We start from the raw sequence: 103,094 nt of genomic DNA, 5'->3' as shown, positions 1-103,094 counted from the left end.
AAGGACAGGCACACAACCTCCACCCCACAAAACCCCAACACCAAGTGTGTGTCTACACACACACACACACTTTTATCAATTTAAATAAAAAATATAAATTATATGAAAATAGCTTATTCCACCACCCTCCCGTCCACAAACACACAGACCGCCCCCTCCGCCTCCCCCCCCCTGCGAGAGCACCCCCCCAAACTTCCTTCTCTCTCTCACACACACACGGCTTAAAATGAATATGGGGAGTCTGCTGTTTATGAGGGGGAGCCTTCCCCACCCCCCAGGGGGGAAAAATCACTAGGCCCAAGCCCTTCGCTCAAGTAGCGGGGGGGGTGAGTCAGAGTCCTTTTGGGACCCCTCCCCCCTCGAGCCTGACGGGGGATAGGTGGGGGGGTTGGGGGGGGGCTCTGCCGCTCCCCAAGGGGCGGCTATGTGGGGGCTGGCTGGCCGGCTGCTCCCCTCCCCTGACTACGTCAAAGCCGCCTCGCCCCTCTCCTTGCCTTCCTGCCGCCGCAGCTAACACGCCGCCGCCATTTTGTTTACCTCCCCCCTCCTCCTCCTCTTCCTCCGAGCATGCGCAATCCGCGCGCTCTAGTACTGGCTAGGGGCAAAAAAAAACCCAAAAAGGACGCCCCGCCCCACCGCGGCGTCCACTCGCTGTCATAGGTCATTTCCCCTCGTCGTTCTCGCCCGATTGGCTAAGCGGCCTCCGCCGCGCCTCGCGGGAGGTGGAGGAGACGATTGGTGATTGGGTGATTGGGGGCGCGGGGCGGAGGGCGCGGGGTTGCCATGGGGACGCGTAAGGGGAGGCCGGCTTGGGCCTGCTCGACGCCAAGGAGGTGCCTACGCGAGCTGGCGCCAGCCAATGGGGGCTTGACCAGCGTGACGCTACTGGACTACAACTCCCACAATCCCCGGCACGTCGCCTAGTCAGGCCGGGGCTGATGGGGGTTGTAGTTCGAGATCTCTGAGGGGAATAAAAGAGGAAGAAAAGGACACGGTTGAATAGGAGCCAACTCTTGGGGCCACGGGGGCCCCCACAATAAAATATTTGAGGGGGGCCTATGGCCCCCACAAAGTTAACGGCCAGTCGTATTCAAATGACATGTGTGTGCAATCAATAATGTGGGGCAAGGCTTACCTGGGCGTCCAGTCACCCCCATATTTTATTCAAGTTGGCACCCCTGAATGGTTGTGTGGGGTATAATTTATTATTATTATTATTATTATTATTATTATTATTATTAATCAGTCTGTCTCAAGAGACAACACAGGAATGTGCCATTGGGAGTGAAGTCAAATTACTGGGGACTGGCAGCGGCGAATTATTACTCTTTCCAATGGCAAAATTAGGTGTCCTCTCTCACCTCCTGTTCTCATTCACTACGTTATAGTTTACAAATGCTCAATTACAAAGCTATTGCACTACCAAGTTTACACTCGTGAAATGTGGGCCACTTATAGACGCCATCTCCAACTCCTCGGAAGAGTCCATCAACGGTGTCTCCGAAAATTTTTTACACATCACTTGAGAAGAAAGGCGAACTAAATAATGCCAGTGTATTGGAAGAAGCAAAGATCATTAGTGTCGAAGAAAGATCGGGGAAGGGGAGGACTTGGGTTAAGGAAGCCGGCACCCTATTATGGCAATGATTCTTCAACATCAAATTCGTTGAGCTGGTCATGATGTTCGGATGCCTGATTATCGTCTTCCAAAGCAACTCCTCTATTCCGAACTTGAGAATGGAAAGCGTAATGCTGGTGGTCAACAAAAGAGGTTCAAGGCAAATCCCCCCCAAAAATGTAGTATAAACACCGACAATTGGGAAACACTGGCCTGCGAGCGCTCCAGTTGGAGAACAGCCTTTCCCAAAGGTGTTGTGGGCTTTGAAGAGACTCGAACTCAGGACAAGAGGGAGAAACGTGCTAAGAGGAAGGCACGCTTGGCAAACCCTCACCGGGATCAACTCCAGCCCGGAAACCTATGCCCCCACCGTGGAAGGAAGTATGGATCCAGAATTGGCCTCCACAGTCACTTACGGACTCACTGTTAAGACCATGTTTATGGAAGGCAATCTTACTCAGCTACAAGTAAGAAGAAGAAGAGTTGCGGCACCTTGCAGCTCAGCGCCTGGTCCAGCAGAACTCTGCACTGTGGCTGGAGAGACTGATAGGGGAGAGACATGTTTCGTTGCAGCCGGGGCAGGTGAAGGCGTCCGGCTGCGCACCATGGCGTTTCTTTCTCCTCCTCCTCCTCCTCTGCGCTGCAACTAAGTGAGTTAGTCCGTATTTCCCAGGGTTTAGAGAAGCCGTCCTGGTTTCTGATTTGAATCTGGAATGTCCCACTTTTCCTTAGGACGTTGGAGAGAGCTGTTGGAGGGGATGGAGTTATCGGACCCCCCTACCCCCCCAAGCTGCCTGAAGGCAATCCTGTAAGCCTGGGAAAATCTTAAAACTAGACTTGATGATCAGATGATGATGATCAGATATGTCATTTTAACCCACATGCAACTGTCCTCATTCTATGAGCCTATTTTATAGTATTGCTTTTTCACATTTTAATTTCCATCTGTTCTTATAACTGTTTTTAATTACAATTTTAATTTTTAATTAATTTTTAATTTCCATCTGTTCTTATAACATTACAGACCCTCCAAGTTTCCCTATTTTCCAGAGACAGTCTCGGCTTTACAGAAGCTGTCCTGGTTTCTGATTTGATCCTGGAATGTCTTGCTTTTTCTTAGGACGTCTCTATTCCCATGGGAGAAATGTTGGAGGGTATGGCGTTATCGGACCCCCGAGCCGCCTGAAGGCGATCCTGTATAGGGAAGTTTTAAAAAATGTTTTGTTTAAAAAAAGAGGGGTGGTGATATATGCGAATCCTAAATTAAAACCGGAACAAGTTTACAAAGATAATGAAGGCAGAATTATAGCAATTAAAATCCAGGGGAAAATGGAAAATATTATTATAGTGGGAATTTATGCCCCGAATGGAAAAAAGGCTGAATTTTACCAGAAATTGGAAAAAGTACTATTAGAACTTTGTGATCAAAAAATTATTTTATTAGGGGATTTGAATGGAATAATTTCACCAGATTTGGACAAAAACAGTAATAAAGCAGGATCTAATGAAGGAAGGCTACCCAAAGCCTTCTTTCAATTAGCTGATAAATTGGATTTACAAGATGTCTGGAGATGTAGACACCCCTCCCAAAAACAATATACATTTTATTCACATGCAAAAGAGTCTGAAAGCAGGATTGATTCGATTTGGACATCTAAAGAGTTACTACTAAGGTGTAAAAAAACAGAAATATTACCTAAAATTATCTCTGACCATAGCCCAGTTATGATGGAACTAGTAGGTAAAAGGAGTGGAATCAAAAGATGGAAACTAAATGAGATTTTATTAGAGGACGAGAGGGTAGTAAACAAAGCAGAACAGGTATTGAAAGAATATTTTGAAAACAATCTAAATCAGGAAGCAAATATAGAAACGGTGTGGGACGCTGGGAAAGCGGTGATTAGGGGTTTTTTTATAAGCCAAAATAGCTGGAAGAAAAAAGAAAAGGCGAAAAAATTAGATAACCTTCTTAAGGAGGTAAGGAAATTAGAAATTGAATTAGGGAAAGCCAAAATGCAAAAGAAGGAGGAATTGAAGAGAAATATAAAATTACTACAAACCCAAATCTCAAGTATTATTGATAATGAAATTGAAAATAAAATAAGGTTCTTACGACAAAAAAGTTTTGAATATTCAAATAAGGCAGGAAAGTATTTAGCCTGGCAGTTAAAAAAAAAACAAAAAGAGAGAGTTATTGATAAAATAATAGAGAACGGTAAATTAATTGGTGATCCTAAAGAAATCTCCAATTCCTTTGTGAAATTTTATGCCAAACTATATACATCAGAAAGTTATAGCAAATTGGATATAGGAAATTACCTTAAAAAGGCGAATTTATTGAAGATTGATGAGGAAAGCAAAAAGCGACTCGAAGAGCCGATTACATTAATGGAAGTACAAGGAGCGATTAAAAAAGCCAAAATAGGGAAATCACCCGGCACGGATGGGCTGCCTGCTATTTATTACAAAAAGTTTAGAAAATTATTAGCAGAGCCTCTAAAGTTATTAATGAATAAAATTGGTGATGGAGGGATCATCCCTAAATCATGGGAGGAGGCTTATATTTCAATGATCCCCAAGCAAGGCACAGATAATTGCCAAGTCCAAAATTTTAGACCGATTTCTCTGCTAAATAGTGATTATAAACTGTTTGCGGGGATCATAGCCAATAGGCTGAAAGGGGTGCTGGGGAAATTAATAAATAAAGACCAGGCAGGATTTTTACCAAACAGACATATTCATAGCAATATAAGAAACGTGATAAACATCTTAGAATATTTGAATATGAAAATGGATAAAAAAGTGGCGTTTCTCTTACTTGACGCAGAGAAAGCGTTCGACAAAGTGTCCTGGGCCTTTCTTAAAGAAAGTCTAACAGTAATGGGATTTGGGGAAAAAATATATAATGGAATAGATTCAATTTATAAAACGCAAAGAGCAAAACTGATTATTAATGGTGAAATTTCTGAGGAGTTAAAAATTCAAAGGGGCACCAGACAGGGATGCCCGTTATCCCCCCTTCTATTTATTTTGGTACTTGAATTTCTATTGGAAAATTTAAGAAAAGATGATGATATTAAAGGAATTAAAATCGGTAAAAATATATATAAAACCAAAGCGTTCGCCGACGATGTCATAATAACTGTGGAGAAACCATTAGAAAGTATCCCTCTAGCTCTAACCAGAATTATGGAATTTGGAAAACTGGCGGGATTAGACTTGAACAGGAATAAAACAAATATGTTAACCAAAAACTTAACAGGAGAAGAAATCGAGAAATTACAGGAAAAGGTGGGATTAAAAGTGGTTAAAAAAGCCAAATACCTAGGTATTTGGATCTCCAATAATACCAATAATCTATTCAAAGATAATTATATAAGAAAATGGGAGGAGGTTAAAAAGGATTTGGATATTTGGCGTAGATTAAATCTATCATTATTGGGGAAAATAGCAGCCATCAAAATGAATATACTTCCAAAAATGATATATTTATTCCGGATGTTACCAATTTTGTCAACAGGGTCAGAACAATTTAAAAAATGGAGGAAGGATTTAACGAATTTTATCTGGAACAGTAAACCAGCTAGGATTAAATACAAATTATTAATTGACATCAAAAATAGGGGAGGATTAGCCTTACCGGATTTAAATCTATATTACGATGCGGTTTGTTTTTTATGGTTAAAAGATTGGATTACTTTAGAAAATTTAGAACTATTAGACCTGGAGGGAATTGAAAATAAATTTGGATGGCATGCTTATATGGTGGAAGACAAATTAAAAGCCCATAAAGGATTTAATACACACATTATTAAAAGATCACTGTTGAGGGTCTGGGACAAACATAAGAATCTCTTAGAGCCAAAAACACCTAAATGGCTGTCGCCTATTGAAATTATCACCGTAAAGAAGGTAAATATGGAAAGAAGCTGGGGGAAATATAATGATTTATTGGAAGAGAGAGAAGGGATACTCAAACTGAAGAAATATGAAGACATTAAACATCATCTAACAGGATGGATACAGTACCATCAGGTACATAGTAAGTTTAATAAGGATGTGAGACAAAAAGGCTTTTTAAACGAACCCTCTTTATTGGAAACACACCTACTAAGAAGCGATAATAAAATAATCTCTAAAATGTATAATGTTCTGCTCGAGTGGGAAGTTAAAGACGAAATGGTTAAAGAGACAATGATTAATTGGGCAATGGATTTAGGGAAGACCATACAGTTAAAATCGTGGGAAAAACTCTGGAAGGAAGGGTGGAGGTTCACAGCTTCAGAGGGAATAAAAGAAAATATGATCAAGATGTTTTATAAATGGTACCTTACACCTGTTAAAATCCATAAGATATATAAAACTAAAGATAATTTATGTTGGAGATGTAGGAAAGAAACAGGGACGTTCATTCATATGTGGTGGCACTGTGGTAAAATTAAAAAATTTTGGATACAAATCTTTGAAGAAATTAAGAAGATTTTGAAATATAATATCAAAAGAAATCCCGAAGCCTTTTTAATAGGTATATTAGATGATGGAGTAAAAAAGGAAGATGGAAATTTGTTTTTGTACGCAGTAGCGGCCGCAAGAATTTTGATTGCATCTTATTGGAAGACACAAGAAGTACCTAGTATACAGGAATGGCAAGAAAAATTATTTAGCTTCCTGGATTTGGCAAGATTAACAGAAGTGATAAGAGGTGGTAGTAATCAAAAATTTAATCAAAGATGGGAGAAATTTGGAATATATATGAAAAACCAGTGCCCGAATATAAAAACTTGGATCCATTTCTAACATTCTGTATTGGTAAAAAAGGGAAGGAAAGACAAAAAGTCAATAAATTCACATGAACTTTGATTAAATGATTGAAAACGCAGTAACAAGTAAATTAAGCAATCCGGGAGGAGGGCAGGCGGAAGCCTTAGTCAAGTTTACAACTGGGTATTATGATTTATGATTAACTTGGATTAGTTATGATTTATTTATTTAAGTAGTGAATATTGATATTTTATTAATAGACAATATGATTGAATGAATGAATATGTACGATTTGTTTTGTTTAAATTTCTTTTTGATGTATTATGGTTATGTGTGTGTGTGATGTTTGTTTTCTTGTGTATTGTTTTTAATGTATGAATGTTACAATTCTCAATAAAGATTTATTTATTTAAAAAAAAAAAAAATGTTTTGTTTTATTATGCTCTTGCATGTGTTGGAAGCCACCCAGAGTGGCTGGGGCAACCAAGTAAGATGTGTGGGTATAAATAGTAAAATTATCATTACAGTATTATGAAATGAGATGTCCCTATTTTTATCGGATAAATGATGGAGGGTATGATAAATGCAATGGCAAGAGTGCCCCTTGGCAAGTGAAGAGGGCCTTGGCACCAGCATGGCATGTGTGAGCTGAGATGGAAGCAGGCTGGAAGCTGGAGACACCAAGAAACGCTCGCTCCATGCTGGACCCAAAGCTGTGATTTATGGAGAAGCGAGATCTTCCTGGGTGTTAATGTCGTGAGCCCCACCAACCTCTTCTCAGGTTGTAGATAAAGCCATATGCTGCATCCTAAAGTCACCAAAGGCTCCACTGACCTTCATTCCACGGAAGCAGAGCTTCCTGGATTTTTGTTGGCGAGCGCCACTCTGCAAAAGAATACGGCAGGCTGATTGAGTGTTGTGCATTTCAGGTAGTGGTTTCAAGCCGCTTGCGGGAGGTGTCAAAAGAAACTTGATCGTACTCCTGCTACCTTAGCAGCTGAGACATTGGTGCTTGCGGCAGGACAGAGGCCAGCTCAGGTTGTGGCCGGTTCAGCCATCGGGGGGCAAGACAAACAGGCATGCCTGTGATTTAAAGGGGCAAATTTCTTTTCCATATCTTTATTTTCTAACTCCTTCCTTTTTTGCCTGTAATTGTGCTTAACTTCTTTTACCTTTATCATTAATATATTGATTTTCCATTGTCCTCATTTCTTCCTCTGACTTTTCCATCTCTTCTTGTTTTGTTTTCAGTTTACCGGATTCCCTAATACAGCACTAATTACTCTCATTGCTGCTTTCATTGTATCCCATATTATTGCTTGAGTACTTTGCCCCTTCTCATTAATCTCCCATATGTCTAATAATTTCCCCCCTATCTTATTTACTGTTTGTTGCTGAAGATACTCGTATCTAACCTTCATCTTCTGGCTTCTTTATAATCTTTCTTTATTTTTAATACCATATCAATCAATGCATGTTCGGTTACCTTTAGTATTCCAGGGGGGAAACTTCTTAGGGCTTGGAAGAGCTGTTTGAAAAACCCAAAGGAACCATGTTAAAGTGGGAACTGGGAATAATAGTTCACCAGGCGTCAAGTAAACTCTTTATTCAAAGGAACGGAACAGCTCAGGCCTCGTGAGCCATACCCTCCAACATTTTTCCGATGAAAATAAGGACATCCCATTCCATAATGATATTTTTACTATTTATACCCCACACATCTTACTGGATTGCCCCAGCCACTCTGGGCAGCTTCAAACATATATAAAAACATAATAAAACATTAAAAAAAACCTTCCCTATACGGCAGAGGTTATCAACCTTTTTGAGTCCACGGATCCCTTGATCAACCACATTCTTTCTACGGATCCCCTGTGGGGCTCAGGAGCCCAGTTATGCCACCCCTTGCCAGCAGAGCTGGAAGCCCCTCACCCCTTTTCGAACACACTCCCTTGTGGAGTGTCTCCTTAGCTTCCTCTCTTCTCTCCTCTTGGGGGTCCTCTGGTCAGTTGTAGGTGTCGCCCCTGGTCTCTGAGCTGCACCCCCCTGCCCCAAAGAGAGGTGCCTCCTCGCACTGCCCCACAGGGGCCTGGTTAACACCCCTTGGCCAGCTCCAGAGGCACCATTCACCTGGAGCTTGTAGTCAGGGCTGCTGCAACAAACAGCTGTGGAAGCCCTTGGGAGGCAGAGACACCAGAGGGCATAAGAGGAGGGAGGGAAGGAAAGAGGGACAGAGGCCATTGTTGCCCACGGCACCTCTGGTCATCATTCAGGGCACCCCAGGGTGCCACGGCACACGGGTTGAAAACCGTTGCTACACAGGATTGCCTTCAGATGGCTCGGGGGTTGGAGAACTCCCTCCCAACACTTCTCCAATGAAAATGGGGATGTCCTAAGGAAAAGTGGGACATTCCGGGATCAAATCAGAAACCGGGGGCAGCTTCTCTAAATCAGGGACGTCCCTGGAAAACAGGGACACTTGGAGGGTCTGAAATCTCCCCACTGCTGAAGAGGTCAAGGTGACTTCCTTTCTGAGGGAAGCATGCCCTGGCACCAGGCTGGACGGTTCTGCAAGCAGATCCCCTGTTTGTAAATTGTAGGAGGCTTCACACCGGCTAAATTTAGTGCCTTTCCCACAGATCAGCAAAGCCAGGCTTTGAGCGAGAGGCAGAGACAGAGAGGGCTTGGGTTATGCCTGGAACCTAAGAGAAAACTGCTAGTGAGTCTGTTCAGGGCGATGGGTGGAGAATCTCAGGCCTCGGGGCCCCAAATGCCGACTTCCAAGTTGACCTGAACTTCCGGATTCTTGCTGTAACACAGACCCTCTCTCTATGCCACACCCCTTATCTGTAGCCACACCCTCTGTCCAGGCCACACCCCTCACCAGCCCTGCTTTGCACATTCCTCAAGTGTTTTTGCCTGACCAAACCGTGTATCGGCATACCTCTGATAACGCCTCTTGCCTGTTAGGATGGCAGATGGAGAAGGGCGACATGTGGAGATACAAAAAGCCATCTTCAAATCTCTAAAGCAGAGCTTTCCAAACTTTGGTGCACTTTTTAGACGTGCATCACTTTGTGACGCCGTAATTCAGTTTTAACGGCAAACCTTTCCAGCCCTGGGAGGAGCGCGTGGAACGTTCGTGTGACTGCGGCTACACACCACAGCCAACACACTAACATGTTGTATGTTTATGTTGTGAACTGCCCTGCGATCCTCGGATTTAAGGCGGTATAAAAACTTAAAAAATAATAATAATAACTGCATGCAAAGCAGAAGCTCTCACCCGCGGGTTGCAGTCTTTATCGCCGCCACCGTCATCCCTGTGGACTCACCCAGTTCCCTTTGGCAAATTGCGGAACCCTAGACTTGCAAGAGACCCCGAGGGTCATCTAGTCGAACCCTCTGCAGTGCAAGAATCCTCCCCCCCCCCAAGTATCCCACAACCCTGAATTTAAGAGTCTCATGCTGCACCACCTAAGCTACCCTGCAGGCAATTGTTCCCTGCACGATCCCTGGAAGGAGGAACAGCTCCTCACCTTTGCTGCACATATCTGGGTTGTTCCACTAGGAAGCAGTAGAGGCATGCAGAACCGGCGCTGCTAATGTAAATGACATATCTCAGCGTTTAGGAGAGGCAAAGGCGAGGGAGAAAGTGCCTGCGTTTAGAAAGACCTTTGTCCCACCTCCCTGACGTTTCCTCAGCAACTAACTTTCCTAAGCAAGAGCCTGTCGGATGAGGCCAACAGTGACCCACCTCCACTCACCTCCACATTATTACTATTGTATCCTCACAACAACCCTGCTGGGCAGCTCAGGCTGAGGGAGACTGGTCCCCCTGCTCTGCCCCGGGTCATAGAACCATAAAGTTGGAAGAGACTGCAGGGCCATCCAGTCCAACCCCCTGCCAAGCAGGAAACACCATCAAAGCATTCCTGACAGATGGCTGTCAAGCGTCTGCTTAAAGACCTCCAAAGAAGGAGATTCCGCCACACTCCTTGGCACCAAATTCCACTGTCGAACAGCTCTCACTGTCAGGAAGTTTTTCTTTCTTGTAGTTTGAATCCATTATTCTGTGTCTGCTTCTCTGGAGCAGCAGAAAACAACCTTTCTCCCTCCTCTATATGACATCCTTTGATATATTTGAACATGGCTATCATATCACCCCTTAACCTTCTCTTCTCCTGGCTAAACATACCCAGCTCCCTAAGCCGTTCCTCATAAGGCATCGTTTCCAGGCCTTGGACGATTTTGGTCGCCCTCCTCTGGACACGTTCCAGCTTGTCAGTATCCTTCTTGAACTGTGGTGCCCAGAACTGGACACAGTATTCCAGGTGAGGTCTGACCAGAGCGGAATACAGTGGTACTATTACTTCCCTTGATCTAGATGCTATACTCCTATTGATGCAGCCCACTAAATGCACAGCAACGCTGGCTCTCCCTTTAAGATCACTGCTTGTGAGTGGTGCAACGACCCATTTTATTTATTTATTTTGCAACGAATGTTGGCCTCCAGTTTGATAATCCTGGAAGGGGCCCACATAGCTACTGGGAAGTTCTTCCTTGCAGGGGAAGCCGGTTCCCAGAAGGCGGCGGGGGGGGGGGGAAGCCTGGATCGATTGAGCTGGGCCTGCAGCGCAGGAGAAACCTGAGCGCTCAAGAGTCGGTGCCGGTGGTGAGAGCCTCTGCTGAGGCTGCTCCTGGGTTGGTTGGTTTGCATCTGCTGCATCCGGCCAAATCCCCCCTTCCTCCTCCCAAGAGCCAGTCTGTCTGTCTCTCGCAAGAGGACGCCGTGTCCCGCAGAAAACCCTTGACAGACAGCTGCCCTGGCAGAATTGAAGGCCAGCAAGCTCAGAAGTGGCTTCCCCAGATAGATCTGGGAGAAACACCGCAGCACAGAACACTTTGAGATGAGCAGTGAAGTTCTTATCATCAGGAGTGCCAGCTTGGGTACCCGGGGCCATGGATTGGGTGCCACGCAGTGTGCATGGCCCTGGCACCAAAAATTGTGGGTGCCCGGCCAGGCCCCAGGGAGTTGCCGACCACCCAAGTGCTCCTATTTTCCAGGGGTGTCCCTGATTTGGAGAAGCCCTCCCAGTTTCCGATTTGATCCCAGAATGTCCGAGCGACGTAAAGGTCCTTGGAAACCCAGCTTGCAGCTTCTGCTGTTCACGGAGGGAGAAGGAACCTGCTGGTTCAGATAATGTGGGGAATTTCCAAAGGCATAGATGAAGGGAAACAGAACAAAAAAAATCTGGGAAGTGGCTTCTTGTATGCCAAGCCCTCATTTGCACGACCTTAGGTCCAGTCTAGCCAAACATTAACTGTGAAACAGACTGACTTGTACATTGCTTATGAGTATTCCAGAGTATTCCCCTCCCTTGCTTATGAATATTCCAGACCCCTTGCCCTTAAACGTTCAGCTGCCGTTAAAACCAGGGGACGCGGGTGGCGCTGTGGGTTAAACCACAGAGCCTAGGGCTTGCTGATCAGAAGGTTGGTGGTTCGAATCCCCGCAATGACAGGGTGAGCTCCCGTTGCTCGGTCCCAGCTCCCGCCCAACTAGCAGTTCAAAAGCACGTCAAAGTGCAAGGAGATAAATAGGTACCGCTCCGGCGGGAAGGTAAACAGCGTTTCCGTGCACTGCTCTGGTTCACCAGAAGCGGCTTAGTCATGCTGGCCACATGACCTGGAACCTGTACGCTGGCTCCCTCGGCCAGTAACACGAGATGAGCGCCACAACCCCAGAGTCGTCCGCGACTGGACCTAATGGTCAGGGGTCCCTTTACCTTTACCTTTTTACCGTTAAAACCGGACAAGCAAGTTTCTAGTCCCCTTTACTCACGGAGACGTAAGGACAGACCCTCCAAGCGCCCCTCTTTTCCAGGGACAAATTCTGGATTTACAGAAGCCATCCCGGTTTCCGATTTGATCCCGGAATGTCCCGCTTTGCCTTATGACGTTCCTTCTGTTCATCAGAGAAATGTTGGAGAGTCTGGACTTATGTGACTCCCCTCCCCCTGAACCAAGGAGATAAGTAACTGTACAACTTTTAGAAGACATCTGAAGGCAGCCCAGTATAGGGAAGTTTTAAAAAATGAAAATAAATGATTTATGTTGGAAAAATAATAATTATGGATTAGGATGTCCCTATTTTCATTGGGAAAATGTTGGAGCATATGTAAGGAGAAGCGTGCCGGTAGGATCCTGGCGCACACTCTGCTTGGCCCCCAACTCTCAAATGAGGGCAGAAGCCTCCGAGAACCACAGGCAGAAGTCCCATGCCATTACAGAAACACAGAACTGGAGAGTTGGAAGGGACCACGAGGATCATCTCGTCCCACTGCCTGTAATGCAGGAATTGTTTGCCCAATGTTTACAAAACAGGAGATTATAAATATTCAAAAAACAAAATAAAATAATGTCAACGATAATAAAAAAGCTATTGTTTCCTTTCGTAGGGTGAACGCTTCTGCCACTTCCTACTTTAGCTTCAGGGCTGACAAAGGAGAAAGTGAAACTAGATATTCCGGCGAAGAATTCTGACTTCGTGTGGAGAGTGAACGAAAGGCTACTTCTGGATCAACAGCTCGGAAGGAGCAAGTCAGAGAAGTCAGACTTCCCAGGTAAGGGCAGAGATCAGATGGGGATCGTTTAAGACCCCCTAGGACGGGAAGTAGACGGGGTTCTACTGAGAAGTCTCTGGAGGATCATAGTTCAGTGGCAGGACACCAGCCTGGAATGCAGAAGGATTCAGGCGGAAGGACCCAGGCATGCTTAATTTATACAGACTCATTGTTATTGTTATTGCCAGTGTGGTGTAGCGGTTAAGAGCGGTGGACTCATAATCTGGTGAACCGGGTTCGCGTTCCCGCTCCTCCACATGCAGCTGTTGGGTGACCTTGGACTAGTCACACTTCTCTGAAGTCTCTCAGCCCCACTCACCTCACAGAGTGTTTGTTGTGGGGGGTGGAAGGGAAAGGAGAATGTTAGCTGCTTTGAGACTCCTTAGGGTAGTGATAAAGCGGGATATCAAATCCAAACTCCTCTTCTTCTTTTTTAATCTGTCTGTCAGGATGCACAACACTTTAACAACCCATTGTATCATGAAATAAATAGCAAATTATAAATAATAATAAAATAGCAAGTAAATAATCCATCAACCGGTTAATTTTATTTATTTATTTCTGTTGAATATTTTTGGCTTAATAAACTTAAGTGGATGTTTTCAATCCCAGACTGGGGAAGTAATAAAAATAAATGGGGGGGGGGGGCAATAGTTACAAAATTTCACAAAACCACACAGACAGGTCCATTAACCGACAAATTAACAATTCTGTCCTAAGGTAAACTACCAAGGATAAAAATTTAAATGTCCAATTTAACCTGGGTGAAAGACGAACACAAGGCATTGTGAGTAATAAATTTAGTAGTAAAAACAGCCAATCGCAACAATTCAGTTTTTAACTTAGGGCAACAACAAGCCTACTGCTGTTGCTATATGCATAATAATAATAATAGTAATAATAATAATAATAATGTCAATTAATCAGTTGGAATGAATTAATCAGAATGAAATGAAATGATTAATGAACTAAGGTTTGTTTAACTCCCCAGAGTGGCTGGGGAAGCTCAGCCAGATGGGCGGGGCACAAATTAATAATAATAATAATAATAATAATAATAATAATAATATAACTATGTGGCAAGCCTGGAAAAAATTGTATGTTGTTGTTTTTGAACGTCGTTGTTTCATTCTTCCTTTCTATACATTTTAAAGACAGGCAAGCTACGATAATCAAAACACAACTTTAATATAAGACGCAATTAAATTAAAAACAGGTTAAGGCAATTTAAAATTACAAAGTGTATTATTATTACTGACTGCCGCGGCTGTCAAAACAATTAAGAAAAATTCCCTGCAGTGCACGTGTTCCTTAAACTTAATTCCGAGCTCTGCGGCCCCGCCCACTCCCCTCGACTCCGCCCCATCCATCTTAGCCACCCACTTCTATAAAGATAGCTGGATAGATAAGGGTAAGAATGATGAAACACGTCCGGATTCCATTCGACAGCCGCCACATTCCCGGGTCGGGAGCTCCCTGTTCTCTACGTCACTCCCCACAACTGTCGGCTCAGCCGGTAGAGCGTGAGATTCTGAATCTCAGGTTCGTGGGTTCGAGCCCCATGTTGGATTAAAAAAAAAAAAAAGATTCCTGTATTAGATTCCTGCTGTTAGGTGATCTTTGGGATCTCTTCTGCAATTCTACGAGACCACCTAAGCGCCTCCCATCTGAAGCCCCCCCCCCGCCAGTCTATTGCCAAAGGGGCCTCTCCAGCTATAGAGATGGTACGTGGCGGAGAAATCGCCGCCGAATCTGTGCGCGGCCCCGTCAGATACCGGAAGTCGCGCGTAGTCCACAGGGGGTCGTCGGGGCCGGAGAAAAAATGGCGGCCATCCTGAACTTCAGTTCCCATAATGCCTCGCAAGCGGGCCTTCTGGCGGGGGCTGATGGGAGTTGGAGTTCAGCCTGCGGGCTTTTTACATGGCGTGCTCTGGTCCATGGGGTCACGAAGAGTCGGACACGACTGAACAATACTGTACTGTACTTGCATGTTACGGTATATATAATCTGGCTTCCTCAGCCTCTGCCCTCCAGATGCTTTTGGCCTACAACTCCCATGAGCCCCACCTAGCGGGACCAGCGGTCAGGGATGATGGGAATTGTAGTCTCAAAAACATCTGGAGGGCCGAGGTTGAGGAAGCCTGTACATAATAATAATGTAGATGAATACTCTATAACATGTTATAGGTATGTCACCAGATGTCAAAGAAATAAACAACTATCTGACTTTTAGAAGGCAGCCATGTTTAGGGAAGCTTTTAATATTTGATAAATTATTGCATTTTAATATTTTGCTGGAAGCCTCCCAGAGTGGCTGGGGAAACCCAGCCAGATGGGCGGGGTATAAACAAAACATTATTATTATTACTATTATTACGTATTAATATTATTATTGTTGCACACAATTTTTCAAAAGATATAACAGAGATATGCATACAAATGTAGATGAATTTTGTATATATTAGAATTTTATTATAAAAAGTATTGTCACAATAATGTAGATAAATAATATAATACAATATATTTTGAAAGCGTGTTGTAAAAATAGCCCTGCGCGACTTTTAACATTCCATATTTATTTATTTAAAAAAAAAAAACCAAGCGCCTCCCGCCTCCCCCAGCTTCCTCCTAAGCAGGAGAAGCGACAGCATGTCCCGAGAAGGGAGGAAGGGGTTGTTGTCGCGAACCCGGAAGTGTCGTCACAGCTCGACGGCCGCTCCCTTCGCCCCCTCCCTCCCGCTCCCTTTTCCGGACCGGAAGTCCGCGCCCGCCTCCTCCAAGATGGCGAACCCGGAAGTCGGCGAGAGCCCAAGCCAGCAAGCCGAGGGGAGCCGGGAGCCCTGAGCCCGGGCTGAAGCGGCGGCGGCGACGGCCGCCTGGCCTCGCTCCTCGCCTCCGTCCCTCCCTCCTCGCTCGCCGGCCTTCACGCGTGTTAGTACGGGAGGAGGAGGGCGAAGTCAAGGTGAGAGCGACCCCCTCCCCTCCCCCTCGGCCCCTCCCCCTCCAGTGACGTCAGCAACGCCCCCTCAACCCAGCCCCCCACCTTCCCGCTCCCTGCGCCCCTTCGCTGCTCCCCTTTCCATCCCTTCTCAAGCCACTCCCCTTCACTGACGTCATTACACCCCCCAGTCCAGCCTCCTCAACTCCCAACTTTTATTGGGGAGGGGGTGTCTGTCCTCCCCTACTTGCCCCCCCTTCCCCCAAACCCTGGTCCTCTCTCGGGTCCTCTTTGAGTGCCCATGGGGAGGGGGTTGATTGGCAGCTGGAAGGCAGCCCCCCCTCTTCGTTTCCCTTCTCCCCCCACCACTCTTCTTTTTTTTGGGGGGGGGGAGGTTATTCCAAGAAGTTCCAAGGAGGGAGCAATTTGGGGGTTGTGTGTTTTTTGGGGGGTGGGTGGGGGAGCCCAAGGGAGTCCCTCTCCTACCCCTCTTAAAGGTGGCTTGGTTTTGGGTTGGTGGGGGGCCTTCCTCCTATGGCTTTCTGCTTTCCCTATGGGAAGCGTGGGACGAGTTCATTCCCCAAAGGAGGGTGTGTGTGAGAGAGACACCCCCATTTGCACTGTAACTTAACCGTCCAGGGGTCCTTTACCTTTTACCTGCCTCTAAAGCAATCCGTCCCACTTTAAACAGCCACTGCTTTCCTGCTCCCTCCCCGAAAAGAGTTGGGAACTGTAGTTTGATATGAGTGCTGAGAGTTGTTAGAAGACCCGCTCCCCCCCCCCCGCAGTTCTACTTTTCCCAAAGGTCCCTGAGAAGAGAGGTGGGTTGTTAAACCTTTGTAGTTTTTTTTTGGGGGGGGGTCTCCTACTGACTCACCCGTCATGAACTACAGCTCCCAGGAGCTCCCTATGGAGGAAGCTGGGACGGTTTACACTGCTTTCATGGTTGTTCCGGCCGGTAGATGGTGTTGTGGTGGCGGGAGGGTCGAGCCGGAGAAGTTTTATTCTACCTCTTCACAAATTTTCACTTGTTTCTGTTCACAAATCACTGTTCACCAGCACCCCCTGTTTCATTTGTGTGTATGCTCCTTCCTGCTTCCCCTTGTGGTTCTCTCCGTTTCCTCTTGCTTCTCCCCAAATTGGAGGGGGGGGGGCTATTTGGTGGTCAAGGGACCTCCGTGGAGGACTTGGGGGATAAAGCTGCTTCTTTGGAAATGGAATACACACCTGTTGGTGTGTGTTGTTGCATCATATGTATGTATTTTTAAAAAAGCAAAAAAAAAAAAATCTTCTACAGAGGGGTCGGGAAGCAAAAGCAGGGTCTTAACTACAGTATCTGAAGAAGTGTGCATGCACACGAAAGCTCATACTAAGAACAAACTTAGTTGGTCTCTAAGGTGCTACTGGAAGGAATTTTATTTTTTATTTTGTTTTAACTACAGTAGTTTGACAACCCCCTCCAGTAACTGGGATGGGAGGGGGCAACAGGCTTCCTTCATAGAATCCTAGAATTGTAGAGTTGGAAGGGACCCCAAGAGTCATCTAATCCAACCCCACTGTTTGCCCATACTTGGCCTGGCCCTGAGTTTCTGGAAGCCAGCTGGACAGGGGAAGGAGTTTGCGTTGCCCTCCCCAAGCACGGGAGCCCCCCTTCCGCCTGTCAGGATAGCGAAGATACCACTTCTCCTTCCTTAAAGAAACACACGACTCTTCTTTCTTGCGGCCCTTTCTTCCCCTCGTCTACTTCCTTCTCCAAGAGAAGGCTGTAGCTCTGCGGCGGAGCACCTGCGCTGCATGTAGAAGACAGGGCTCCCTGAAGCTGACTTAGCTCGGTGTTCTCTGCACTGATCAGCTGTGGCTTTCTAGGATTTCAAATCCAGAGCATTTCCCTGGCCTACCTGGAGATACTGGGGATTCGAACCTGGGACCACGTTTGAGCAAAGCTCATGCTCTCCCACTCAACTGCACCCCTTGCCTCCACCTTGGTAAGAGTTAGATTTGCCAGGAGGGTTTGCTCCCCGCTGTACATACTTTCCTGCCATTTCTCCCCTGCCCCATGGCTCCTCATTTGAGATCCCTTTTCGTTTCTTCCCCCTTTTTTTGAAAGGTACGGTGATTAATTGGTTGGAAATCTCCAATGAATTAGCACCCCTCTAGTAAGTGCAGCTGTTCTGAATCATTTCCTGGAGCACCTTCCTTAAAAGGCGCCCACAACACCCCCTCGGGGCCAAGGGTGTGCCCGAGCGCTGGTAGCAGCCTGATACCCTGAAGGCAGCTGGCTCTGGGGTGTGGCAGGCCAGCTCTTTCAAACACTGATTTGCCATGCGGGGACACCAGGCGTGCCGCAAACTCCTGACCTCTTCCTGTGCTGTTGCGACATGCTTTGGCATCTGCGTGGCCCAGATTTTGAAACAGGGACTGCTGACATTCCTGCATTGCAGGGGGTTGGGCCAGATGACCCTTGGGGTCCCTTCCAGTGTGCTATGATTCTGTGACGCTGCCCCAGTTTTGCCTTCCAGCCTGGAAGGCTTAAGCTTGCTAGGCTCCCTTATAGCCGAGCCGTGCGGACAGCATTAGGAGGCACAGGAATATAGAAAGCCACAGATAAATTGCAAACAGATTGAAACCTCGGCAGGATTATTGTAATAACCTGCAGTTTCAAAAAGGGTATATATTTAAAGGAAGATGAATAAATGAACCAGCTAAGTTAATTTGGATATGCAGAAGGTATTAATAAATTTAAGGAGCCGCAGAAAGTGGGGGAAGGAAGCCGAGTTTTGAAATGTCGAAATGATTGTAAAACCAGTCATGCATAAATCTGAAAAGTATATAGGAATATAGAAAGCTGCCCGAGTGACATGTTGGTGCCTCTATTGTGGCAGTGAGTCCCTTAAGCTAATTATGTTAAGTCTGAAGATGTACTTTTGCCTCTTTCTTCTGGTTCATGAGCCTCCTTCCTGGGATGTTTTCTTTCCTTCTGAGTTGCCTTGTATATATTGCTCTTCCTCTGTTTTAGGGGGTTGGACTAGATGACCCTTGATACCCCTTTCCAGCTCTGCCATTCTATTATTCTGTGAGGTCAGGGCGACGTGCATGGTTCTCTGTTTACAATCCATGCGCAGGGGGGAGACACCAAAGGGGGCCGTCCCTTTGGAGGTGGAGCGAGGGCGTGAGCCAGCCCACTTGTACTAACATCGTAGTCTTAATGGGGATGGTGTTGTAACTGGGTGGGTGGGGGATATTGTTTATTTGGGGTGGGGCTGTTTTATATTGTTCTTAACTGTTAGTACAGTCATACCTTGCTCTTCCTGAACACCGCAAACCTCCCAGAAGTGAGTGTTCTGGTTTGCGAACGTTCTTTGGAACCTGAACGTCTGGCGGGGCTTCCGCAGCCGCCAATTGGCTGCAGGAGCTTCCTGCAGCCAATCAGAAGCTGCGCTTTGGTTTCCGAACGTTTTGGAAGTCGAACGGACTTCCGGAACGGATTCCGTTCGACTTCCGAGTTACGACTGTATTTTGCATTTTTTTGGTTCTCTAAGGCTCTACTTCTACACCGTACATATACTACATCCTTTTAAATGCATTTGTGGGAGGGGGTTTGTTGTTACTTTCATTTTGACCATGTGCTTGTGTTTTGAACCACCCAGAGATCTTGTGATGAAGGGCAGTAAACAAACCTTAATAATGTCCTCCAAACAACCCTGCGAGGTAGGTTAGGCTGAGTGTAGGAAGCTGACCAAGGATTGCCCAGTGAGCAGAGTGGGATTGGAACTCGGGACCCCTGGGATATCACAAATGCTGACGAGTGTTTCTGAGCCTGCGCCCTTGCTTCGACACGAAGGAACTTGAAGCCAAACTCCACGTAGCCGGGATTAGGCGCTGGGGTCCCTGTGGCTTCTCGTCACGCCTGAACCCATCGTGCGTCTTCTTTAGAAAATCAAGTCATCACCTCTTATCTGACTCTTCTCCCTGCGAGGGTTTGACGCCGCTGTCAGCAAAACCAGCAAATCTGGCTCTGTTCAGCCCTAGGGCAGGGCACGGAGAAACCCTGGATTTTTCAGCAAACTAGGCATACCTCTTTTCTCTTGCCAGAGGGAGGCCTTCTCTGCACGACACTGGGAACGGAGATTACCCAAGGTTTCTTTTCTTCATGGCCCAGGGAGCCGAGCGCCTAGCTGCTGACAACTCCCTTGGAAGGTTTCGTTGCAAAAGAATCATTGAGGCTCGGGAGGTGTGCGGAGGGGGACTACTTTGAAGGCGGGTCAGGTGTGTTGAATGTTGTCTTTGGCAAGGAGGCCCCGATACGCTCGGGAGAAGCTCTGAGCTGCCTGCCCCAACCGAAAATCAGGTTCCAGGAGGAGCGGCACACGGGGAGGGATCCCTTGCGCTGTCTGGGCTCACGGATCTCGGTGGCTGCGGGGATGTTTGGGCTCGGCTCGGCTTTCGTGAAACAGCCGAGGCAACCTAGGAAACCGACGGTATGCATTTTTCTTTGGGATATTGGCGTGGGTTAGAACTACTCAGTGGCAGGTTCTGGGGGTTCGTACCCAGCTTTTCAGAATGTGGGGGATTCCAGGCACCTGGGAGCTTTTTCCGATGCCACTTGCTGTCGAGCCAGAGCCGTTTGGTCCATTTAGTTCAGTATTGCCTGCCCTGGCTGGCAGCGGCTCGCCAGGTCTTCATGCAGCAGGTTCTTTCCCCAGCCCTCCCGGGAAATTGAACCCGGTACCTTCTGCATTCAAAGCAGGTGGCCCGCCCCGGAGCTACAGAACGGAGCCAGACTCCAGTCCTCGTGGCTTTGAATGAAATAAATAGGAATGTAGGAGACTGTCCTATCCCCCAAAGGAGAATCTGTAGCGTTGGAAGGGACCCCAAGGCTCGTCCAGTCCAACCCCCTGCAATGCAGGAATCTTTTGCTCAACCCGGAGCTCGAACCCAGGGCCTTGAGATTAAGAGTCTCATGTTCTTAATCTCATGGCACATCCAGCTCAGAAACATCTGTACTGACAGGATGCGACTCTCCAGGGTTTCAGGCCAGGGAGCTGCATTTATGTGTTACGTCCTGTTGGCATCTGTCGGTCTCGAGAGACAATGGCGCACGCCTCCGGGGGTGAAGTCGGAACAGCTGTGCTAGCAGCAATGACGTGACCTCTCTGTATTAATTGTACGCTGCCCACCTGACTCTGTCATGGATACTTTAGTTGAGATTCCTGCATTGCAGGATGTTCCCCGGGGGTCCCTTCCAACTCCACAATTCTACGGTCCTGTGATTCTCATTCCCTGGCTTCATCCCGCTCTGGCGACAGTATTTGCAACCGGAGCTCGAACGATGGAAAAGTCGAGGAAGTGGCGGCATGACTAAAGTTTGCAGAATCGTGTAGGGCAGAACTCGCGGCCATCCAGTGGAGCTGAGCATTGAGCGATTCAAGATGGGATCGAAAGAAGTCTTTTTCATGTTCTCCTGCGGGAGGCAGCTGATGACCACCATCCGGGATGCCTTTAAAAGAAGATTAGACAAAAAGAATGTCAAACCTGAGGGAGCCTGGTGCTGATAATCCTTTTCTGGATTTCAGATCTTGCATGGTTTCTCCCCACCCCATAATCGCAGTGTTCTGTAAATGAAGGTACCAGCGGTCCAGTGTTAGAAACTCAGATATATAATGCAGTTGCCAAATGACACCTTAAACCTAGGTTCAGGTCACACAGCACAACTGAATGTCTAGGCACTGGGTTGTTTTTTGTGTGTATGTGTGTGTGCAATGAAGTTTGTTGTTGTTCATTTCCTTTCTATATGTTTTAAAGAACAAATTGCAATGTGGTTTGCAGCGCATTGGAAACGTCAAATAAAACAATAAAAATGAATCCAATCCAACCATCAAGGAAAATATTTCAGATCCTTCTCTAAGGGATGTTTGGCTTCCCCCCAGTCATCAACCCAGAATCCAGAGATCTCCATGTGGTCGCAATTGGACCCGCGCCAGTCACAAAACGTACCTGGCGCCTGGCCGATTTCTTTTTTTTTTTTATAAGATTTTTATTATTTTCCGATAAAACAAGAGAAAGACATAACATAACATAAACACCAACATTAACACAGTAAAAAACACATTACATAAACACATTCGACAAAGAGAACAATTAAAACAAAACCAAAACCAATACATACCTAAACTGGAACACCAATCTATCTCTTACTACTTAACGAAATCTAGTTTCTGATCTTCTAAAGGGACCTCCCCCGCTTTCCCTCCTCTGCCTTCCATACTAATATACTTTGGTAACATCCATTTTTAACATTACAATTCATTATCCAACCTTTTATACTATCATAAAAACTTAACATCTTATAATTTCATGAAATAATTCTTAAATCAATCTTATACTTCTTTTCACTTAAGCTGCTGCTATTAGTCAGTTACATATCTCTTCACTAATTCAAAATTCCCAAAATCGTGACATCAAAATCTTAAAACTTAACATCAAAATCCTAAAGTCTTAACACACTATCTTCAGGGTACCATAAATCCATCCTAATTCAATTTTTATCATTTTCACCCTATTCCCCTTCTCACCATTTTTCTGCTCTCTCCCATGCCCCCCCACCATTCATCTTTACATTCCCCTCTGTTATCCTTGTTCAGTATCATCTTATAGTTTATAAATCTCCTCCTTGGGCGCCTCAAGAGGCACCAACTCTCCTCTCCCAGCAACTCCATTTCGCAATTTTGATTTCCTTCCACTTGTGTCTTCAAAAATCTTCTCATCTTCATCTCTGGACTCCCACTCCAGAGACTGAATCTTGTAGCTCCAGTCAAAACATCAGCCCTGCGTCTCTCACTACACCAGGGCCGTCCATTTACCTGGGGTTGCTGAATCAATTCGTCCCATTTCTGCAGCACCTCCCCCAGTTCCCTGGAGAAGTCTGCTTCCAAGTTATCAAAATTCTCCCAAATCTGGCTGGTCTCTCCTGCTCCACAACAAATTTCTTTGAAATTGCGCCCTAGCCAGTCCATTTTCCGATTCACAAACTCCAATTGCAGAAGGATTGTTCTTTGTTCCTGGGTAATACCCGGATCTAGAATCAGTTTAAAAGCGAAAGCAAGCATGGTTGGAGAAGACAAAGGGTGTCAGATATCAGTAATTTTCCATCTTGCGTACTAGTTTTCCAGCGCCATTTTCCCTGAGACAGGGTGCCAAGAACAATTCCAAAAGCCACAGAAGAGATATTTCCAAAGTCTTCAATCCCCTCACAGGGATTTAATCCACTTCTCTGTCAAAGTGCTTCGTAGCAACATTGTATCTAGTGATGCAGCTGCAGCCACTTGAGACTTAATTACCTCCTCTGCACAACAAAGGAGAGGGACGGGCTTCCTTTTGACATCCCTCCCGGTTGCCAATTATTCAAATGTAAATCCAATTAGTCCCGTACTTACAGCAGCCGGGGTTCTTCTTTTTTCTTTGAAGTTAGCAGGAAAAGCTCGGTGCTCAGGTCTGGCAGAATCGCTGCTTTGATCTCCTGGGGGGGTGCATCCGCCTCTCCAGTCCCGTGTCGGAGCTCCGCTCGCTTGATTTCCCCCCCTTACGAGGGTCAATCAAGAGCAGAGACGGCACGTCTGGGACCCACGAGGCCGCGGTCCACGGGACGCTCTTCCCGTGGCTTTAAGGGGCCCTTGGCGCAGACAAGGAGACCCCTAAAACCCCCCGGGGACAGGAGCTGATTCAGCTCCACTCCGCCATTATCCGGCACCAAACCGGAAGCCCGATTTCTAACACTGCACTGGTCTGGTGTTGGTCCTCCTCTCTGATAATTTGAACCTGTGTTGAGGTTCTTCACTATGGAACTCCCTGCCTATTGACAAGCGCCTTTCCTGTTCTCTTTTGGGCACTTGCTAAACACATTTTTGTTTAGGCAAGCCTACCCCAGACATGCAGAACATCTATATAATCTTAGCTTATCATTGATTCTACCTTCTTGTCTTTTTTGCAAACCACTTTGAGGTTTGTTTGTTTTTTGTTTTTGTTTTTAAAAACCCACCAAGCAGCATATGAATTGTGCGAAATAAATTTGCTTGCGCGGAAAGTGTCGACATCCTGGGCGCTTACCCTCAGAAACCCACTGCCTACTGTAGCGATTCCATTGTGGGGCGAAGAAACCCAAAGTGCGGTGTAGTGGTTAAGAGTGGTAGACTCGTAATCTGGTGAACCGGGTTCGCGTCTCTGCTCTTCCACATGCAGCTGCTGGGTGGCCTTGGGCTAATCACACTTCTCTCTGAAGTCTCTCAGCCCCACTCACCTCACAGAGTGTTTGTTGTTGGGGAGGAAGGGAAAGGAGAATGTGAGCTGCTCTGAGACTCCTTCGGGTAGTGATAAAGTGGGATATCAAATCTAAACTCTTCTTCTTCTACTTATGCGGCTTGGTGTGAAAAACTAGCTTGGCTGAGAATCTGCTGGCCCTGCCCCCCCCCCCAATAAAACTTAAGTGCCCTGTCTTCGGATAAAGCTCACCCGCTGTGACTTTTAGTGCCCGCCAGAATTGATGTTTGCCTTAACAAAGAAAAGTGTAGGGAGGCGTTTAGGATTTAAATGCTGCTGCAAGGCATGAAGTCTTGGGCTTGGGTATCTTGTCTGCAGATGGGAATCCTGACAAAAAAGCGATGCCTGTGGACTTGATCTTGCAAGGGACCTGCTTGTTATGTAGGAATCAGGGTGGATAAAAATCAATGTTTTTTAAAAATAAAAAATATTTAAATAGGTTTTTTAAAAAATTTAAATCATATTTTTAAAATAAAATGCTTTTGGAGGAAAAACCTTTCTAAAGACAGTTTTCTGTTTTAAGCTACATTATAGTCAAAAGGCTGTTCATCAGGAAATAAGGATTTTAAAAAAAAGTTTTTCATGTGTGCTAAAAAGCTTAGTCTTGAGGTGTGTTTTTTAATTGTTTAACCACATCACTTAACAAACATGGATACATACACTGCAATGTTATTGTTTTAGTTAAATAGATTGTTATTAAGGAAATGATTATTTTTCTCCTTCCAATGAAGAACAGCAGAAATGTTGTCCAAATATAAACAGTTAACTTATTAAACTTCGCAATAATTTCATAATTATCAGTCTATGTATTTCTAATAGTATAGCCAAATCAGTAATTTTTGACATAACTGTAAAAACTACTCTGAAAATTTATTATTCCAAAAATGAAACGTTCGCCTGGTTGTAAGTATTAAGATGATACCAGCAAGAATGAGTCTTTCTGTAAAAATATATATGATTTAAATCAATTCTTACTGACTAGTGATTTAAATCGATTTGATTTAAATCAAATACACCCTGGTAGGAATCCTCTAGGTGCGAACCTCGCAGCGACTGCTAACTGATGTACGGAAGTAGGGCATTTGTAGGGCACAGGGAAGCAAGATTTTTCTCTGGGCATTCTGCTTTGGGTTTGCGCGACCGAAACAGAGAATAAGGAATGGATAAACAAAGGTGATAGGGTACTCGATAAAGGGAAACACCAGATGGGGTGTGGTCTGGCGGGGGCTGACTCACTGGAACTGAATTGTCCTCCCGCCATGGCATAATCCTGGAAAGTTGCGGGAACCTCTTGATGTGGTTGATTGGCAGCGAGATCAGGGCATGCAGAAGGAAGTGTGCTTTTAAAATAACAGGCAATTAACTGACGGGGTTGGCTGCCAGGGCATGTTTGCGATTGTCGCTACCTTAGATGACTTTTTTCAAATAGCGAGAGAGAAAGGAATGGGCTGATTCGTGGTGGTCTCCGGGCAGCTCGGTCTCCTCCGGTGCTGTTGGCAGTGTTAGGAACTCAGGTATACAGTATACAGGTGAAACTCGAAAAATTAGAATATCGTGGAAAAGTCCATTCAGGTAAGCAATTGTTTCCATTAGATACTGGAGTTTAATATATTTGACATGCAAAGCGAGATATGTCAAGCCTTTGCTTGTTATAATTGTGATGATTATGACGTGCAGCTGATGAGAACCCCAAAGTTGAGATTGTTAATTTGGGGTTCTCATCAGCTGTACGCCATAATCATCACAATTATAACAAATAAAGGCTTGACACATATCTCGCTTTGCATGTCGTGAGTCTATCTCATATATTAGTTTCACCTTTTAAGTTGAATTACTGAAAAAAATGAACCTTTCCACGATATTCTAATTTTTCGAGTTTCACCTGTACAAGCTAGGCGCCAAATGGCTCCTTAAACCAGCGATGCTCCTGAATCCCAGTTGCTGGAAGCCAAAGGAAGGGGAGAGATGCTCTTGCGCTCGGGTTTTGGGGTTCCCCATTGGGGCATCTCGTCGGCCGCTGTGAGAACAGGATGCTAGACTAGGTGGGCCATTGGCCTCATCTATAAGTCATAGAATCTTAGAGTTGGAAGGGATGCTGAGCATTATCTAGTCCCACCCCCTTACAATGCGAGAGCATTCCTGGCAGATGACAACTCCCCCCTCCCGGGCCTCTGGTCTGATCCAGCACATTCTCTCTCCTTTCGAAACACTTTCTTCCCCCTTTATTTTTGTTTATCAGCTGGTGGGAAGGGAGTAGCAAGCAGTGGGTTTACGCGATTGAGGAAGTGGTTTTTAGTTCGGAGCAGCTGGGCGGGAGGGCAGATCTTTTGGCATAGTGCCGCTTGCATGTTAAAAAGGAGCGTTTTCCTCTCCGCTTCTGGTGCACCTGTGTCTGTGGGAAGCGCCGTGGGTTCCCCTGGCTCCGCAAGGTGGGCGAAGCTGGCCTCGGGGCGGTTCGGCACCATGGCGGTGCTTGGCCACCTCTCTTCGGAAAGCCGCGGCCGGCAACCTCGGGGCCAAGGAGGTTACTCGGGGATGGGCCTAAGCCCCACTGGCAGAGTACCTGCTTCAAAAGCCAAGGGCCCTGCGATTCCATCTCAAGCTAAGCACGGAAAGGGGAGAGACTTCTCTCTGCCTGAGGCCCCAGAGAGAGTTAAACTGTGGAACTCCCTCCCACAGTAGGCAATGATGGCCTTGGATGGCTTTAAAAGAAGACTGAGCAAATTCATGGAGGAGAAGAGGACTATCGAGGGCTACTTGCCACTCTGGCTGTGCTGTGTCTCTGCCCTCGAGAGTAGTTCTGGTTCCCAGTTGCTGGAAACCACAGGAGAGGAGAGAGTCGCTCTTGTGCCTGAGTCGTGCTTGTTGGTTCCCCCCAAAATGGTATCCAAGCTTGCCAAGTCCAGCTGTGTTGCCCGATGCAGGAAATCCACTGGCTCAGTATTCTTGATCAGGAGCCATTCAGCTAGGGACTATTTTTAAAGAGAGCTGGGATTTCCAGGAAGTCAGATCTCATCGCCCAGCAACGCATTCTGTGGGTTTTCTGTCCTGACATGGAATCGTAGCCACAGCCAGTCAGAAATGTGTGGCTACAACATCCCAGATAAGATCTGACTACGGGCCATAGTTACCAGCCAGCGGAAATCTTCCTGGAGGCTCTGTGTCATCCAAGGCTGGGTCGCGAAGTTTGCAAATGCCATTTTGCATCTTCGCGGGGCCTCTGGTAGAAACTCACGAAAGAGCAAAAAGCTCATCCTTGAGTAGCCAACCCAAAATTGAGCAGCGTCGAGCCTGGCACCGGTAAAATAATTTGTTTCTCCGTTCCCATTTCGCTCCTCTGCAAACAGAGAAGTTGCCTTGAGGAAGCCAAAGGCTTATAGAATCATAGAGTTGGAAGAGACCATCCTTGAGGGCCATCCTTGAAAGTTGCATGCCTGCATGACTTCTTGTTAGTCGTCTGCTCTTACCGTTTTTGTAGGTTGAAGAGGCAGCGTCCGGTGGTTTTTCCTCTGTAGTCAAATTTTGAGTGGAAATCTCCTGGCTGGTTGGCTTAAAACAGGCATAGGGAAACTCGGCCCTCCAGATGTTTTGGGACTACAACTCCCATCACCCTTAGCTAACAGGACCAGTGGTCAGGGATGATGGGAATTGTAGTCTCAAAACATCTGGAGGGCCAAGTTTGCCTATGCCTGGCTTAAAAACTATAAAACTTGTTATAGAGTCCGGATCAAGGGAAGCAATAGTACCACTTTATTCTGCCTTGGTCAGATACCCCCCTTCCCACCTGGAGTCCTGCGTCCAGTTCTGGGTGCCACAGTTTAAGAAGGATACAGTGGTACCTTGATTCTCAAACACCTTGGTACTCAAACAACTTGGAACCCAAACACTGCAAACCCGGAAGTAAGTCGAAACAAAATAATTTTTTTAAAAGATATCCTTCCAGTAGCACCTTAAAGACCAACTAAGTTTGTTCTTGGTATGAGCTTTCGTGTGCATGCACACTTCTTTGGATACATGGAATCGTAGTCACAGCCAGTCAGAAATGTGTGGCTACAACATCCCAGATAAGATCTGACTGCGGGCCATAGTTATCAGCCAGCGGAAATCTTCCCGGAGGCTCTGTGTCATCCAAGGCTTCAGGTATCTGAAGAAGTGTGCATGCACACAAAAGCTCATACCAAGAACAAACCTAGTTGGTCTCTAAGGTGCTACGGAAGGAATTTCTTAATTTTTTTCTTTTGTTTCGACAATGGCAGACCAACACGGCTACCTACCTGTAACCGGAAGTAAGTGTTTCGGTTTGCGAATGTTTTTCGGAAGCCGAACGTGCACCGTTTTGAGTGCTACGCTGATGTCTGTCTGTTTTTGCTATTTATTTTGCGTTTTTGCTGCTCTTTTTGTGTTGTTTTTGTGACTGTGTGGAACCCAATTCAGCTACTGATTGATGTATTGTATGTGTGACTGCAGTTGTTGTTCAGTTGTTCAGTCTTGTCCGACTCTTCGTGACCCCATGGACCAGAGCACACCAGGCACTCCTATCCTCCACTGCCTCCCACAGTTTGGTCAGACTCATGTTAATAGCTTCGAGAACACTGTCCAACCATCTCGTCCTCTGTCGTCCCCTTCTCCTTGTGCCCTCCGTCTTCCCCAACATCAGGGTCTTTTCTAGGGAGTCTTCCCTTTTCATGAGGTGGCCAAAGTCTTGAAGCCTCAGCTTCAGGATCTGTCCTTCCAGCCTTCCAGCCTGACTAGTTATTTAAATCGATTTGATTTAAATCAAATCCACCCTAGCTAGAAAGTCATCTCCGGGAACACCTGTATATTGAAGAGTATTGCGTTGGGGGCGGGCGATTCTCCTAGGTTCCTCTGCCGACAGGGCCAGGGAGATGGAGGCACAGAGACCTTTTTCTCAAGCTGCTTTCTCAGCAAAACGAGCGACCGGTTAGAGCTTGTAGCAGATGAGGACATCGCTGGCAGCGCTTGTAGGCTTGGGCACTGGTGGGTGACGGGTAAAAGCCACGTTGCCAATTGAGGTTGCTCATTTGCCCTTTGTGCGGGATTTAGAAAAGGGGGCACCCTCCTCATAAGAATCACGGGATCGCAGCATTGGAAGGGGACCCCCCGAGGGTCATCCGGTCCTACCCCCGCAATGCAGGGATCCCAGCGAAAGGACAGACGGCCATCCAACCTCTGCTTGCAACCTTTCGAGGGTATCTGTTCTGCCGCCGAGCAGCTGTTGCCGCCTGAAAGTTCTTCTTGACGTTTATCCTTATATCCTGACCTATGAATTCTTGGTCGCCCTCCCCGCAGATGCAATTCTTAGCTGCAATGTATTATGGTTTTATTGCGTCTGTTTCATGGTTTATTGATTGTCCCCCCCCCCTTCTTAAAAGTATATTTTTAGTTGATGCAAAACGCCCTGAGACTTCAGGTTGCACCAGAAGTAAAACGATTTGGGTCTTCAAGACTTACCTCGGTGGAGGCAGGAAGCTGCCTTCTCCCGGGTCAGATGAATGGTCCATCTAGCTCGATACTGTCCGCACCGACTAGCAGCAGCAGCTTCCAGGTTTGTGGGGGTGGGGTGCGTTTCGCAGCCTTACCTGGGGTTGAGCTATCGTGGATTGAATCCTGCGTCCTTCTGCATGCAAGGCAGATGTTCCGCCACTGAGCAACGCTCCTTTCCCTAAAAACAAAGCAAGACGATAGTCCTCATTACTCGGAATAAAGCACTGCTTTACATAGGTACACAGGAAAGTGCCTTGTATCGAGTCAGAACTGGAGATGCCAGGGGCTTTGAACCTGGGGCTTTCTGTGTACGAAGCTGTGCTCTGTCACCGATCCACGCCCCCCCTTCTATGTAGCAGTGCATGTGTGAACGCTACCCCCTTTCCCATGTCACCTGGGTGGACCTAACAAGCCTTTCCCAGATGGAAGCTGGAATATGTTTAGTTGGGATTCCTACATGGTGTGTGTGTGGGGGGGGGGGGGTTAGACTATAAGACCCTCTTTGTTGACTTGGATGGAGAATAGAGAGGGTTGTGTGTTTAGAAACTAGCCTTCTGTACAAAAGTGAGATTGCCTTCATTGCACCTACCCACTTTCCCCTCTGGCCCTGCCATTCCACCTGGTGGGGAATGCGGCCCTCAGCTTGAGAAAAAGTCCCCCAGCCCTGCTGTACCCCCTGGCCTACCTCGCAGGGTTCTTGCGAGGAGGCAAGCAAGGGCAGGACCGTGTGCGCCACACCTTGGAGGAAGGTTGGGGTATAAAAGAAGGAACAGGTAAAGAGATGAGCCCACCTGTCTTGGGTGCTTTAGTTGAGGTTCCTGCATTGGAAGGGGGTTGGAGTGGATGACCTTTGGGGGTCCCCTTCCAACTCTGCGGCTCCGGGATCCTCCCACAGGTGAGGCAAGTATTCCCTGCTCCGCGTACTGCTGGCGAAGCACTAAAACTTCGGTTTCCCGCCAACCGCGTTCTCTGAAACGGCCCGGCCCTTGGGGAAAGAGCTGTACCACGTGCCTTTTCAGAACGTATAAATCACTACTCCCCACCCTGACCCTTCGGGTTCGCAGCATGTTTTTTTTTTTACCGTCACTCTGCCCGTGGTCCCATCTATCAGAGCCGGCTGAGAGCTTATCAGCTCTGATAATTAAACGCTGCCTCTTTGGAAGCTGCTGGGCCACCCCTCTAAACGCACACTGGGCAATCGGATATTGCCCCGGAGGGATCATATTTCGGTGCGCTGGTTAGGGAACGCTGGCTCAGCAAGAGTCTCGCTGCTCGGGAGGCTGACTGCTCCGTTCTCACGGCCGGAGAAGCATTTCGGGTGTCTAGGAAGCGTCCCTGCAACCGTTCAGGGCAGCTAAAGCAAAAAGAGATTTCAGAGAGCTCTCCGAACTGAGCAAAATGGCCAGAGGTTTTCAGTCTTTTTGAGTCCACGGCTCCCTTGCCCAAATACATTCTTTTTCTGCGGCACCCCTGTGGGGCTCAGGAGTCCAGTTATGCCCCCCCTTCCCTGCAGAGCTGGTAGCCCCTCACCCTTTTCCGAACACCCTCCCTTGTGGAGTGTTCCCCCAGCCTCCTCTCCTCACCCCTCTCCTTGGGAGTCCTCCGAGCAGCCGCTATCCACTGCCCCTGGTCTCTGAGCTGCCCCCAAAGAGAGGTGCCTCCTTGCACTGCCCCACAGGGGCCTGGGAAGAGGATTTCCCCCAGCCTTAGTGGCCCAGTGGAGACTGGCCAGAGGCCAGCACCTTACCTCGGGGGACAGCAGCGGGCGCTGCCAGGCCTGCATGGCAGAAAGGCTCCACTTTGGCACTGGGCACTCAGCTCCCAGGCAGGCCTCACACACAGCAAGCACAAGAAATGCCAGCGTGGTGCCTACCTGGCTGCCCGGCCTCCCACTTGTCTGCCCATTCCCAACAGCAAGGGCTGGTAGGCTGGCTGGCTGGGCTCCCTCGCCCGCTTGCTTGCTTACTCCGTGGCCGCCTCAGCCCCTGGCACCCAGCACCCCCTGGCCAGCCCCAGGGGCACCATTCGCCCGGGGAGCTTGCAGCCAGGGCTGCTGCAACAAACAGCCATGCAAGCCTTTGGGAGGCAGAGACATGAGAGGGCATCAGAGGAGGGAGGGAAGGAAAGAGGGACAGAGGCCAGGGTTGCCCGCGGCACCCCTCACCATCCTTTGAGGCACCCCAGGGTGCCATGGCACAATGGTTGAAAGCCACTTGTCTACACAGTTCAGAGTGATGTTGGGGCAAGTGTGTGTATGTATGTGTGTGTAGATTTCTGCCCAGTGTGTGGCAGTTGTGAAAAAAAGCAAATTCCACACTAGGGATCGTTAGGAAAGGAAATGAAAGTGAAAGCGCTGATGTCATTAAGGCCCTTATACAAGCTTGTGGCGCAACCGTGTTTGCAATGTTGTTGTGGGCCGTTCTGGTCACCCAGAGCCGTCTCATTCATAGGGGCAGGTGGCGCGGTGCACCAGGGCGCCAGGCCCCCCAGGGGCGCCCCCGCGAGCCCGCCGGCATACCGGGCGCCCCCTCCCCAACCTGCCCCCGCCCCTATGGGGCGGGGGATGAGGGGCCTGGCACTGCAAGCCGGCCACCCTCCGGAGCCCCAGCTGGAGCGCTGGGAAGGGCGCGCAAAGCCCCGCACTGCTCCAGCGCCACGTCCATCATCCCCCGAGGGGCGGCCAGCGCGGGAGGGAGGTGGGCGAGTGGGGGATGAGGGGCGTGGCGCTGCAAGCCGGCCACCCTCCGGAGTCCCAGCTGGAGTGCTGGGAAGGGCGCGCAAAGCTCTGCGCCGCTCCAGCGCCACGCCCCTCACCCCCCGCTCGCCCGCCTCCCTCCCGCGCTGACCGCCCCTCGGGGATGATGGACGTGGCGCTGGAGCAGCGCGGGGCTTTGCGTGCCCTTCCCAGCGCTCCAGCTGGGGCGCCGGAGGGTGGCCGGCTTGCAGCGCCACGCCCCCATCCCCCGCTCGCCCACCCCCCCTCCCGAGGGGCGGCCAGCGCGGGAGGGAGGTGGGCGGAGAGGCGGCCCACCGGGGGCGCCGAGGGATCGTCGCGCCAGGGCGCACGATCCCTTTGAGACGGCCCTGTGGTCACCTCTCCTCAAAAGGGATATTTTGTAGAGTGGGAAAAGGTTCCATAAAGGGCAACCGAGGTTGCAGCGTTTGGGACTTTGCAGTTTTGCGGGTGGGCGAGGAAGACGTTCGTAAAATTATAAAGGGCATCCGATTTATCGTGGCGGAAAAATGTCCTTTTTCACGCAGCGCCGAGTTAAACTGTGGAACCCCCTCCTGCAGGAGGCAGGGACGGCTGCCAACCTGAATGGGGGAGATAATTATTCAAAATGCATTTGGAGCATAGAAGGAAGTGATGGTTCTGTGCTTCCTGCCTGAGGAAGAAGAAGAAGGAGGAGGAGTTTGGATTTGATATCCCACTTTATCACTACCCGAAGGAGTCTCAAAGCGGCTAACATTCTCCTTTCCCTTCCTCCCCCACAACAAACACTCTGTGAGACGAGTGGGGCTGAGAGACTTCAGAGAAGTGTGACTAGCCCATGGTCACCCAGTAGCTACATGTGGAGGAGCGGAGATGCGAACCCAGTTCACCAGATTACGAGTCTACCGCTCTTAACCACTACACCACACTGGCTCTCCTGGAAGCTTCCGTGGCGAGCGAGGCCTTTTCTCCAAGCGACCGGGCCTAGGGAATTAAAACAGTGGGTTCTTTTCTTTTTATTCTCTTTCCCCTCTGCCCCGAATGTTGGCACGCTGCACACAAGAGCAAGCTAGCTAATGTCTCCTGTTGTCTTTGGAAAAGGTAGAATAAATTGCGCGAATTTGCTCAGCTTGCAGGTCAAAGCAAAATCCTACTCGCCTCAGCTTCAGAAACTTTGTCTACCACGAGATTCTGGCATTTCCTCCGGCTGTTGCTGATAATATACTTTCTCGGTTCCCTTTCCAGCTTGAGGGCTAGAAACTTGAAATGGAATTTTTATTTGCCGCCCGCACACCCCTGGCTGCTGTTTCTGGAATCTGTCTGCTTTGCTCGCCTCCAGTATAACCAGGCAAACTTTCTCTTTCTCAACCGGAGCGAGTTTTCTCTGTTGAAGGAAGGTTCACCCTAAATGGAGAATCTTAAGTGTTCCAGGAGCGGGTGGCAAAGCTGATAATACAGGGAGGGCTCTTTTTCCTTTCTCTCTCTCTCTCCCTCTCCCTCTGCGCTATTGATTTTATACTCTTCATAATATGTTACCCTTCGTAAAACGTAAGTAAAGGAAGCCCAGTTTAAGCTGCTCTTACGGGAATCGCCGGCTGCAGATTTCCTATCAAAAGCTCTTGCAAAGTTGGGAAAAGGAGGGGGGAAGGGGAAGGAGGAGCAAACCCATTTTAAAAAGTAGAAGTAGTGCCTAAAAAAAAAAGACTCCATTGCAGGTGCAGAAATAAAGAATTGCAAGGACGGGACCAAGAATCTGCCTCGTTTCACTTTTCTGACCATCTCAAGCTGCTGAGAAATTCACAGATACGGAAAGTATACAGGCCTACCCCATTTGCCTTTTGCACCTGCCCTTTTCAGGTACGCTGCCATGGAACACGGAAGCTCCATTGGATCGGCACAACTCTGTGGCAGAACATCTGCTATGCGTGCGGAAGGCCCCAGCCTCAATCCTTGGCCTCTCCAGGCAGGGCAGGGAGAGACTCCGGGTCTGCAAGAGAGGGGAGCCCCTGCAGGCCGTGTTGACAGTATTGGCCTCGATGGATGTGGGTGCTGCTGTGGTCTAAACCACTGAGCCTCTTGGGCTTGCCGATTGGAAGGTTGCCGGTTCGAATCCCCGCGACGGGGTGAGCTCCCGTTGCTCTGTCCCAGCTCTTGCCAACCTAGCAGTTCAAAAGCACGCCGGCGCAAGTAGATAAATAGGTACCGCTGCGGCGGGAAGGTAAACGGCGTTTCCGTGCGCTCTGGTTTCCGCCACGGTGTCCCGTTGCGCCAGAAGCGGTTCAGTCCTGCTGGCCACATGGACCCGGAAAGCTGTCTGTGGACAAATGCTGGCTCCCTCAGCCTGAAAGCGAGATGAGCACCACAACCCCATAGTCACCTTTGCCTGGACTTAACTGTCCAGGGGTCCTTTACCCTTTACTGTTACTTTTTTTACAATGGAGCAATAAGTCTGGTTCCTGCATTTATAGAGCTACCCCCCAGCAGAAGGACTCTAGGAAGCCAGTGGACTCTCCTTTAGTGTTTTGGCCTGGCTGGAACGTGTTTTGGGACTCTTTGTTGGCTTAGATGGAGGGTAGAGAAGCTTGTGTGTTTAGAAACAAGCCTACGGTACAAAAAAGTGAGATCTGCGTTCATTGCACTACTTTTCCCTCTGGCCCTGCCAGCCACTGGTATGGGGTCCCCCTGGTGGGGAATGCGGCCCTCAGCCTGAGAAAAAGTTACCCCACCCCTGCTCTCTGCCCTACCTCGCAGGGTTGTTGTGAGGAGGCAAGCAGGGGCAGGACCGTGTGCGACACCCCTTGTGGAGGAAGGTTGTGGTATAGAAGAAGAAGAGATAAAGAGATGGGTCACCTGTCTTGAATGCTTTAGTTGAGGTTCCCTTGGGGATCCCTTCCAGCTTGACAGTGTGCTGGCCCAAGGGTATCCGGGAAGCGAGGTCCAAGTCCGGTCCGGAGTTCGAAGAGTCGGTGAGAAGTCAGTCCAAAGGAGTCAAGGCAGGAAACCAGGCAAGGTCAGGTACAGGAACACGGGCAGGATCTGGCTTACAGCAATGTTGCTCCTGCCACCTGGGGGCGGGGTCCGACAGCCTTTTATCTCTGACGAGGTAACGGCTGGTCCCTATCCCCTGGCGACTCGCCACCATGTCTCGCCTGAAGGCGAGCCCTCCTCCTGCGAGTACTCGGGTACTCTCCTCTCAGACCTGAGTCTTCAGCTTGGGAGACGCCGGTGGGTTACTGGACTCAACCTCCCCTGACCAAACCGGTAGTGGAACAGCTGTAAGTGATGGCCCAGCTGATGGCAAGGAGGTATTCTCCGCATCAGGCTCAGGCCCCTGACTCGGCCCGGCTGGTGTTTGCTGCAGGGGAATCTGTGCAGACTGGGGCTCTTCGGGATCAGGCCCCATACTTGGTTCAGGCGATGTCTGGGGCAGAGGGTGCTGTGCAGACTTCAGACTCCTCTGGTTCCGAGTCCGAGCCCATCACAGCCAGTTCTGTGGTTCTATAAAGGGCACCACCTTCTGGCCACCTTTGAGAGGGGGCGGGGGCAGGAATCTACCATAAGTCTGAGTTCACCTTTCTCGAACCGCTGTCTGCACAGAGAGATATGTCTCTTTCCGCTTCTTCGTCCTGCATGAATTATGCAGAACAATTGCCTCTATACGGTGGTTTTGCATAATCTATTCAAAGGAAAAGAGAAAAAAGAACGGGCCTCCTCTTTTGTGAGATTCCACGCTGCAGGTATATCGTCCTAGCAGCTTGAGGGCTAGAAACTTGAGCATTTTTTAAAAAATGCTCAGATTTCTCCCCCCGCCCATCCAATGATGCCAAATTCTACCTCCATTCTACCTTCTACTCCATGGCATCTCCAGATTATTTTTTTTAAGGGGACTGCAGAGCAGTTGACAGGGAAGACCCCACGGTTCTGGGAGAGCTGCTGCCAGTCAGAGCAGGCGACAATTGGGGAGGGACTTTCTGCTGCCCTCCTCCAGGGACTCTTTCCTTGCTGCCGCCGAAGGGAACACGGAGAATAGCACATGGACCCTTTCAGTTCTTATAAAGTGTCGATATCGCTCAGTCTGCAGAGCACGAGGCTCTTGATCTCAGGGTTGTGGGTTCCAGTCCCACGCCGGGCGAAAGATTCCTGCACCGCAGGGGGTCAGAATAGAGGACCCTCGGGGTTCCTTTCCGGCTTTACAAGTTCTATGGTTCTAAAGTAATGAGAAAGGACATCGGCGGCCCCAGCAGCTGGGAACGCCTGGACGTCTTTCAAGAGCGCAGACTGACACCTTTTAGACAGCTAGTATCTTTTAGCTACGTTCTTTTAACGGCGTCGTAAAAAAGGAGATGGCCTTGCTCGTAAAGGACAAGGCATGTGTCGCTTGCTTAGGAAGAAAGCCAAGCGAGAGATTTAAAGCTTCCCATACCTTGAATTATTTGGTGTCCTCCTCCTCCCCTCTCTCACCATTTCCCCAGCTCCAATTCCAGTCCGGTAGAGCACGAGGCACTCACTCTCGGGGTCGTGGGTTCGAGCCCCATGTTAGGCAAAAGGTTCCTGCACCGCAGGGGGTTGGACTGGATGACCCTCGGTGTCCCTTCCGGCTCGACAGTTCTGCGATTCTTTTTTTATAGTAATTTTTATTATTTTATACTACAACAAAAAAATCAAACATACATTCATATACATTTTCCAATTTGGCTAACATAGCCGTGGCTTCCCTCAGACCTTCCACATGGCTTTCAAAATTATATCTTAGTATTATACTTCTTTAATCAACCATTGCTTACATTATCATAAATCTCATGCATACTCTAACTACCATACTCACAACAATATTTCTACACATTAACTACAACACTTCTTGAAGTCCTATTGGCGTATTCAATTGCAAAATTGTCTTTAAAATAGTTCGTAAACTTTAACCAGTCTTTGATGAATTTCTGGTCCCGCTGTTCCCGGATTCTTCCCGTCGTTTTATCCAGTTCTGCATATTCCATCAGTTTCACTGTCCATTCTTCTTTCGTCGGTAATTCTTCTTGTTTCCACCTTTGTGCTAGCAAAATCCTAGCGACAGTTCTGCGATTCTATGCCTCGAAGCTGGAAATGCTGAGCGTTGGCAAAGGACTCTGGGCATAGTGCTAAGCTTGGGGGTGCATGTGGTTCACAGCAGCGAGCGGGGGGACGGTGACTTCCAGACGGCCTTCTTCGGTGTATGAACCAAGGCACAATAGAAGTAATCACTTTCCTACACAGGTGAGAGGAGTGGACCTGTAGGAAATCAGGCTAGCTGGCTCTCAGGAAAGTTTGTCCTGTTGAGTAAGGTTGGAAGGCGTATTCCCTCCTGGGGGACAGAGTCTGTTAGCAGTGATCTGTCGGGGGCCGCACGCCAGGGGGATGAAACCACTTAGTGTGGAAGAGGCAAAAGTTTGTGAAATTAACCCCCTCTCTCTGTCTGTCTTTGACACCTCATCTTTTCATTATTAGAAACTCAGATATACAGTGGTACCTCGGGTTACATACGCTTCAGGTTACGGACTCCGCTAACCCAGAAATAACGCTTCAGGTTAAGAACTTTGCTTCAGGATAAGAACAGAAATCGTGCTCTGGCCGCACAGCGGCAGCGGGAGGCCCCATTAGCTAAAGTGGTGCTTCAGGTTAAGAACAGTTTCAGGTTAAGAACGGACCTCCGGAACGAATTAAGTACGTAACCGGAGATACCACTGCATAAGCTAATTGTCAAATGGCACCTTAAAACCTAGGTTGCATTCGCCACAATGGAATGTCTACGCACCGTTTCTTTTTTACAATGAGATTTCTTATTGCTATTCATTTCATTTCTATACCGCTTAATAGTTTAAGGAAAGCAGTTGACAACACATTAAGACACCAAATAAAAAAAATCCAGAACGAAACAAATTCAGGCTTCAATTAATTGTTTCAGATCCTTCTCTAAGTGACATTTTGCTTTCTTCCCTATTTATTTATTTACCTACTTAGTTTATAGAGCTGCCGCATAGCAGAAGGACTCCAGGAAGGCAGTGGGGTGTAGTGGTTAGAGGGTCAGACTAGGACCTGGGAGATGAGGGTTGAAATCCCCACTCCGTCAGGAAGCTCACAGGGTGACCTTGGAGACAGTCACAGCCTCCTGACCTACCTCACAGGGTCGTTTTAGGGGTTAACTGAGGGGGGGAGTGTGAACCATGGACTCCTTAGAGAAAAAGGTGAGAGACCAATGCAAGGAACAAACTCTTCTGCTGACTTGCTTCAGAAAGCTGGAGGGGCCAGCCAGAAGGAGATGTCAGTCACCAGACTGGCGTCCAGAGATCTCCACAGGGCGACTCGCAATTGGACCTGCGCCACTTGCAAAATGCGCCTGGGAGATTTTGAACACTGTTTGTAGTCCAATGACAGCTGGGGACCCAAGTTTGAGAAACCCTGCCAGCGGCATCTCGTCCGCTGTGATGACAGGGTGCTGGATTCGGTCTCATGTCTAGCTTGGCCTTTTCAAAGGTGAGCCGTTCGTCTGGAATGGAAGCTGTTAATGGTGGAAGTTCACAGCAGAGTTCCTGCAAACCTTCGGGTACCTTTGGCTGCCCTCGCGCAGCTGATTTCTCTTTTTGTTTGCCGCAGACAGAAGGGGAAACCCTGCTTGCGAAATCGGCCCCGACGTAGCTTTGTCACTTTCCAAGGAATGCCAGGCATTTTAGACCTCAAGGTAGAGGTGGCAGCGGCAGCCGATCTGCAGAACCGGCTGTCCCCCCCCAGGCCACAGACTTTTGCCTTGGAGCTCTGGCGCATCATGCGGAGTTGTTTCCAGGCCCTGTGGTGCAATACCCTTATCTGAACATCAGGAGAGCCGCTAGCTCCGACCAGAGGCCTGTGACATGTTCGCGCAGCAGCCAAACTTGGGGGGGGGGGAGAACGGGCAGGAGTGGGATCCCCAGCATTCAGCCTCCAGTGACGGAGGTTGAGGGTAGCCACTGTGGCTGTGGATTCTGCTTGCCCATTCGTGGGTTCTCCGCGAAACCGGAGGGATTGTGAAGTGCGGGGAGGGGGTTGCCTTCACACTCTCTGCTGGAGCGCCACTACAGTCTCCGTTGGGAAGCGGGGGACTCTCCTTTTTAAGCAGAGGTTGGATGCCCATCTGCCATGGATGCTGTGGCTGAGATTCCTGCAATTCAGGGGGGGTCAGGCTGGATGACCCTTGGGGGTCCCTTCCCACGTCACGACTCTTAACACGCAGCCCAGGGTTGGGAGAACCTGCAAAGCCCTTCAGGTGTCTCAACCCCCCAACACACATCAAATCAGCTTTCTCCACCCATTCTGGCTGAATGAAATTGTAGAACGTAAGACCAGACGGTTTGCAAGACCGGAGCTCAAATCCTACACCAGAGGACTCATGTTACGAGACAGTAAAGCGTCTTCAACACCTGCCTTTCTTCCTCCCTCCCCCTCTTTCCGCTCCTTTAGGGCATGTTGCAGCAAGGAGGGTGTCGGTGAAGCCTCTCGCTCTCCTTTCCTCATCCACCGCGCAGCAATCGGGGCCCCTCGTTTCATCCCCGTCTTCCTCCATGAGGCGGCAAGAAGCCTGATGCCCTCTTCAGCCCTCACCATGGATGGCGGGAAGAGCTTCCACCCGCCTTGCACACACCAGCAGCCGGTCAACATGTTTTGCGGGGTGCCCACCCTGCCGGCCCAACTAAGCATGCCCACCCTAGAGGTGAGTAATAATAATGCTACCAGTAATAATAATTTGTTATTTATACCCTGCCCATCTGGTTGGGTTTCCCCAGCCCCTCTGGGCGGCTCCAAGTGCAGCCAATCGAAAGCCACGATTTGGTTTCCAAACGTTTGGGAAGCCAAGTGGACTTCCGGAATGGATTCCGCCTGATTTCCGAGCTACGGCTGTATTTATTTCTGGGCGGGGGGATGGGACGGCTGTATAAACCTTGAGCGAGGGGTCGCCAGGATTGGAGACCTCAGGCCTGGGTCCAAACACAACCCTCCGTGCCTCTTATCAGGCTCTCTGAACTCTCCCCCCAAAACGTGCACCTCGGCAGCCTGGCCTTGAACCCTCATTGAGTGTTTTCGCATCTCCGTCGGGGCTGCATCCAACTAAGTTCTACTTGTGAGTAGACCCACTGAAACGATGGGGGACCTGAGTTAGTCATGCCCGTCCATTTCAACATCTCTGAGTAAGACTGACGTGGGTACAGCCTTCAGTAATTGCTGCTAAGTACGTGTTTTTGTGTTTTGAGTCCTCATTATGAGCGACCCGTTACTGAGTCTGCCTCACTTGTAGTTTCAGAATTCTGCTTCCAGTTGGTGGACTCAAGCGCCCTATTCATCGGCTTCGTACTCGGCGCCATCTTTCCTGAGTGACAACCAGTAAGTGCTACGCTGCGGGAGAAGTACCGGGCAATGCGATTTTATTGGCGAAGTTTTGGTGCCCGAAATAAAACAGTTCAGCCGCGGGATGTGCGTAGATATCAGTTCTTTTAAACTGCATTTGTTTTGCGCTATGGAAAGTGGAAAAAAGACAGCAGTTCCTTCATTTGTCCTTAGCAAACTTTTTTAAAAGGAACTTAAATGGTTTAGCAAAACAGAATCAGAGCCGTAGCGTTGGAACCAGAACCGTAGCGTTGGAAGGGACCCTGATTTATTGAAGAACGGTGACTCACGATAAAATTATTGATGGCGAGAGCCGTTTGACGGTGGAACGGACCTCCTGGGAAGGTGGCACGTTGGTAGAAAGAGCTTGGGGGCTCCAGCTGCCTAAAATTCTTTAGTTGTGGTTCCTGCGTCGCATGAGGTTGGGCTGGATGACCTTTGGGGGCCCCCTTCGAGCCCTACAGCTCCATGATCTTGTATATGTGTGTGTGTGCGCGTTCCCCTCTCCCCGATACGTTTCTGCGATCATATGCAGATTATACTGCCTTGCCAGGCAGAGAGTACGTTTTTATGGAGCAGAGGTGAGAGACCCTGTCTGATCTCCACCTGCCTGCCTTGGTATTTGTGAGCTGGCGGTTGCTTCCCTTTTAAATTCTCGACCTTGCTTAATGGAGTTCATGAAGCGCTGGCGTATATCATTTGGATGTCATTTTTCCTGTGCTGCCCCCCTCTTTCGCGGCTGCCTGGTTCACCACATACAGAGGAACCGTCCTTACTCGTATCAGGCTACATCTCCCCATTTAACTCACTACAGTCTACTTGGGCAGCGGATCTCAAGGGCCTCAGACATTCCCTTCCCTGATGTATTCTAAGCGGACATTAGGAGGACCCTGCGGGGACTTAGAGCCCCATTTACCTGCCTGTACTGTCTCTCCAGAGTGGTGCATGCTCTGGTTATCTCCCGCTTGGACTACTGCCATGCGTTCTTCATGGGGCTGCCTTTGAAGGTGACTCGGAAACTACAACTAATCCAGAATGCAGCAGCTAGACTGGGGACTGGGAGCGGCCGCCGAGACCACATAACAGCGGTCTTGAAAGACCTACATTGGCTCCCGGGATGTTTCCGAGCACAATTCAAAGTGTTGGTGCTGACCTTGAAAGCCCTAAACAGCCCAGTATACCTGAAGGAGCATCTCCACCCCCATCGTTCAGCCTGGACACTGAGGTCCAGCTCTGAGGGCCTTCTGGTGGTTCCCTCCCTGTGAGAAGTGAGGTTACAGAGAACCAGGCACAGGGCCTTCTTGGTGGTGGTGCCTGCCCTGTGGAACACCCTCCCATCAGAAGTCAAGGAAATAAACAACTATCTGACTTTAGAAGACATCTGAAGGCAGCCCTGTTTAGGGAAGTTTTTAATGTTTGATGTTTTATTCTATTTTTAATCTGTTTGGAGCCTTCCGGAGTGGCTGGGGAAACCCAGCCGGATGGGCGGGGTACAAATAAATTATTATTATTATTATTATTATTATTATTATTATTATTATTATTATTATTACTGTGCGGTGCCTGGCATCCTTCACAGTTGCACGCTAGGGTTTGAAACTCCCAGCTCTTAAAAACTTAGACGAACATACTGTAATTGTAGAGCTGGAAGGGACCCCCAAGAACCATCTAGTCCAGCCCCCTGCAATGCAGGAACCGCAGCTAAATAATCTGTGGCAGGATGATGGTCTTCTTTAAAACGCCCAACGAACTCACCACTTTATGAAGGAGCTGTTTCCACTGCCTGACAGCTCTCTCCCTTAGAAAGATCTTCCTGCGGAATTTGTGCCGGACGTTCGTGTTCCAAATAACTTTTGCAAACCGGAACACTCACTTCCAGGTTTGCAGCGCTCGGGAGCCAAAACGTTCGAGTCGCAAAGCGTTCGTCAACCAATGTATGGCTGTATGCTTATTTTAGAAAAACAACAACAACAACATGTATTTCTCTTTTTCTCTTTAATATCAAAACTATTGTCACTGGCACAAAATAGAACAACTTTTTTTGGGGGGGGTGTTATTAAAAAAAACAAAGACAAAAGTGAGCAGCGAGGAAGTCGAAAGAGGAACGGTTTGCACAAGGCCAGCCATTGCAAGAACCGCGCCCCCCCTCCACAATGTGTAGTTAAAAGTAATGGAGATCCACCCAGAATCTTTTCCCGATTTTGCTGCCAATTGCCCAAGCACCTAGGTTCGCAATCCATATCTTTGACAAGCTATGCACCAGGGCATAACTCAACCCCATAACCCTGGCGGTGGGACAACGGCTTGGGCTTCAATCTACCGCAGTGTTTTGGAAAGAGCCCCCCTTGTCTGGGGCAGCAATGCCAGGGCACCCGGGGTGAGGGGGGGGGAGAAGAAGAAGAAGAGCTGCCCAAGCTGGCACCCCTTTTTCGACAGCCGCCTCCCGGTGCGCGATTGCGCGGCCAATTCCGCTGCGGACGCCGCCACTGCTTGGAAATGGGTGTGCTTTTTCTTTCTTTCTCCTTTCGAGAGTATTCCTGTAAATTCTACTTTCTGAACCCTCCTGGGAGGTGTTAACAGAAGTTCTTCTCTCTCCCCCCCCCTCCCGCTGCATATTGAATCGCAGCTTGTAGACGGGGGTGATCGATTGCAGCCCTCCCCTTCTTCTCTCCCTGCGGCCGTTCTCACCCAGCTTTGCTCGAATCCGCACGTGGGTGGACTCCCCCCCCCCCATTTCTTAAAACTAAAAAAAAAAGGTGTTTGTTGAGTTTTCAGAAATACAGTAACCATATCCGAACGAAATATACATGGCAGATCAAATAAAGCCCTTTTTCATGCAGCACCTAGTACCAGTTGCTGAAAATCGAAGGAGGGGAGATGGCTCGATTCCTGAATTCTGGCTGGCCACTGTTTAAAGAGGATGCCAGGCTAGGTGGGCCATTGGCCTGATCCGGCAGGGCTCCCCTTACAGTCTCACTGAGATAGCTCAGTCAGTGGAGAATCTTTAAGTCTCAGGGTCGTGGGTTCGAGTCCCACGTCTGGGCAAAAGACCTCTGCATTGCAGGGGGTTGGAGTAGTTCGACCCTCACATTCCCTTTCCCAGCTCTACAGTTCCACATGTCTGCGATCCTTCCAAGCATCGCAAGCCTGCCAGATTAGTCGCCCGCCTTGGCTAGCGCCGCACACTGGCTGGCAGCGTCTCTCCGGAACGTCCTCAGAAGGGACAGGGCTTTCCTGGATCGGCCTCCCCTTTCTCCTAATCTGGAGGTGTCGTCAACGGGTGGAAGCTGGGGTCTGCCAAAGAGTGTGCCTGCCAAGCAGATGTCAGTCGGCCGGGGATCCCCATGCTTTCCCATAGGGGTGTTCTCTGCCGGTTCTTGAGAACTTAAAATGATAATTCCTCTCTCTCTCTATCTCTCCGTGTGCAACTGAGCTGGTCGCTTTTCAAATCTGCAGCTGTTTCTTACTGGAAGGACGGTGAAGCAACGGGGCTGGGGGGAGAAAAAGGTTGGGGAGGAGGGTTCTTCCCTTGGGGTGGCAGTGAGGACTTTGCAGTAGTAAAACCGAAACTGATGATGTGCTCAGAGCAGCAGAGGCTTATCATGATTTCTTTTTTGACCTGCCATTTCCAGAGGTCAGAGAGCTGGTTTTTTGCAGCCACCTGCACAGGGCTGGATTTAGGTTTGATGAGCCCCTAAGCTACTGAAGGTAATGGGGCCCTTTATGTGTCCAGCTGTCCTTTGTCCACAACAAATTGTCGCTGGGGTTTTTTGTGTGTTGAATATATGCTATCTGTAATTTATGGACCTAATTGGTGTCTAAAGCCATTTGCACATCACAGAATACGTATTTTATCAAAGTAATTGTTGAACTGAAATACAATTCTCTGTATATTAACAGAGAAATACAATTAAAAGGAAGTGTATTAATAGTGAAATAGTTATTAAGCTCTAACTTAAAATGATTTTTTATTCGTAACAAACTTAATAATGCAAACACATTGGCATTTGGCAATAACAAAAGTTCCTTTAGAAACACAATTCACAAAGACTCATAATCTAGTCTCCAGAAACTTGCTATAACATGAAATAGTAAGAGGTGTAAATATATGATGCAAACTACTTGAATGATAAATAGCAGAATGTAGGCACCCTATATATAGAAAGGAGCAAACCAGTGATATTTTAGGGAGCAGGCTAGCCTACACAACACAAAACACTGTTGCTGGATGTAGGTTTTATTTTATTTGTTTTTTATCTTATTTGGAAATGTACACCTAGGGTTCTTTTTCCCTTTAGTTTTTTTTTTGGGGTCCCCAAGAGAGTGGGGCTCTAAGCTATAGCTTGTTTAGCTTATACATAAATCCAGCACAGCACGTTCAGCACACAGACTCACTCCCCGATCCCAAAAGCACCAGTACGTTATTGCTCTCACCCGTCTCAAGGAGGGAGGGGGGAAGCAGCAGTGGCTGTCAGGGGTGAGGGTGTTATGGAGTCCAGCAACCCCAGCCCTGCATGAAGAGCTTGCCTGTCGCGTCCTTGCGTGATGCCTCTCGCCACCTCCAGAGCTTTTGAAACCCTGCATGCAGGATGCTGGGGCAGCTCAGCCAGCGGGGCACAATGCTGTTCATCTCAGGATCACGGGTTTGAGCCCCACGTCGGGCAAAAGGTTCCTGCGCTGCAGGGGGGTTGGGCTAGATGACCCCCGGGGTCCCTGCACACGCAAAGCCCATTCCTGTGATTGCGATTTTCCGTCTTACCGTAAATTGCTGAGAACCTGCTGGTCTGATTGTTAGACCCAAAGAACTCGAGGTGAGTTTGCCTGTTCAGACCAAATGTCTCACCTGCATAGCTCAGCTGGTTAGAACGTGGTGTTGATAATGCCAAGGTTGCAGGTTTGATTCCTCGTAAGGGTGCAGCTTCATATTCCAGCATTGCAGGGGGTTGGACTAGATGACCCCTGGGTTCCTTCCAATTTTGCAATTCCTTCTGGTGCGGAAACTCTCTGCTCGTAGCAACCTGCCAGAGTTGAACCAGGTCTAAGCAGCAGCGTTCAGCTGAAAAGCCCACATAGTGCAAGATTTGGGGCGGGTCCAAGGTTGGGAGGGTGAGAAAAGCCCCTGCTGTGCATGCAGGAGGTGCTGGGTTCGATTCATGGCACCTCCACCAAGGTGTCTTGTGGTGCAGTGGTTAGAGCAGATCCTGCCCAACTTTTTCAGGCTACTTTGCTGCCCCCCTGTGTTCATAAACACATCCTCGCTGCCCCCCCTAGTTTACAAAAAAGCAATATTTGGAATAGCTGTTTGCATGACGACCCACTATGGAAGCCAATAGCACAATAAAATCCCAACCTGTAACAATTAACCGCACGTTTATTCAACGTGCAATCAAAGCTCATATAACAGATCAACAGAATTGATCAGTTCACTCTAGTGGTACCAGCTTGTCAAAATCGGGTAGCCGTTTACGTCACCAACACACACACACACACACACACACACACACCACTGCCCCATTGCCGCTTTTGGGAGCCACTGGGTTTGGGCATCCAGCCAGCACTCAGCAGGTAAAGGTAAAGGGACCCCTGACCATCAGGTCCAGTCGTGTCCGACTCTGGGGTTGCGGCGCTCATCTCGCTCTATAGGCCGAGGGAGCCGGCGTTTGTCCGCAGACAGCTTCCGGGTCATGTGGCCAGCATGACAAACCCGCTTCTGGCGAACCGGAGCAGTGCACAGAAATGCCGTTTACAGTACCTTCCCGCTGGAGCGGCCCCAATATATCTACTTGCACTTTGACGTGCTTTCGAACTGCTAGGTGGGCAGGAGCAGGGATCGAGCAACGGGAGCTCACCCCGTGGCAGGGATTCGAACTGCCGACCTTCTGATCAGCAAGCCCTACACTCTGTGGTTTAACCCACAGCACCACCTGGGTCCCTAGCACTCCGCTCAGCCATGAAATTCAGCGGGTGGCCTGCGGGGGGGCGGGCGGGAGCCGCTCTCCTCTCAGCTCAGCCCTACCTCACAGGGCTGTTGTGAAAATTGAAAGAATCGAGGAGCAGGAAGAAGCGCCGTGCCTGATGCCCCTTGTAGGCGAAATATGCCAGTAATGAATCAATGAAAGAGCTATCTAGCTGGTCAGCTTCAGGGGAAATGGTAGTGGTTCAGACGAGCCTCACCCAGCGAGGCAGTTCTTATCACTCCCTTCCGCAAATTCACCGTTCCCTCTTTCCCTTCTAGGCAATATTTTGATTTCTACTCCGGCGGGCAGCCATTCTCTGACGCCAACTATGCAACTCCAGGCCTCGCCGATTTCTTGAAGAACGGCGACTTTCCTCAGGTAAGCCTCGGCACCCGCCGCCAGGTCTGCTTTCTCCGTTGGGATTTAGGTCAGTGTTTGTGGCGTGTGGGTTTCTTCCACCGTTCTCTCCCCTGCACCGCCCAGGGAAAAAAGAACAACCTCTGCTTTCTTGGTTTGATTCTGGACAAGTTCAGGAAAAGGGTTTATGGCGAAGGCAGGTGTGCAACCACCACCTGCCATGTGATTTGACTGCGGCAGGTTTGGAGGTGATTGAGTGTTTGTTGGGCCATTGGCCTAATTCAGCAAACCCTTATAATGATCTTAGGTTGTTTTGTGTTTTGTGTGTGCTTTGAAACTGGTAAAAGTCCCTTTCAGAGATGGGCTTTCCCCATAACCTTTCTTTCTCTCATTTCATTATTATTATTATTATTATTAATAATATACAGTGGTGCCCCGCTAGACGAATGCCTCGCTAGACGAAAAACTTGCTAGACGAAGGCATTCGTCTAGCGGAAGGCAGCCCCGCAAGACGAAAAAGTCTATGGGGCTGCCTTGGAAGACGAAAATTTTTTGTCTAGCGAAAACGCGGCTTGTATTGCCGCTTCGCTAGACGAAAAACCCGCTAGACGAAATTTTTCGCAGGACGAATTATTTTCGTCTAGCGGGGCACCACTGTATTTTATTTACAGGTGAAACTCGAAAAATTAGAATGTCATGGAGAGGTTCATTCAACTTAAAAGGCGAGACTAATATAAGAGATAGACTCATGACAGGCAAAGCGAGATTATGGCGTACAGCTGATGAGAACCCCAAATTAACAATTTCAATTTTGGGGTTTTCATCAGCTGTACGCCATAATCATCACAATTATAACAAATAAAGGCTTGACACATATCTCGCTTTGCGTGTCATGAGTCTATCTCATATATTAAACTCCACTGAGAGCCAGTGTGGTGTAGTGGTTAAAAGCGGTGGACTCGTAATCTGGGGAACCGGGTTCGCGTCTCCGCTCCTCCACATGCAGCTGCTGGGTGACCTTGGGCTAGTCACACTTCTCTGAAGTCTCTCAGCCCCACTCACCTCACAGAGTGATTGTTATGGGGGAGGAAGGAAAAGGAGAATGTTAGCCGCTTTGAGACTCCTTCGGGTAGTGAAAAGTGGGATATCAAATCCAAACTCCTCCTCCTCTTCTTCTTCTTCTTCTTCCAGTAGCTAATGAACACAATTGCTTACATAAACGGACTTTTCCATGATATTCTAATTTTTCGAGTTTCACCTGTATATACTGCCCTTCGTTTGAAGATCTCAGGGCGATTTGCAGGACAAGAATACAGGATAAAAGCACAATAAATAGTGTGAAAGCAAAAGAGGACAATGACATATTTTCATTCACATAAGTCAGTCCTGCTGCTATATCAACATGAGCAAAGTCTTGCAAGGCATTGCCTTTGAGTTTATTGATGTCGAGAAATCTGGTCCGCCTCTTTCCTGCAGGCCTAAAAGTTGAAGTGTTAGGAGAAGCTGAAATTTGTCAGGATAATTTGGAGAAAGGAAGCGTTCCTTTATTGGATTCCCTTCTAACGAAGGAAAGCAACATTGTTCCACCGAAACTCGTGGTGATTTAGAGATGACTGATATTGGCTGATGGTATTACTTTTATTCCTTCCTTAAGATCATTGGTTTCCTCTATTCAGTTTCCCTCTTTCTTCTCTTGATAATAGTGCTGTATTGTGATACTGATTTCATTGAAATTTACCTGTAATCTGGACTTGCTCTGTTGTTGATGTTGCTGATATTTATTAAATTTGTATACCGCCCTATACCCGCAGGTCTCAGGACAGTAATATATTATAATAATGATTATTACTGATTATATTTAGAGCCCTTGTACCACCCTCTGTGGGCAAACGGGACACGGGTGGCGCTGTGGGTTAAACTACAGAGCCTAGGGCTTGCTGATCAGAAGGTTGGCTGTTCGAATCCCCGCAATGACGAGGTGAGCTGCCGTTGCTCGGTCCCAGCTCCTGCCAACCTAGCAGTTCGAAAGCACGGCAAAGTGCAAGTAGTTAAATAGGTACCGCTCCGGAGGGAAGGTAAACGCTGTTTCCATGCGCTGCTCTGGTTCGCCAGAAGCGGCTTAGTCATGCTGGCCACATGACCCGGAAGCTGTATGCCGGCTCCCTCAGCCAGTAAAGAGAAATGAGCGCCGCAACCCCAGAGTCGTCCACGACTGGACCTAATGGTCAGGGGTCCCTTTACCCTTTACCTTTACCACCCTCTGTGGGCAAACAGGCTCCCAGAGAGGCTGGCATACCATCCGTTAACCTACAGTCAATTAAACAAGACAGCTCCTGCCAGTGTGGTGTAGTGGTTAAGAGCAGTGGACTCGTAATCTGGTGAACCGGGTTTGATTCCCCGCTCTTCCACATGCAGCTGCTGGGTGACCTTGGGCTAGTCACACTTCTTTGAAGTCTCTCAGCCCCACTCACCTCAAAGAGTGTTTGTTGTGGTGGAGGAAGGGAAAGGGAGAATGTTAGCCGCTTTGAGACTCCTTCGGGTAGTGAAAAGTGGGATATCAAATCCAAACTCTTCCTCCTCCTCTTCTTCCTCCATCTTGGTTGCCCTCCTCTGCAAACAAACCTTCCAGCTTGTCAACATCCTTATTAAATTTGGGTGCCCAGCACTGTGGTGTCCAGAAGGGACTATGACTTCGCTTGATCTGGACACTAGACATCTGTTGATGCAGGCTAGAATAACCTTCACTTTTTTTGCTGCTGCATCACACTGTGGGCTCATGTTTAGCTTGTGGTCTGCTAAGACTCCTAGACCCTGTATAAGACAAGTTCCTACATCAGATACAGGAGTTGCTGAGATCCCATGTCATCCGCGGTTTAGTAGCCTAGGAGGTGAAAATGTGTTTTTATTTTATCGCTCCCCCCCCCCTCCCGGTTGCAAACGTGTATCAGCTGACCCGACTGCATCTTGAGGCACTTGAAGACAAGCCTTACCTGCAAGGCACTTGTTTTCCTTGGAACGGTGCCAAGCGCAGTAACTTAAAAATAAACCAGGCCTTCAATCACTACCAAGTAATTGGATGCACCCCATGAAATCCGCCCGCATCTCGCCTGCCAGTTCCAGGACCAAAAGGAGGTGGAATGAAGCCAGATTCCGCACGACACGATGTCGCACCCTAAATCAAAATACCAGAAGACGAGAGACGCATTTCATCGATTGATAGCTGCTTCTTAGCTTGCCAGAGGGAGGCTTGTCAGCAGCTGTTCACCTGGGGCGAGTTTAGAATGGGGTCTAGGCGAGTCCCCCTCCCAACATTGCCTTTTATGGCACAGAGGACCTAAAGTATTTAAGCGAGGCTGTAAGCAAATTGTTGTTGTTGTTGTTGTTGCAGCTGTTCACCTGGGGCGAGTTTAGAATGGGGTCTAGGCGAGTCCCCCTCCCAACATTGCCTTTTATGGCACAGAGGACCTAAAGTATTTAAGCGAGGCTATAAGCAAACTGTTGTTGTTGTTGTTGTTGTTGTTGCAGCTGTTCACCTGGGGCGAGTTTAGAATGGGGTCTAGGCGAGTCCCCCTCCCAACATTGCCTTTTATGGCACAGAGGACCTAAAGTATTTAAGCGAGGCTATAAGCAAACTGTTGTTGTTGTTGTTGTTGTTGTTGTTGTTGTTGTTGTTGTTGTTGTTGCAGCTGTTCACCTGGGGCGAGTTTAGAATGGGGTCTAGGCGAGTCCCCCTCCCAACATTGCCTTTTATGGCACAGAGGACCTAAAGTATTTAAGCAAGGCTATAAGCAAATTGTTGTTGTTGTTGTTGCAGCTGTTCACCTGGGGCGAGTTTAGAATGGGGTCTAGGCGAGTCCCCCTCCCAACATTGCCTTTTATGGCACAAAGGACCTAAAGTATTTAAGCGAGGCTATAAGCAAACTGTTGTTGTTGTTGTAATTCGTTACCCGCCCTTCACCCTGCCAGGCTGGGTTGCAACAATTAGAATGCAACGTTAATAATAAAGCACAGTATTACACAACTAATAATATTTTTAAAAAAGAAAAACAGTTTAAAGCAATTTTACAAAAACAAGTTGGGTCCTAAAGAGGAATACGTCTCAAAGCCAGCATAATGAGGAGCTTCTTCAGCACTTGCTGAAAGCTGTTTGATGAAGGTAGCAGACACACCTCTGCAGGGGAACGAACTGGCAACAAGCGCAAGCTGTTTTAAAAAGGGTTTTCTGTGAGATCTGAAGGGAACCGCAGCCAATGACCTGGCTGCTGCCGTTTTGGACCGACCGAAAGTTCCCGTGTCGTCTCCAAGGGCAGCCCCAGGCGGAAGCGCACTTCAGCAGTCCAGCCTGGAAGTTAACCATAGGGTGGAGTAGAGCGGCCAAGCCGTCTCTGTACGATGGGGGATGCATCTGGCAAAGGGAAGGGAAGCTGGGGAGCGAAGGGAAGACGCAGTCCTCAGGGTGTAACATCTGGAACAGAACACACACACACACACCCGCAAACCTTGCCACTCTGCATGCCAAGCCACTCTGGCAAATGATTGCCACCCAGGAGGGCAAAGCTAAATATTCACGCTGCAGAAATGAGGTGATTGTTTTTAGGACCCCCCCCCCCCTTTATGATTAGAAGTGGTTTTGAACTGTTTTTAACCAGTGGCACCTCGGAAACTGAACGGAAGCCAATCGTAAGCCCCGCCGGACGTTTGGGTTCCAAAGAACATTCGCAAACCGGAACAGTCACTTCCGGGTTTGCGGCGTTTGGGATCCAAGGTACGACTGTATTGTGTTTTAATCTGGAACCTTAGGGTGAAGGGTTGGTAAGGAATGAATGAATCTTAGTCCTTAATTCTGTGAGATCCCTTGTTAGGGCTCAACAAACAAGACGACAGGATGATAGCGGCAATGGCCAGTGATGAGGGGCAGGGAATCTTCCAGTGCTTTTCGATTTTTCCCCATTGGAAAATTTTCCGTTCCATAAAGTTCCTTGATCACAGCGAACAGGTACCAGTTGCAAAGAACGGTCTGAGACAAGCATGGCAGTTCCAATATTTTCGTCTTTGACAAAAAGCATGCTTATTTTTCCCTGGCCTTTGGCACGCACGCACACAAACATATATATGCATGTATATTATATAAATATATAGGCCCACTCTACTCCTGTGAACATGATTTGTTTTGTTACGTTCGGCATCAGTTTTAAGCTGGTTTTGATACAGTCATACCTTGGATCTCGAACACCTTGGCTCCCGAACTATCAAAACCCGGAAGTGAGTTTTCCGGTTTCCGAATGATTTTTGGAAGCCGAACGTCCGATGGGGCTTCCGAAGCTTCCGATTGGCAACAGGAACTTCCTGCAGCCAATCAGAAGCCACACATTTTGGAAGTCGAATACACTTCCAGAACGGATTCCGTACGGCTTCCAAGGTACGACTGTATTGTGTTTTTAAATTTCTCTTAAGCTGTCTTGGGGTCTTGTGATGGACCGTTGTAGCAAGTAGTGATAATAAATGCCAAATTAGATCGGCCTCCAGGGCATCAGAAAAAGTCTCTAAAGCAGTATATTTATTATTATTATTATTATTATTATTATTTATTAATATCTTGCCAAAAGGTGCCTAAACATTCCGTTTTGGGAACTGTAACCTTGGTTTAAGGAGCTGTTTGGCGCCTAGCATTTATATATCTGAGTTTCTAACCCTGCTTCCGTAAAGGTTTAGTCAGCTGAAGTTTTAGTTGCCGGCTCAACTCCTGTTTGCAAGGAAAAAAAGCCAGAGGAAACGAGTCTAACCTAATATAACGGTTATTCACAAACCCATAAGGAAAGCGGCCTTATACTGAGTCAGATTGAACTGGCAGCAGCTCTCTAGCCTTTCCTGGAAAAGTTTATCTCCCCCCCCCCCCGTTTGCTTAATTTTTTATTTAAAAGATTGCTAGTCTTTTAAAACAAAACCCCCGCGCTGACCCTGAGCTGCCATGTTCCCCTTTAGAAACGACAGCGCAAGATTTGCAACGAAATTCTTTTTTTACAATCAACTTTTATTGAAAGTTTTTCCGCGTAAGATGCAATAAAAATCACACTGGTCTAAGAAAGAAAAGAAAGTGGAGGATAGGAAGAGAATAAAGAAGAAAAGAAAGAAAGAAAGAAAAAAAAAGAGGAAAAGGAAATGATGAAATCCTCCATCAAAATTAAGTTCTGATTTAAACAGGAGGTGGCCCTTATACAGAGTCAAATCGTTGGTCTATCTATTCTAGCCCATGGGTAGGCAAACGAAGGCTCGGGGGCCGGATCCGGCCCAATCGCCTTCTCAATCCGGCCCGCGGACGGTCTGGGAATTAGTGTGTTTTTACGTGAGTAGAATGTGTCCTTTTATTTAAAATGCATCTCTGGGTTATTTGTGGGGCATAGGAATTCGTTCAAAAAAATATAGTCCGGCCTCCGGCAAGGTCTGAGGGACAGTGGACCGGCCCCCTGCTGAAAAGGTTTGCAGTGGCTCTCCAGGATTTCAGGCAGGGAGGGAACTGTTCGGTCGCCAACCTGGCATCCAGAGATCTCCACATGGTCGCAGTTCAGAAAAGCGCATCTGGGGGATTTCTAGCACTGGTACCCGCAGGTACCCCTAGGGGCGGACCCTGGCTCCTTCTGCATGCCAAGCAGGCCCTCTGCCCCATAGGTGTAGCACCAGGAAGCTGGCACACGGCGAGGAACAACCAGAACATCTGGCGTTCAACTGGCGACGCTTTTTTTCTTAGTTGCTGTTTATTTTTATTTTTAAACCCGTGCCTCTTCTAATTGCAAGCCGGGGGCAGCTTTTGACCTGGGCGGACAGCAGGCCCCGATCCTTCTCGTGACATCCCCTTCTCTTGCAAGAGTACAAAAGCGTAGGTGTTTGTCATGCGTATTTTTATTTTTTTAAAAAAAAAACATTCAACCCACCACCCTTCCAGAAATTGCTCCTTGCATGTTCATGATTCATTGTGGCTCGCGTCCGTTCAAAATTACCACTTCCACAGGCCGCGTGAACCAGTCGCGTGACACTTCCCCCCCCCCACCTTTCTAAAGAACTATTTTTTGGTGTAGGTTGGGCAAGGTGCTTTTTGCAGGCTCTGTTATGGCTTTTTTGGGTGGGGGGGCACAGAGAAACGGCTACAGGGATCAGTTCCTGTTGGGCTCTGGTTCCCAGAAGTCGGCATGGACAGCGTGGCGAGAGTTGTGGTTCTTGTTGTTTACTATTATTAATAATAACAATAATAACAACAACAACAACAGAAAGTTGCCACCCTGATAGCAACTGTTTGGGGCTGCAACGGAATCTTCCAAAGTTCCCTTTTCAAACCAGCCTTTGGCGGCAACACTCCAGGTTGTTGCCTTCTAAATTTAGCTTTTATTTGGTTTGCTCTTTTCCCGGGGGGTGGGGGTTGTTAAGGGTTGTCGGCAGGGAGGGGAAATGCAACTTTTAAAACATTAAAACTAACGCGGGGTCAGGTTTGGAGCCCTGCGAAGAGAAGCCAGTCTCGCTTTTGGGCCCCCGAACCCGAACCCGGCCGCAAACCCCTTTCTGTATCCTTTTGTTTACAGTGGCTCTGTGGTTTAAATTACACGACATACAGTAATTCTGCTGTCATTGCCAGTAATTTCACTGACTTACCAGGCAAGCTTCATTTCCTGAAAGTCAGCCGGGCTGGACTTAGAGGAAGACAGCACCCTCCTCTCCGTGACTAAACCAATCCGATCGCAGTGGGGGGGTGGGCTGGCGGTGGGGTGGGGTGGGGGGAAGAGACCGGCTTTTTCTGCCAGGCTGTCTTCATCAGACAAGCCTCTTCCTCCTCCTCCTCTTCTTCTTTTTTGGCGCCCTCCCTTTCTGTAATTCCGTGCCAATTCTTCAGACAATTTAAAAACAAAAAAGCAAAAACCAACCTTCCAATGCTCCTCTCCTGACAAGCCTGCTGTCATGAGGCAAGACTCGTCGCCCTTGGGTGCCGAGAAAGTCCGCTTCTCCTCTTTGCCAGGGACCAACTCGCCTCGCCCTGCCTTCCATGCCGGCTTAATATGTCCCAGATGCAGTTCTGGCTCAAGTTTGCGTCGCTCTTCAAGGTAACTTTTTGAAAAACTTTAATAATAATAATAATAATAATAATAATAATAATAATTATGCGTTGACATTTTTACAAACGTAAACACCTTTTTCTGTTTGCACCGGGAGCCTCGCTTTGCATTCTTGCCATTTCAGAATCGAGGGCGCTTTGAACTTTGTGTTGTCTTAAATTTCATGGGTTCCCCCCCCCCAGGTACTTTGCTGGGGGGGGCGCAGCAGAAGGGAATCTTCCAGACAGCGGCAAGTGATCAGATGGTTGCAAAGTCCGCAAAACTTTATGGAAAGATCGGTGGAGGGCTCTCTCTCTCTGTGTGTATGTGTTTGTTCTGTGCCACGGCAGTGTTCGCGGAAGCAAGAACGGGATATTTTACGGAGAAAAACCCATTTGTCAGGGTGAGGTTTGGAGAGACGGTCAGGAAGGGGGGGTGGGAGCTTCTGTAGCATGCAAAAGTGCAGAGGGGTGGGTCTGCGCCGCTTTGACAACCGGCTCTTCAAAGAGCTTGCGCTTTGAGAAAAAAGTTTTTCAGCCCCGAGAGCGGAGAGGGGAGCAGCTGTCAGCCTGGATGTTTTTCACTCCGCAGGTATTTCCCCGGCTTCCAGCCGCCGGACAGCCCTACCTGACTGCAACCCCCCCCCCAACCGCTTGATTGCTCTCGACTTGCAAGACTTTAGAGCCTTAACTTTCAGGGGTTTCTGCAATGGGTACAACCGGGAAACGGGGGCAGGGTTAATACAAGCTTAGGGGGAACCTGGAAAAGAGAAACCTCTTGATTTGGCTGTTCAGTCATCTTCCCAAGAGTCTGCAATCTGTCTTTTATCTGGATGGGTGTGTGTGTGTGTGTCTCTTTTAAACCGGTCTCCAAACATTGCCTTGTGGCTCCTTACTGTAATTTATTTCTCAATTAAGTTTGCTTCCTGCTATTCCTCCCGTTTCTGGGAAGCGCCGTTTGTGAGGATTTCCCGCCCCCGACTTTTTAAAATTTTTATTATTATCAGCCTTGTGAGATTTGGTAGCCTTGCTGGTTGTACGTGTATCGATCCGGGGTTCCCGGGTCCTGCAAGCAGGATATGAAATGTAGAGAGCCCTGTTAAAACCTAACACAGCCTTTCTCAAACTCGGGTCTCCGGCCATTTTTGGACTACAACTCCCATCCCTCACAGCTACAAGGACCAGTCAGGGATGATGGGAGTTGTATTTCAACAGCATCTGGCAATCCAAGTTGGAGAGAGGCGGCTAATAGCTTGGATCCAGCCCCTGGCGTGCTTAAGAGTAGACCTTTTGTAACTAATGGGGCTTAGGATACTCGGGAACTAACGGAAGTCCTATTGATTTCATCGCGCCTGCTCCACACATGGCAAAGACCGGATCATTGCTGGACTCGGATAGCGGCCAGTGGTCAGGAGTCCAGGTTGGGCCATTTTGGCCTGATCCAGCAGTCTCTTCTGGTGGGTTCGAATCCTGGGGCCATTGCTTCCTCTTCGCCTGACTCAGAGGGCAGTTGCAAGGGTGAAGTGGTTTGTGTCCCTTAGGAGGACGCAGGAAAGTTTGCGGTGAGGCTGAGACTATTCCTGCCAGTGAGATGCAGATACAGCTTGGGTAACTAATAGAAACAGACTTCTTTGCTTGATTTCAATCCTATTAGGTACCCAACACAGCTTGACTGGAAGTGAACAAAAAACTAATTGGGACAAACTATGGCTTAAAATGCAAATTAGACTCACTTCTGAGTGGGGGGTGCCAGTGATTCAGTTTTTGAAAATACACCAGGCAGCAAATGAGGTGCTCTGTGTGACCCAGAGGCTGCCGTAGCCCCACACATCCCAGAATGGCAGCTTCTGCTTTTAGCGTTCCCCTATTTCGGCTTTCTCTAGGCTGGTAGTTTGTGAAGTTCCTGGTCTTTCCCCCCCACAACGAATGCTGAATTTTGAAGGTGGACACGGGCACATTTTTGATCCCCACCCCCTCACCCCTCAGAGCAGTTTTTGCGCCCGATCGACACCGACTGGAGGAAATCTGCTTAATAAGGCCTGCCTCTCATCTCGATGTGGCATGGCTTCAGTCGATCAACGCTCTGCAGAAAGTAATTCCACCCCGTTCCTTGGACAGATCGCGAATGCATTTCCTGCAAGAAAGTCCTCATTCGTGCAGGGGAATATCTAAACCGTGGATCTCTCGCTTGCAAAGGATGCTGCCAACTTGAAAGGCTTTAATAGAGGATTAGGCAAATTCGTGGAGGGAGCGGGAAGCTGCCAATAGCTACTACCCCTCACAGCTGTGCTCTCTGCCTAGCGGCAGTAAATTCTTCCGAATCCCCAGTTGCTGGAAACCTCAGGAGGCGAGAGTTGCTCTTGTGCTTGAATCATAGAACTGTAGAGTTTGAAGGAACCCCAAGGGTCATCCAGTCCAACCCCCTGCTATGCAGGAATCTCTGCTAAAGCATCCCTGACAGGTGGCCATCCAACCTCTGCTTAGGAACCTCCAAGGAACGAGAGTCCCATCACCCCTCGTGGGAGCCTGTTCCCCTGCCGAACAGCTCTTGCTGTCGGAACGTTTTTCCTGGATGTTGAGCCGGAATCTCCTTCCTTGTAACTTGAAGCCATTGGTTTGAGCCCGGCCCTCCAGAGCAGGAGAAAACAAGCTTGCTCCCTCTTCCCTGTGACAACCCTCCAGATATTTGAAGATGGCTCTCATATCTCCTCTCAGTCTCCTCTTCTCCAGGCTAAACATACCCAGCTCCTTCAAATATTCCTCATCAGGCTCGGTTCCCAGACCCTTGATCATCTTGGTCGCCCTCCTCTTCCCACCTTCTAGCTTGTCAACATCCTTCTTAAATTGTGGCGCCCAGAACTGCACACAGTATTCCAGGTGTCGTCTGTTTCAGTGTATCTGAAGAAGTGTGCGTGCACACGAAAGCTCATACCGAGAACAAACTTAGTTGGTCTCTAAGGTGCTACTGGAAGGATTTTTTTTTTTATTTTGTATTTTGTTTTGAGTGTTAATGTTTGGTTGTGTTTTTTAATTGCTTGTCTTCTGCATCTTTTCCTCGCGGGAAAATTGTTTTGACTATGGCAGACCAACACGGCTACCTACCTGTAACTGGTCTGTCCCAGGCAGGATAGCGTGGGACTATGACTTCCCTTGATCCGGACACTAGACTTCTGTTGATGCAGCCTAGAATAGCATTAGATTATTTTTCTTTGCCGCTGCTGCATCACACTGTGGGCTCATGTTCAGCTCAAGGTCCACCAAGACCCCTAGATCCTTTCCGCACGTACCGCTTGTAGGTTTCCCATGAGGGGCATGTGGCTGGTCACTGTGAGAACAGGATGCTGGACCGGGGGGGGGGCTGCCCTGATCCAACAGGCCCTTCTTCGGTTACGTTCTTCGGTTTGCTTTTGGTGGATACCTGGCAGGAGAATTCGTTGGGCTGAACTCGACTCAATCCCTGCCCCGTGCGTCTCTTCCCCCGTCTCAACGGTCATCTTGAACTTTTGTCCACTGCGGCAAAGCCTCTCCTCTTTCGCCAGCCTCCGCTTTTCCCCGCAGTCTCTCCGTTGCTCAAGGTGCAGAATATATGGGCATTATTGCCTTGCGTGGAAAGCACACAGGAAAGGTTTTTTTAACAACTTCTGCTGCCTGGCCCTGCCGCCCGAATCCTCTTCTGAACATACCGCAGGGTTAGGTTGCAGGTGTTGTTTGGGCTCTTGACGTCCAGCAACCAGCAGTCTCAGTGGTCAAGGACCTTGGGAGGCTGGGCTCCCAGTCTTTAGAAACTCAGATATATACAGGTGAAACTCGAAAAATTAGAATATCGTGGAAAGGTTCATTTCTTTCAGTAATTCAACTTAAAAGGCGAAACTAATATATGAGATAGACTCATGATATGCAAAGCGAGATATGTCAAGCCTTTATTTGTTATAATTGTAAAGAATATGGCATACAGCTGATGAGAACCCCAAATTAACAATTTCAACTTTGGGGTTTTCATCAGCTGTACGCCATAATTATCACAATTATAACAAATAAAGGCTTGACATATCTCGCTTTGCATGTCATGAGTCTATCTCATATATTAAACTCCAGTAGCTAATGAAAACAATTGCTTACATAAATGGACTTTTCCACAATATTCTAATTTTTCGAGTTTCACCTGTATGTTAACCACTCGATGGCATTTAAAACCTAAGTTACAGTCGCCACCATGGAATGTCTAGACACCTGCCTCTCTCTCTCTCTCTCTCTCTCTCTCTCTCTCTCTCTCTCTCTCTAATTTTTATAAAATTTTCTGTTTACAATTTAGAATACCGTACTTATTTAAGCATCCTTAAAATATCAATGACTTCCCTTCTTCTCTTTCCATGGTTCATTTTGCATATCATAAATCCCTCCATATTTTACATAAACTAAACCATTCGGTATTCCATCATTGCATCCATCAAAACTTATTTAGACTGTTGAACTTATCTTAATGCTGCCAACGTGTACACAATTTCCCCCCATACATTCAATAAATGTTTTCCAATCTTCTCTAAACGTATGTTCTTCTTGTTCACTTATTGTATATGCTAAGCCTGCAAGCTGCGCGTATGCCATCCATCCTTCTGTGGCTGTTTTCCATTCTAGTCCCCTTTTTTTAAAACATGAAATTTATTATTATTATTATTATTATTATTCATTTCATTTCAATGCCGCTTTACATTTCAAAGAAGAAATCGTAGAGCCATTTGCAACACATTCAAACATCAAATCAAGCAATCCAGAATAAACAATCCAGATTTTATATTTTATGTGAACCGCCCTGAGACCTTCAGGTATAGGGCGGTATAGGAATTAAATAAATAATAATAATTCCGTCTCCCCACCCCGGCCCAACTCCCTGCAGATCATTCTCGCCGCAGTTTGGTCCACCGAAGCCCGGAGTGGCTGTAGCAGAATGGAATAGCCCCTGTTTCCCTCGAGTCTGAATGTCTGTCATCTCCAGGCGGAGCAGAGTAAGACCACGGAGAGCTCTCTGCCAGTCTGTGTAGACCAGCGTTCTTTAACCTGGGGGTGGGGTTGGTCCCCAGATGCGGACAAAACTACAAGTCCCATCATCCACAGCCAGCTTCGTCGAGGACGATGGGCTTCGTAGTCCGCCCGCTTCTGGAGACCCTTCAGTTTGAAGAACGCTGGTGAGCAGGACAGATCCGGGACAGGTGTGACTCGGCGTAATGCGACTCGCGGTTCAGATCGGCTCTTTTATGGCCCACGGGGGCTAGAATATTGCTTTGTTTCTGGGCAAAGGCTGGGCGCCCAGGATAGCTTGCCAGCTTCCTGTGTTTCATCTCCCACCTCCCACCTTGTTAGGCTGCTCCTGAAACGTTCCTACAAGCACTCAGTGAGGCTACTCGAGTGTAAGCAGGATAGATCCAACATCCCAGAGCCAGGCCAGTTGGACAGGAATTCCCGGTAAAATGGGTGTGTTCGGGAATCAGTGTTTTCTTTATTGTTCCTCTTCTGATTTTCCACATTCCTGGGGTGGTTTTTTATCTTACGAAATGATGCCTTCTGATTCCTTTGTACCTGGGCAAAGTCCCTTTGTTTTTTAACCTCCTGTTCACGGGGACTTGCCCAGACAGCAACGTCCCATGTTTGGTTTGTGTGTGTGTGTGTGTGTGTGTGTGTGAGAGAGAGAGAGAGAGAGAGATCTAGCACAACACAATTAGGAGGGTTGTGATCCGGAATCTTGCAATAACACGCCAAGCAGTTTATATTTATATCCTGCCTTTCGCGACTCTGGGCAGCTTGCACAGATCAAAACGACGCAAAAACGGACGGAAGGCAATGGTTAAAAAAAAGCAAGCGAAGCTCTTAACTAGAATTAAAACAATCTAAATAAACCCAACTACATTAAAATAAATTAAATTACATTACATTACATTAAAATAAAATAAAATAAAATAAAAACACCACTATTAAAAGCCCTTTCCTGAAGAAGGAAAAAAAAGTAGTAGTCTTGTTGGAATAGAACAGGAAGGAGCAACAAGGAAGTTTTGCTTCTCTACGAAGGGGATTCCAGAGTTCAGATAGATAGGCAAAGTCACGCAACCCCATAGTCGCCTTTGACTGGACTTTAATTTATACCCCGCCCATCTGGCTGGGCTTCCCCAGCCACCCTGGGCAGCTCCCAACGGAATTTAAAAAGCGATAAAACACCCAACATTAAAAACTTCCCTAAACCGGTCTGCCTTTAGATGTCTTCTAAAAGTCAGGTAGTTGTTTATTTCCTTGACATCTGACGGGAGGGCGTTCCACAGGGTGGGTGCCACTATCAAGAAGGCCTCCGTCTGGAAATCGGGCAGGAAATGGGAAAACTCGGATGTATGTCAAGTAGGGTGATTTTTTAAAAAAATCATTTTTGGTGGGTGGAAGAGCTAACCCACCTCCCCCCAAAAATAGCTTAACAACTTTGATGTACAGTGGTACCTCTGGTTACGAATGGGATCCATGTGCGCGACACGATTTGCCACGTCTGTGCATGCGCGCGACGTCATTTGACGTGTCTGTGCATGCGCGAACCGCTGAACCCGGAAGTAACACATTCTGTTGCTTCCGGGTCGCCGCGGTGCGTAACCTGAACGTACGCATCCCGCAGCTTACGAAACACAAGGTATGACTCTATTTATCACTTTTGGGAATACGGCAACTTGAGGAATTCCTGTGGTAATACAACCGATGGCACATTTTGGAAATGTCAGCAGGGTCTGGGATGGTTCCCGATTGGACGGGGGACCTCATGTTAAGATTGCCTGCATTGCAGGGGGTTGGACTAGATGGCCCTCACGGGTCCCTCCCAAGTCCCGGAAAGAAGCAGGATGCAGCTGTGCTTCAGTGATGAATCCTGCGCTTTTCAGGTTGAAGTCTGGCAGGTTCATTTGCAAGCATCCCCCGTTAAAGAAGTTCTCTGTTGTGGTTATGGTGGTTTTTTTTTTAAAAAAAGATGGTTTCTGGATTAATATTTTGAAAGAGAGGGGTGTGCATGTGTAATTCTGGAAAGCTGCTCCTTTTCTGTATATATATCTGTGTTTGTCTTGTGAGGGTTGTTGCTACTGGCTTTTTGCTTCTTCATTTCAGGGCATGGTTTGAAACTCTGGAAAGGTGGCATGCAAATGAAATTATGTCTCTCTCTCTGTGTGTACAAACACACACCACACTTGAGGCTCATGAATTCCCCCCTCTCCCCTTAAATTACTAGGTAGCTAAGGTGTGCACGCGGGTAGCTAAGGTAGCACTCAGGTGGCGCTGTGATCTAAACCACAGAGCCTAGGGATTGCCGATCAGGAGGTCATCGGTTCGAATCCCCGCAATGACGGGGTGAGCTCCCGTTGCTCGGTCCCTGCTCCTGCCAACCTAGCAGTTCGAAAGCACGTTAAAAGTGCAAGTAGATAAATAGGTACCGCTCCGGCGTTTCCGTGCGCTGCTCTGGTTCACCAGAATCGGCTTAGTCATGCTGGCCACGTAAGTTTTTATTTTTTTTAACAATCAACTTTTATTGAAAGTTTTGCACGTGAGATACAGTAAAAACCACACTGATCTAAGAAAGGAAAACAGAAAGAAAGTGGAGGAAAGGAAGAGAATAACGAAGGAAAGAAAGAAATAAAAAAGAGGGAAACGACAAAGTCCTCTTATCAAAATTGAAGTTCTGGTTTAAACAGGAGGTGGCCCTTATACAGAGTCAAATCGTTGGTCCATCTAGCCTATGCTGGTTTGTAGTGGCTCTCCAGGATTTCAGGCAGGGAGGGAACTGTTCGGTCGCCAACCTGGCATCCAGAGATCTCCACGTGGTCCCAGTTCAGAAAAGCGCACCTGGGGGATTTCTAGCACCGGTACCCGCAGATGCCCCGGGGGGGGGGTGGACCCTGACTCCTTCTGCATGCCAAGCACGTCCTCTGCCCCATAGGTGTAGCACCAGGAAGCTGGCATGTGACAAGGAACAACCAGAACATCCGGCGTTTAACTGGCGACGCTTTTTTTTCCTTAGTTGCTGTTTAGTTTTATTTTTAAACCCGTGCCTCTTTTAACTGCAAGCCGAGGGCAGCTTTTGACCCGCGCAAACAGCAGGCCCCGATCCTTCTCGTGACATCCTCTCCTTTTTGCAAATACAGAGCCTCCGACGCTCCCAGCGCCTCCCATCCAATTCTACCGGACGCATATTGCTGTTGCTGTTACTAAATTTATATACTAGTCTCCACCTGTAGATCTCAGGGTGGTTCACAACATTGGGAGGCGGGGTGCAAATCATGGAATAATGAGCGCATGATAAGTAAAACAGTCTCCGAAAACACTGTTAACAAAGCAGCAGTCTTACTTGGGAGGTTTTTAAGTAGAGGTTGGGTTAGGAGTCTTGAGTTGCGCTTCATGCATTGCTGGGGGTTGGGGTAGATGAGCTCTGGCAATCCCTCCCAACACTACGAGTAGTCTGTGATTCAGTGTTCTGGTGGGTGGCACAGCTGTATTTCAGCTGTATCTCTCTCTCTCTCTCCCTCCCTCCAGGATTCTACGTTCCCCACCGATCTCTCCAGCAACTCTCTCTTCTCCTCCCCGGCCGACTCCCTCTCGGACATCGCCGACGCTCAGGAATTCCTCCCCGCCGACAGCCTCAGCCGCGTGCCGACGATATGGGACATCACCCCGCAGCAGAACCAAATAGAGGTCTGTCCCCGGCCTTCCCACCCTTTGCTCTGTCGCAACGCCTTCCCGTAAACTTCACCCAACCTTCTGCAATAACTGGCAGCGGTGCTCCTAAAACCCATTCCATTGCCCCGTCTGGTGAAACCAGGCGCTTTCAGACTTGCCCGTACGAGCGGCACCAATCGGTGGGCCAGTTAATCAGCCTCCGCTGGCGACGATAGGAACAAAACCCGCAGCTACCTGCGGGCTTGACGCGGCTGGGCTTTGAAACGCACAAAACTTCCCCTGCTTTTCTCTCCCAACTTCCTGTTGGTAATTGTGACTCAGGCTTCCAGTAATGGAAGAGGCCTTTAAAAAAAGAAAGAAAGAAAGAAAGAAAACCGCCCTTTTTAAAAAAGGGAAATAATTACAGTGTGTTTGTGCCTGCCTAATGTTCCCATGTTTCACTTCTGCTTCAGGAATGCCTCGCAAGCCTCTCTCGTCTCAAGGCCGTTTTATAGCCATTTGGCTTCTGTAAAGTCTAAGGAAAAGGCACTTCGGTCTGGAATCTTTGTGGCTGTTATGGGTGTGTTTGTGTGTCTAGGGAGGGCTTGGAAGATGAAAATTCCCTGGGTGACTTTGATTACCCAAAGCCAAGGGCGAAGGAGCGCAGTTAGGTCGGTCACATCCTCGCGGACTAGAAACCAGATAGATGCACAATCTCTCTCTTTAAGACGCAATTACTACTGGCCCAGAAATGTTGGGAGCCGTAAGGTGATGAGGAAGGAAGAATTGGGGTTTAAGAATAATCAGTCATCATTACAGTGGTGCCTTGGTAGTCGGACGGCTTGGCTCCCGAACAAATCGGCTCCCAAACGCTGCAAACCTGGAAGTGAGAGTTCTGGTTGGCGAACGTTTTTCAGAAGCCGAACGTCCGACACAGCTTCCGATTGAGCGCAGGAAGCTCCTGCAGCTAATCGGAAGCCGTGCCTTGGTTTTTGAACTGTTTCGGGAGTCGAATGGACTCCCAGAACAGATTAAGTTCGAGAACCAAGGTACCACTGTATTAATAATAATAAATAATAATCGAAATAAATGCAATCAGAAAGGAAGAGTACTAGCGAAGTGTGGGGTTCATTGCTTATAGCTTGATTTATTTTACATGATATCCTTATTTTATTGCTCGCCCTTCATCCTAAATCGGGTCGAGGCAATCGCGAAACTATAATAATATATTATTTATACCCTGCCCATCCGGCTGGGTTTCCCCAGCCACTCTGGGCGGCTCCCAACAGAATATTAAAAACACGATAAAATATCAAACATTAAAAACTTCCCTGATGTCTTCTAAAAGTCAGATAGTTGTTTATTTCCCTGACATCCGACAGGAGGGCGTTCCACAAGGCGGGTGCCATTACCGAGAAGGCCCTCTGCCTGGTTCCCTGTATCTTGGCTTCTCGCAGGGAGGGAACTGCCAGAAGGCCCTCGGCACTGGACCTCGGCACACTCCTCTGTTGGCCCCTGAGACGGACAAATGCCGACCAGCATCTCCATTTGGTTTGCCCCTCCAGCTTTCTTAAGCTGGTCAGCAGAAGAGCTCCTTTATTGCATTTATCTCCCACAACGAAAGCAAAAATCTTTCAATATAGGACAACGAAAAAGAGAAGCAGTATCCCTATTGCATCTCCAACAGAAAGGTACCTTAGATAGCCCTTTTTAAAACAAACGTAATGGGGTCCAGTATATTCTAAATATTATTTTTTGTTGTGTGAGCCTCAATTTAAGGTCTGGGGTTTTATAATTTTGTAATAGCAGCTAAAATAGTTTCCCAAGCCTCTGTCTTTATTCTTCTCCTTCTTTCCCCTTTCCTCCTCAGCGATTGCCTCCAGATTTGGAAGGCTTAGAAGGGCTACAGGGCATGGACAGTCACCTCGCAGCTGCTCCTCAAGATACCTCTCTTCTTTCCACCGTTCAGGTGAGGGGCGGTTTTCTGCAGGGTCTCGGAGACTCATTTCGAGACACCGTTGTCTTTTCCAGAACCGATGAATGCCATAATAGACTCTGCAGCCTGTTCTGACGCCACATTTTAGAATGGTACCTACACACAGCTGAGTGCGTCAGGCTTTCCTCACTGGTTCACAACCATATATTTGTACCATTCCCAATACTCTGCTTTTATTAAACACGGTCCTGGGAACTTGGGTAATACTACCTTGAGCTGGAATCCGTTTTAACTTTGCGTTAATCTAAAGAAATACACAACCTACATACCAAAATGATGATTGTTTCCAGAGGCGAATAACAGACAGTCATATCTAATTCATGGCCATCGTTTTATACATACAAAAGATGCACAAAGCAGTAAAAAAAAAACAACAACCCTCCAAGCCTCTATCCAGTAAGGAGACCTTACAGGCATTTAGGAAATACTATCCAAAATAGATATCCCGTTGCTCAGTCCCTGCTCCTGCCCACCTAGCAGTTCGAAAGCACGTCAAAGTGCAAGTAGATAAATAGGTACCGCTCCGGCGGGAAGGTAAACGGCGTTTCCGTGCGCTGCTCTGGTTCGCCAGAAGCGGCTTAGTCATGCCGGCCACATGACCCGGAAGCTGGACGCCGGCTCCCTCGGCCAGTAAAGCAAGATGAGATCCACAACCTCAGAGTCGTTCATGACTGGACCTAACGGTCAGGGGTCCCTTTACCTTTATCCAAAACAGAGGCAGTGAAACTTGAAGAGACTGGCTGGGTGATGACTGTTTTAAAAACTTCCTTTCAACGTGGGGACCACAAAGCGTTATGCAGAACACTAAACATTCATATTGTTAACCACTAACGCGGCAATCCTGCACACCTACCTGGGAGTAAGCCCAGTTTATCTCTGGGGCTTACTTCCCAGTAGGCAGGCATATGATTGCAGTGTAAGTGACCCAGATGCTGAGAAGGGAGATTCCAGCGTATCAAACAAAATAATTTAGGGCAGAACATGTATACTAACAGTGGGATGCAGGTGGCGCTGTGGGTTAAACCACAAGAGCCTAGGGCTTGCCGATCAGAAGGTCGGCGGTTCGAATCCCTGCAATGACGGGGTGAGCTTCCGTTGCTCGGTCCCAGCTCCTACCAACCTAGCAGTTTGAAAGCACGTCAAAGTGAAAGCTCCAGCGGGAAGGTAAACGGTGTTTCCGTGCGCTGCTCTGGTTCGCCAGAAGCGTCTGAGTCATGCTGGCCACATGAACCGGAAACTGTGCGCCAGCTCCCTCGGCCAGTAAAGCGAGATGAGCGCCGCAACCCCAGAGTCGTCTGCGACTGGACCTAACGGTCAGGGGTCCCTTTACCTTTATGTATACTAACAACCCCAGGTGAAACAGGCCATTCCCCAAATTACTTTGATAACGGGCTTCAAAATGGGAGATGTTAACAGGCACACTAATACCCGGTCTGCTTGGAGGTCACAAGACACGGCACAAAAGGAAAAAGGGGTTGGTTTTGCAGGAGGGATGGGGGAAGCAAGCTCAGATTCTTGTTTCTGATTTTAGAGTTGTCCTGTAACAACCATTGATTGATTTGGTTTGTTGTATTTCTAGGCCGCTTTTCGTTCAAACGAATCTCAAAGCAGCTCACAAAGGATAACGTAATAAAACAGAATGGCTCAGTCGGTAGAGCGTGAGACTCTTGATCTCAGGGTCGTGAGTTCGAGCCCCACATTGGGCAAAATATTCCTAGACTAGATGGCCCTCGGGTGTCCCTTCCAACTCTATACAGTTCTGGGATTATATGAAATACAGAATAAATCACATAATGTGATTAACGTCACTGATAAAACGATAAAACGATTACAATATATAAAACGCTGTGAATGAAACAGGAACTAGGTAATAAATTACAGCAAAACCCCATCTTACACGACTGACAGATCAATACGGCATTTATAATCTGCGGAACAGTATTAACAACATGAGCAAAATAGCAACTAAGAGAAACTGAGCTAAGCACCGCGAGGTTGATCGGTGGCTGCTAGCCGCAATGGAGGCACAATCGGAGGCAGCGATGCTTCCGAATCCCAGTTGCTGGAAACTGCAGGAGGGGGGAGAGTCGCTCTTGGGTTCGAATCCTGCTCGCGGGGTTTTCCATCGGGGCATCTGGTCTGCCGCCGTGAGAGCAGGATGCCGGGGTTAGATGGACTCTTCTTAATGCTCCTCCTGGCTTGCATTCCATGGAAGGTGCCTGCCTAACATGTTTGTGACTCTCCCGTTCCCCCCCTCTTTCCGTTCCAGTCCCAAACTCAGGTAGAGGAGGAGGAAGAAGGGGACGACGACGAAGCGGAGGAGCTGGGCCACGCAGAGACGTATGCCGACTACGTCCCTTCCAAATGTAAGAAGGGCGCAAGGCCCTTGCCTTGATAAATTACATTATTAATAACAACAACAACAACAATAATAATAATAATAATAATTTATTTATACCCTGCCCTGTCCGTTCCAAAACAAAAGCATTCCAAAACCAAGGTGCGCTTCCCCATAGAAAGTGATGCAAAACGGATTATTCCGTTCCAGACTTTTAAAAACAACCCCTGAAAAAGCAATTTAACATGAATTTTATTATCTAACGAGACCACTGATCCATAAAATGAAAGCAATAATCAATGTACTGTACTACAAAATAAATAAGACAGTATTGTAGATGATAAAAATTATTTTTTTTTCTTAGCTGCACTGATGATAGTCCTTGTTTGGATATTGGGGGGGGGGGGGGCTTTTATCCATATCCGCAGCCACACAATCAATCAATCCATCAGTAGCTGGTCTGGGTTCCACACAGTCACGAAAACAGATGAACCGATGAGCCTCAAAAACAAAAATGCAAAATAAATAGCAAAAACAAAAGCGCCAAACTCAATCCGTTCCGGAAGTCCATTTGACTTGCGAAATGTTCGAAAACCGAGGCGCGGCTTCTGATTGGCGCAGGCACCCCATCGCCAACAGCCACATCGGACGTTCGGCTTCTGAAAAACATTCAAAAACCGGAACACTTGCTTCCGGTTTTTCAGTGTTTGGGAACCAAGGCGTTTGACTACCAAGGCGTTTGAGAACCACTGTAGTATTATTATTAATCATCACCCTCCCTTATGCAATTTGGAGAAGAAGAAGAAGAAGAAGAGTTTGGATTTGATATCCCGCTTTTTACTACCCGAAGGAGTCTCAAAGCGGCTAACATTCTCCTTTCCCTTCCTCCCCCACAACAAACACTCTGTGAGGTGAGTGGGGCTGAGAGACTTCAGAGAAGTGTGACTAGCCCAAGGTCACCCAGCAGCTGCATGCGGAGGAGTGGAGACACGAACCCGGTTCCCCAGATTACGAGTCTGCCGCTCTTAACCACTACACCAAACTGGCTGGAGAAGGTTAATCGCAAAAACACAGTGCTGCCACCGCGGGGAGCAGGGGTGACAAACGTCAAAACAGCTGATGATCCCCCCCTTTCACTTTTCCAGCCAAGCTGGGGAAGCAGCACCCCGACCGAGTGGTGGAGACGAGCACCCTCTCCAGCGTCCCCCCTCCGGACGTCACCTACACCCTCTCCCTCCCCGGCTCAACCGCTGACAACGGATTACTCTCTGCACTACAGCTGGAAGCGATTACCTACGCCTGCCAGGTATGTGGGAAGCGATTACCTTCGCCTGCCAGGTATGCGGGAAGCGATTATTTAGGCCTGCCAGGTATGCAGGAAGCCATACCAGAGCTTTTTGAAGTTCCAGTTAGGTTTGTAATAGCAACATACGAAGCTGCGTTTTACTGGCCCGTCTAGTTCCCGATTGTCAGTGCTGACCGACGCTGGTTTAGCCCAGGGGTCTGCAACCTGCGCCCCACGGGGGCAGTTTAACCAGACCACGAGCCGCCCCCGAACCGAGCCGCCCACACGGCGAGTCCCCACGCGCTTGCGCTAAAGTGGCACAGCGCAGGGACTCGCTTCTGCGGCGCCGGAAATCGCAAGCTCGCGATCCGGCCCATGGAGAGATCTCCGCCGGGAGTTGACCGGCCCAGGGAGGTAAAACCTTGCTGACCCCTGCTTTAGCTGTTTAGAATTGGGCACACTTAACTGGTTTTTAATGTCGGGCGCTTTGGGCCACTCTGCGAGAGGAAGCGACCCACAGATATAAATAAATGAGTAGTAGCAGTATTCTGTGCTGCGTGCAGGAGGTGGAAGAATTCCTCTGTTTAGAAGAGGCGTTCTCTCCTGAGAGCGAGGAGTGCCTCTCCTTCGATCAGGGAGGGGGAAACCTGCCCCCCCGATACAATTAGAGGAATTTAGGAGAGACATTCTCTCCTAAGAGCGAGGAATGCTGCTCCTTTGATCAGGGACGGGGAAACTTGTATCCCTCCAGATATAATTAGAGGAATTTAGAAGAGGCATTCTCTCCTGAGAGCGAGGAATGCCTCTCCTTCGATCAGGGACAGGGAAACCAGTGACTGCCTCTGGCTCTACAGCTTCTGCAAGGCTGTGCCCCCACCCCTGCAGTGTGCCGCCACCCCTCACCTCCTAACCCCCCCCCCACCACCACCTGCTTTCCCTTTCCCGGACCTGCAGCAACACGAAGTCCTGCTCCCCAACGGACAGAGAGCCGGCTTCCTCATCGGGGACGGTGCCGGCGTCGGGAAAGGCCGGACGGTCGCAGGGATCATCTTCGAAAACTACCTAAAGGGGAGGAAAAAGTCACTGTGGTGAGTGTGCAAGGCGTGTTTCGGAGGTTCGGGCATTCAACCGGGATCTCTCTTGGAGCTCTGGAGGCATAATAATAATAATAATAATATTTTTTATTTATACCCCGCCCTTCCCCACCAAACTGGACTGAGGCTGTCGCGCCTGCAGGAATTGCATCGTGGTGTTTATCTTCTGAGCAGCCATTTTGCTGGGTTTTTTGGGGGTGGGGAGGGAGAACAGATGGTGGTATCTTAATTATGTCACGAGGCAGGACATTCCCGTTTCTCATCACCAGATTATCACTCCCAACAAGGCTCCCCGAGGCTTGCATTGTATTAAGCAGAGGGTGGGGAGATTGGGAACCTTTTCATTTTACTTACTGCATTTCTATACTACCTTTTTTATTCCAAGTATACAGTAGCTCAAGGTGGTGTACGTGCTTCTGCTCCTCCACATTTCATCCTCACAACAACCCTGTGAGGGAGGGATTCGAACCCTGGTCTCCCCAGGTCATCGTCTTAACACTATCACACCACAGAGGCTCTCAAGTGGAAACAAGGCACACAAATGTATATCATAGAGAGGAAATTTATTGCAAAATATATTTGAGAGTCAGCGTATTGTAGTGTTCAGAGTGCCAGATTTTCTCCCGGCAGAGACCAGGGTTCAAATCGCACACTCGGCCATGAAGCTCGCTGGGTGACCTGGAGGAGGGAGGACCGTACCTGCCTCTCAGCCTAGCCTACTTCGCAGGGTTGTTGTGAGGATAAAAAGGGGAAAGGGCTGTGCTTTCTTCTGGGCAGCCTCTCGGGGGCCGCATTCCAGCAATGAGGAGGGCCAGAGACGAAAGCAAGCGGGGTTGTTACCTTAGTACCGTGTCTGTGCTGATCCGCAGATCCTTCTAGGTCTTTACGCTCCCTGTTCTCGTTTGCCAGGTTCAGCGCCTCGAACGATCTCAAGTACGATGCCGAGAGGGACCTGAAGGATATCGACGCACCTGACATTCCTGTGCATGCTTTAAACAAGGTACGGAGCCATCTCTCTCTCTCTCTCTCTCAATAGTTTTTATTAGATTTTACAAATTCCTTGACACTCAGCATCACAAGTAATAAAAGTCACACTAGGTTCTTCTGAATCTCAAGACTTACCTCCTCCCCTCTGTGGGTTTTTAGGTAACTTTTCCAACTGCATGTCATAAGTCAGGGGTCAGCAGACTTTTTCAGCAGGGGGCCGGTCCACTGTCCCTGACCTTGTGGGGGGCCGGACTATATTTTGAAAAAAAAATATGAACGAACTCCTATGCCCCACAAATAACCCAGAGATGCATTTTAAATCAAAGGACACATTCTACTCATGTAAAAACATGTTGATTCCTGGACCGTCTGCTGGCCAGATTTAGAAGGCGATTGGGTCGCATCCGGTCCCCGGGCCTTAGTTTGGGGATCCCTGTTACAAGTCCATCTAATTTGCAATCCTCCACTGTGTCTAAAATCTATGTATCGTTGCAAGAGTTAATTTAAAACCTGCCAAAGAGTTCAAGTGTTTGCAGAAGCATCTTCCAGCAGTTGCATACCTTTATAGATGCAATTATATGTGTCAGGGTGCTGCCCTCACCTCAAGGCAAAGAGCTGCCAGGGCTTTATCGGTATCGCGAGCCCCCGCCCCAACTGCTTAGCAATTCATCTTCCTCCAGTGAGGAAAGCAGTGATCCCTCTAGTGGGGAGGGAGAGACGGGACCGGGAAGTAGGAGTCAGGGCTCTGACAGGGAAGGAGAGCCCTCGCACCAATCAGAGGCTGGAGGGGAGACACCTCTTCCATCTCCCTATTTGCGCAGGGGGGGAAGGACGCAGAGGGGGTAGGCGGGGGTTCCGCATCCCGCAGCTTTTATGCTGGGCAAAGAACCAGAAGGGGTCTTTCCCGGACTCTGGCGAAGGATGAGATGTACTTTTTGTTGCTGCATTGTACATACAGTGGTGCCCCGCTAGACGAATGCCTCGCTAGACAAAAAACTCACTAGACGAAGGCATTCGTCTAGCGGGAGGCTGCCCCGCAAGACGAAAAATTTTCGTCTTTTTTTTTCGTCTAGCAAAAACCGCGGTTACATTGCTGCTTCGCTAGACGAATGACCCGCTAGACGAAAATACTCGCAGAACGAATTATTTTCGTCTAGCGGTGCACCACTGTATCTACACAATAAAGAAACTTAGTTTAGGAACCTCTGAGTCAGGCTGGTTACTCATGAGCAATTCTCTTTTATTGTCCATTCTCTTTTATTGTCCACTATACAGTACGCTGCGTGAACGCGTGTTGTCCCCCCTTTTGGACGGTTTGAAACCGCAGCAGGGTGGGAGTGTTGGATTCTGTCTCTCTGACATTGACCAAGAGGTGACTGCGGGGGTAGCTGAGTTTTTGGCAGCAGTGCTTCAAGGAGTACTTTAACAGGACGAAATTCTAGATTTTACTAATACACACGTACAATCAGCCTATGAGTTCAATTGTTGTTTCTTTGTGTATATATATTTTAAAGTTTCTGTATGTGATTTTTTCTCTCTCAATTTTACATGTAAGTGCCTAATAAAGGTTTGATAAGTACTCATGAGCAATCACTGAACCACCTTACAATATGCAAGTTGTTCATATGTCGCGAGATTGTATAAGTCTTCAATCCAGTCGGAGAAGGGAGCTGCATTATTCTTATTCCACCCCCGCTTGCCGAAATGCTTCCAAGCCAGAGATCCTGCCAGTTCCGCACCCCCCGCCCAAAAAATCCGGCTGCTTAATTTCCTCTCTCTGTCCCCCCCCCCCCGACCATAGATTAAATACGGCGACACAGCTACCTCGGAAGGAGTCTTATTTGCCACTTACTCTGCCCTCATCGGCGAAAGCCAAGCCGGTGGCCAGCACAGGACCCGCTTGAAGCAGATTCTGGATTGGTGCAAGGAAGATTTTGATGGTGTTGTATCCTAAGAGAAATAAACCGGGCTCTGTGCGTGTCGTTTGCGCATGCATGTCTTTCTGATGGTGCAACGCTCCATGCCTCTCATTTTAGCTCCGAAGGGCCTTCCATTGCATATTTCCTTGCAAAGGGGGGGGGTAGCTTAAAATATCTGCCGCTGCGTAATTTTTATTTTTATTTTTTTATTTGAAATAATATTTATTGGTTTCGTAGAATAAATGGCACAATTAAATTTTGAAATAGAACAAGATGCGTCCGAATCTTAGGACTTCGCTCCTCCCCTCCGTGGGTCCTTTAAGCATCTTAGGTAAAGTTAAAGTGACCCCTGACTGTTAGGTCCAGTCGCGGACGACTCTGGGGTTGCGGCGCTCATCTTGCGTTAATGGCCAAGGGAGCCGGTGTACAGCTTCCGGGTCATGTGGCCAGCATGACTAAGCCGATTCTGGCGAACCAGAGCACCGCACGGAAACGCCGTTTACCTTCCCACCGGAGCGGTACCTATTTATCTACTTGCACTTTGACGTGCTTTCAAACTGCTAGGTTGGCAGGAGCAGGGACTGAGCAATGGGAGCTCGCCCCGTCATTGCGGGGATTCGAACTGCCGACCATCTGATCGGCAAGCCCTAGGCTCTGTGGTTTAACCCACAGAGCCACCGACGTCCCTTTTAAGCATCTTACTCAACTGCATATTATAGTTCATCTGGATTATAGTCCTCCAATGTTTCCAAAGCCTTTGTAACGTTGCAAGAGTTATTCAGAGCATGCCAACGAGTTCAAGTGTTTACAGCTTTCTTTCAAATACCGTATTGGCCCGAATATAAGCCGCACCTTTAAAATTGGGGGGGGGGGGGAGAAAAAAAGTAAAAATAGCCGAATATAAGCCGCTCCATTCCTCGCTGCTCCTGGCTGCATATTGGGGAGAGGGGCGCCTTTCCCTTTCCAGCCTTGGGGGAGAGGATGGGAGACTACACAGGGGGCGGGTGCCGCTTTGCCACGCTCCTGGCTGCATACCGTAAGGTCGTGAATATCAGCCTAACTTTTCAGAGTTGGAATTTGGGGGGGGGGGAGTGGGGCTTATATTCAGGCCAATATGGTACAATCAATACTTGAAGTTTTTGTCCTCCTGATTCCTGATTTTCGCAGTCAATCTGGTCACCTGTGCACCGTCAAGTAGTTTTCATCTGCCGGTCCAGCTACGTACCGGTAAATTGACCAGCTACTTGCATTCCCCCTTCTGTCCTTAACGAATGCCTGCTTCCAGATTGTGTTTGATGAATGCCACAAAGCCAAAAATGCCAGCTCTACCAAGATGGGCAAAGCAGTATTGGACCTGCAGAACAAGCTGCCTCTCGCTAGGGTGGTTTATGCCAGTGCCACAGGTGAGTTTGGGGCGACGGCGGGGGGGGGGGGGGAGGGTTGCTTTGAGAACCTATAAGTGGGGGGGGGGCACAGGGTATGCCCTTCATGGGCTGGTATCGTGATCACGCAGCTCAAAGTCAGAGTTGACTCACTCTCGTAGCAAAAACACAACCTGCACAGGCTTGGCTGAATGTCATGCCAAATGAGCAGAGCGGCTCCTTCCTTTTGGCAGCTGCTGGATCCTCCCAGGGCAAACATGTCTGTCCTCCAAATAAGGGGGCAACAAATAATAATACAACAATAATTTATTACTTATACCCCGCCCATCTGGCCGGGCCTCCCCTGCCACTCTGGGCGGCTCCCAGCAGAATATTGAAAACACGATAAAACGTCAAACATTAAAAACTTCCCTAAACAGGGCTGCCTTCAGATGTCTTCTAAAAGTCAGGTAGTTGTTTATTTCCTTGACATCTGGTGGGAGGGGGTTCCACAGGGCGGGCGCCACCACTGAGAAGGCCCTCTGCCTGGTTCCTGGTAACTTCCCTTCTGCAAGTAGGGGAACCCCCAGAAGGCCCTCGGAGCTGGACCTCAGTGAACGATGGGGGTGGAGACGCTCCTTCAGGTATACTGGGCCAACGCCATTTAGGGCTTTCAAGGTCAGCACCAACACTATGAATTGTACTCGGAAACGTACTGGGAGCCAATGTAGGTCTTTCTGGACTGGGGCTATATGGTCTCGGCGGCCGCTCCCAGTCACCAATCTAGCTGCCGCATTCTGGATTAGTTGTGGTTTCCGGGTCACCTTCAAAGGTAGCCCCATGGAGAGCGCATTGCAGTAGTCCAAGCTGGAGATAACCAGAGCATGCACCACTCTGGCAAGACAGTCTGCGGGCAAGGAGGGTCTCATCCTGCATTCCAGGCGGAGCTGGTAGACAGCTGCCCTGGACACAGAATTGACCTGTGCCTCCATGGACAGCTGTGAGTTCAAAACGACTCCCAGGCTGCGCTCCTGGTTCTTCAGGAGCACAGTGACCCCATTCAGGACCAGGGAGTCCTCCACACCTGCCCGCCCCCCCCATCCCCCAAAAACAGTACTTCTGTCTTGTCAGGATTCAACCTCAAAGTAAACAAGAGTCACAAGATTGCATGGGAGGAGTCAGCAGTGATGCCAAACATGCAAGCAGGAGAAAACGGGTGATTTGGAAAGGAAAGAAGGGAATTCGGTGGAGGGGTATTAGAGGTAGTGATTGGTCAGGTTGCATTAAACTTTTTCTGACCTCTAAGCATCTTGTGCTCTTGACAGGTGCCTCCGAGCCAAAGAACATGATTTACATGAGCCGGCTTGGTATTTGGGGTGACGGGACCCCTTTCCGATCATTTGAAGACTTCCTATCGGCCATCGAGAAGCGGTATGTTTGGGGAAGCTGCGGTGGTTTTCCATCTCCTTCGTTCCTTCCCGTCACTATGAGAATTTCGAATTATACAACTGAACAGAATCGCAATTTTTAAAACCAACCTGAACTACAGACCTGACATATTCCCCACCTCCCTTACCAACAAAATTATTTTGGTTTGTGGTTAGTTTGGCCGAGGACAAACTGTGTTTGGTTCAAGTGAAAGTTTATGGAAGGAAGTTGAGATCAACCCGTGGTTTCTCGACCTAGGTAGTTGTTTCTATAAACCGTGGTTTACTTAACCAAGGTTTCTGGCTTGCACGTAGCAACAAATTGCGGTTAGTTGAAACCAGGAAGCACGTAGGAAACTACCTTCAATTTTTATTTTGCTTCAGGCTGTTTGGGGCTGCGGAGCGTTGTTCTCAAGGAGTATTATTTCCTATCCCCTTCCTTTTCCTCTCCACAATTTTTTCAGTGAATTTTGCGAGCATTTTCAGACCCACACATAGAAAAAGTGGGTTACAAATGATCAGAAGCAAACAGACATCGCCATTTGAGCCGTGATGGTTTGATGGGCATGGACAGAGGCGGGCGGGGAGTCCTGTTCGGAAGTTTGGCCGTCTTTCCTCTTCCTCAACGACTGCTTTGGTCTCCCGCACAGGGGTGTCGGTGCAATGGAGATTGTCGCCATGGACATGAAAGTGAGCGGGATGTACATCGCTCGGCAGCTCAGCTTTTCGGGGGTCACCTTCAGGATAGAGGAAATCCCACTGGACCCAGAGTATAAGCTTGTCTACAACAAGGCAGCTCAGCTGGTAAGGAGGGAGTTTATGTGTAGGTTAAAATTTCTGGAGCGTTATGTTAAAATAGGACATAAGTAGGTAGAATTGTAATTAAGGTTTTTTTTTTAATGAAAATAAGATTATGATTAGGAGGTATAGTTAATTAGGTAGATAAGTTTTAAAGAAGTTTTTAAAGATGTTACAAAGTTACTACAGTATATTTGAAATGAACGCAGAAGAGAGGGTGTGAGGAAGTCCACCAAATAGGATTTGAATAAGTTTGGAATATTTTGATGAAATTTTTTTTTGGTTTTTTTTTTTTAATTAGATGTCTTTTTGTATTGTATTTGTAGATGTTGTGTAGTTGTATTTTGTATGTGTATTTTGAATGTCTTTATTTTGAAAATCTTTAAGTGCTTCCTGCAGCCAATCAGAAGCCACGCCTTGGTACCACTGTAAATGGTGAAACAGATTTTTTTTTAAAAAAAAAAACACAACATAATTGTTATTTATTAAATTAAATCCATAGTCTTTAATACATGTACAACTTTGTATATTCACACCATTAGATGTTAGTTTATACTTATAAATGCACATGCTCTTTTTATATTAATTAAACTAGACAAAAAGATATATTAAAGTAATAATTCACAAATCTAAATTCCACTAAACTAAATTATATAGATATAAATGCCGACTTCCCATCCTTTCCCAAAGTACTTTACATTTTACAGTGTTGAATGTACTTAAATCTCTTACTTTATTCTTACTATAATTTCTAGGACTTTCTTATAACATTTCGTACCATATATCCTTATATAATAATATATAATTTATACAAGTCATTCAAGTGCTGCCATGGAAACTATATTATTATCTTTTTCTAAATATTTCTTGGACATATCCCATTTTTGTACAAATAGTTGTTTTGTATTTCCCCTTAGTGCATTTGTCAATTGAGCCAACTCTGTCTAATAATTTATTCTGCCATTCCTTTAGTGTTGGTACTTTCCCCCCTTTCCAGTTTGATGCGATTAATAACCGGGCAGCGGCTGTTGCATATAAAAAGATTTCCCTTACATTTTTTGAGATAAAACAAAATAAAATAAAAAATTCCTTCCAGTAGCACCTTAGAGACCAACTAAGTTTGTTCTTGGTAGGAGCTTTCGTGTGCATGCACACTTCTTCAGATACATTTTTTGGGGATGTCACTGCTTAGGATTCCAAGAAGGAAAGTCTCTGGTTTCCTTGCGAAGGTTAATTTAAAGATCTTTTTCATCTCATCATAGATGAGATTCCAAAACTCTTAAATTTTTTCGGCAGGTCCACAACTTATGGTACATATCTCCTCCTGTACTTTAAACGGTAAAACAGAAAAATTAATTTCTCTCTCTCTCTCTCTCTCTCTTTAGTGGGCAGAAGCCCTGGGGGTTTTCCAGAAAGCTGCCGACCTGATTGGCTTAGAGTCCCGGAAATCTTTGTGGGGTCAGTTCTGGTCTGCCCACCAGCGCTTCTTCAAGTACCTTTGCATTGCTGCAAAGGTCCGGCGTCTCGTCGAGTTGGCAAAGGAGGAACTGAACAAGGGCAAGGTGAGACAGAGAATTTCCCTGAAGTCTTTGATGAGCTATATGTTTGCTGGAGGCGCTGAGAGACCGCACGGGGGTAGGAAACCCTCCTAAAGAAACTATTGTTTGTCGCCCAACATTAACGCTGCCGAATATTTTTTGATGTTAACCAGTTTTGTCAGAAGAATAGTCTGGGTATATGATCCTGGAAGCTCAAATAGTAATTGCAACTCGGCTGAAAATTTGACCCTTGGTACCACTCACTTTAGGGATGCGGGTGGCGCTGTGGGTTAAACCACAGAGCCTAGGGCTTGTCGATCAGAAGGTTGGTGGTTCGAATCCCTGCGATGGGGTGAGCTCCCGTTGCTCAGTCCCTGCTCCTGCTAACCTAGCAGTTCGAAAGCACGTCAAAGTGCAAGTAGATAAATTGGTACCGCTCTGGCAGGAAGGTAAACGGCATTTCCATGTGCTGCTCTGGTTCGCCAGAAGCAGCTTTGTCATGCTGGGGTCTCTTCCAGCTCTTATGATTCTATGATTATGATTCAAACTCCACCACAATAGCACCCTCCAAACCCTCCTTGCTAAAACTCCCAACTCTCAAAGTTCAGTGCAAAGGCTCATGAAATTGCGCTCGCAAAGGATTCTGGGATTGTGCTAGCCGCTCTTTTGCGCCATTTTGGGGGGCTGGTTTTTTGTGTGTCAAGCGCCGGGTTCACAAACCCAGAAGTGGCTTTTAAGCGCCACTTCCAGGTTTGTGAACGCCTGTAAATGGGGAGCTGAGCCGTACAGAATCTTTACCAAACAGTCCCTCTCTCGGTCCCCCCCCCCTCCGCAGTGCGTCGTGATCGGACTGCAGTCAACAGGCGAAGCCCGAACTCGGGAGGTCCTGGACGAGAGCGAGGGGCAGCTGACCTGCTTCGTATCTGCTGCCGAGTGAGTTTCTGCGCATCCGGGGAAGGTGGGCCTGTTTCTCGCCGCGGCCTCCCAGAACCCAGCATTTTGGAGGCTGGGCGCTTCCCCCCCCAAACTCTCTCACCTGGGCTGGGCTTTACCCCCGTGCAAAGAAGCGGTGGCTTCTCGGTGGTGGTGCCCTCTGATCCAATGTCAAGGAAATGAGTATACAACTTTTAGAAGACATCTGAAGGCAGCCCTGCTAAGGGGAAGCTTTTTAGGGTCAAATGTTCTATTATGCTTTTTATATATGTTGGGAGCTGCCCAAAGTGGCTGGGGGCAACCCAGTAATATGGGTGGGGTACAAATAATGAAATTATCATTATCATTATTATTATTATTATTATTATTATTATTATTTTTTATTAAGTTCTGCCACTGTTTTCTAATATCTACTGGGACCGCATGCCCCCAGGTTATCGCTGTCGGTTCTACCCCTTTCCTCTTTCCTAACCCCCATCTCCCCTTTATAAATGGATGTTGGCTTGGTTCTGCCTCTACATTATCAAAAATACTTTCTTTTTTCGGAGTGGGGAGGGGGAGTGTTTGTTCCCATCCAATCACATGCACTCACTATCTGTCTCGCTGACCAGCGTTTGTGTCCCAGGAGCAGGGCGGGGTAGCGTTGGGTGAGATCGGGGCGAGGTGCGTACCCATAGAAGCCCCTATTTTGCCCCCATTTGCATCAAGTGACCCCCCCTCCTCATTTGTCCATGCATCCTTCCTTACTTTCCCCATCTCCCCCTCCCTGATTTTTTTTTTTTTTACCCTATCCACGTGTCAAGTCTCTCGCCCTTTTGGGTATACTTGGTCACACAGATGCGTCGCCCCCAAGTCAGACTTGCTTTGCTCAGAACGGGTTCAAAAATAAATAAATAAACCAATCAGATTTTTCATGGCCCAGGCTGTTTTCCATCAGCCACACTCACTGCCCCCTTCCAGCCCCAAAACCTCTCCTCCCTCTCTGCTCCCCAAACCCAGTATGACTCCTAAGCTCCTTCCAACTACTGGGCACAAAAAAAACCTCCCACCCTTCCAAAGGCAGTTTTCTGATTCGCTCAGCAAACCTGCCGCAGTCCCTCCACCGCCGCCTGGCCTTCGTATTAGAACTTCCAGACATTCTGTGACGTCACACCAGCTTAGCCAATGGGCTGTCAGAAAGAAGCCAAGCGGCAGGATGCTTGTAGCTGCGCTTCCAATCCCAAACAGGTTGTGGGTTTTTTGGGGGGGTTCTTTGGGTGTTTCTGTTTTGCTTTCAAGTTTCGTTTAGTCTCTGTGTCCTTCCCCTTTGGGTTTACCTCTTTTCTTTTTTTAAATAAATAAATACAGTCAGCGACGGTTCGGCTCCTCCTGGCCGTTAAGAGTAAAATCTCTGCATCTCCCAACTTTTTTCAGAGGCGTCTTCCTCTCACTAATTAAGAAGCACTTTCCTTCAACCAAACGAAAAAGAGAGAGAGGAACTGGCATTAAGAGAAAACGTAAGACCCGACCCCCGGCACTCTCCCCTCCCCTCCCCTCCCGAAACCTCATCCCCTCTCCCCCCACGCCCTCCTTGCGGTGCAGTCGCAATCTGCGGCGCTCCGCCCACCCCGTTTCTTCCCTTGCTTCCCTCCCCACCCACCCCATCGCCAGCCTCCACTTGTGGTCTTTCGCCACCCCATCTCCCTTTTCTTTCTATTTCTTTCTGTTTCTTTATTTCTACAGTGGTACCTTGGTTCTCAAACTTAATCCATTCCGGAATTCCGTTCCAAAACCGAGGCACGCTTTCCCATAGAAAGTAACGCAAAACGGATCGATCCGTTCCAGACTTTTAAAAACAACCCCTAAAACAGCAATTTAACATGAATTTTGCTATCTAACGAGGCCATCGATCCCATAAAATGAAAGCAGTAATCAATGTACTGCACTATAAAATAAATAAGACAGTGCTGTAGATGATGAAATTTAAAATTAATTTTTTTACTTACCTGCGCCGAAGATAGTCATTGTTTGGATGGGTTTTTTTATCCATTTCCGCAGTCACACAATCAGTCAATCAAACTGGGTTCCACACAGTCACAAATGAACCGGAAAAGCCTCAAAAACAAAAATGCAAAATAAACAGCAAATACAAAAGTGCCAAACTTAATGCGTTCCATTTGACTTCCGAAGTGTTCGGAAACCGAGGCGCGGCTTCTGATTGGAGCAGGCACCCTAGAAACCCCAGAATTTGCTGCCCAGGAGTGTGGTGGAGCCTCCTTCTTTGGAGGTCTTTAAGCGGAGGCTTGACAGCCATCTGTCAGGAATGCTTTGATGGTGTTTCCTGCTTGGCAGGGGGTTGGACTGGATGGCCCTTGGGGTCTCTTCCAACTCTGATTCTATGAAACAATAGCCAACAGCCACATCAGATGCTCGGCTTCCAAAAAACGTTTGAAAACCGGAACACTTACTTCTGGGTTTTTGGCGTTTGGGAGCCAAGGCGTTTGAGAACCAAGGTGCCACTGTATTTATCTTTTCTGCTCCTTTGCAACAGGGACTCCCAGGCATGTGCTTAATTGCCCTGGTGGTCGTGGACTTAGAATGCACCCTCCTCCCTCCCTCCTCCACCTCCTAAAATGGATTTATTTTATTCATTTTTTTGAATCAAGTTGGCTTCTGTCCAGCACACACACACACACAGGCCTTTGCCGTAGGTGTTTCTAAACATGTGCAGAGGAGGGCAAACCAAAACGATCGAGGGTCTGGAAGCCAAGCCTGATGTGGAGCGGTTGAAGGAGCTGGGCACGTTTAGCCTGGGGAAGAGGAGGCTGAGAGGAGATAGGATAGCCACCTTCAGATATCCGAAGGACCATCACGTGGAAGTGGGGAGCAAGCTTGCTCTCTGCAGCTCCAGAGGGCTGACGGACCCAAAAGGACGAGAAAGGAGATTCTGACTCAGCTTCAGAAAGAACTTTTTGGCAGTTAACAGCCCATTCAGCGGTGGAAAGGACTCCCTTGGATGGTGGCGGTCAGTGTTTCGTTGGAGGCTTTGAAAGGGAGTTTGGATGGTCTCCTGCCACAGATTCTTTTGACTTTGATTCCTGCATTGCAGGGAGTTGGGGTACCTGCATAGAAACGTAGAATTTTAGAGCTGGAAGATACCCCAAGGGTCATCTTCCAGCCACCTGCTATGCAAGAATCTTAGCTGAAGCATCCCTGACAGATGGTCATCCAACCTCTGCTTGAAAACCTCCAAGGAAGGAGAGTCCACCATCTCCCGAGGGATATCGTTCCGCTGCATTGCATGGGGTTGGACTTTTTTTTGGGGGGGGGTCCCTTCCAACTCATATGATTCCAAACCTGTCCTCAACTTTTCATTTTTAAAAAGCCCCTTTTAGCTTTTAAATTTCTAGATTAATAAAAGCAACCACCTAGGCTGCGTTTTTATTGGGGCGCTTGTAAGTATTTTCAAGGCGCGTGACAGTCCGATAGCATTCACTTCCCTAAAAGAAAGAAAAGAAATAATTCGAGTCCCAGCCGTGCTGGTGGTGCAGAATGAAAGCGGTTGACGTACAATTTTTTTCTCCTTGTGATTTCTGGGATGCGGGCTCTCTTCCTCTCCCCTCCTGTTTTCTGCCTGTCCTTAAGGCCTTGTTTTCACCGAGGCAGTCAGCCTGTCGCTCGTGTCATTGAATGGTCTTTCATACCGGGACCAAAACCGCAGAATTCCCTGCGTGTAGAAAAGCAGGGTGAAAGGGCTACAGTCCTGACACGCTAGATGTTTTCATGCGGGAATTATTTTGCATGGAGCCGTTCAGCTGTAGTGGGAACTGGGCCTCCCTCCCTCCTTTCCGACAGCCCCTTCCCTCCCTTCCGTCTGCCCAGAGGCTCCCCTCTCTCTCAGTGGCCTCCCCCCTCCACTCACTTTCCCACCCTGCCCCACCTTTTATTCCAGGGAAGCAGAAGGGCCGCGGGGCAAAGTTCCCCAAAAGTTGCGACCTCACCAGCAGCAGCGTCATCAAGATCAGCTCCGACAGCAGCTCCGATTCCGAGGGAGGGATGGAGAGCGATTTCAACTCGTCCCCGGAGTCCCTGTTCGAAAACGACGACGTGATCTTCAACGGCTACGCTTGCGACGATCGGGGTGAGCGGTTGTTTGGGCTTTCTTATTGCCATTGGACCCAGGTGGCGCTGTGGGTTAAACCACAGAGTCTAGGGCTTGCTGATCAGAAGGTCGGCGGTTCGAATCCCTGCCACGGGGTGAGCTCCCGTTGCTCGGTCCCTGCTCCTGCCCACCTAGCAGTTCGAAAGCACATCAAAGTGCAAGTAGATAATTAGGTACGGCTCCGGCGGGAAGGTAAACGGCGTTTCCGTGCGCTACTCTGGTTCACCAGAAGCGGCTTTGTCATGCTGGCCACATGACCCAGAAGCTGTCTGCGGACAAACGCCGGCTCCCTTGGCCTATAGAGCGAGCTGAGCGCTGCAACCCCAGAGTCGGACACGACTGGACCTGATGGTCAGGGGCCCCTTTACCTTTATTGCCATTGTTAATTGCTGTCATCTTTAATCGCACCCTAAATACTCCCAACGGTTTCACATCCTTGGGCGTCCACACGAGTTCTACCATTAGGAGAGAGGGAGAAACAAACTTCTTCTCTCTCTCTGCGCAGGCAACGCCTCTTTGCAAAACTCCCAGAAGGAGCTGTACGGCACCGTCATGCTGGAGAACGTCGAGAAGATGAAACAGGACCTCCTGGCCAAAGCGGAGGCGCTGGGCAAAGAACTACCTCTCAACACCTTGGATGAACTGATCGATCACTTTGGGGGCCCGGAGCACGTGGCAGAGGTAGGTGGCAGCAGGCCCTGGACGAAAATAATAACAATAATGTTGGACCAATGTCTTGCCTTGCTAATGGGCTGGATGAGAGCCAACAGACTGAAGCTCAATCCAGATTAGACTGAGGCTGTGTTAGTGGGGGGTTCCTTAGACAAGATGGCTGGCTCTTGGTGGGGTCACACTTCCCCTGAAGGAGCAGGTTCATAGCTTGGACGTCCTGTATCCTTTGCTGTTGCTCGAGGCTCAGGTGGCCTCAGTGGCCCGGAGTGCCTTCCGTCATCTTCGGCTGGTGGCCCAGCTACGCCCCTATCTGGACAGGGATGGCCTAACTGCTGTTGTCCATGCTCTGGTAACCTCGAGGTTAGATTACTGCAGTGCGTTCTACGTAGGGCTGCCTCTGGAGACGGTTCGGAAACTTCAGCCGGTGCAGAATTCAGCGGCCAGGTTGCTCACCGGACGGCAAGACGGTTTGAGCATATTGCACCGATCTTGGTCCGACTGCAGTGGTTACCGATTAGTTTCTGGGCCCAATTCAAATTGCTTGTTTTGACCTATAAAGCCTTAAATAGATCGCAATTCCTCAAGGACCACCTCTTTCCATATAACCATACCCGGACCCCAATATCATCATCTGAGCCCTCCTTCGTGTGCCTCCTCCTCTACAGTTACGGAGGGTGGCAACATGAGAACGGGGCCTTCTCTGCAGTGGCTCCCCATCTGTGGAATGCTCTCCCCAGGGAAGTTCGCCTGGCATCTTCATTATACACCTTTAGGCGCCGGGCAAAAACATTCCTTTTTAACCAGGCCTTTGGTTGATCTGATTTACATCCTATGCCGTTTTAAAATGTGTTTTTTGGGGGGAGAGGGCTATTGGGTTGCCGTTTATATTTTAATTGTGTCTTTTGTGATTTTATATCTTGATCCTGTGAACCGTCCTGAGACCCCCGGGTATAGGGTGGTATATAAATTCAATAAATAATGATGATGATGATAATAATGGCCTCCCCATTATAACAGCCTTTTCTTTTCTGTCCCCTCGCTCACGCAGATGACCGGCCGCAAAGGGCGCCTGGTGCGGCGGCCGGACGGCTCCGTCGTCTTCGAGTCGCGAGCCGAGCAATGCCTTTCCATCGACCACGTGAACCTCAAGGAGAAGGAGCGTTTCATGAACGGAGACAAAGTGAGCGCCAGGCGGGGCTTGGAGGGGCAAGCAGGGTGCCGAGCGGGGGGAGCGAAGGCAGTGGAGAGATGAAAACCCAGGAGTGCAGAACCGACGCGTCTTGCCAGACTGCAGCTCCCATCCTCCCTCGCTGTTGGGCGGCGCTTGTTGGAGCTGATGGGATTTGTAGTTGAGTTGAGTGGCAAGAATGCGGGTCTTTGGAACTCCCTGCCTGTTGATAATCAGGCAGCTGCCTTCACCGTACTCTTTTTTCAGCACCTGTTTTGCGTTGCCGTTTCCTACCCTGTGCTTACTCACTTCCCACCCACCCCCGGCCTCTCCCTCTTCTCTGTTCCCCAGCTCGTAGCAATAATATCCGAAGCCTCCAGCTCAGGGATTTCTCTCCAAGCGGACAGACGGGTAAAGAATCAGAAGAGGCGCGTCCACATGACGTTAGAGCTGCCTTGGAGCGCCGATCGAGCCATCCAGCAGTTTGGTGAGCAGGAAGCACGGCACAAATGCCCGAGAAAGCTCATTTCTCGTTTCAATGCTTATCCAATCCGAAAGAACCACTGGTGGTGGTTTTGTGAAGCGCCAAAGCAACCTCCCTAGGGTGCAAGCCTGGGCAGCGTGTCTGGAGGTCCTGGGCTGCCCGGACGACAACCCCCCTCTCAACCTTGCTGATGGGGTCCAAAGAAAAGCAGAGCGAGACATTTGGCACCCGCTGGGCAGCAGGAGTTGCTGGAAGGAGGCAGATAAGGCGCCGTCCAGCCACCTTAGGGACTCTGCTCCAGATTTGCGCAGGGTTTACTCCTGGGCCTTTTCTTCTCGCAAGGCAGTGGGGGTTTAGGGTCAGAGCTTTCCTTCTCCTAGATGGGCTCCCTTCCTAGGTGGATGAGCTCCACCTGCCCCTCACTCCTGCTGCTAAAACATAAGCAGATGGGATCTCGGTGGAAAGCTCATCTTTTAATCCTCTAACAATGGATCAAAGTTACAGGTGGGTAGCCGTGTTGGTCTGCCATAGTCGAAACAAAATAGAAAATTCTTCCCAGTAGCACCTTAGAGACCAACTGAGTTTGTTCTTGGTGTGAGCTTTCGTGTGCATGCACACTTCTTCAGATACACTGAAACGGAAGTCACCAGATCCTTAAATATAGTGAGGGAGTGGGGAGGGGTATTGCTCAGAAGGGTGGTGGGAATGGGTGATCAGCTGATAGGTGTGGAAAACCTGTTGACGACTCTTAACGGCTGCAGTTAGGTGCCCTTCGTTTAGGGGGGGGATTTCTTCCTTCAAAAACCACTTGATTATGTGGGGAAATACGGTCGTACCTTGGTTCTCGAACGGCTTTGCTCCTGAACAAATTCGCCTCCCGCGCGCCGCAAACCCAGAAGTGTGTGTTCCGGTTTGCGAACGTTCTTTGGAAGCCGAACGTCTCCTGCGGCTTCCGATTGAGTGCAGCCAATCGGAAGCCGCGCCTTGGTTTTGGGAGTCGCTAACGGGCTCCCGGAATGGATTCAGTTTGAGAACCAAGGTACCACTTTAGTGGATAGAACTCAGATTCCCCGCTTGGCCAGGAAGCTCACTGTATGTTTTGGACCACAGCCTCTGCCTTCTCCGGCTGCGTCCCCAAACCAATTGGGTCGGCCCGGGTGTTACATCGCTGGCTGCCCCACCCCTCGCTGTAGGGGGTGCCGAGAGCTAACCTCCCCTGTTTGGCGTTTCTTTCCAGGTCGGACGCACCGCTCCAACCAGGTGTCTGCTCCGGAGTATATCTTCCTCATCTCCGAACTGGCCGGCGAGAGGCGATTCGCTTCCATCGTGGCCAAACGCCTGGAGAGCCTTGTAAGTCTTGGTTTGCCCCTTCTGCGGAAGGGTTCCCGGGGCCGTCCACCCCCTCGGGCCCATGTCTTTGAACCAGGAAAGACCCACATAGATAGATAGATAATACTTTATTCGGCTATAAGCCCACAAGGTAAAACAAATCAATAAATAAAACAGCATTTTACATTCTAAAATATCAACTAAAATGTTTCAACGCATAATCTCCTTCGCATTACTTACAATCTCTAGATGTACCGTATTATGGCCTTGAAGATAAAGATGGAGCATAGAGTTTACTAGATTTTTTAATAGTCATGCAGCATTCCATGAAGTCTTTTATATGAAAGAGCTGAAGGACTTCCGGCGGCTGGCGCCATTATGGATGGTCGTGGGCTGCTTCGGCTGCGAAGCACCCAGTTCATCCCGGGGGTCAGGAGCCCTGCAGCCGCATAGCGGGGCTTCGGTTGGGGCGCGGGAAGAGCGTCCCGTGCCCTGGGCTCCCCGGCTGTGCCCGTTGTGCTCCGAACCCTTCCCCCGCGCCCCCTGTAAAGGGGGAGTGGGGGTGAAGGGACCACGGAGCCGGGCTTTAGGGGACATGCCCCAACCGGGATGTTTACATGCGGCGGCAAAGTCCGTGATGAGCGTCTCTGTTCTACCTGTCATTAAGGAGTTGCTAAGAAACCAGAAGCTGTGAGTAATTGACTGACTCTTTGTATTCCGGGAAAGCTCTGGGATTAAGAAGAAAGGCAGCCCGCCTCTCTCCCTTCGGGTGGTGAAAGAAATTAACTCTTTAAGTGACTGCTGCTACAACAATCAATAGAAAGTATTTAGAATTTGAAAGCTGAGTCTGTCGAGATCTCCTTTTGGGGGTTAACTGAGGAAAAAATATCTCCATTTGAAGTTTTGGTCTTTATACTCTGGCATCGGAAGAAATGGCGGCGATTTGGACTTGCGTAGGAAAAAATTGAGACAAAGGAAGGAAAAGACAGGAAACGTAACTTGATACCCACCTCCCCCCCCGAAGATGTTGGACTTTGCGCTTATGTTGGCACTGAAGGACTGGGAGGAGGAGGAAAAGCTTACTGTCTTTCAACTGGAACTGCTTGATCGAAAATTAAGAGCCTTGAGTGCGATTATAAATGGAAAGAATTTGTTTTCCACAGAGGAGGCTTTTCGAAAGTTTTATTCAATGGAAACAGACTTTTGCAAAGAGCTGGAAGATGTGTTGGAAGGATGGTTGGAGATGGCTGAGCAAATCCGAATGGAACAGGGGCCGATTTCAGGGGGTGGCAGCAGCCCTGGAACGGAAAGATTTTTAATATCCAGACTCCGAGGTGGCAGCTCGGGGTCGAGGGACATAGAATCAAGATTTCTACAAGAAGAAGAAGCATGGCACAAAGGCACGGAGAAACTCAGAATGGAGAGGATGAACATCTTGGAGCTCGATGCAGGGTTTGTGGTGGTTGCAACCTGGATCTGTGGACATTCAGAAGAATATAATAGGAGATCCGGTTCTGGTGAAGGACAGGAGAAGATAATGGACAGAAGGGGAGTGGGTTGAACCAATTAATGTGTAATATAGATGGTCTGCCATGGCATCCGAAATCGGAGTGTGAAGTTTGTTAATCATAAGTCTATTTTAAATAAGTAAGGAGATATTGAATTTAAGTTAAAGCAGCATGATAAATGATAGAAGAAATAAGTTTAGCTGTAAGAATATTTGGTTAAGTTTTAGGTTATAACGCAATGATTAAGACAAAGGTGTTTTTTCTTTTTTAAGTAAAGTTAAATTTTTATAGAGAAAAGTTGTTAAGGAAATAGTGTACTGTTTTAAAACCGAAGGTGTATAGGCGGGGGAAGTCAAACGTCAAGATTTGGAACTAGAAATTTTTTTTTTAGTAAGGTATACAGATAAGAAGAAGAATCCTGACATTATGTGTATTTGTATTTGTTTTGATATTTGTAGGTGTGGGGGTTGGGTTTGTGTTATTTTGTGAAAATGTCAATAAATTCTGTTTAAAAAAAAAAAATATGAAAGAGCTGAAATCAGGAATCTGGCAACCTGTAATGTTCTATAAGAGTCAATGTCCTGGAGTAGATAATCTAGATGCAATTCAGGTGGTTTAGCAACAATTTCCAGAATGATTGAACTCAGAATCCTTGATCGGGGAACAATGTATAAAGGGCAATTAAACAAGATATGGTAAAGGGAATCTATTGATTTGTTATCACATGCGCATAAAACAGAGGTTTTACCGTTAGAAAATCTATTGCTCAGAACATTTGAGGGGAACACATTAAATCTGGCTCTAACAAATGCGAATCTGTGCGACGCAACCGATAAGGTAGACAGACACATAGTTTGGGGGGTGGGGGGGCAGGCCACTATCCGGCCCTTGGAAATCTCTCCAGGGCTCAGCTCTTTCCAGCCGTAAGCGTTTCTGCCGGGCTGGAATGCGAGCCTCTTCCTTTCTTGGACGGGAAAGGCAATGGTAAAATTTACATTTGCTGCCCTGCCCTCTTTTGCGGCCCTCGGAAGGGAACACGGCCCTTGTGGCTAAGAGAATGACCGACTTTGGGAGGTACCCCAGTTCAGGTCCTCTCTCGGTCACAAATTCACTGAAGCAACCTCAGAGCCATGTTGCCCTGGTCTCTTCCCTTCTCTGCACTGCTGTGTGTGTGTGTGTGTGTTGGGGGACAGTTCTGAGCCTACCTTCTAAGACCGTTGTGAAAGTTAACAGAGGAAATGTAAGGGGCTGGATCCAGGGTTTGAGGGGACCCTGGTGGGCATACCTGGCAGCGGTTGGCAGCAGCAGCACTCCGGGTCAGTGCGAGAAGGTGGGACCGCCAGGCTAGGCTACTGCAAAATATTCAACGTGGGGCTTCCATTGAAGACTGTTTGATACCCAATCCTTGTTCTCTGACAGCTGCACTGGTTCTTAAAACAGGTGCTGGAAGGGGTACAGATAAGTCACCTGCCCAAGAAAATACTATATTTTTTATTTTAAAAAAAAATATTTCTATTTTTCAAATGTTTACATTTCACTGATTTTACAACCATTTTGACATTTTAAAACAGGCTTCCTCAACCTCAGCCCTCCAAGATGTTTTTGGCCTACAACTCCCATGATCCCTAGCTAGCAGGACCAGTGATCAGGGATGATGGGAATTGTAGTCTCAAAACATGTGGATATTTTTAATATCTTCTGCATATCCAAATTCACTTAACCTACTCAATTATTTATCTTCTTTAAATGTATACTCTTATGTAAATGCAGGTTGTTACAATAACCCCAGAAGAGACTTTAGTCCGAATTACTTAAAATTTTGGGGTTTACTAGACCCCATTTGAGCCACACAACTCGAAAACTATGGTTTTTTATTCACGCCAAGTGACTTCGAGGCAATCCAGCACAGCAATTTAAATTTAAACCTGTGATGAAGCAATTATTTATTATTTATTATTATTATTATTATTATTATTATTATTAATTTGGCGATCTGTCATGGAACAACCCTAGTGAAGAAGATACCAGGGGTGACCCAGACCTCGTGACTGGTTACAAAGGGCCCCCCATGACAGCTCAAGTGTCAGGGCCCAAAAAAATGTAGGTCCGCCACTGAGGCAGTGAGTTCCAAAGTTTATGGGGGGTAAGGAGACATCGTAGGCAAGGCCAGGGTGGAACAGAAAGAGCCATGGAGGAGTGCTAGCTGGGGTTCTCCTTGTCTGGATTTCTGGACAGTTTCGGGATTTCCTTTCCTTTTCTCTCTCTCCTCCCTTCTCAATAGGGTGCCTTAACTCACGGAGACAGGAGGGCGACCGAATCCAGAGACCTCAGCAAATACAACTTTGAGAATAAGGTGAGGGGCAAGTCGAGAAAGAAGTGAAAAGGAGGGGGGCCGCTGGTCCAAGAGAATCTCTCATGCCACCATAAAGCAGCCTTCGCCAACCCGGAAGCTCTCCCAGATGTTTTCGCCAATGGCTGCTGTCAGCTGCACTGCAGGGGGATGGGGCAGATGACCGCAGGGGGTCCCGTCCAACTTTACGATTCTGTAGTTTTTTTTGTTCTACATCTGGAAGTCACCCATGTTGGCAGAGGCTCCCTTTAAAAACTACGGGAGGAATTTTACATGACGCCGTTACAGGGGGAACAGACCTCCCCTCTCTTCGTCCCGTGCACTTAGCCTAACCCAGATGCCTCGAAAGTTGAGCCAACTTTAATCTGTTTTAGCATATGTGTGTTTTAAAGCGCAGCTGTGCGGTTTTTCTCCATTTCATTTTTTTTAAAAAAATCTTTTCCTAAACGGCTTTGCGGTTTGTTTGTTTTTCAAATTTTACAAAATGAATGAAGTAGTAAGTAGCCCACCTCCTAGAAGTTATCAGCAGGCAACAGCAGCCACGCCCTGGGAAACGGCTTTCACTGGCTGACAAAAATGAGTACTAAATTAGAGCGATGACATATATATATGAACGGTTAAATAGAGTGCAATGGAAGTACAGTTGTCTTTGGGGCAGAATTTTGATTTGCTGGGCTGCAGAGCATTTTGTTTGTTTGTTTTCTTTTTTTAAAAAAAAATATAAAGTTTTTCAGTTTCACATTTTTGAATATTCATTTAAACAACCTTAAATTATCAACGGCTTCCCTTCTTCTCTTTCCGAGGTTCATTTCGCATACCATAAATCCCTGCAACTTTTGCATGAACTGAACCATTCAGTATTCCGTTATTGCATCCATCGGAACTTATTTTCACTGCTGAATTTATCTTAGGCAGTGTGGTGTAGGTTAAGAGCGGTAGTCCTGTAATCTGGTGAACCGGGTTCGCTTCCCCGCTCCTCCACATGCAGCTGCTGGGTGACCTTGGGCTAGCCACACTTCTCTGAAGTCTCTCAGCCCCACTCACCTCACAGAGTGTTTGTTGTGGGGGAGGAAGGGAAAGGAGAATATTAGCTGCTTTGAGACTCTTTCGGGTAGTGATAAAGCGGGATATCAAATCCAAACTCTTCTTCTTCTTCTTCTTCTTCTGCTTAACGCTGCCCACGTTTTCAAATATATACAATTCCCCCCCCCCATATGTTCAATAAACATTTTCCAGTCTTCTTTAAATGTTTGTTCTTCTTCTTCTCTTAATTCTATATGTTAAATCTGCAAGGTGCTCATATTCCATCAGTTTAAGTTGCCATTCTTCTTTGATTGCGACCTTGGTTGTTTTCCTTTTGGGGGCTAAGAAAACATGGGTCGTAGGAGTGGCATACATAAATAACATTTTTTGGACATCTGGTAATTTCAGTCTGAGCTATCCCCAACAAGAAGGACTCTGTTGTTGTTGTTGTTTTAAAACAGGCTTCCTCAAACTTTGCCCTCCAGCTGTTTTGGGACTACAATTCCCATCATCCCTGACCACTGGTCCTGTTAGCTAGGGATCATGGGAGTTGTAGTCCCAAAACAGCTGAAGGGCTGAGTTTGCCTATGCCTGTTTTAAAAGTACTTTAAAAAAAATTCCCCCATTCATTGTAAATTATCATTTATTTATTTTGACGGGCGGGGGGTTGCACCCCCGACGCCTGCTCAGGGCCTGATCCTTTACACCTTCCTTCCCCTCCCCAGTACGGGTCCCGAGCCCTTGTCAAGGTCCTGCACACCATCAACAACCAGACGGAGAACAAAGTCCCCGTGCCGAAGGGGTACCCGAGGGAAGACGCAGCTTTCTTCCACGGTAAGGAAGCTGGAGGCAAGAATGCAGGGTGGGTGGTGTTCGTTGGGGCATAAAGGGAAACGGTTCAGCAAGACCTACTGGGAAGGGTCGCTGCGACCGCCGGCACTGGGCTTTTTCATTTTTGTGACTTAGAACCAGTGGGTTTTTTGAAGGTGCAGTCGAGCAAGTGGTCTGCATTTGGGGCTGATAGAGCCGACTTCAGATTTATTTCCTTTTGCTTGCAAGCCAATAAGAGGGTAACGCTGCTCTCTCTCCTCCCCACCGCCAGAAATGAAGCTGAGTCTCCTCTCGGTCGGGATCGGCTGCAAAGAGATGCGGTACGGCTACGTGGCGGTGGAAAAAGGTACGCTTCTGGCTGTGAGGGATTTCTCAGCTGTGGTTCCTGCTTTTGCAGGGGGGGTTAGACTAGATGACCCGTGGGGGTCCCTTCCGACTCTCGGGACTCAGCTATGATAAAAAAAAACCGACTAGCGTTTTAGATGCATTATAAAATTGCAACACCAGGTGGTGCTGTAGAGTGCAAAACTTTTCTATGCGATTTTACATAGAGTTTTTTCCCCCGGTTCCCCCGATTACGAGTCTACTGCTCTTAACCACTACACCACACTGGCTCTCTCTCTATGAAAGACAGAGCAAACGCGCGGAGCCCCCTACATTCACAAGCTAGGTTTCCTTTTGAGGCATTGCAGATCCGCTTCTTCTCCAGAAAAACAACATTCCCCTGCGGTTTTTTGTGGCAACACACAAAGCCTTTTGTCCCGCCGTCTTCCCTTTGTGCTTGCATCTGAAAGTACATTGAACCCCAGTAGGGGACTGTGTTTTCCTCGGCCTCAGCCCCAGGCCTCCCTGCTTCATGGCTGCTTTTTGCAAAGTGGGAGGGAGGTCCACCGACCTTGATCTCCAAAGTGCTGTGCATATGTGTGTGAGAGAGAAAAAGAAAGATGGGCTTTTCGTTTCCACAGATTGCTCCATCAGCAAGTTCCTGAACCGCATCCTGGGTTTGGAAGTCCACAAGCAGAACCTCCTTTTCCAGTACTTCAGCGACACTTTCGACTACCTGATCGAGAGGGACAAGAAGGACGGCAAATATGACATGGGAATTCTGGGTATACACCCTCTAATTGAGGACAGCCCCCCTCCAATATGTGTTCCATTAGAGGACTTACCAGCCTTTCCTGGGGAGGGAGCAAAATGATGTCACACTGGTGAAACTCTCCCGAGATCCCAGATCTTTCCCTGCACACACACACACATGTAGGAGAGGACCCCTGCCGCTTCTCTGCATGATACACAGTTCGGCCTTTACCTCTGCCAGTTAAGCTTTGCTGGACCGAGTGAATGTCCTGTATCTAGGAAAGATGGCCGAGAGGAGAGACTTTGAAAGATTCCTTGTGCACAAACAACACCAGAGACCCCGATAGAGGTCCTGTCTCCTTCCTGAAAGGTGGTAAGAATTAGCAGTATTGCAGCGATCTCTCACTGCTATGGATTAAATTTCCATAGCGTTCTCCCCACTAATCCCCAAAAGGTGAGATAAAGTAGCCCTGAGATCAGATACAGCCATCTAACTGTCCCTTTCGTTGACTGCATCATCGTCATCATACACTGGTACCTTGGTTCTCCAAGTTAATCGGTTCCGAAACCAAAGCATTCCAAAACCAAGGCACGCTTTCCCATGGAAAGTAATGCAAAAGGGATTAATCTGTTCCAGACTCTTAAAAACAATGAATTTTACTATCCAACAAGACCGTTGATCCGTAAAATGAAAGCAGTAATCAATGTGCTACACTATAAAATAAATAAGACAGCATTGTAGATGATTAAAACTAAAATGTTTTCTTACCTGCGCTGATGATAGTCATTGTTTGGATGGGGGGGGGCTTTTATCAATTTCTGCAGTCAATCAATCAATCAATCAATCAGTAGCTGAATTGGGTTCCACACAATCACAAAAACAAATTAACCAAAAAAGCCTAAGAAACGAAAAACACAAAATAAATAGCAAAAACAAAAGCACCAAATACATTACTACTACTACTACTAATAGTAAAATAAATAAATAAATAAATAAATTTATTATTTATACCCCACCCATCTGGATGGGTGGCTTACAGCATTTATAATAACACTCCGGATGGCTTACAGCATTTATAATAACACATAATAATATGGAGAATTGTTGAGGGTTATAAGGAAACCGGACGAGTGTGGAGGAGGAATTGTAGATACACAGCTGCGAATAGAACGTTTTAAGTGCATTATACAAACATGACACTAGATGGCGCTTGTGAGCTAATGTCAAACGCAATATATTTTTCAAAACCATTTTTAAGAAAGAGCATTTTCGCAGCTTTTTTTTTTATAAAAAAACAACGTGTAGATTCCACCTGTAATGATGAGAGGAGGGGCGTCTTTCTCAGTTTCTACATAGCCATTACGGGCAGCGTTAGACGGTAAACTCTCCCCCTGGCGTGACATGGCGGGGGAGCGGATTCTGTCCAATGCAGGGCTTTCTAGATCTTCCCCTCTTTCTCCCCCTGCCAGACCTGGCCCCCGGCATCGATGAGATCTACGAAGAGAGTAAGGAGGTTTTCCTGACCCCAGGGCACCCGCAGGACGGGCAGGTGGTCTTCTACAAGGTAAGAATGTGGGGCAGAAAATTTCCATCTTCGTAAGCTGCCTCTTCTCTCTCCCCCCTCCCATTTTATTGTCACAACAACCCTGCAAGGCAGGGTCATGCCTGGTCCTCTCTGGACAGGGAAGGGGTTCTGCAAAAAGGGTCTCCTGCCTTGGTGGCAGCAGGAAGGCACACCGAGTGAGTCGGGGTTAACTCTTCATTAGCAAAAGCAGGATCTGCACAGGAGAGTCATGCCCAATGAGCACAGCGACTCATCCCTGGCTTTGGGAAGCCCTTTTCCTTTTATTTCCCGGAGGCTTCATATCCTGCCTTCTCACAGAATAGATACGGCTCCGTCGGCAGAGCAGGAGACTCCTTGATCTCAGGGTTGCGGGTTCGAGCCCCACGTCGGGCAAAAGATTCTTGCGTCGCAGGGGGTTGAGCTAAATGACCCCCATGGTCCCTTTCCAGCTCTACAATTCTAATAAATCAAGAACGGAGCTACCTTTGAGCCACTTAACTGAGCCTGGAGCTCAGGCGAAGGAGTCTGGCCTCCTGCCCCCAGCTACAAGACCCCTCCCTTCCTTGTGCCCTTGTAATTTTTAATTTCCTCCCCACATTAGATAAGCGTTGACAGAGGCCTGAAGTGGGAAGAGGCCTATGAGAAATCCCTGCAACTCACGGGTCCTCAGGACAGCTTCTACCTGTCTTATAAGGTGAGCTTGCTTAAGGGCAGGGACGGTGGAGATGTAACAGGAGTGTTTTCGTCATTCCAGGGCGAGAGGAAGACCCAGGCCTTGGAACAAATCCCAGTCTCCCCTCCGGGCAGCAGGCTAGCTTCTCGGCACACTCTCTCACTCACACCTCTGTTAAGGCGAGTGAGAGACTTTTCCAGAGTCTGGGGAAACGTTTCCAGGAGGGCCAGGAGCCAAACCGAGAGGCTAAAGGAGGATTATATTAGGTACTCTCCTCTCTGTGGGGCTACCTTTGAAGGTAACCCGGAAACTGCAACTAATCCAGAATGCGGCAGCTAAACTGGTGACTGGGAGCGGCCGCTGAGACCATATAACACCGGTCCTGAAAGACCTGCATTGGCTCCCAGGACATTACCGAGCACAATTCAAAGTGTTGGTGCTGACCCTGAAAGCCCTAAATGGCTTTGGCCCAATATACCTGATGGAGTGTCTCCACCGCCATCGTCCAGCCCAGACACTGAGGTCCAGCTCCGAGGGCCTTCTGGCGGTTGGAAAGAGAAGGAAAGTCATTGATATTTTAAGGTTGTGTAAATGAGTATTCTAAAACGTCAAACAAAATTTAACAAAAATTATAGAGAGAGCCACAATATGAAAGGAAAGAGGGACCGAGGAGGGAGGAGGAAAGTGGATTGAGTCAGGCGCTTGCTCCCCGCAGCAATTTCTTCGTGTGTGTGTGTGTGTGTCCTGGAGAGAGAGACTCTGGATCAGGCCAAAGTATGGGACGTGTCTGTATAAGAAGCCATGCTTCCTGTTCAATCGTTGACCCCCCCCCGTCAAACTTTCCTGGCCGCCTTTTGCAGATCAGAGGCCAGCAATACACCTGCGTCCTGGCTGAGCAGAGCAGAGGAAGATACTTCACCCTCTACAAGCCGAACATCGGCAAGAACAGCCAGCTGGAGGTCTTGGAGAGCCTCCTCAAGAAGTACCGACGGGTGAGTCTGGCCCGAAGTCGCTGCCGGGTGCTCCTCTGGGTGGGGAACCCCTCTGGCTTGATAGCAGGACGTGGGGGGGAAAGGACCCAGGGGTCTTATCACACCGCAAACTGAATTTGAGTCAATTGCGTGATGCAGCAGCAGCAGCAAAAAAAACTCAAGGCTATTCTAGGTTGCATCAACAGAAATTTAGTGTCCCAGGGAAGGGATTGTCCCGCTCTATTCTGCCTGGAATACTGTTTCCAGTTCTGGGCACCACAATTTAAGAAGGACATTGAGAAGCTGTGCAGAGGATGATCTGGAAGCCAAGCCTGATGAGGAACGGTTGAAGGAGCTGGGTATGTTTATCCTGGAAAAGAGGAGACAGAACAGCCATTTTCAAATACAGCGGTATCTCGGTTCTCAAACACTGCAAACCCGGAAATAAGTGTACGGGTTTGCGAGCTTTTTTCGGAAGCTGAATGTGCTCCGTTTTGAGTGTTACGCATCTGATTTGAGTGCCACACTTCCAATTTGAGCATTACGCTGAGGTCTGTCTGTTTTTGCTATTTATTTTGCGTTTCTGTTTTTGCGGCTCTTTTTTCGTTTTTCTGGAACCCAGTTCAGCTACTGATTGATTGACTGTGACTGCAGTGCGTTGTTTATCGCTTTCATTTTATGGATTGGTGGTCTCGTTAGATCAGGCTTCCTCAAACTCGGCCCTCCAGGTGTTTTGAGACTACAATTCCCATCACCCCTAACCACTGGTCCTGCTAGCTAGGGATCATGGGAGTTGGAGGCCAAAAACATCTGGAGGGCCGAGATTGAGGAAGCCTGCTTTAAGATAGTAAAATTCATGTTCAAATGCTGTTTTAGGGGTTGTTTTCAAATGTCTGGAACGGATTAATCCGTTTTGCATTCCTTTGTATGAGAAAGAGCGCCTTGGTTTTGGAACGCTTTGGTTTCGGAGCGGACTTCCGGAACGGATGAATGTAAGAACCCAGGTACCGCTGTATCTGAAAGGATGGAGCGAGCTTTTTTTCCTGTTGCTCCAGAGGGCAGGGCCTGAACCAGTGGATTCAAATGGCGAGAAAGGCGTCCCTGCCATAACAACAACTTATTTCTTTATTTATTAAATTTGTTAGTTGCTTTATCTTGCCCAGGGCAGCCCAAAGCAACTTAGAACCAGCTTGAAACATTAGGGATAACTTTCCGAGGGTGAGAGCTGTTCAACAGTGGAACGACTAACCTTGGGAAGGTGGTGGCCTCTTCTTTGTGGCAGCTTTTTTTGACCAGAATTTAGACGTCCACCTGCCACCTGCTTCTCTAGCTGCAGTCCCTGCATTGTACAGGGCTGGACTAGATGAAAACTTGGGGTGCCTCCCATGCCCACGGCTCTGTGATTCACGGTCTCCCTCGCTTCGATTTTTCCTCAGGTGTTGCCGGAAGAAGCCAAAGAGCACTGGGAAAGCAGCTACGCCTTTTCACTGGAGCACTGCAACCACGCTGTGTGGTAAGTCCCTTGTGGTGTAGTGTTTAAGAGCGGTGGACTCGTAATGTGGTGAACCGGGTTCGCGTCTCCTCTCCTCCACATGCAGCTGCTGGGTGACCTTGGGCTAGTCACACTTCTCTGAAGTCTCTCAGCCCCACTCAGTGTTTGTTGTGGGGGAGGAAGGGAAAAGGAGAATGTGAGCTGCTTTGAGACTCCTTCGGGTAGTGATAAAGCGGGATATCAAATCCAAACTCCTCTTCTTCTTGGGGGGATGCCGGCCCTTCAGAGCAAACGGGGCACAGCCCCACAAACCTTGGCCAAATCCCTGCCTGCCTGCCGTGCCTGCTTAGCTGTGATTCCTGCATTGTAGAGGGGTTAGACCTGATAACCCCCAGTGTCCCTTCCATGTCTATGATTCTAGCAAGTCCAGAGCGTGGTTTTTCTGCCAGCTCCTTCTTGGCCTGGTCCGCACCTACCGTAATCATGCTAAACAAACCATGGTTATAGCTGAGGCTCCTTGCGAACAATCCCTTAATGATAATATTATTATTATCTAGACATCAGGTGCAGAGTAATTTTGATCACGAGACAAGATCTTTGTCTCTTTCATCTTTACTCATCCCATAAATAAAGTCTCTGATCTCCAGAAACTGTAAGTGATCAAATGATAATGATAATAATTTTCTTATTGATATCCCGCCCATTAGGCTGAGTTTCCGCAGCCAACGTATGCTTGCAGCATATATAAAAACATCATCAAACATCGAAACCTTCCCTAAACAGGGCTGCCTTCAGATGTCTTCTAAAAGTTGTGCCATCTCCTTGAAGTCAAAAATAAAGAATCGAAGAACTCTGGCCAGGCGGGAGATCAGTTTTAAAGTCTTCAATCAGTTTTATAATTATAGTATTGAAAACAAATTCCAGTTGAAATAAATTCCAGGACAAGGCCCTGTTTCGCTAATTCTTTGTCAGCTGGAATATTAAGAAATATTCCCAAGAATAATACCAAGAACTCCAATTTCTACAGCAGTTCTTTATTTCCTTGACATCTGACGGGAGGGCGTTCCACAGGGCAGGCGCCACCACTGAGAAGGCCCTCTGCCTGGTTCCCTGTAACCTCACATCTCGCAGGGAGGGAACCGGCAGAAGGCCCTCGGAGCTGGACCTCCGTGTCTGAGCTGGATGATGGGGGTGGAGACGCTCCTTCAGGGACACAGAGCCATTTAGGGCTTTAAAGGTCCGCACCAGCACTTTGAATCGTGCTCGTAAATGCTGCTTTATTACGATTGCAGGCTGCGTGTTCTCTCCCAGGCCTTAATCCGACAATCTTTGCCGCTGGGAAAAGCTCTCCAATTTCCTGTGTGGCTGACTGACCCTCTTCTCTTCCTCCTCCCTGTGCTTAAAAAAAAAAAAACCCTCCAGGAACCGGAACTGCAAGGTGGTTCAGGAAGGGAAAGAATGCTTTCAGGGGACACGCCTGCGTCATTACCATATGCTGTGCGGGGCGCTTCTGAGAGTCTGGAGCAGGATCGCCAGCATCATGGCTGACATCACGAACACCAGCTACCTGCAGATAGTCCGTCTCAAGACCAAAGAAAAGAAGAAGCAAGTCGGTGAGGAGATGGTGGGGGGGTTTGGCGTTTAGATCAGCGGTTTTCCCAACCTTTGCAGGGTGTGGGTGTGTGCAGCCCCCTCGGTCTCCATTGAGGCGCAATTGCACATTCATTCGGAGCCCAGGGGAAACTATTTAATTTGGCGAAACCGATGGACTTGATATCGGCTCTGCAAAGGGATATCGGCGCTGCAAAGACCGATAAGTCGTTTATACAGTCGCACCTCAGAAGTCGAACGGAATCTCTTCCGGAAGTCCGTTCGACTTCCAAAACGTTTGGAAACCAAAGCACGGCCAGTGGGAAGTTGTGCCAGACGTTCGGCTTCCGAAAATCATTCGAAAACCGGAACACTTACTTCCGGGTTTCGATTGTTCAGGAGCCGATTTGTTCGGGAGCCAAGGCGTTTGAGATCCGAGGTATGACTGTTCCTCTAGAAACCCCCCTGCCTTTCGCCCCCTTGCCTCTTAGCACCGCCCCCCCCCCCCGGGGAAATATTATCCGTTCGGGGAACTGCTGGCTTGTAGCACCTTTTTGCCAACACAAGGAAGGTGGTTTTTTTTTTTAAGCAAAGAACAAGGGATGTGCCAAGGAGAGAGAGGGAGCGTTTTGCTTTTCCTGACAAATGGAAAAGCCCTCCGCCCAGTGGCTGAGAGTATTTTTGAGCGCACCTTTTCAGCCTTGAGGACTAGGCACTTGGTGGGGGCCTTTTACTTTTAGCGAAAGTGGGAGGCTGGGCATGCTCCGAGCTTTTTCCACCTCCACACCCAGCCACCCGCTGCAGAGTTTAAGCAGAGCACCTGCCAGGAAGCCTCCATCCCGGTTTCCATAGCCAGGGCATCGGGAGCATTGAGAGAGAGGCCTGCCCCTCTGGCTCAAAGGTGGTGCGGACCTCAGGCCGAGAGCAGCCCCCCCCCGGTGTACTCTCTCTCTCTCTGTGACCCTTGAAACTCCACCCCAGGCAACGCCCCTTCTGCACAGCTTTGCACCCTCCTTGAGCCATTTGGCTTGGCTAGGGGGAAAGAGAGGGGGGGTAGAAATTTGCATATGGTGCCCTTGCCCATTTTTGCCTGCCACCGCCATGCAGCCCCCTGGAAAGCAACAAACAGGCCCTCCGCTCTGCTGTGGCTGGGCCCCGACAGGACTCACAGAGCCAGTGGTTTGTTGTGTTGTGTGTGTGTGTGTGTAGTTCTTTATCTCCTTGACAGGAGGGCGTTTGATAAAAACACGAAACTATTTTTTATCGACGCTTATCCAAAGTTCACACCCGACGCACAGCATCTTTTGTGTAATGCACCGGGATAAAAAGAAAATCTAATCTAGAGAAGGAACAAAAAAGGTTGGGGAAGAGAGAGAGAGAGAGAACAGGAAACTCTGAAGTCTCAGGGTTGTGGGTTCAAGCCCTACATTGAGTGAAAGGGACTAGACCAGGTGAGTGGGGAAGGGGGGGTCCCAGATGCCCCGCCTTCTGGCCACTGACCCCGCCCCTCTCCCCCCACCCTTGCAGGTATCAAGATCCCAGAAAACTGCGTCCAGCAGGTGCTGAAGGAACTCAAGCAGATGGACACCAGCGTTAAGCAGAAGCAGAACCAGGCCTTGCTGGCGGCGGCCCCCACAGGGCCCAACCTGCCCTACACGCTGCTCCCCCTCGACCGCCCGCCCACACCGGGCGCCAGCTTCCTGCCCCAGGACGAAGTCTTGGACCTGACCTACAGCCCCGCCAGCGACGGGATCCCGGACTTCTGGACCGAGGTTGCTGCGCCGCCACCTCCGCCTGCACCGCAGCCCCCCGGCCCTCCTTTTCATTTCAACTTCCCCCTGCCCTTTGACGGGGCGTCCCTGGCGGCGGGGGGCCTGCCCCTCGGTGGCTCCCCTTCCCAGCACGAACCTTTGCCGGCCCCCCAGGCCCACGCCTCCGCTGCCGCCGTCCCCCCTCCGCCGGACAGCTTCCCCCTGCCCGACCCGGACATCAACTACAAGGAGCTCCTGGAAGAGATGCTGAGCTCGCTCAACGTGGGGCCTGAGGACGGCACCCAAGGGAGGCAGAGCGTCATTCAGTACCACCCAGGGCAGCCCTTCCCCACCTTCTACGAGGACGACGGCAGCTGAGCGGCCGGCAAGGAGCATCGGGTGTGGCATGGCGTGGCAAGGACACCCCTCTTCCCCACCCAGCCCAGGGGGTGGGAGAAGGGGCGGGGAAGCCACCCTGTGGGGTTTAAGGTTTGGAACGGACCGCACCTCTATTTTTTTCAAAACAGGGGTGGCGGGGCAGAGAGTTCGCAGCAGAAGCGCAAACAGAAAGAGTTTTATTTATATATAATTATACAGTCACCTCTGTACTGAATTTTTTTATATATCTCTATAGATACAAGTGGAGTTTTTTTGGGGGGGGTCGCCTAAACCGGAAATGGGAGGTTGTAGGTCTCTTTTGCAAACCCCCCACCCCACCCTTTGCCCCTCTGCAAACTACTGAGTTTGGAAAAGTTGGGATCTTTATATATTTCTCTCCCCTACCCAGTTTCTTGAGAGGGGAGAGGCGCGCCATTCGAATCCACGACAACGAAAGCTTTCCGGGTGGTCCCAACTTGGTTTTTTTTTTCCACC

General features: G+C 48.3%; 1 protein-coding gene across 2 annotated transcripts; it reads left to right on the top strand.

The window, feature by feature from the left end:
- The first annotated feature begins 15,861 nt into the window (after positions 1-15,861).
- SBNO2 (strawberry notch homolog 2) lies at positions 15,862-102,642 on the top strand. 2 transcript variants are annotated; one of them, XM_033136504.1, is made up of 32 exons: positions 15,862-15,967; positions 39,942-40,191; positions 40,774-40,859; positions 47,098-47,197; positions 63,798-63,956; positions 65,791-65,889; positions 68,186-68,282; positions 69,400-69,560; positions 70,494-70,627; positions 71,543-71,633; positions 73,422-73,565; positions 74,825-74,942; positions 76,226-76,331; positions 76,978-77,131; positions 78,511-78,687; positions 79,499-79,596; positions 81,010-81,092; positions 83,528-83,716; positions 84,243-84,418; positions 85,458-85,589; positions 85,929-86,064; positions 87,299-87,411; positions 91,180-91,251; positions 92,997-93,105; positions 93,374-93,448; positions 94,068-94,211; positions 95,650-95,744; positions 96,346-96,438; positions 97,278-97,409; positions 98,825-98,901; positions 100,303-100,493; positions 101,998-102,641. In XM_033136504.1, the coding sequence occupies exons 2-32, from the start codon at positions 40,063-40,065 to the stop codon at positions 102,597-102,599; spliced, it is 4,272 nt and encodes a 1,423-aa protein (XP_032992395.1). In that variant the 5' UTR covers positions 15,862-15,967; positions 39,942-40,062; the 3' UTR covers positions 102,600-102,641. The 2 variants fall into 2 exon arrangements, with proteins under 2 accessions (XP_032992395.1, XP_032992396.1); XM_033136505.1 differs by lacking the exons at positions 15,862-15,967; positions 39,942-40,191; positions 40,774-40,859; positions 47,098-47,197 and adding an exon at positions 55,079-55,263 and having other exon boundaries at positions 101,998-102,642.
- The last annotated feature ends 452 nt before the right edge of the window (positions 102,643-103,094 follow it).

This window comes from Lacerta agilis, chromosome 18 (genome assembly GCF_009819535.1).
Source record: "Lacerta agilis isolate rLacAgi1 chromosome 18, rLacAgi1.pri, whole genome shotgun sequence".
Lineage (NCBI taxonomy): Eukaryota > Metazoa > Chordata > Lepidosauria > Squamata > Lacertidae > Lacerta > Lacerta agilis.
The sequence above is the reverse complement of the archived record's forward strand: the minus strand, read 5'-3'. Positions and strand labels throughout refer to the sequence as shown.

What these genes read in the sequence shown, in the direction of transcription:
- SBNO2 (XM_033136504.1), top strand. Translation starts at nt 40,063, where the DNA reads ATGCCCTCTTCAGCCCTCACCATGGATGGCGGGAAGAGCTTCCACCCG. An exon ending in ACAACAAGGCAGCTCAGCTG is followed by an intron (nt 77,132 to 78,510) that starts GTAAGGAGGGAG and finishes CTCTCTCTTTAG; the next exon opens with TGGGCAGAAGCCCTGGGGGT. An exon ending in GGCAGGTGGTCTTCTACAAG is followed by an intron (nt 95,745 to 96,345) that starts GTAAGAATGTGG and finishes TCCCCACATTAG; the next exon opens with ATAAGCGTTGACAGAGGCCT.